This window comes from Urtica dioica, chromosome 8 (genome assembly GCF_054948205.1).
Source record: "Urtica dioica subsp. dioica isolate 48M chromosome 8, U.dioica_male_clone48M_v1_H2, whole genome shotgun sequence".
NCBI lineage: Eukaryota > Viridiplantae > Streptophyta > Magnoliopsida > Rosales > Urticaceae > Urtica > Urtica dioica.
This window is the reverse complement of record NC_142763.1, coordinates 32,432,611-32,557,406: the sequence shown is the minus strand read 5'-3', so window position 1 is coordinate 32,557,406 and position 124,796 is coordinate 32,432,611. Positions and strand designations below refer to the sequence as shown.

The 124,796-nt window shown below is 36.7% G+C and overlaps 10 protein-coding genes, 1 long non-coding RNA gene, 1 other non-coding gene and 3 pseudogenes across 16 annotated transcripts; 9 read left to right on the top strand and 6 right to left on the bottom strand.

Moving 5' to 3' along the window:
* Positions 1 to 16,960: 16,960 nt before the first annotated feature.
* On the top strand, positions 16,961 to 17,476 carry LOC149389281 (uncharacterized). The gene is made up of 2 exons (XM_089624195.1): positions 16,961 to 17,085; positions 17,159 to 17,476. Exons 1-2 carry the CDS (start codon positions 17,031 to 17,033, stop codon positions 17,338 to 17,340), a joined length of 237 nt encoding a protein of 78 aa, XP_089480321.1. The 5' UTR covers positions 16,961 to 17,030; the 3' UTR covers positions 17,341 to 17,476.
* Positions 17,413 to 18,794, top strand: LOC149389280 (uncharacterized; the record flags this gene model as incomplete). The annotated part of the gene is made up of 5 exons (XM_089622596.1): positions 17,413 to 17,619; positions 17,844 to 17,949; positions 18,038 to 18,114; positions 18,215 to 18,302; positions 18,588 to 18,794. Coding segments are annotated over 5 exons (630 nt in total), but the record flags the coding sequence as incomplete, so codon positions are not given.
* A 13,295-nt stretch (positions 18,795 to 32,089) lies between these two features.
* On the top strand, positions 32,090 to 34,355 carry LOC149389279 (pentatricopeptide repeat-containing protein At2g15690, mitochondrial pseudogene; annotated as a pseudogene).
* Positions 34,356 to 42,709: 8,354 nt separating this feature from the next.
* Positions 42,710 to 43,351, top strand: LOC149389278 (germin-like protein pseudogene; annotated as a pseudogene).
* A 4,236-nt stretch (positions 43,352 to 47,587) lies between these two features.
* Positions 47,588 to 48,235, top strand: LOC149389277 (germin-like protein pseudogene; annotated as a pseudogene).
* A 1,257-nt stretch (positions 48,236 to 49,492) lies between these two features.
* On the bottom strand, positions 49,493 to 50,434 carry CML30 (Calcium-binding EF-hand family protein). Its single transcript, XM_089624391.1, has one exon. The coding sequence runs from the start codon at positions 50,329 to 50,331 to the stop codon at positions 49,768 to 49,770; it is 564 nt and encodes a 187-aa protein (XP_089480517.1). The 5' UTR covers positions 50,332 to 50,434; the 3' UTR covers positions 49,493 to 49,767.
* Positions 50,435 to 50,742: 308 nt separating this feature from the next.
* Positions 50,743 to 52,506, bottom strand: SCO2 (protein disulfide isomerase). Its single transcript, XM_089624390.1, has 3 exons — positions 51,939 to 52,506; positions 51,378 to 51,504; positions 50,743 to 50,935 (listed from the first exon to the last, which is right to left on the bottom strand). The coding sequence occupies exons 1-3, from the start codon at positions 52,377 to 52,379 to the stop codon at positions 50,871 to 50,873; spliced, it is 633 nt and encodes a 210-aa protein (XP_089480516.1). The 5' UTR covers positions 52,380 to 52,506; the 3' UTR covers positions 50,743 to 50,870.
* Positions 52,507 to 53,223: 717 nt separating this feature from the next.
* LOC149389274 (Leucine-rich repeat (LRR) family protein) lies at positions 53,224 to 56,961 on the bottom strand. Its single transcript, XM_089622594.1, has 9 exons — positions 56,891 to 56,961; positions 56,239 to 56,796; positions 54,960 to 55,423; positions 54,322 to 54,463; positions 54,125 to 54,196; positions 53,950 to 54,018; positions 53,790 to 53,861; positions 53,610 to 53,681; positions 53,224 to 53,505 (listed from the first exon to the last, which is right to left on the bottom strand). Exons 1-9 carry the CDS (start codon positions 56,959 to 56,961, stop codon positions 53,499 to 53,501), a joined length of 1,527 nt encoding a protein of 508 aa, XP_089478720.1. The 3' UTR covers positions 53,224 to 53,498.
* A 287-nt stretch (positions 56,962 to 57,248) lies between these two features.
* Positions 57,249 to 57,321, top strand: TRNAR-CCU (transfer RNA arginine (anticodon CCU)). The gene has a single exon. It is a non-coding gene; the product is annotated as a tRNA-Arg (tRNA).
* A 4,893-nt stretch (positions 57,322 to 62,214) lies between these two features.
* Positions 62,215 to 63,803, top strand: LOC149389272 (EKC/KEOPS complex subunit tprkb-like protein). 2 transcript variants are annotated; one of them, XM_089623637.1, is made up of 6 exons: positions 62,215 to 62,310; positions 62,716 to 62,782; positions 62,867 to 62,989; positions 63,083 to 63,166; positions 63,306 to 63,374; positions 63,454 to 63,803. In XM_089623637.1, exons 1-6 carry the CDS (start codon positions 62,243 to 62,245, stop codon positions 63,538 to 63,540), a joined length of 498 nt encoding a protein of 165 aa, XP_089479763.1. In that variant the 5' UTR covers positions 62,215 to 62,242; the 3' UTR covers positions 63,541 to 63,803. The 2 variants fall into 2 exon arrangements, with proteins under 2 accessions (XP_089479763.1, XP_089479762.1); XM_089623636.1 differs by having other exon boundaries at positions 63,288 to 63,374.
* Positions 63,804 to 65,456: 1,653 nt separating this feature from the next.
* Positions 65,457 to 66,236, bottom strand: LOC149389271 (uncharacterized). Its single transcript, XM_089622593.1, has one exon. The coding sequence runs from the start codon at positions 66,234 to 66,236 to the stop codon at positions 65,457 to 65,459; it is 780 nt and encodes a 259-aa protein (XP_089478719.1).
* A 2,851-nt stretch (positions 66,237 to 69,087) lies between these two features.
* On the top strand, positions 69,088 to 71,879 carry LOC149389270 (uncharacterized). Of its 4 annotated transcripts, none has more exons than XR_016300496.1 (5): positions 69,088 to 69,766; positions 69,848 to 69,967; positions 70,485 to 70,793; positions 70,958 to 71,328; positions 71,569 to 71,879. It is a non-coding gene; the product is annotated as an uncharacterized LOC149389270 (long non-coding RNA). The 4 variants fall into 4 exon arrangements; XR_016300498.1 differs by having other exon boundaries at positions 69,103 to 69,766; positions 71,146 to 71,328; XR_016300499.1 differs by having other exon boundaries at positions 69,108 to 69,766; positions 71,229 to 71,328.
* A 10,980-nt stretch (positions 71,880 to 82,859) lies between these two features.
* Positions 82,860 to 86,686, bottom strand: LOC149389269 (uncharacterized). Its single transcript, XM_089622592.1, has 6 exons — positions 86,530 to 86,686; positions 85,977 to 86,213; positions 84,175 to 85,895; positions 83,565 to 84,072; positions 83,150 to 83,499; positions 82,860 to 83,087 (listed from the first exon to the last, which is right to left on the bottom strand). The coding sequence occupies exons 1-6, from the start codon at positions 86,684 to 86,686 to the stop codon at positions 82,860 to 82,862; spliced, it is 3,201 nt and encodes a 1,066-aa protein (XP_089478718.1).
* Positions 86,687 to 91,301: 4,615 nt separating this feature from the next.
* On the top strand, positions 91,302 to 94,397 carry LOC149389268 (Vacuolar import/degradation, Vid27-related protein). The gene is made up of 3 exons (XM_089623802.1): positions 91,302 to 92,171; positions 92,401 to 93,270; positions 93,832 to 94,397. The coding sequence occupies exons 1-3, from the start codon at positions 91,434 to 91,436 to the stop codon at positions 94,123 to 94,125; spliced, it is 1,902 nt and encodes a 633-aa protein (XP_089479928.1). The 5' UTR covers positions 91,302 to 91,433; the 3' UTR covers positions 94,126 to 94,397.
* A 14,085-nt stretch (positions 94,398 to 108,482) lies between these two features.
* LOC149389267 (ethylene-responsive transcription factor ERF109-like) lies at positions 108,483 to 109,562 on the bottom strand. The gene has a single exon (XM_089624518.1). The coding sequence runs from the start codon at positions 109,477 to 109,479 to the stop codon at positions 108,697 to 108,699; it is 783 nt and encodes a 260-aa protein (XP_089480644.1). The 5' UTR covers positions 109,480 to 109,562; the 3' UTR covers positions 108,483 to 108,696.
* Between the last annotated feature and the right edge of the window lie 15,234 nt (positions 109,563 to 124,796).

The following is a 124,796-nucleotide window of genomic DNA, read 5'->3' as shown; positions in this document are numbered from 1 at the left end:
CGCATGACATGAGCTATTATTCAATATATAAAATAAAGGCTTTATCTTTATCTGCATTTAACCTTCTGACTCTATATATATATATATATATATATATATATATATATATATATATATATCTCTCTCTCTCTCTCCTCTCTCTCTCTCTCCACCTTTCTTTTCGCATTCTTCCTCTACTGAACATATTCTGGGTATTTTTTTTAGAAAACCCTTATTCAAGCAGGTAATCGGCCAAAGTCACCGGATTCTTTACGATCTTCAACAGAAAATGGGGTTTTGGCAGTCCCCGAGAATTGCCATGGGGTTTTGTTTTCGGGAATGCTTTTTGTTTCGTTCGAATTTCCAGAAAATGTGACGATTTTTTAAGATTTTTAAAACATCACTGTAAACGAAAACGGGAGAATGTCGTTTGGCAAAACGATTTGTCGTTTCGGCGAAACTCAAGCGACTTTCAACGACGAAACGAAAAAATACGTGTTCATCGGCCATTAGATCACAGGCAGCGGCGGCGCCGGCGAAAGTCGACGAATTTCGCCGGCATTTGAAACCTTGTTCCAAATGTGAAAGGAAAGAAAGAAGGGAAAAATGATAAATTTGAACAGCGGCGGATACTTACTTCTCATATGGTATATTTTTAATTAATTTAATAAATAATCAATTATAATGGTTAAAAACTTCCTACAATAGAGGAAATATCTTAGAAATTAATTATGTAGCTGATTTAATCGTGTTAAGAGAGGCGATTTATCAAATTCATTTAAATAGACAACGTTTGGATATGAATGATATGTATGAATATTATTGTAAAATTGCGCTTGTAAATAAAATGCAGTGACTATTTACCTAAGATTTACCAAACGTTAGTTATTTAGCAATGTCAAACGTTTAAATTGACTATTTTATAGATATTTTGATTTTAGCCAACATTATGTTAATTTCATGTTAATAGCCACAACAATCTATTTACATTATGTTAAAATACTAAAATGTCATCAAATAACTCCCGTCCATTTTCACCCAAAATATTAAAAAATTTAAAAACAAATATTCGATCAATAACTACTCGCACTATTCGAGGAACATCATTAACTTCATTAATTAACACCACCGATTCACGCAAACCCAACTATTCATTCGAAGAAAATTTCGAACCCAAAAAACCCCAAAATATTTGAAACAAAAAATAAATTAAAAAAACTCGGACCCAAACTGTGGCGATCGAAGATTGTCTGGGTTTTTTCGGCGATTGAAGAGTTTCCGGAAGCTTTTAGGCGATTGAAGATCATAAACACTCAAACCCGATGCCGTAGAAAGGTAATATCCCGAGGGTTTTTTATATATTTTTTTTTCAAAAATGGTTGTTCTAAATTTTTTTTGACGGTTTTAAAATTGTATTAACAAAAAAAGTGGTTATGGAATGAGATTAAAAAATAACTGTTAATAAATTCAATTGATAGTTTTTTTGGTTGTATTTTTATGAGTGAAAATTATGTAAAATAGCCGATGGGGTTTACATCGAAACATAAATCGTCTTTTTCCTTTCTGTGATGATTTATGTTTGCATGTTAATTAATCTTAAATGATTAGTGTGTTAATTAGGGTTTGCATGTTATTTTTTGTTCCTACTTTACCGAGAAATAGTGTTTGGGTGCTAATGTTTTTTTTTTTTTTTCAAAACTGTTAATTAAGGGTTTGTAATCTGATAATGGTGTTAGTTTGAAATCAATAATATTGTTTGAACGAATGGCCAAGAGTTAAGGCCGAGAGTTAATTGATGAATGCTCTTGTGTATTTGATGTTATGATGTTTGGTACATTTGTTATGAACAGATATAATTGCAATGACGAAGAAATCTCCATCAAAGAAGAAGGTGAACACCGAGGACAGACAAGAAAAAGAGATCAAGTCGTCTCATCGGAAAATAAAAGAACCAAAGGTATGTTTTGAATGTGGTAATGTTGAATATGTTAGATGTTTTATTACTACTGGTTTAAATACTGTAAATGGAATATAATTCAATTATATGAACTGAATACAATCCAGTTTTGCATGATTTGCTGTAGTAAATAGATTTTCTGTAAATTAGTTGTAAATAAGTGGTGTGTTTTTTAGGATCTGCTGTAGGAAAGTGGTTGAATCTGCATGTGAGATAAGTATATGTAAATAGCTTGTTAATAAGTTATTATAAACAGTATGATAATTGTGTCAATAAGTCACAAATAATTTTGAGAGTGTGCTGGTAATATGCTACTATAAGTTGTTTATTCTGACAGTAACACCTTTGCTTTGTAGATTGGTGAACTGATTGTGAAACGAGAAAATTGGGATTTGAAACAACGAATAATAGTTCATTTGTCGTTCAATGTCATTAACAACCTGATGTCACTCCTCGAAACTGAACATCAAATGGAGTTATTCAATCAGGGACCATTCGCTCATCTGCAACATCTTAAGGGGGAAGTGTACCCCAAGAAGCTGGCACATTTACTTGTCCTTGGTCAAGTGGAGTCGGGGAACAAAGAAGAGCTCCATTTTAACATCGGGGGAAACATATTGTTATTCAATATCTACGACTTTGAAATTATTTCAGGTTCGTATTCAATTCACATTATAAGTTTATTTAACAAATTAAAAGTTGATATTGATATTCAGTTTATTTACATTGTAAATGTAAAATGTGTATTTACAGGGTTAAACTGCGACAGTGTACCACGCTTACAAGATCAGCTTCGTTCGAACAATCATTTGAAGGATGAATACTTCAAAGTGGCCGGAACTCAGCGAGCACCATACTTGCTCGGGATTCTGAACAATAAATTTGGTGGGAACGACGAAGAAAGAGTAGCACTCATGAACTTGGCCATTTTGGAGACCATGATTCTGCCTCGCGAGCGCCAAGAAAAAAAAATTCTTGATGACCATTTAAAAATGGCCATCGACACGGACTTGTTCAAAAGCTATCCGTGGGGGACAGTTAGCTACAAGGTCTTGTGCCGATCCTTAAAAAAAATCGAAGAAGTACGCTGCCGAACGAACGGGATTCAACATCGATGGGTTCCTACATCCATTGATTGCGTGGGCGTATGAAGTTATCCCAAAATTCGAGTATCACGGATACACATCCCGAACCACCGAGTTAAGCATACCCTAGCTACTGAAATGGAATTTCAACTTCAGCCCCGAATACGACGAACTACAACGTCATATATTCGATAATGATATGGTAAATAAGTCTCCACACTCATCAGTGTAAATATGTAAATATATTGTTGTAAATGACTTTTTTTGTTTTAGGTTCGTATTCGTCCACTGAACGCTACAGAGGAGGAAATGGCAGAAGGATACATTGAACGGGTAGACCCTGCCAGTCCAGAGCCAATCCCCGATCCGGTTGACAAGGGCAAAGGCGTTGCTAGCAGTTCAAGAGGCGCTGAAACTGAAATGCCTAGCCATTCTACCGAGTTGGATCACGCTCTCCAAACAATAGAAGTCCTCAAGCCGCGTGTGGATGAGGCCCATGAAAAGTACGACGCGTTAATGGAATTATTTCAAGCATACATCCGTAAGGATTATGATGAAGCAACACCGAGGCAACAAAGAAGAAACACGGTAAGAGTTGTTTATTGTATTAAAATTGGTTCAACATCTAACAATCAATTAACAGGAATAAGGAAGATCATCACCAACTGACAAAGGCGAAGAACCAGGACACTCACATGAAACCATTCCTGTAAGAATTAGATTTTTGTAAATACGGCTAACCATCGGTAAATTAGATTAATTTACTCATCACACATGAAATTAACAGGAGGCGACCCCTGTTCAGAAGAGAACCCCAATTCAGGAGACAACCTATGTTCAAGAGACGATCCTATCCAGGTATATCTGAATCTAGTAATTGAATTACAATGTCGTTATATCGATATCCATTTACAGGTTCAAGGGGAAAAAAAAGTAACAAGACCTCAGCCCACCCAAGTGACGTTAACAAACATGATATGATTTTATTAGAACCATATTTAGCTGATAAACCAACACTACTAATATTGTAATCTTAATTACAGATGCTTCGGAAAAGGACATTGAATGTGGAGACAACAGCCTCGGAGTCTATTTCCATGGTACGTAGTACTGTAATTATACAAACAATTGTACTAGTCGACACACTATATTAACATAACTAGATCACAGGATATTTCGCCACTGCTAGGGGAAAAGGCTGCTCTTTATAGTCCAGTAAGTAAATGTAGTTGGAAACCTAAACAGTGAAAGTGTTGTAAACTAACCGTAACTTGTCACAAGATGACATGCAAAAGCTACAAGATGACATGCAAAAGCTACAAGATGATTGAGTTTTTACCGTAAATGATGTGTTGAATAGCATACCTAACAACTATGAATTTGAACAACGTCCACAGGTTGTTCAAGAGGAGGTGGCCGAGCCTAAAGTTGTACCTGGTCACGTATACAAACGCTTGAGGAAGAACGGAAAACCAGTGCCCAGGCCAATAATGAAGACTGGACAGCCCAGCCAAACACTTCCCAGGCAGCCAACTACTGTTACAGACATTCCCCAAGCCAGTGATGTTGGCGTAGGCAACCCCCAAGTATTTATATAAACAGTTAAATGTTGATTAGTCATGATGAGATGATTTAAATGTAAATTTGTGAATTGAATGTCTATATCATTGTTAATGAACAGGACGTTGCACAGGTGGAAATTGCTCCGACACGACCAAAAAAGACATCATCAAAGGTCCCAATTCCACAACCCGTACATCTAAGACCGAAACGTACATGTAGGAAGTCCGTCTTTACAACATCTCCATACGTCATTGAAACCAAAAACAGAAGGAATGACAACGAGAATCCTCCTAAAGACAATGACGGCCACGATGCAGATAACGTCGGTGACGAACCAATAAGTCAACCATCTTTTGACTTAGGAATTTAGCTTATTTACTGTTTTAATGTCATAAACTCTAGTATTTACTGTTTTTTTGGAATATATTTTGGGCCCCTTAGTAGTTTTTGGAAGACTTGATGAAAAATGCTAAGTGGTTAATGGAAATTGACTCTGTTTTGGGTTTTTATTGTTGATGCCATGTTACTGTAGTAGTTAAGTCGATATGTATTTAAGTTTTTGAAGTTTGAGTTTCTTCTCAATACGGTAAGTATGTGTATATCTACAACTTTATGTGTGTGTCTATTTACATGCATATACATTAATTAACTACTAATTTACATCAGTATGATTGTGATTGTTGTCTATTAACGTGTAATCTGAAACTTAATATAAGCAGTAAATTGGCTGTTAATTAACAAAGTTTCCCAATCTAAAAACATTCACTATCACTGAATTGAATATGCATAGAGTTAAAATTCAACAAAAAATAAACATAATAATAAGACATGTCTTGAAAACTTAAAAACAATAGTCACATAGGAACTGAAGCCCAAAAAACAATAAAACAAAACAAAATCCAACTAAATTTGGCAACCCCTTTTGTTATGACCAATCTGACCACATTTGCCACAACGATGATTATACGGGTGAAATTTTTCATGCTTCGACCGATACCTCTTCTCTTTTGGTCGCCCAGTTTGACGTTTATGAATATGAGGCTTAATAACTTGAGCATCAACAGGGATCTCCTAATCACCTTCATGAGAAATTAGGAACACATATTTCTCGTACGTGGCTGAAAAGTATTCTTTGGTATAATAAGATGAGACAAAATCAATAGGCCGTAAATTTTTACAATATAAAGCCGCACATGCATGAGAGCATGGAAAATCTTCAAGTTGCCAATAACAGCATGTGCAAGTCCTCAGATAAACATCAACTACTCAGCGGATTGCACCATCAACAACTTCAAAGTCATTGTCATTAGTTGCGTTCACCTGCCATTGACATGTAAATTGGTAGTTAATAAACCTTTCATTCACAGAGCACATAAATATGATAGAACTAACATTCATAGATCTCGCAGCATCCCGCTATTCAAAAAGCATCTTAAAACTAGTTACAGTCAGACCTGATTGCATCTTTGTAATTAACTTCATCTTCTTGTTGATCCAATTTTGAATTAGACTTCTATAGCTCAAAACAAGACATGCTACCGGCCAACCTCTAGCTTCTCATAAAACAACATTCAAACACTCAGAAATGTTTGTGGTCATGACATGAAACCTCTTTCCAGTGAATTTACTCCGAGCTCAAGACTCTGGATTAGCTTTGAGAAGATATTTTTTTATTTTAATTTTGTTGTTGGAGAGTATATTGAGCCAATCTTCAAACTCTCTTACTGAATAAGCTTTAGCACATCTATAAAAAAGAGGTTGAATGTAGGTTTTAGCGAAATTAGCCTTCACATTACCCCAAAGATGTTGCATGTATATAGCAAAATTGGCTTCCGGGAACACTGGTTTGACCGCCTTCTGAATTGACTTGTGTCTATCCGAAACAAACACCAACTCTTTTCTAACACCATATACAACTCGAATATGATTCAAAAACCAAGACCAAGATTTGTCATTTTCATAATCCACAATACTAAAGGCTAACGGAAACAAATGATTGTCACCATCTGGAGCTGTAGCCAGTAGTAAGGTACCATGAGATTTTCCTTTCAAGAAAGTGCCATCCACGGATATTACTGGACGAAAAAATTGAAACCCATGAAGCGAAGCACCAAATGTAAGGAAGAAAGACCTAAAAGTACCATCCGGTTCAGTCTCGGTCACCGTATATGAACCTGAAATACCAAATTCAAGCAGTTTAGAAAATAAGCACTTAATTAACTGGATAACAAGAAAATCACAAATGTTACTGTGTTAATGTCATGTAGAAAAACCTGGGTTTTTCTCTCTGATCATTTCACCAACTATTGGTAAATGACTGTATGACTCTTCAAAATAACCACGAAGATCCCTCAGGGATTCTTTACGTCCATTCCATGCTCTATAATATGTTACCTCCACATTAAATCGTGTCTTCATTATTTCAGCAACACCGGATGGGGTAATTTGATTTGCCAATGAACCTCTGAAATCATCTTTGACACGTTTGCTAATAAGAACAGAAGACGCATGTTTATTCTTGTGCACAATTGATTGTCTATAGCATGTATGATCTTTAACATATGACCTTATGACCCACAATCCAGATTTCTTTCAAACCGACGCATTCATCTTCCAAGAACACTAACATTCGAACAACCAAATCAATAACGCGTTTTACTTGATCTAAACACCTTGAATTCAAAATTATTGCGAACAACAGTCATACCAATAGCCGTTTAAAGAACATCTTTGCGTCTAAATACATTATTAACATTAATTTCAAAATTCGTAGGAAAATTTATCAAATCGGGTTCATCATACAAAAAAAATTCTGGGGCCGAAACTTCTTCACTACAATTAGCCAATAATTTTGTCGTTGATTGATGGCATTGTTGCTCAAATAATTTCACTGAAATCCAGAAAAACTTAGTCAGCAAAATAAAAAGGCTGCTTGATTGAAAAAAAAAAAAAACTTACCAGACTCTATGAGCGAAAATGAAGAACCATCCTCCATGGTGTAACGTCGGGTTATGAAAAAGTGAGAAAAAAATGGACGTTCAATAATCTGTTTAATGAAACATCAAAGAATTGTAAAAATTTGAATTAGAATTGGCGGACAACTAAGATCAGAAATATCGCCAAAATGAAAACAAAATAATATCAATAAATGAAGAATATATTTGCAGATTGTATATTAATGTTTTTCTACGAAAATATAAACTGATTTTCTAAAGTCAACCGCTGAAATCTTCCAAATCCGCATGTCCAAAAATTAAAAAAACACGTTAACTACTTTCCTAATCGGTTTGATTCAAAATTAAAAAAAACTGCCTAGTTTATAAATAGCGGCCGAATTAATAAGGGCAAAGGTGTAAAAAAAAGTCAATTAATGTGCTGCCATGTAAGCATCTTGGCTATTTACAGATAATTAACGAAAGGTTGGCTAAAACACAATTGTTAGCGTTTATGTGGCTTACGTAGCCAATTTTTTGTTTTCCTAATTAATTGTAAAAAAAAAAGACAAAGTGTCGAGGAGCTTCATATTTATCTTCTTAAGTAAATAAATGGAACAGACACGAGATTGTTGGGCCATAATGTTTGGTAACTTGCTCAACATAGCACATGCATGATCACTTTGTCAATTTACGTAGCCAATTTTTTGTTTTCCTAATTAATTGTAAAAAAAAAAAGACAAAGTGTCGAGGAGCTTCATATTTATCTTCTTAAGTAAATAAATGGAACAGACACGAGATTGTTGGGCCATAATGTTTGGTAACTTGCTCAACACAGCACATGCATGATCACATTGAGCAAGTTTCCAAACATTACAATCAAATTGCTCAATATTTAGAAACAATCAAGGAAGCTATAACGTTTGAAATATCGAAAATTCGGACAATCGAAGAATGGTGGAAGATTCAACCTAAACTCTCATTAATGATGAGTGCATATTTTACGTGCGAATCCGCCCTCATTAGACTTGAATTGAGTTAGTACTTAAGTGTTTTTAATGGTTATCGCGAGTTTTTGCAACATAGTTCAGAAAAAATGGTGTTATTTGAGAGCCGAGGAGTAATTGATGACAAACGGAAGCTTTTATGACGAAAACAAGTCAAAATGAAGCAAAGAATACTTGGAAGACGAATTCTGGAGCTCCCCGCGCCGCGACCTTCTTTCGGTTTTTGGCGGAACTTCTCCAGTAGACCTCACCGTGCCGCGACCTTCATTTCTCGCACCGTGACCTCCTCCAGAAGTAGCTCTCACGGCGCGACATCCATTCAGCACGGCGCATTTGTCCTCGATTTTGACATAACTACTTTCCGTTTTTGAAGATTTTGGGCCGTATCAACTCAATCAAAAGCCCATTTGAGCTCCGAAAATCACCATGGTTCCTATATAAACCACTCATGTAACCTAGAAACATACATTTTATTTTATTTTCAATTTCCTTATTGCTTTTACGTGTTTTTGAGAGCTTTGCTAAGAGAGAGAGAGAGAGAGAGCGTTCTTCGTTGGAATCGGCAACTCCGGCGAATCACTTGAACTCACAACCATTGTTTCTCCCTCTTCCTTTACTTTTATTTTATTGTTATCTCTTAAATCTTGTTGAACATCGTTTAAATTTCAATATGAATTTCTTTTTTCTTTCTATGTTCATCTTGTTGCTTTTAATTATTTTGTTTTGCGTTTTGATTATTATGGGTTCCATTAGCGGTTAAATTCTTATGGGGTTACGATGTAGCTAAGGTTGATAATGGAAATGGGGTTTTGTTAGGTTAGATTATACTTGTTTGCTCCATCTATTAAATTGTTTGTCATGAATCATGCTTAATGCTTTCTAGTGCTTGACCACCATTAGAACTGTTGTCTAGGATTGTTTATTAGTCAAGAGAGAATCGATAATCGTGCTTTTATTCATGGTTTCATAGTTGATCCTAGGTTAGAAAATCTAGGAAATTTATGTAATCGTTTGAACTCTTGTTTTATTGCGTGTGATTGTTTTAATAGGATTAGAAGCCGAGAGAAGGATAATCTGTCAATTGCATAGGTTTGCTAGATCACTCGAGAGAGGCTAGTGAATAATTTCAATAGAGTGAGATTAGTGTTTATAGGAGTAGTTATGTTGTTCGAACCCGAAACCCTCAGACCTAGTTAGCTTCTGTGAAGTCGTGACCCCTACCTTCTCATCCTTGCATAACTCGTATTTAATTCTCTGTTTTAATTTTGTTTACTTTAGTTCTTATTACACACACCTTCTCAATATACTGGGAGTAAATTAGGATCAAGTTTTAGGAAATCGCTGTTTTTCTAGTCTCTGTGGGTACGATACTCGAATTTACATTCTATATTACTTGAGCGACACACGTACGCTTTGGTGCGCGGATTATTTTGCAACACTTAGCACTCTGAATCACTTGGCCCAATCTCTAGTCCTTAAAAAACATTGATAAATTAGAGTCATACTGTCTATTGGAAGGAATTACATCTTCCATTTCCAATAAACCTTCCAATTGTGTATTGGAAGTGACACTTCTGTTAGGTAAAATGGTGTCTTCCATTGCTTAACGAAAGTAGAATTTTCGTTAGGCTTAATGAAAATATGTATTTCCGTTAACTTTCATTAACTATTAAAAAAATAAAAAAAATCAAATTTAAATGGTAAATGAAAGGGACTAAACTGTTAAAATTTTAAAAGAAGATACTAATATGTAAACTGAATTTCATCTTTATTAATAACTTTTTTTTTTTGAAAAAAAGTAAAAACATTACAACAATATTATGAGTAAAACATTACAATAAAACTACATTTTATTAATAGTCATGTTTTGAAAGTTCATATCAAACTTATCAACAAGATCAACGTTCACAAATGTTTCTTGAGAACGTTGTTCGTGTTGACACCAATCTTTGTATATGGTGAGAGCCTCGACCATTTCGAATTTCAAACTCTGCCTTCGATCGTCAATGATGCGACCCGAACTACTAAATGCGGACTTGAACGACACCGTTGAAACCGAGATCGAATGTACGTCTCGGGCCATCTTGAACAAGATCGGAAACATAATCTCGAGTTGACACCACCATGCTAGCAGGTTGAGGTCGTCTTGGTTCATTGAGGCAAATTGTTGAGAGGTGTATAACACGATCTCGTCGTTGGAAGACGTATCTTCAGTGGGTTAGGGATGCGGTGACGATCTTGGAGATGAAGTTCCGCATCGGGCAAAACGAGCTATATCTCGGAGCATTCATTTGCTTGTCGATGAGTGTCGGGGTAGACTCAGCTCGGGACACGCTGAAGCTTGTCGTTGGTAAAACCTGAAAAAGGAGTAAAACTCTTCCACGACCCTAGCATGATCATGTGTAAAGTAATCTTGTCCAGTATGACGAGAACCTCAGTGAGATGATGACTCTCTAGATATTATAAAATTTTTATAAACTATAGTTAAAACTATAATATATATTTGTATGACTTTAGTATATAATAATTTTTTATAAACGTAACTATATAAAATTAAGTAGAATACAAACTTACGTATATAATTAAATTTTATAAATTTAACTATATTAATTTTAATTAGAATACAAACTTAATAATATATTTGTGGAGTATTTGAGAGTTTGAGAGAGATGAATGTTTGATTTGTGATTAAATGGTTAGAAATGAGATGTATTTATAGGAGAAATAAAATAGTGGATTAAAATTTAAGAAATTGTGTAAATTCAGAGGTCCATTGGTCAAATAACGGAAAAAAATTTCATCCGTCTAAATTAAAACCATTGTGAATTTGACAGCTGAGATTTAATAAAAAAAAGAAAAATTAGACGGACTAGCCAAATTCAAACGTTGAGATTGCATTTTAGCCAACATTTACATTTATTTTGAAAAATAGCCAATTTCGCTGACGTGGCGTTTAAGCCAATATTTTGCTTCCAGTTTTGCCCTTTTTAATTTTAAAAAAAATATAATTAAAGAAAATCAAAATTGATTGCTAACATATTTATGATTTGATTGCCAAGATATTCTATTTTGATTGCTCAATATTATTATTACTACAAAAAGAATAGGCAGGAGTGAGACTAGGCGCATTGGAAGCCGGAAGGGGCGCCGTAGCCGCAGTAATTGAGAAGCAGAGAGAGAGAGACGTTGAGGTTGGCTTGGACCCGACGAACCTCTCGCGGGCCTCGAGCGGCGGCGACAACCAGATCGTGAACCTCTCGCGGGCCTCGAGCGGCGGCAACAACCAGATCGCCCCGACGAACCTCTCGCGGGCCTCGAGCGGCGGCGACAATCAGATCGTGAACCTCTCGCGGGCCTCGAGCGGCGGCAACAACCAGATCGCCCCGACGAACCTCTCGCGGGCCTCGAGCGGCGGCGACAACCAGATCGTGAACCTCTCGCGGGCCTCGAGTGGCGGCGACAACTAGATCGCCCCGACGAACCTCTCGCGGGCCTCGAGCGGCGGCGACAACCAGATCGTGCTGACGGCGTATAGCCTGTTGTCGGAGATCGCAGTACGATGTGGACTTGTTCTTCCCAGCTGATTCATGTATGGAACGATTTTCAATCCTGTTAATTAACGTTAATATCTGTTAATTGCTGTTATGTAGGTTTTTGAACGATTTTCAATCCTGTTAATTAACGTTAATATCTGTTAATTGCTGTTATGTAGGTTTTTGAACGATTTCAATCCTGTTAATTAACGTTAATATCTGTTAATTGAATTTGTTTTTGAATTTTTTCCTTGTTCTTCCCAGCTGATTCATGTATGGAAGGATTTTCAATCCTGTTAATTAACGTTAATATCTGTTAATTGCTGTTATGTAGGTTTTTGAACGATTTCAATCCAGTTAATTAGTGTTAATATCTGTTAATTGCTGTTAATTGACTTTGTTTTTGAATTTTTTCTCGTGCGGTGTAGGTTTGGTTGCGTGTTTGAAAGATAAGCATTTATCACGGTGGATTTGTTAGATATGCATTTATCACGATGGATCTGTTTTAGTTGGCATTTATTCACGCGATTCCAATTTCATTTCTTTCTTTTTTGGACGCGGGAATCTTCCAAATATTTTGATGATTTGATATTATTTAAATGAAGGGCAAATTTGTATTTTTTTTTACTGTTAATGTGGTATATTGGCTACACATTAAAAATAAACCAAAAGTTGGTTATTTTGACAATTACAACGTTTGACTTTGCTATTTTGCTCCGGCTTCCAAAAAAAATTGCTGAATAACTTTTGCGCACTATTAAATTAATGTCTATTTCTTTCCTCACTGCAACCTTTTCTCCAACGGCAACAGCAGCCTGACTCCCTTCCGACAAGCCTTCTGTCGCTTCCGCTACGTGTCGAAAATAAGTCTTCCGTCTCCAAGCCATGCGGTACTCGGCTGTACCGTGAGGCACACGCACCACACGGAAGCTCTTCTTTCCGTGTGGCTTTAGACCGTTTGCGCAACAATTATTGGACCATGGTCAATTTGCTAATTGACAAAAATCAGGTACATAAATGTCATTTTGAAGCACAGCAAAAGAGAAAGAGAGACAAAATACAATTCAAATCTATTCTATTTCAAGTTTTACATTAAGTTTTAGGTTTTTAGGAAATTCCAAGAAGAGGTTTATTTATTTATGGGTTAGTTTTTTTTGTTATTTTATTTATAGTTATTTTGTGCTGAAAATGTGCAATTCGTCGATGCGTGCCCAGGTGGATCATAATCAGGTAATTTCTCCAAAAGATCATAATTTTATAATTCATGGCATATTTGGACTGGAAGGAAGCCATAATATTTCTATCTGTTGGAGCATAATATATATTTATAATCTTAGAGATCTCTTGATTATTTAGTTTTCCATTCAACAAAATTAAAACAAATAACAACGATTCAAATTCAAAGGTATTAAATTCAATTTATTTTAGTCATAGTTTTTTTTTACAAAAAAAATTCAATGAAAAGTAATGATGCGGACATGAAACGGGAATTGAAAACGTTTTAGGAACTGGAGAGTTTCAGTGTTGAAGCGAAACAGGGGCTTAAATGTCATTTTACCCTTTTAAAGTATCAACGGTCCATCAGCAAACGACAAAATCTCCCTCTCGAAAAGCCTCGAGGAAAAACACGAACCGCCGCAGTATAAATAGCCTTCATTATTAACATAGGGATATTTATCCATTTCCCAACGAGACTCTCTCATCGGTTTGTTTGTTGTTCATCTTTTTACATCCCTAGAAAATCGCGGAAGAACTTTTCTTCTTCCCAATCGGAAAATCACTGAGCTCAGACCGGCCGGGACTCTGGTGGAGCTTCAGGAATCGGTAAAACGCTCTCTTTCTCTCTACTGTATATATCCATCAATTAGCCTTATAAATCGCTTTTACTTTTATTGTTATTTTTTTCATTACTGCAATGCTTTCTTTTACTTTCCCGATCACTGGTCGAGTAGTTATAACGAGATTGGTGATACGGTTTGTGATTTTTGCTCCTTTAAAGAATAAAAAATAAACTGAGTTTTTTTTTGGGCTTGAGTTATGTGCCTTCTTAAAACACATTCTTCCCGTTGCATTCTGTAATGACTCTTAATATTAGAGAATTATCATAATGAGTAGATAAGTTAACGGATAATATAGAATACTTAAAAAGTTATATTAGCCTATAAATAAGGAGAAGTAGTAGAGAATATCATCAGGAAAATGTAGAAGATATTCTCAGCTTTGGGAGAGCCACGGGACTCTAGAATTTCCCGTGATTACTTGTATCTCGACCGTGATTTCAGAGTCTGCAATTGAAATACGAGCTTATCTCATTTCCATCGTGATATTACAAACTATACTTGGCTTTCAATTTTCTGGTTACTAACACCACTCTTGTTACAACTCTAGGATATGGCAGCTGATATACCGGGAAGTTCAAGTGGTAACATAGACCTGAAGTTCATTATCAACGAAGAAGACGGCGTAGACGAGAACAATGACGGTTCGCTGACAAATGACCAGGACAATGCCAAGTACGAAGGTGATTTTATTCTTGAGGACCTCGATGACGAGAATCCAGACTACGGCAATAAATCTTTTGGATTTTAGTTTACTAATGGCATTGCAAGATAATGAATTACCGACTTGTGATGCCAAAACTAACGCCCTTGGCTATCTTCCCAAGAGACTCTATCTCCAAGTTCCCAATTCCTGGGCTACCGAAATCTGTCCTCTCGAGAATGTGTGTGCTGACCTGAAACATTACAACCCGCCGATTCATACCCTAGCAAGTGTATACACTCTCGCAAAGAGACAGTACGTGGCCAAAAGCAAAGATAGCGCTGTCAAATGGGCGACTCTGAGGATGGAGGCTTTTAAAGTGGGGTGGTTCGATATCCAAGAGTACACCCTAAGGGTCGACGCGCCGAGAGACGCCTTAGCAGTCTTTGAGGCAGACACTGAAGTGATTGCGAAGCATATAGACCGTGCACGGAAGATTTGTTCTTTTGTTCCTTTCTTGTCGGAGTTCTGTTTCCGCACTTACGGCTCTGCCTACCTGATTAGTAACTAGGCTGAATTCGTCGCGAAATCGTCGGGGCTCGGTGAAATTCTCGATTACCTACGTCCCGATGCTCTATACGGTCAAGCTCTGCAATGAATCGAAGTCAATAGACCAATGCTGGTACTGAGGAATGAAGAGGCGGGTAAATATATCCCGTGTGTGTTTCTGGAGAGGGCTAAGTGGGGTCCGGCTGGAAAGGCTGTCGTCACGTCAGCCCATTTGATCATAAGATTGATGGCAACTGGAAATTGGTGGAGTGATATCAAGAGGATCGGAGGGTACGATGATACGGTGCTCAACGAGGTCGCAGAAGTACCATATGTTATCGGCGTTGTACGGTTTGGAAGGGCTGAGAGAAGAAGAGACAAGGCGTGTGAAAGAAGCGCAAGGTTCGGCGATCAAGTTCGCTCTGATTTTGAAGGCCTCTTTTGCGATACGATAATGAGTCAAGCTTGCTCGGAAAAAGGGATGGCGTTTAAGAAGTATGCTAAGAAGAACTTGCCCTTTTATAAACGTGGCATGAATGGGTTCAGACTCGCACTGCGATCTTCTCAGTGGATACGATACTTATTGCTCGAGTACAAGCTCTTCTGGCGAATAGATGATTCACGCTCACGGATTTATTTCCTATAGCTTTTTTTTGGGGTCGTGAATTACTTGTGATACACTCTATGTTTGCTTGGGCACATTTGTTTCGGTTCTACGTATAGGGGTATTATAGAACAAGCAATATTAAGGAGATGGCTCAGAAACAATCCCATTAGCTTTTGCTATCATGTTTTGGGTTTTGTGAATTATTTGTGATGGGCGTTTTGTTTGCTTGTTTTGATTATAGACGTTGGAATTCTATGGTTTAATTGTGTATGATTTTGTTGATGTATGGAAAGTTGTTTCCATGGGTATTTCTCAGAATGAAAATTAAAATAAAATATCTAGCCACCATCTTCAGTCAGTGTAGTGTGTATACGATACTTCTCTCTCTCTCTCTCAAATTTGCGTTTATTTTTTTAAAATAAATATCTAGCCAGATATTTCTCAGAATGAAAATTAAAATAAAATATCTAGCCACCATCTTCAGTCAGTGTAGCGTGTATACGATACTTCTCTCTCTCTCTCTCATATACTTCTCTCTCTCTCTCTCTCTCTCTCTCTCTCTCAAATTTGCGTTTATTTTTTAAAATAAGAATTCTTAAACATTACATATTAACTTAAGATTCAGATTTCAGAAACATAATTATATATTTAAAAAGTTTAATTTTTAATTGGGACGTGGTATCCGCATGGGTCTTTCCTTGTGGTGTACATCTCTAGAGCAAAAAAATGAATCCTTCCGAGAATCGTGTAATCAGAGATGAACTGACGTTGGAACCAGAACGGTCAACGTACCAGCCTTCAGAAATCAGAATTTTATTAATCTGGTTATGTATCTGCAAATGATTTGTATTTCATTGTTTATTATACAATAATTGCTTTGCTTCTTTTTTTTTTTTTTTTTTTTTTATTGATTACGGAACACTGTTTTGCTTCGGTCTAATTCCAGATGATATAAGGCATAATAAACACGTTGCATATACACTTTAAACTATAAAGAGCCAGTCTGTAATTGTCAGTGTATCTATTCATCTTGATCTTACCGCGAAAGTCAAAGACAAAGACAAAGACAAAGACAATCATGTTAACGTATATGCGTAGTTCTTAGGCATTTAATATTATTATTTAGTACAAAATAGTCAGCCGCCGTATGACTATAACAAATCACATATTTAGGAGATAATTTTTAGCAATCAGTTGTAACAAATCTTGTACGTGTAACTTTTATATCTCTTTCTAGTTTTGTAATCCTCTGCTATAAATATAAATACAGCAGATTCATACCCAAATCCTTTCCTGCGTTCTTTAAATCACAGAATCATTTTCCCAAACTATAATCATGAAGCTCACACCAGGAATGTCAGCTTTCGTCACCGGCGGTGCTTCTGGAATCGGTACGGTTCTCTCTCTCTCTCTCTCTCTCTCATCCGGATAGGATTGGTTGTGAAATTCGGTGCTTGTTTGCAGGAAAAGCTCTGTGTTTGGCTCTGGCAGGCAAAGGAATATTCGTGACGGTGGTTGATTTCGCAGAAGACAAAGGCAACGAAGTAGCGAGTCTTGCTCAGAAAGAGAATTCCAAGTTCCACTCTGGTTTGGGCTTCCCGTCCGCTTTGTTCCTCAAATGCGACGTCACAAACTCAAGCGAGTGAACATTCGTGTTATAATTATTGTTATGAAATGAAACTCTGTTTGGCAAGGCATCACGTTAACTTTCATTTTCGTTTTGTGTTTTTGTTTTGGGGGCAGAGGAATTACGTTCTGCGTTCGAGAGACACGTGGCGACATACGGCGGATTAGATATCTGTATTAACAACGCAGGAATTTATACTTATGAGCCGTTTCACGAGGATGAGAGCGATGGAAGTTCTACTTGGAGACGCACTCTTGATGTCAATGTTGTTGCACTTGTTGAATGTACTCAAATTGCGGTAATGTTTCTTTTTGAGTGTTTTTTAAGCCCAAATAAAAACTTGTTCTTTGTTACTTTTTCAAGAGAAGTATATTTTGTAGACTGATTGGAATCCCCTATTTTTTATATTTTTGCAGTATTCAAATAACATTATGAACATGGCTTCTTTTTACAAGTAGTTAAGTATTTATATATATATATATATATATATATATATATATATATATATATGTATATGAACAGATCAAAATCATGCGAGAAGCAAAGAAGCCTGGCGTGATCGTCAATATGGGATCTGCAGCGGGTCTTTATCCGACGGAGTTAGACCCAATATACCAATGCTCTAAAGGTTTGATCGTTACGCTAGTCTCATTTCAACTTTATACGATTAGTTCATGTTGCTTAGGTCAGTTCTAAATTCTATTATGGTGTTTCAGCGGGCGTTATTTTGTTTACCAGAGCACTTGCTCACCTCAAAAGTCAAGGGATTCGGATTAACGTGCTGTGCCCTGAAGTAAGTCCCTAATTTAAACGCAACTTGTGAATTATTAGAATAAATATTGTAGTTGCTCAAAGAGAATATGACTCAATGAACTATGTCGTCTTTTATGCAGTTTATTGAGACTGATTTGGGCTCAAAGGCGGATCTAAAATTCGTCGATCTAGTGGGAGGGTTTATTCCAATGAAAATCCTGATTGAAGGTCTGGTTTCCACTTTCTTTCTCTCCTTTTTTTTTTCTTGGCCACGAAACCATTAATTGCTTGCTATGAAGAACCCCACCTATAAACTTGATAATTAATTTACGTCGACTAACTTCTACCATTTTCAATATTGCAGTCAGTATATTAGTCGGATACACATTATGAATTTTAATGAGAAACTTGAGTTTCTAACCATCGTACTTATAATCAATCGCTATAACTGAAATACTTGAAAACTAACCAAAAAATTTAAACCACCTAACGAATTCTTATTATATCCTTTAGGGGCTTTTGAGTTGATCACCAATGAGGACAAAGCTGGTGCGTGCATGTGGATAACAAATCGCAGAGGAATAGAGTTTTGGCCAACTCCCAGTGAAGAAGCAAAATACTCACTTCCGTCTTTAGCCACTCTTCGTATTCAACCCAAGGAATAAATGTGTGATGAGATCACGCGCAATTACATTACTTCCAAGTATTGTTCTTTGTATTAAGATCTATATATATATATATATATATATATATATATATATATATAGTGGAAGGGAATTTCACGTCTTGTCCTGTGTACATTTTGGCTGTGGAACATCATGCATGCCACAATTTGTCAGCTTCTTTATGCATGCCAGTCTAGGAAAATTGTCATGTTATCATCACAATTTGTGGACCACTGCCACGTGTCGATCAATGCTTGACTTGTAAGGCCTCTTGCTTTTATCTTACTATTATGTCATCTTTGTACACACATACACGTTAACTATATTGTGTTCAGGCCTTTCTAAAATTATATTGATACGATAAGATAAGATAATATATATATATATATATATATATATATATATATATGTATATATATATATGCGCTTGTGTGTAAAATTTGTATAAATCAAGGATTAAAATCTCGCATCTCGCGGTCGTACCGCACTTTTTTTTTTGGGGTATCTCGTCTCGTACCGTGCTATCTCGTGGTATTTGATGAACGTTCGGGGTATCTCGTATCGTGTGGTATACCGCATTTCGCGGGATATACCGAAAAAAGGGTATTCCGCGGGGTATTTGAACAACTTTTTAATTATGATTTTGTATAAGTTTAGGATACACAATCTATATAAATTTTTAAAATAAAGTTTTCAAAATTCCAGACATGAAATTCTTTGTAGAGTACAAATCAATACACATGTAATATAGAGTTCTCAAGCAAAGTCACACTAAATAAAGAAAACAAATAATTATACACGTAATAGAGATTTCTCACACAAAAAAAGTAGAGTTCACAGTCATTGTTGCTACTCGTAGGTAGAGTGTCGGGGGCCCTGAAATGTATGAGGTTGTTGGTCTTGCATCAGGCAATACTCGTACCAAGTCATCATGTGAGCATATGTAGTCATATAAGTCTCCACGTGACGATCGTAATTATACTGATCTAATGCAACATAAATGGAGTATTTTGGGAAACCTGGTCGGTAACGAATACGAGGTTGGGGCTCATGTGGTTGGTAAAAATCCCTTAAAATGGGGGGAGAGACAGGGATGACGGGGACATGCACGGGCACGGGGACTATCATCGGATACTCAGGATAACTGTACGACCCGTCATGCGGCTCAATTGGATGCGAGGATTCTGAGTCCTCCGGTGTAATCGAGAACCCACCGAAAAACTGTGACAATTGATCAACATCTTTGCTAGTAGAAGAGAATGACATTGCATCAGACAAACCTCTGTACGTATTGCCTCCATATCCTGACTCAAAAAAGGCTGGATTCATGCGGTCGTATTCATCGTCCGTTTGTGGTACGCTATATCCACCACCGCTGCCGAATTGAGGATCGTATCCACCACCGCTGTTGTATTGCCCGCCACGTTCTTCACCACCACCACCACCACCACCACCACCTCCTATGATTATAATAAAAACGGAATTAGAAAATAAAAACTTGTTTTATTAAATTATGAGAGCAATCTTACCTGCGTTATCATCCGAGGCATGACCAGTATCATCCGAAGAACTTGAAACGTCTTGAGTCTGTCGATGGGAGGGGGGGGACGTTTTCGTTCAAAACTTGGTTGACATCAACTCCAAGATTTGCAGCCTCTTCAGCAATGTGCATATCTGGGTTCTGATTTTCGTCATCTAGGTGAACAGGATCAATCCAGTGAAGCATCTCATCATCTCCTTCATTTTGGGCTCCCGACCTTTCAAAAGCCCGTTCGATGATGTCCAAAGGATCTAAAGGCACCACTGAATTATCGAACTTGTACTTCATGTCTCTCATGTTCAGCTTCATGTTATAACTGCAAAATACAAGTTTCTCCAACCTCTTGTATGCTAGGCGGTTCCGTTGCTTTGTGTGCACTAATGCAAATGTGCTCCAATTCCTTTCGCATGCTGATGAAGACGCAGTTTGGGAAAGGATTCGCATAGCTAATTTTTGCAATGTCGGAATAGCATTTCCATAAAGCTCCCACCAATTTGCTAAAATACATACACATTATCAACCTTAAAAGTCAAACTATAAACCATCTTAAATCATTACGTGAAATTATTACCTGCTACTAGAGTACCCCTCGCTGATATCGCACTTTTTTGACAAAAGTCTCCTTTAGCGTCTCGAAATGCTAACAACTGTATATTTGAAAATATAAATCATTAGAAATTAATATCAAAGACGTGTGCATAAATACCAAGAATATAAATACCTCGTGTCCTAGCCTAGATGAATCATCGTGTGGGTGCAAAACGTCAAAGACCTTTGTCACCGATGCCATGTGTGTATTATCCATATGAACCTCTCTGTTGTACTGTAACTTTGGATTAAGGTAGTAAGCTACATTATAAAGAACAAATAATTGTTAATAACTATAACGTCTAAAATAGTTAACCTCATTAAAAATGTTAAACGTAACGGTTACTTGCTTCATGTAATGGATGACAAAGTTGGCTGGTCCACCTGTTCTCGACAATATCAACAACCCATTTTTTCCCGTGAAGTCCCTCCAATCTTTTTTTCATCTCATGGAATACGTAGTATAATAATCTCATGGTTGGATGAACTTCGGTGTCGACCAATCGTAGACAACTGTACATCGGCTCAAAGATACCACACACGTCGTCAACTCCGTGCCAAAATCGTTGGGACAAAACATTCTCCGAAACAGATCTAGCTGTCTGCGTACGAGCTAGCTTGTGATCGTCCCACCATTGACTCGTAAAAATTTGTTTCAGCGCAGCTCTTTTTTCGCGAAGACTTCTAAGAGCCAAATAGTTCGTAGCGAACCTTGTTGTCCCAGGACGCACAATTTCACCTGGGGAAATGTCTCTTAGATTGGATAATAGTTGACCATGATTGTAGATGAACTTTGATATCATTCTAGCTGCCTTAACGACGGCTTCAACGTTCCCTCTCTTCCCGATATCTTCAAACATCAAGTCCATGCAATGAGCGGCGCATGAAGTCCAATACACATTGAACCTATAAAACTTAGTACTTAATCAATATGATAAATTTGAAATTAAAATAACAAATTTCAAATACAAGTTGTACCTCTTCATCAACTTTTGCCCAGCCTTTTTGTAGTTAGATCCATTATCCGTCACGATTTGTATAACATTGTGCTTCCCAACTTCATTCATGGCATCTTTGAGGATGCCATAAATGTAGTCTCCGCTCTTGATGTTGTTGGACGCGTCAATCGACTTTAAGAACACCGTCGTTCCAGCACAATACACCATTATATTTATGATGCTTAGCCTGGTGGGGCCCGTCCAACCATCAGACAAGATCGTACATCCAAACTTCTCCCAGTTCGGCCTTTGGTCATCGACATATTTTTGCATATCAGTAACCTCGGCATCAAGATACTTGTTGTGAATATCATACGGAGACGGCAACAGAACGTTAGGACCTACAAAACAAAATACTTAATAAATAAACTAAATATGATAAATACGAAATTAAATATAACAACTTTTAATTCACTTACCAAACTCCTGAGCGGACTGGATCATGTTTCGAAAATGATGTGAGTCCGCCTTAGATGCCGGAATGTGCTCGTGAACAAAGAACTTGCAAATGTTCCGTCCGAGTTTCATCGCGTATCCTGGTATGGACATCACATCAACCCTTTGTTGCCGAGAACTGGGGGATTTGTATAAGGATGGAGCTAGAGATGATGATCGTTGCAAACGAGGTTCCGCTGAAGATCCACCGGGTCCCTCTCGTTCTGCCCTCCATTGCTCAGCTGCTTCTTGCTGTCTCACCCTCTTCATAGTTGATCGGACTAAGACCTCCTCGCCATCGTTCTCTTCATCTGACTCGTATCTATGAAGTCCTTTGGTGGTTTTAGACCGAAGATATGCTCCAAAACTACTTTTGGACTTCTTCTTATCGGATACGGCGAAAAGACACTCTCTCATCTCCTCCCTTACTTTGGAGGACACTTATCACACACCGTCGTACTTCTTCGATTATCTGTAGCGGCAAGGTGATTCTTCACCCTAGTAACACCTCCGCCTTTCATCTCATGGCCACAAAAGTTGCATACGAAACCGTTCGTCTTTCCTTAATGGGCGTACAATATTTCCGGGCCGGATCCGAACTCATTCTTCAACTATTAAATCTGAATTAACAAAATATATCAACATTAACAATAATGAACAACGTGACAATAACAACTAACTAAGAATTAGATCAAACAAGCAATAAATAATAAAAAAATTTAATTACATTTAGATCAAATTAATTATTAATTACATCTAAATTCTAAATCAACAACATAAAGATTTAAATTCGAATTAAAAAAAAAACATTTTAAAGATTGCATATTTAATGGGTTATTAATATTATTATTATTATTTGTTGAAAAGTCAATGTTATTGATTTGGTTCCGTGCATGAATCTTGCCTAATTAATGCAAGGTATGTGATAATGATATATTCAATATTAAAGACCAAAACCAAGCCCACGTTTTCTATTCCTTTCCAATTCCCAAAAATTGTTAAAAAAAGTAATTAAAAAATGATATCACTTGCTTAAAAAAAATCATTACAAAATGCAACCAAACTTGCTTTTTATGAATCGGAATAACGTTGCCATCTTCTTCCTCATTTCATTTTTTTCATTTTTTTTACAGATCTGCAAATTAAGTGCAAACTTCTTTTCTTCCCCTAAGCTACCAAAAAGAAAGTTTCCAGCTTTGATTTTTGAGCAAGTCACACACGGAAGTTCACCAGATTGCATAAAAAAAAAATTCAAAACCCAGATCTACAGTTACCATGCTTGGGCGAAGTTGGAGTTGGACAGCTACGTGAAGGAAAACGAAGGTCCGGCGCGGGAAGACGAGAGATTTCAACAGATCTCGCGATGGAAAATGAGAGATTTGCAGAGCTTTTTCTTAACGATGGTTTTGCAGATCTTGCTTTGGGTGATTTTTTTTTTCATTTTTTTAACTTCGTTTGAACGAGAAAATGAGGTAACTTCGTTTTAGCTTCGTTTTTTTCAAAACGCGAGATATATGGCGAGATATCGCGAGAAACGGACAATTTTGCGAGTTATTAACATCTCGCTCTAGCACCTAGGCGAGAAACGAGAACTCGCGCGAGATACCCCCATCTCGCGCGAGATTTCAATCCGTGGTTAGGTCGTATTCCACGAACATTGAATAATGTTTCAGGAATGCAGCCGATAGCTTATCGAAACCATCAATGGAGTTTGGTTCGAGTTTGGAGAACCATTCCAAGGCGGGTCCGAACAAGCTCTCGGCGAATAGTTGGCAGTAACCTGCCTCTAATTCTCTCTCAGAGAGCATAACTCGTCCCATTGCGACTCTGAAGGACAATATGAAAGCCTTCGGACTTGAGGTGCCGTTGTACCATGGGAGGCGAACCTTTTCGGTATCTCCCAGTTGCATTTCAGTGATGTTTCTGGCGAAAGGAGTTCGCCTCATTTCTTCTACGAGACGATCTATCTCGGGAGCGGAACTGGTCGCAGAATGAAATTCTGAACGAACAGCTCTCAGCTCGGCCGTTATAGATTCCTTGAACCTGTCTAGTTCGGTCATATCGGGTTCTCCACCACGAAAGACACGAGGTCCCGATTGCGCCGGACTGACCGCGGTTACACTGGCTGGGCCCTGACGGGTCTGATTCACCCCGCCAAAACGCTGGGAGTGAATGTTTGATAGATCGCTTGAGGGCGAGGTCCCGCATCAGTCGGGAAAGACCCGGACGGTGCTCCCCCGAGCGGAGGCGGAGGGAGTCCGGAAGGATCGATCGTGACTTCTGTCGCGACCTCGCCAGCAGTTCCCCCAAGCTGAAAGCTTGCGATGGGAGACTGGTCTGCTCCTCGGGCGACCTGTATCCCAGAGAAATCCAGACGGACTCTAGGAAGGATAGCTCGGCTTGTTTGCGCAGCCGAGGTTGCTTGGCGAGCTGACTCAGAGGCGGTCATATCTCCGGATCCCACTTGAAGATCTGGGATGTTTCGAGGAGTCGAGAGAGTATTCAACCGGTCATTAAGAGCGCGGTTGGTCTCGGCTTGCTCATCTATTTTTTTGGTCAGCATATCCAGGATTGCCCTGATCCCCGAGTGGATCTCCTCTCCGGATTCGTAATGAGTCGGAGTGGAAGACATGATAATTTTTTTTTTACGAACTGTTCATTCCGAGATTAGTCTTTCTAAAATTTTCCACAGACGGCGCCAAATTGTTGATGTCGATTTTGGGATCGATCAACAATCACAAAATAAAAGATGAAACGATTAAGGATTTTAAAAGGGGGGTTTAGAAAGACGTCGTATAAGAAACAAGTTAATAATAAAAAAACTATAGTAATATATTAATTAATTTTATTAATTTAGAGGAGGTTACAGCGGGACGAGGTGATGAACTCAACAGGTCGAGCTCAAGGCAATAAACGTAATAGTACAATATAGAATGTCGAAAACTGAGAATAAGAGCTTGTGTGCCAAAATCGTCCTCTCCTCTTCTATTTATAGGCGAGATGGAATCTTCAAGCCGAAGACACGTGTTCCTCGATCCACATTCCTCGCCGAGGTCGTAGTCGTCCGAGATCCGGTCTTCGTGGCACAGTCTACTCTGACTGATCCTTCGAGTCGTGGTCGAACTGGCGTCCTTCACTGAGCCAGGAAATGTCGCTGGACTTGGGTCGATCTGTCGAGAGCGAGCCAGGTCCATAATTGATATCGCGGGTCGTTCTTTAAATGGATCATGGGTTTCAATTGGGCCAAAGCCCATCTGAAATAATATTTGAATGTTTAAATATTTATCCCCCCACACCCTACATGGACTAGGTGTGGAATGTGGACGAGAGTCTAAGTTTGGAAGCGTGTGGTGCAGCGTATCGTGAGAAATTTGTGGTTCAATGGATAAAGGGTTGTGTCGTGATTGTCTTTGAGACTGGTATGTGACAGGTTGAGAGGCTGTGTTGCAAGGTCCAAGGGATAATGGTTGTGCACATGGCACAAGTACTTCTTCTGATGACATTGTGTTGAGAAATGGACCTGGGATCACTAAGTCAGAGATGCTATGGACAATAGGACAAAAAAGGACAACATGCGACATAGAATAGACTACATGACAGACATCGTCATTGGACTCAAGAGACTCTGGAAATAGATCAATATAAGAAAAATCAACTTCATTGAAAACAGAATTTCGTGTAATGTAAATACGACATGTAAAAGAAAGACATTTGTACCCTTTGTGGCTAAGACTCTACCCTAGAAAAAGTCATCTCTCTAACCTAAATTGTAAATTGTTTTTATCGTAAGGTCTCAAGTGTGGGAAAACTGCACAACCAAATACTTTCAAAAACAAGTTATCAAGTTTTCTTGAGAAGAGAATTTGAAAAGGACAAGACTGATGTAAAAGAGGTGTTGGTAATGAGTTTATGACAAAAGTGGCAGATGAGAATGCCTCCCACTAAAAGGATAATGGCATTTGTGTTTGAGCTAGCATAGAGATTCCTAACTATACAATTCCTATGTTTTCTCTCTGCCTTGCCGTTTTGGGCATGGATACGAGGACAAGGATGACGAGCTGTTATACCATTTTCATTTGAAAAGAATGTAAATGACCGGTACTCACCACCCATATATGATTAGAGTGTGCATATAGATATATTTAAGGATTTTTCTGTAAATTTCTTGAATGATTTAAAGACTCCTAGGGGTTCTGATTTGATTCGTAAGGATAAATCCATGTGAACCTAGAGAAGTCATCTATGAAGTGTATATAATATCTGTACTTTTGAGATGAAACTACAGGGGCGGGACCCCAAAGGTTAGTATGAACGATTTATAATGGTTTTGTGCTTTTCGTGTGAGAAAGAGTGAATGGTAAAGATCGACTTTTACCAAATTGGCACACATTGCAAAATTCATGTTCACATTTTATTGAACTAGAGAGATTACAACTTTGCAAAACATTATACACAATGTTACTTGAAGCATGACACAAACGTCTATGCCAAGTGTGCCAATCAACAGACTTACAACTAGTAAAACACATAGACATTGACTGAGTAAGAGTTTTAGGTACATACACTTGAATTGAAGATGACACGATGATTTGACTCGAGATTGTGATCCTTAGTAATACTTGACTTCTCCATCACGTAAAGTCCATTCTCATGCCGTTTTTGAAGAGGAACTTGTCATGCTCTATTGTCCTTCACAAAACATCAATTTGCATCAAATACAACAAAGACATTGTTATCACTAGTGAGCTTAGAGATACTAATGAGACTTTTCTTTATGGAAGGTAATCGAAGGATTTTATTGAGTTTGAGGCCTTTAGTGTGTGGTTTTCCTTAAATCGATTGACCAGTCTGAGTAATATTTAGGTTGATACGATTGCTAATCATCACTTTCTCCTTGCCTTTGTACTCTGAACTAACCTGAAGGTTGTCAAGCTCCGGGGTTATGTGATTGGTGGCACCTTAGTCTACGTACCACGATTAAACAACAACCGTCTCTGGACCGGCGAAGAATGCAGCTTTGTTCTAAGCTTGAGCATGATCAGAGGCTTGTTGACGAGAGCTTTGGTATGACTCGTCAAGTCTGTGCCAACATGCCATTGTCGTGTGACCCTACTTGTTGCAAATCCGGTACACCGGCTTGGAGTTGGAGCCTCGACCACCATATGAGCATCCACGACCTCCACGTCCGCGTGATCTGCCTCATCTTCCTCTGGTGTCGATGTAATTCATACTCGCTCCTTAAATCTCGACTGAAAGAGACACATTTTGTTGCTCGATGTGTGTTTTTTTAGAGAGAGACATGGCCAGAACTTCTTGAACGAAGATCTCTGACTCATTGCCTTCAGAGTTCTGTAATTTATTACTGACCATCGGGACTATGACCTCGTACTCAGTCGGTAATCCTATTAGGACCACAGTGATGAGGTCGTCCTATGAGATTTTGATTCCTAAAAGAAAGAGAGCATTTATAGTACTCTCCATCTTGGCTAAGTAATCAGCGACAGAAAGAGAACCTTTCTTCGTCGTTTGAAGCGAAAACTTGAGAGGCATTATTCGTGCCTTCGATCGAACAATGAATTGATGCTCAAGAGCTGTCTAGGTTTCGTGCAACGTCCTAATTCTTGTGACTTTTTGACGGATCTAATTGGAGAGATGAGATTAGCCAACACATAAGTAGTTGATCTTTGCGAATCCATTGATCGTAGTCTTGATTTCCAAATATGATCACCGTTCATCCAGCGCTCCTTACTTCGATGAACTCCGGTGGATATGCGTTCTTTCCGTTGATGAAACTAAGTAGGTCATGGCCTACAATCGTCGGAAGAACTTGTGAATGCCAAATCGAGTAATTGTCTATGTCGAGCTTGAAAAAAAATCGCAGTGTTGAGAGCCGCCGATAACTGAGAAAACACCATTGGTCACTAGATCACATTGATCTACGATGACGAGGAAAACGAGTCTTCATTCGTCATTTTCACCGCTTTGATACCAAGTTGAATTTATATATATATAGAGAGAGAGAGAGAGAGAGAGAGAGAGATATTGAGAGAACTTCCGAGAGTAAACCTTTACTGAGTTGGTATTTCTCATTAACGAATGATTGAATGAATCTTTACACTTTGTTATCTTAAATACACTATACACCGTAACTGTATGATCTAATGCCTAGCTGAATCAGTTACATTGACACGATGTTACGTGCTAGACACGCTTCTGATCATGACGTGGCATGATTGAGCTGGTCAAGCTTAGATGCTGACGTGGTCACACTTTTAACACATGGTATAAATCCAAACACGTTGTCCCCCACTACGGCCTTGATGTGATAATTAAAGTGGTTATGGAATTTCCTTTGTACAAAACCATGACGACCTGCCTTGTATCCCACATGATGCGTTTCTAAAAGACCATAAAATCCTCGATAACGTGTAATTGTTGGTTTTGAAAGCCTATGTGCCACGAGAGTTAGTAAGTTCAGAAATAACACCCTATAGGGTTCTTAAACTCGACCTCCCCATAGAGCCTATGACCAAATAGAATGGCTTATATCGAAGCCGTGATGCTCAAACTTTGCTTGAGCAATAATTGAATCTGATTTGTTTGAATAAATTTTGCAACATGGTCTCTTATTTCTTATCTCTTAATTACGAAGCGCGAGAGAACATCCCCCCACATTAGGCCTTAAAGGTGATTCACTCTCGTTGTCTTGCTTCCACAGTGCCACCAAATATAAGGGAACAATTTCTAGGGTAGTCTTGGGGTGCGACTACCTCAAAATCTCCCATCTCTTCTTCATCCTTATAGCTTCATTTTCCTCCATCTCTCAACTACGAAATCCATTTCCATTCGCCATTGATGCTAGTATTTTTGGGCCAAGGGGTGAACTTTGACAAGTCAAAATTTTGTTTTGGAAATTGTGTTCCGAACCCCTCTAAAGTTTTGTATGCCATGGAAAATACTTTAGGCTTTCACCTTATTCCGGTTAAACTAAGCGAGATGTCTTATACCTCCAACTTTTTTGGTGAAAAATCTCAGTTTTTTCACAAGCCATCAAAGAAGCTCGTAGCAACTCTGTTTTAGAGAAACAAGATCATTGGCACCTCACCCGCAAGCATAAAAGAATTTGATGCTCGTGTCCTCAAAGCTCTCTAGTACCCAAACACCTCATTCACTGAAAAGTCACAATGGGCTACTCTGGATCTTATGTGAGGAAAAGCCTAATTTGAAGACGCGAGCTCACTCCTTTTCGATCTTGTTGGAGAGTCAAGGATGATAAGACTACCCAGATCTTCAAGGATAAGTGACTTGGTCTAGCAAATTTCTATTGCTCGATCCACCATTCCTTCTAGCAAACTTCACAAGTTTCCAAACTTTATTAAGCCTTCCACTGTCAAAGTTGGGTGAGCCCACTAACTATTCAAAGACCTGTAGATATTGCGGAGCCAGTTAGCTCTGCACGATCGACATCTTGGTGGTAAAGGGTTGAGCTAAATAAATAACTAAGGTTCACCATGATAGATCGTCGAGAGTAGAGGTAAATTGGTATACAACATGAGCCATAAGGTATGCTTAAAAGGTACGAGGTTAGAAGGGACATATGTGTCTCAAAAGAGAAAATGAGGGACTACAAAAAAAATCAAAGAGAAGCAATAAAGATTAGTACTCTTAGAGATATGACGATTGGGCTTATTGGGTTAAGGGTCCAAATATTTTATAAAAGATCCGAGAGCATGGTGGAAGCCAGAGAAAAAATAGGGCTTTTAAATTCTAGGGAACACTCTAAGCAAAAGTCTAGAAAAATAGGTGAGGAAACGATGATAAAGAGGTGGGCCAAATTGTAAAAGTCGGTTCAGGTGAGTTTTGGATAGGGGTTGTGATATGGTATTTGATGTGGAGATTGTACAAAATTATTTACCGAAATTGGAGCTAATATGAATGAGAATTGATATTCAAAGAGTGCTAAAAGTTCGCCGTTAATTGGTGATATGTACTGGAATAGAACAGAGTGAGATATAAATGCAAAAACCCTACATAGATGGGGAAACTCACTTTGGAGTAGGGGTGTACAAAACTTGACCGAAAATTGGTTAAACCGATAACCGAATCGATCCGAAACCGAAATTCGGTGCCATGTCATCAAACTGAAAATTCGATTCGGTTAACCGAACCGGTTTATGAAACTGGATCGGTTATCGGTTTTGAATATCCAAAAATTCGATTATCGGTTATTTAACCGTTTTTTTTAAAACGGATAACCAGTTTTGAAACCGGATAACCAGTTATCATATAAACAATTTTGAAACTTATTTACTCAATTTTTATTTTTTATTTCTAAATTAGTACAAAATCGTAGGAAAACAAATTGGTTTGAACCGGATAACCGATTTTTTGGATAACCAATTTAAAAACTGGATAACCGTTTTTGAAATTCGATTTTCAAACTAGATATCGGTTTTCATAATTCGGTTAACCGAAAATTTGGATAACTGAATTTTGATTTTGGACCAATTCGGTCCGGTTATTGGTCCAAAAATTTGAAAACCGAAAATTCGGTTTCTGATTCGTAAAATGAGCTAAAACCGAACCGGAACTGAACCGGTTTCAACCATATTTTGGAGAATATCTATCATTAATTTGAATAAACTTTTACCTTTCCAAGGCCGACCTAGTTTTATAGCAGGGCTAGGATACGCACAAACTCATCTCCACTACATACGTGCGCAGTCTCTGCTATTCGGGCAGGCGGGCCATGCCAGGTTGATTGGATTGGGTTTTGGTTTTTCTACCCAATTTTTTTCCTCTATATTCCTATATGAATTTAATAAATTAGAATAAGATTATATACATTTTTTACCTTGTAAAACATTTGTACATTCAATGGACTTGTACTAATTATGGTAACTATTTAATGATTAATTGGGGAGAAAAAAGCCATCAATGTTGCAACTCAAGTTGAGTATGCGTGTACAAGTAAGCTTCTCATTCAAAGGAGATCAAAGCTTACCTTCAAAAGAAATTCTCTCATTCATTTTTCTTGTCGTCCTGCTAGATTCTCGTTGTCGTTCTAGTTCGCCAGCCAGAGATGTGTATTGTGGTGCACTGTTTGTTCATCGTTATATTTTTGGAGACGTTTGCTCTAATTTTTTTTAAGAAGATTGTCCAACATGCCTCAAATTTTTTTTTTTTCCATAGTTCTAACAAAAATTGAAACTGTGATTTAGATCCGACCAGACTGCTCCCAATTTTTTTTTTTAATTCTATGACATGTAGACCTGCTAATTTGTGTTGGACTATCTCAATTAATAAGTGTTCATGTTAATATTTAATTATCTCATATAAATCGTTATAAGGAATAAGAGTTATGAGGAGTAAGAATCTACCCTAAAATTTGCAGATTCGATAAGTGACCCTACTCAAATATATGCAACATAACAGCCAAACAATTGGTAGTAAATGCTCAACCTTTTTTTTGACATTTTAGAAACTGGAGCATACTATTTTAGATCGGTCTTATAATCGGACCAAATCTAATCGGATAAAAAACCATTCTTACGATTTTTTGAATTTTTTCATTTGTACACTTTTTTTTTTTTTTCCTCAAAATTTGTATACTTCTATAAAAAGGTATTATTACATAGTATACGTTTTTTTTAGCACTACTCTACGTTGTATATGTATACATTTTTTTTTTTTAGGAGGAATCCTAATATGTTGTACACGTGTGCATGTCCTAATTTCCATCTGATCAAAGTGTAATTTAAGAAAATACGAGGGGTGATAAATAAGATACACAGAATAGTCACTGCGCGAAGGGTTTTTCAGAGTAGCTACTCGGTTTTAGGGGTTTTAGCATTTTGAGCTCGGCTCAGCAATGGCGTCTCTGTCAATGGCGATTCGGCGGTCTCGAACCCATACCATCTCTTTATTCGTCTCCAAGGTACGGCCTTTTAGCCTTTCTCATCTCGAACCCTCCATTAACAGCCACCATCGAACCTTAGCCAAAACCCTTACAACAACGTCAGCGATTCCCAACGAGCACAATCGATCGCCCGCGACTCAATCTCCACCGTCCGATCCCAGGGCTTTCTCGGGCCACGCAGATTATCAGCCTCAGGGCTATTCCCAATCCGGGTACCCAACCCCTAATCAATGGAATTCGCAGACTCAGACTCAGAGTCCAGGTACACAGAACCAGGGCTATCCTAATCCGGGTCAGAACTTCCATGATCGAGGCTATCCTAATCCTCGACCTCCCCAGACTCAGGGTCAGAATTACCAGAGCACTCAACAAAACCCTCAGAGCCAGAGCTCTACTCAGTATCAAAACCCTAATTTTCAGCAACCCAGAAACCCTAGTAACCAGTGGGGAAATCAGAATCAGGGCTATGCTCAACCCGGTAACCCTAACGATCAGCAACCGAGAAGCCCCGGAAATCAGTGGAACAACCAGAATCAGGGATTTTCTCAACCTGGAAACTTTAGTCAAGCGATTCCTCAGAACCCGATAAACCCGGGTGCTCAGTGGAACGGCCAGAATCAGGGTTATGCTCAACCCGGAAGCCCTAACCAGTGGCACAACCCTAACCAGAGTCAGGGTTATGCTCAACCCGGATACCCGAATCAAGCGAATAATCAGTGGAACAACCAGAATGTCGATCATCGAATGCAACCACAAGCTCAAATTCCGAACCAGGTTTCGAATCTTTGGAGGCTGTGCGAGGAAGGGAAGTTGAAGGAAGCTATCGAGCTGATGGACAAGGAAGGCGTGAAAGCCGACGCGGATTGCTTCTCGGCGCTGTTCGATCTCTGCGCGAGATCGAAATCGTTGGAGAACGCGAAGAAAGTCCACGACTTCTTCTTGCAGTCCCCGGTGAGGAGCGATCTCCGCCTAATCAACAAGGTGATCGAGATGTACGGGAAATGCGGGAGCACGACCGATGCCAAGAGGGTCTTCGACCACATGTCCGAGAAGAACACCGAGTCGTGGAACCTCACTATAACGGCCTACGCGGAGAACGGGTCCGGCGACGAGGGATTACAGCTTTTCGAGCAGATGAGGGAAAAGGGCTTATCCAAACCCGACTCGAAAACGCTCCTCGCTGTCTTCTCCGCTTGCGGGAGCGCCGACGCGGTGGAAGAAGCCTTCATCCACCTCGGATCTATGGAGAACGAGTACGGAATCGCCCCGGAGACCGAGCACTACCTAGCGATCCTCGGCGTGTTCGGGTCTTGCGGTCACTTAAACGAAGCCGAGGATTACATTTCAAAGCTCCCTTTCGAGCCCACGGCCCGAGTATGGGAAACCCTAAGAGACTACGCTCGGATCCAAGGCGACATTGACCTCGAAGACCGCGCCGAGGAGCTAATGCTCTCCCTCGACCCATCGAGCCCCGTCTCGCCCAACAAAAACCCGACCCCGGCGGCGAAAAAGCTCTCTGGAATCAGCGCCTTAGAAGGGAAGAGCAGGCTCGGGGAAGTGAAAAGCCCGAGCCTTTACAAGGACGACGAGAAGCTCAAGGCTCTGTTGGCGATGAAGGACTCGGGTTACGTCCCCGACACGAGGTACGTTTTGCACGACATAGATCAGGAGGCGAAAGAGCAGGCGTTGCTGTACCACAGCGAGAGGCTGGCGATCGCGTACGGGCTGATCAGCACGCCAGCGAGGACGCCGCTGAGGATCATCAAGAATCTGAGGGTCTGCGGGGACTGCCACAACGCGATCAAGATCATGTCGAAGATCGTGGGGAGAGAGTTGATCGTCAGGGACAACAAGCGCTTCCATCATTTCAAGGACGGGAAATGCTCGTGCGGCGATTACTGGTAGAGAGTGACGGTTTTTTTTTTTTTTTCCTTATTATGTATCTTCTGTCTGTTATGTGAACTCTGTTGATCGGTTACTTATCGAGCAAGTATACCAATTCCCGCCGCATTTGTTTTGTCCTGTCACACAAGAATACAAGTTTGGACGAAATGGCGTCAGGATTTATGATATGTGTATATCTTGTTGAACTCTTCTGTTTACATGTCAGTTATGAAAGTCGTAATAGTTATATCATAGTTTGCAGTTGCAACGTTCTGCTTAGCTGAATGATAGTTTCGTGTTCGTGCTGTAATCGTGTCGTGTTAATTGTGTTTACGAAAATAATAGTTAGAACCAAATTCGACCATTTATTAATCATGTTTGACATCTAAAACCGAATCCGACCATTTATTTTTGGGCGATGCGGCTATCTTTTAAGTTTGTCTTTGTTAAAATAGTCCAACTTTTCAAAAATCGGGACAAAATAGCCCAAATTTTAAAAAACTCCAAAATATCCATTAAAGCCCGCGAGCAGGGCCGGCCCAATGTATAATGAGGCCTTAAGCGAAATTCAAAAATTAGACTTTTGAAAAAAAAAACGATGACATATTAATAATCATTTTCAAGAAAAATTAAAATATATGTTGTAATCATAAGATCAAAGACAATGTCTATATATATATATATATATATATATATATATATATATATATATATATATATATATATATATATATATATTTGATTATGAAAAATAACATATAAGAAATAGAACTTCATTAATCAAATTTTAACTCACATGTTAAGCCTCTAACTCTTTTGAACCTCTCTTAATGCATCTTGTATTTTAGGAAAATTATCAAGAGTATCCATCGTGTTTAATTGAAATGCAAGATTTATTCTTTCGATTTCTAGAAATATCAGACATATATCTTTAGTTTAATATAAATGACATATACATTCCCTTAAAAAATGTTATATTACAAATATCATCATTTTCGTTTATTTATTTTTTACAAAAAATAATTTGAACTCCCCAAAATACCCTTAATATAATAAATATTTATTTACTATTTTATTAAAAAAAATCAAAATCTCTCTTTATAAAAAAAATCCTTAACTTTTTATAAAGAAATTTTTTAATTTAATTTTTTTTGTATATAGAATAGAAAATAAAAGATTATTTCATTAAAGGTATTTTGAAGAGTTCAATTTTTTTATTTATTTTTTTTTTTGTAAAAAATAAACGAAAAAGATGATATTTGTAATATAACATATTTGTAAGGGAGATATATGTCAATTATATTAAACTGAAGGAATATATCTGATATTTTTGGAAACTGAAGTTTCGATTAAACAGATGAGCTATTGTTGATATTTTTCCTTTATTTTAAACGGCTATTATCATCTTCATGCTGGTTGGTACTTGGTACCTGAAAAGCTAGTTTTCAAAGTTTCAAAATCTGAAAAGAATCCAACAGATTTATCTCTTTTTAAGATGCAATCCCATAAAAAATTAATGAAAAGTCACTGAACAAATTTATTTAAAAATCTTTGTGGGTGGACATAATCGAAAGTGAAAGTAGACCTTATTTGATTTTAAGTTAATGATCACTTAATAATCAAATGGGCCAACAACAATATTTAGCCAGCAAAAAAAACACATACACCCATAACAACAACATTGGGCGTACTTGAGTATAAATGTCCAACAGCAAAAGCAGTCAACAGCAACAAAATTACGTGATGGAGAGTAGCAGCAATTCGAGGTCCATTTACTACTCAATAACATCAAAATTTGGGACTATTTTTTCTCACAAAATTAAGAGGCCTTAAGCGGCTGCTTAGCCCGCTTAACTATCGGGCCGGCCCTGCCTACGAGCCTCTAGATATCAATCCGGGAGTGACGGTCATAGACGCTCTGACGAGGGTTCTGAGACCCGAAGGCGATGTCGAGGCTTTCGGTCGGAGAAGCGCTCCCGAACTTGGTTTGGGCTCGAGTGACCTCTCTCTTGGACATGAAGGCAAGCGAAAGGCGAGAGAAAATTGGATGTACGCCGCGAGGCTCCACGGAGAAGGAGCGGCGATGTACCACACCGCCACCGCTCTCATCGAAGCCATGATCGAGCTCGAGATCGCCATCGACGGAGGTAAAGACAGCCTTTCCATGGCCGCCTGATCCGGCGGCGAGGTGTTAAAGCTCCCGGGAACTCTAATTCTTGAAACCCTAATTTTTTCCGAAATCGTTGTGATTGGCATGGGGCTTCGTGGTCTCTAGATCGTCGTCGTCGATCTTTGTGCTCAATATGGTCGTCGATCGCCATCACCACCACTATCACCATCACCTTCGTCGTTTTTTTTTTGTTCATCGCAGAGTTGATTAAAATTTTTGAAAGCATGATTATAATTTTTGACATCTTCTTCTGGTTTATCGAAAAGTGGATTAAATTTGTTAACATCTTCTTCTTCCTTTTGTTCTTTTTATTTATCGAAGAGTGGATTAAATTTTTTTCAAAGCATGATTAAATTTTTTGACATCTTCTTCTTCTTATTCTTCATTTGGTTTATCAAATAGTGGATTAATGCATAAAGTACAATGGGTTTAAATTTTGGAAACTTAGATTATTTTGAAAATATTTAAAGGTATATTAGTATTTTTACATTATAAGTGCATAAAATTCACTAACTTATGAAACCTTGGTTATTTTGCTAAATACTAAGTTTGAAATGGTTAGTTCATTAAAAAAATCTTTTATTTTTTATAGATCTGTATCCATTTAAATTAAACCATAAATAATTGTGTTAAATGGTTTATTTATTGTGTACTTTTAGTCGTTTTTAGACACTTCGACTCGATCAATCATATGATTGAATTTTCAAAAACCTAGCAGCCATTTCGGCTCACGTTGCAATAAATCTCCAACTCCGGTATCAAATGCTTTACACGAGCTTGAGTTGCAAATGTAGCATCAAACACTATTATGAATCACGTAAGCATTACAGAACAAAATTGAAGGAGACTAAAAAGCATTTATTGGAAATTCATGACAGAAAATTGGTACTCCATAACCTCTACAAGTTACACATGAACAATTGGATCCGAGAGAGAGAGAGAGAGCAAATCTTTATCATGTCAAACCAAAAGAGTTCAAATCCCTCGTAACAAAATACACCACATGTCAAAATAAAATGTCTCACAAAACTCGATCACTCAAATTATAAGCAAAAAAATAAATAAGGCATTACATTTTTGGCCTCCACACACTCAACTTGTCTCTTAGCTTTTTTATAACTCTGCAATTGGTCTGAGTTATATTCATTTTGATATGATATGTATTTATTGGCCGATTCCATACGAAGAGATTCACCACGAAGCCCTCAGTCTCAATCAGTCTCTCTCATGGTTTTTTTTTTTCTTATGCGTTGAATGTTTATGCAATTCCGATACGAAATGGACCAAAATTGCTTTGACTGTATTTATCGTCTCCAATTAGATAGAACCATTTTTTAAAATTTGTAAGAAGTGCTAATTTTGTGGTTTTCTTTTCCGCTATTAGCGTCTTTTGAGGAAGAGCTTTTTGAAGGAACGCATGTTTTTATCAAAGGATTCGATCATAATTTTGTGTCACTTCTGAAGATTTTGTAACCTAATGAGCATGTCCGAGAAGGTAACATCATTAGCGTATATATTATGTGAAATTTAAAAAGAAAAATAATAAAGTTGCTGTAATTTGCCATCTACATTTATTTTTCTTGACATTAGTTCATGATTTTAGGATTAAACACGTCTGTATATTTTATATGGATAAATAATCGTAAAGAAGGGAATAATATAGCGAGAATTTCAATGTTGGGCTTGTAGGGATTTCAATGTGGGACAAAATATTCTCGTGGAAATGGTAGGTTTATTTAGCACTAAAGATTGACGGAAACTTTTCATAGAGTTTCATTCTTACAAAGTGCATACTTGACTGTAAATCTAAGTACAAATTACACCGAATATTTTAAGTAATAATGATCCTAACTTGGTTTTGTGATAATTCATGAATACCTAGCTAGTTATTTGCAAATTTAAATTTTGCAAAATAATCAATATTTTGTTAATTTTGCAAAACAATCATTCACAAAAATTAACTAGGATCAAATATCCATAATATCATTCATTAAATATTTCACAATAAAAAATAAGAAATGAGTCATTATATGAGTTGACCATAGCCATATTTAATGACCATTCATTCTTAAATAATCTCTCTATATTAACGTTGATTTTGTCTCTCTAGCTACTCCGCTTTTAACTATTCATTGTTGCCCTCGAAGGCTGCGTTGTAGTCTCCCAAGCATTGTTCAGCGAGCGGTAGAGGTGGGGGAGTAGCAGAGGAGGCACCGAAGATGAGTCATTTCTCCGGCAACCATGACAGCTTCCAGAGGACGAGATTTTTCTTCGAGCTTCCCGATTGAAGAACAAACTCGGTTGAATTTGGAGCTTCGATTTGTCGATCGCTAAGGCGGAGTTTTACTAGTAAGGATAGTAGAAAGCGGCATAGACCGAGTATGACTCGGTGAGTCCGCGACGGTGGCGATTCGCACCTTGTAGATCCTCGGATCTAAGATGCCTCTCCACTGAACCGAGCCGAAGTTCCTGCTGCGAGAGGTTGTAGAAGTGGAGAGCGCGGAAGAATAGGACCCGATGGTGGAGATCTCTAACAATCGATAACATGAGCATTAAAGGTAACAAAATTGTTTATTTGATCTGATTCACCATCATCTCCAAAGTCATCATCAAATTGTTTCTTCTGCCTTTTTAGGAAATTTGGACATTCAGGCTGAATGTGTCCAAATCCTTCACACTTACGACACTGAATCCCCTTGGATCTGTTAGGATTGTAGGGATTAGATTTGTCAACATCACGTCCACGTCGTTGAAAGGATCCTTCTCTCAGACCATGTTATTGTGGTTGATTGTCTCTGACAATAGGTGAGACATTCTTTCCGGATCTCTTCTCTATTCTCCTCATGACCTTGCCAAAATTATTGGCAAGTATAAAAATAGACTCATTATCATCATCAGTTTCAGAGTATACCTGCTCCTTGTGATAAAAAAATATAGTTCTTGAACGCAACACCCTTATTCTTCTTCTCGGGTTTACCAAGACATAATTCATAAGTCACAAGGGAAAAGGGAAAAGATATCAAGATCTTTCTGACACTTCTTCACTAGCAGTAATTTTTGTCCCATCTACAGGCATTTTGGATAGGTCTACACTTCTTCACTAGCAGTAATTTTTGTCCCAAATCTCTCAGGAAAAGATATCAAGATCTTTCTGACAAGCTTCTCATAATTCATAGTGACTCTAAGAGAAAATGACTCATGAGCAACGCCTCGGATGCAAACATTGAATTAAGATACAGTTTCTTTTTCGAGCATCTTCATGGCTTCAAATTTGGTGGTCAGGAGCTGAAGTCTCTGGTTACACATTTTGGAGGTGCCTTCATGAGCAACTTCAAGAATCTTCCATGCCTCCTGAGCGCTCTTACGTACATGTGTTGACGAGTCTGAAAATATTTTTGTCAACGCCATTGCACTGGGCATTCAAAACACGTGAATTGCCCAGAGCAACCTCATCTTCTTTAACATCCCATTCTTTCTCATCGTTGAAGGAGACCACCACTCCAGCTTATCTTTATTCGTGGAAGGAGACCACCCATTGATAATGGCTTTTCAAGTTTTATTGTCAATAGACTTGAGAAAAGCACATATGCGAGCTTTCCAATAAGAATAATATTTCGTCCCATCAACCATCGGTGGACGATTGATAGATCCGTCTTCTCTGGTATTATCCATCATAAACCAAAAGGGTCAACAACACAAGGAACACACCCAAAGTTTTGAAACAAAAGTACTTTTTAATACTTAAAATATGTTAGTAAATTTATACAATTTTAATCAAAGCAACAAATATTAGAGTAAAAAACATTAATATCATCAATATAAAATTAAATTTATATGTCAAAAGTACTTTTTAAAACATAAAAAAAATATATTTGAAACAAAAATATACTATCATTTTATCTAAAAAAGGGTTGGACGTGAACCGGGCCTAATTAGAGTCTGGGTCGGGCCGAGTTTGAGGACCTATAACCCTAGGCACAACCCACACCCTTTATATAGCTCGGTTCAGCTTGACCCTTTTTTTGAAAAGGTCGGGCCGGCCCAAAACTTAAGAAAAAAAAGGATCGGGCCGGTTAGCCCACAGGTGGTCCGGTGATAGGAGCGTTTTGTATGCGTTAAATTCATATTTCTCGGCTTGAATGTCATGAGTTCTTGTGAGCAATTGATGTCTTTTAGTGTGTTTTGAGTGATTTATAGGTTTTAGAGGCCAATTGGATGTCAAGGAGGTTGGTAGCGCATCATGTGAAGTTACGAAGCCATTTTGAAGTGATTCGAAGACTTTTGGAACAAGAAACATGGAGTCTTATTCTGCATTATTTTGAGATTCTCTATAAATATTATGGACTAATTCTTTCCAACATTAGATAGATTTTTCTTTTAGTTTTCCATCGCATATTTATTTGCAAGAATCAGACACTGGAGCAAGAACTTATGGTCATTTTAATCATCATTGCGCGCGCGGATACCAGAGAAAGCAGTATGCGCATAGCGCACTCCAACTGCGCGTTTGGCGCTGATTTTGCCTTTTTTAAGCCACCAAGATGCTGTTTTCCGATTTTGACGAGTTCTTCACTTTATTTATTTATTTATTTATTTATCATTTAGTAGTTAGAAACCTAAATACATAAGTTTTAAGTTAGGTTTTATATTAGAGTTTTATTTTCTGTTAGGCTTGTTGGGAGAGAAAAGACTACCGGAGAAGAAGATCACGCGAAATTCAGCATTTTTCTTTCTTATCCCTATCCTTGGACCTCTCGTTTATATTTATTTATTTTAATTTAGTTTTCATGGTTTGTTTTATTTATTTATTATGTGTTTCTGTTACTCTAGACACCATGAACAAATCCCCGAGAGGGTGATGGTTTAACTTGCTTGATTATAGTTGTGGATTCATTATGTTTTAATTGAAGAATTTTTCTGTGTACCTTCTATGTCGCTTGAATTAATTTTGTGCTTAATGCTTATATGAGATTAGCTATTTCGTTCATGATTTTTATAGGACTGTTTAGTTGCTCGAGAAAGAATTAGATAATTGTGCATGAAGATTTATTCACCGTGATACATTCCTAAAAGTATATTAATTTATATTTCATTTTTTAACATACAGATTCTACTTTATTAATAATTATAAATATTGTTGAAAATATATTAACCAAATCCAACTTTTCATGGTTTATAAATATAAGAAATATTTACTTTTTCAGTCTTATAACTGACATGTATTCCAACTATATTATGTTATTTTAATTTTTTTATTATTTCTTTATTTAAATTTAACAGTCTCCAAATAAAATATTTGATTTTTATTGTAAGGAATTTGTTATATTAATACTTTTAAAATCACTTTTACTAAGACCATTTACCAACTATGATAAGGGAAACTAGAATTGTATATATTAAAAAAAAAAACATTTCTATTTTTATAATTGTTACTTAATTCGCAAAATAAAAAGGGTAAATCAAAGAAAATATTATAACATAAAAGATTTCTAGATTTTTGTAGTCAAATTATAAATAAGAAAAACCATATTTTATTCAGCATATTTACCTAAATTCTATATTTATATTTATAACTTAATTAATTATCCGATAACTTTATTAAGTATTAAGTTTTGATCATTCGTGCGTACTCGATAATAGTATATTAGAAGAATTCGTTGCAACTAACTAGTCAATTCCCCAATTTCATTTAAGACTGTAGCAAAAGTTTCGTTTTGATTAAGAAAATAGTCTACAGTACAATGTTAGTTAAATAAATTGTTCAATTAATTAAATTAACTGTTCAATTAATTTAATTAATTTCGACTTGGTGGATTATTTTTTTAATAAAATGAATTTTTTTTTTTTTTAAATAATGGTGATTTATAGGATTAGTGATTGACTAATGGTCCAATATATTTATATAGATGAATAATATTTATATATGAAAGTCGATCATGAATGAAAATATTCCACATATGTATTCAGGGTAGAAGATTTACGTAAGAGTATATATATATATATATATATATATATATATATATATATATATATATATATATACACACATATATATAATATATATATATATATGTATATGTGTGTGTAATATTCATATTGATTTGTTAAAAATTCTATTGAGATCACGGGAAAATTGTTGTAGATCGATCGAGAGGTTAAACCATATACGAGTAATACGACAGCTAGCATTGCACATAATTAAAACCATATAACTACTCGGATGGAGAATATATATATACACAATAAATAAAAATCTTCTTCCTAAAAAGATTATAGAAATTAATACGTTCATAGAGTATAAAGCATTAAAGTCACATGTATCTCTTACTATCCTTTCGTGTGTATATAAAGTACTAGAGCATATTTTGAAAGAACACACTAATTCATTCACCATATCTTCACACTAACAAAATAACTAAAAAGAACAATGAGTAAGATGGCACTAGTCTGTTGTCTCTTCCTCTTTTCCCTCCTAGTCTCAGTACAGTCCTTGTCCGAGACCGTACAAGACTTCTGTATCGCAGACTACACTTCCCGTGAGTCCCCATTAGGGTACGCCTGCAAAGACAAGTCAAAGGTCATAGCAAAAGACTTTGTGTTCTCCGGCCTCGGAGCTCGCTCGAACACGTCCAACGTCCTCAAAGCCGGCGGTACCTTAGCAGGCTACAACACATTCCCGGCGGTGAACGGCCTCGGAATTTCCCTTTTCAGAGGAGACCTCGAAGCCGGCGGTGTATCCCCTCTCCACTCTCACCCGAGGGGAACGGAAATCGTGTATCTCGTCGAGGGAACCCTAATCTCGGGCCTCATCACCTCTGAGCACAAAGTCTACCTCAACAACCTCAATCAAGGCGACGTAGTAGTTTTCCCTCGCGGCCTATCGCACTTCTTATACAACTCGCCGAACTCGAAGCCCGCAACGGTGTTGGTCGGGTTTAACAGCAACAACCCCGGAATGCAATCCGTGCCTTTCAATTTGTTTGCCAATGATTTCCCTACCGACTTGATGAGTGCCAACACCTTCATCGCCCCGGCGGAAATCAAGAGGCTCAAGTCTTTACTTGGCGGGAGTGGATAGAGACGTGCGTTTTCAGTTTTGATTTCTACCATCTATGTATTGAAATTGAATAATATATTAGAAAACACTATGTACTTGCTGGTCCAAAAGTAATGTCATCCGAGCTTTGAAAGAGATGGATTTTTTTACCGTACATATAAGTACGTGGATCTACTCATATTTTCAGATATTCTACATAAGATTTATTACATTAATCTGTCAATAATTAAATATATTAGATTTCATTTGATCATTAATAATTTATATGTTTATAATTATAATAAACTTGAATTTGCTTGTTAGAAATGGTCAGAGAAATTTTATGACGTAGACTTCCCAAGTTAGGAAATACGAAGAGTAGACTTTCTATTTGCAAAATATCTAAGAATGAATTTTTGATCTAAAAATAGACAAAAATACCCTCATATCATTTAAATTTTAATTATTACCTTTTTCTTCTCATTTTCACTATTTGTCAGAGTCTTTTCAATGGATAATAAAATAATCAAATCTACACAATTGGAATACTTCAAATAAAATAAACTAGAGTACGTCATGATAAGAGGAACCGGACCGGATGTGATGTTCTTCGAAAAAGGAAAAATAGCGAGTGATATCATGATTACTCAAGATGTCCTTCCTGTCATTCTATTCTTGGCGGAGAAGCAATTAAGTTTTCCTCTCATGATGACACAGAGAATAATTAAGAGATTGGATGTCCCTCCAATACGGATTATTCTCCTTCTCCATTTGGAGACTTGACTTTCAAAGATTTTGGGAAGAGACGACGCCCCGTACTGATCTTCTAACACTTCTGCTATTTGTTCTGCTTGGAACCCCTTTCCCTAGGGAACGAGTGTGAAGATCCCAATCTATTGCACCATATCCGCTATAGACGAATGAGACTCAAGAATCTCCTTAATAGCTTGAAGTTCAAGGGAGAGGGTCGGGGTCTACTGCTTCAGTAGCACTAGCTAGAGTCGGGAGCGTCGTCTTACAGGCTCTCACCGAAACCAACAATAGTAAAGAAGATGTTGAGGCTTCAATCTCCCGGTTGAGTTTCCACCATTGGATATGGAACATGACTCCAGACGACGAAAAAAACGATGGAGAAAAGTTGCATCATAGATGGGGGAAAAAAGGATCAATGTATTATTCATGCGTTGTGCGTCTGAAAAATAGCATAATAAAAGACATAATAGAAAGAGGCTGTTAAAAAGATGTTCATGGGCACCGCATGAACACCAATGTATGGTTCTCAAGCTAGAGACCATATACATATTATATATCCTTTCTTTGTTGAACCATAAGGATTCAAGATAATTAATTGCAGTACATGAGCCATGAATACCAATTAACAAGCCGACATATAACAACATATCAAATAAACCTTTAAGCCTACCGCCGGAAGAAAAACATTACGACCTAGAAGTATGAGTTGAGGCATGTCTTTCCAATGTAAGAGTCTCACTCACTTGGTATTGACGGATTCGGAAGAATTACGACAAATTCAAACGAACAACAACAATATCCCACAAACATATGTATTTTCAATGCTACCATTGAAGAAAATATTGAATTCTATTGAAATTATCGAAATTTATCAAAATTAAAGAAAAGTTAAGGAAATAGGAACTCTTTTTTGCACCAACTACAAAAAGAGATGTTGTTGCTCTTAATTCAAATTAATTAGGAATAATTACGATGACTTACCATAAATTCCGATGACTTATGAATACCTTTGAATACCATCGGAAGTATCATAACTAACCCGAATAAATCAAAATTAATATGAATTAAGAGCAACAATGATAATTTTTGTAGATGCTTTTGTAATAAAAAAAAACTAAAAAAAAAAGAGTCGCTGTTTTCTTAATTTTTCTTTCTTCTGATTAATTTTGATAAATTAATTTTTTTTTTTTTTTATGAATTCAGATAAAATTCAATATTTTCTTCAATGATTAAAAAATTTAATTTCACACATATTTGTCGGAGATCATCAGAGTTGTTCGTTGGAATTCATCAAAGTTCTTTTGAATCCATCAATACCGTATGGGTGATAGTGTATGTTTGTGTGTGTATTTGAGAGAGAGAGAGAGGAAAGTAGAAGAGAAAAAATAGTACAATAATTTAAATATAAATGGTATGAAGGCATTTTCGTTCGTTTTTTAGTCAAAAATCTATTTCTGGATAATTTGGTGATGAAGATATATTCTGATGACTTATGATGACCTTTGAATATCATCGAAAGTCATCGTTGTTGACTTGAATTAATCCAAATTAATATGAATTAAGAGCAACAACAGTACTTTTGTAAATACTTTTGTGAAAAAGAGTCATTGTTTTATTAATTTTCCTTTCTTCTGATTAATTTCGATAAATTACAATAATTTTTTATAAATTCCAATAAATTACAATAATTTTTTATAAATTCCAATAAATTTCATATTTTCTTCAATGATAAAAAAATAATTTAAAAAAAATAATAATTTTACACGTGTTTGTCGGAGATCATCGGAGTTGTTCGTTGGAATTCGTCAAAGTTTTTTCGAATCCGTCAATATCGTCTAGGAGAGAGAGAGAGAGAGAGAGAGAGAGAGAGAGAGAGAGAGAGAGAGAGTTAGAAGAAGAAAAAAAAGTTAAAATTTGAACATAAATGGTAAGAGGGCATTTGTTTTCTTTTCATAAGTTAAAAGTATATTCTTGGATATTTTGGTAATGACGATAAATTTCGATGACTTACGATGACTTTTGAATATCATCAGAACTCATTGCAACTAACCCGAATTAGTTAAAATTAATTTATATTAAGAAGCAACATCGACTCTTTTTATATTCGCTTTTGTCAAAAAGAGTCGTTGTTTTTTATTTATTTTTATTCTGATTAATTTCGGTAAATTATGATAATTTTTGGCAAAATTCAATATTTTTCAATGATAGACTTTAAAATGAAAAAAGTAATTTAAAAAATTAATTACACACGTGTTTGAAATTATTTTTTTCATATATTGAGATACTTTTTTAAATTAAAAAGAAAAAAAAACAAGTAATAATTTAAATTTAAATGGTATTAGGGCATTGTTCCTTTTTTTTAGTTAAAATTCCACTCACACATATTTATATATGAAGGTAGATTTTTTTTTTCTTAGTGAATTATTGCATACAAATATCTCAATATATTGATTTAACTTCTTTTTTTTTTATATACACTTCGATAATATAATGCTGAACCTAATAAGTTCACATCATGCATATAAAATAAAATAGAAAAGTCAACTTTCGTAATTTACATAAAAGTGAAAATTTTACCTAACGTTCCGGTCTTTTGTTGATTACTTGTCATAATATAGCATAAGGTATATGTAACGTGTCCAATATATTTATGACCTGCGCTATAGTATCCCGACATGAGTGGAGAAAGAAATACGGGATAAAAAGGTTATATGCATGGAAGAAGAATCGGTCTGTTTAGAACGCTACACACACAAATATGATAACAATTGTTTTGTAACTGATTGACAATCTCTCCTAAATTAATGCACTCAATTACTGACTCCCCATATATATATATATATATATATATATATATGGAATCAAGACATTTTATATTCCTTAATTTGGAATACAGCCAGTAAAATTGGCGTAAAGCCCGTAATTCAGACGAATAAAATGTATTAATAGAAATGAATAATATTTATATACGATAGTCGATCATGAATGAAAATATTCCACATACGCATGGGTAGTAGATACACATTAACTTCACCAATTCGACCATGTTAAAGAATGAAGAAGGAATATTATGACAAAATTCACTGCGCTCACTCACATAAATACATACGACAGCTAAAAATTCTATCGAGATCACGGGAAAATTGTTGTAGATCGACCGAGGGTAAAACATATACGACAGCATTGCACATTAAACAATATAACTACTCTGATGGAAAATATATATATATATATATATATATATATATATATATATACACACACTAAATAACTATAAAAACTTGGTATCTTGTGAGTTAAATCACCAAAAATCTTTCTTCCTAAAAATATTAAAGAAATTAATGCGTTCATAGAGCGAAAACCATTAATGTACCCGTATATATTTAGTTAAGAAAATAAATAAGAATTACACAGCTATATTTTCCTTTTCTAACATTCCTCTTCTCGTATATAAAGGACTAAAAAGCATACGAACAAAGGCACACTACTCACAAAAATAACTAATAAACTCACTTGTCTAACAAAATGACAAAGATGTCACTAGTCTCTTGTCTCTTCCTCTTTTCCCTCCTCGTCTCACAGTCCTTGTCCGAGACCGTACAAGACTTCTGTATCGCAGACTACACCTCTCCGGAGACCCCATCAGGGTTCGCATGCAAAGACAAGTCGAAGGTCATAGCGAAAGACTTTGTGTTCTCGGGCCTCGGAGCTCGCTCGAACACGTCCAACGTTCTCAAAGCCAACGGTGCGTTCGCGGTCTACAACACGTTCCCGGCGGTCAACGGCCTCGGAATCTCCCTTTTCAGGGGAGACCTCGAAGCCGGCGGTGTATTCCCTCTCCACACTCACCCGAGGGCGACGGAGATCGTGTATCTCGTCGAGGGAACACTGATCTCGGGACTAATCACCTCCGACAACAAAGTCCACATCAACACGCTCAACCAAGGCGACGTGGTAGTTTTCCCTCGCGGGCTTTCGCATTTCGTGTACAACTCGCCGACGTCGAAGCCGGCCACGGTGGTGGTCGGGTTCAACAGCGACAACCCCGGAATCCAATCCGTGCCTTTCAATTTGTTTGCCAATAATTTCCCTACCGACTTGATGAGTGCCAACACCTTCATCGCCCCGGCGGAAATCAAGAGGCTTAAGTCTTTGCTTGGCGGGAGTGGATAGACCACAAAGATTTTGCATTTCGCTTTTCAATTTCTTTATCATTTTTGTATTGAATAATAACACTATAATGTACTAGTTTGCTGGTCCAAGAGTAATATTATTCAAGCTTTGAAAGAGATGGGTTTTTTTTTATACAATATTCTAACATGTTTAAAATATTATGATGATGATGCTAATATTATAGATTAGTTAATACATACATACTTTGACAAAAATATAAGTACGTGGACTCATATGGTCTATAAAATTTATTCCTGTTTTTATGCTGTATTCAATAATTAAATATATTATATTTCAACTGATCGTTAACCATTTAAATTTTAATTATTATAATAATTTGGATTTGCTTCTTGTGTTTAGAGTTTTATTGCGGGAAAACACAAAAAAAAAAGTAACAAATGATAAAAACAAAAATTGAAATTAAGTTTGCTTTGTAATGCTAATGAGTGACAAAACTAAAGCAGGGGTGGAGAGTTTAACAAAGAAAAATTTCATTAATTGGGCTTAATAAGCCATTAAATATCAAGATTAGACCCTAATGTTTAAAAATATCTAAATATGAACTTTTGGACACATGACCAAAACACTCTTGATTCAAAAAACCCATATTTTTCTCTTATTTTCAAATAATTTGCATCACAATTCTTTTCATTTGATTTCGAATTGTTTGCGTTAGGATTAGAATTTTCGGTGGTCGATTTTTTTTTTTTATTTTAGGAATTTTTTTTATTTTCATACGATGCGATACGATGCCGTACGATGATATACAATGTGAAACCCTCAAAATCGAAACTGAACCCAAACCGAATTCCTAAAATTAAAAAAAAAATCGGGGCGTTGCCCCGAACCCCACAAGCTCAGCGGTGAGCTCAACCACCGAAAATTCTAATCCTAGCGCAACCAATTCGAAATCAAATGAAAAGAATTGTGATGCAAATTATTTGAAAATGAGAGAAAAATATGGGTTTTTTGAATCAGGGGTGTTTTGGTCCGAAATGTGTCTAAAAGTCCATATTTAGATATTTTTAAACATTAGGATCTAATCTTGATATTTAATGGCTTATTAAGCCCAATTAATGAAATTTCTCTTAACAAATTGCCTAATAGAACTGAAATGATATATTACACATAAATGTGCATTTTAAAGCATATCCAAACAGGTTTTTTGTTTGTCAATGACTAATATCAGCCTCAAATGAAACAAACCAACATTGTTTTTTTTTTTTTTTTTTTTTTAACCACTAACCGACATAGAGAAGCAGGATAAAAAGAAATTAGTTTCGACATCAAGCCTCTGCGACAGCATCAAGTTAACTTCTGTTCAAAGTTATGCAACAGAAATTCAACAGGAAATGAAATGGACAGATATATATATATATATATATATATATATATATATATATATATATATATATATATATAACAAGAGACACGCTACTGAAGAAGATACATGAACACATCATTCAAAGACTGGCAAGCCAAGGCAACCACAAAAGAAAGAAGCAAAAGTACATGCAGAGTATACAGATCATCTAAGACAGAACCATCTTCATGGAGTTGGTCATCATAGTCATGAACTCGTCGATATCAACCAACCCGTCCCTGTCGGTGTCAACACCCCTAACCATTCTCCGGCACTCGTCGAGGCTGCACCGCTCCCCAAGCCTCCTCAGAACCTCAAGAACCTCCTCGGGGCTGATCTTCCCGTCCCCGTTCAGGTCAAAAGTCTTGAAAGCGCTTTGAATGTCCATCGTCTTGATCCCGCCTCCTTTCTTGTGAGCCTCCATGAACTCCTTGAAGCTTATGAACCCGTCGCCGTCGAGATCCACCGTCTCGAAAATCTTCGAGACTTCTCCGGCGGTGGTTCCCTGGCCGAGAGCCCTCAGGACCGCCTTGTATTCCTGCTGAGATATCATCCCGTCTCCATTCGAGTCGAATTTGTTGAAGACCAGCCTCATTTCGTCGGGGTTGGGCATGAAAGTAGGCTTCAAACCCGAGCTCTGTCTGTCCCGGAAGGAGAAGAGCCGGCTCGGTTTCTTCAAGAACTTCCTTTTCGATATGTTGTATTGGAAGTCGAGGAAGCTTGTGTTAGGCATTTCTCTCGGTGTGATGGATTTTAGACTGTCGAAATAAAAACTCAAATGGGTATTCAATATCAGGAGAGTCTGAGATTTTATACACAAGCAAGTACTTATTGGCTGCACAAAAGATATTCTAAAGGTATAGTCAATGGTATAAAGGAACCAAACAATGGTTGCGTTTTTATTCCTCTCACCAAACTATAGGCAACTGAAAAGGTAACTGATTCTTGTGTGACAATCATCAAGATAAGCAAGAATCATTATATAAGATTGTAAAAGCAAAAATGTAGAAGAAAAGAATGATTCTCTGCAAAAGCTAAACTTTCTCTCTGTCTTTTAATATTTTATCCTATAATTTTTTTTTTTATCCTATTTTCCTAACTCCACCATGGAGAGGGTTGCTGACGGCTATATACACTAGCCCGATGAGTGGAAAAATAAATATTATAAGAATACTTAGAAGACGACAGTTCGTCAAAATAATTGCAGATTAATATTCAAATATAAAAAGGAAAAATAGAAATAGATTGAAATAGAACTGCTTTCGGTTTCGGTCATGATTGGTCCAAATCTTCCATGACATCTATGTCCGTGCGAGTTGTGAACTTCTGAACATATCCTGCAGAAATCAACCGGCGAGTAACTTGTGATAATGTCACCAAATGATAATTTTGCGTCGTTTTTCAAACACAACTTTCGGTACTACACTCAGAAAGCAGATTATAATGCGGGGGGGACTAGGAATCTAAACAGCCCAACTCCAAAAAGCCTCTGATTCTCTATCTTCAGCAACTCTCACCACCCCTTTTTTACATAGCAATTGTACCAGAAGCAGAACATTTCTTAAAAAGAAACAACTGATAACAAGTTGATGTAAACAAACTATCATTCAGACACAATTTACCAACCCATAACAGAGATAATTTGCTAGATTTGTACCCACGTATTCGATTCAAATAGGAACATCAGCTTATGATTGGACCTAGCAAGATTCTATGTGGGGTTGCTGTTAATTATCATGGTATGATCTAATTAGAGGTGATGAAGTTTAAGAACAATACCGATTCCTTGACAAGGAATGCATTTGCAGATAGTTTCTTTCCCTCTTTTGTTGTAGTAACTCACATTTCCCGACCCTTGGCAGCTTCGGCATTTTCCAGTCCACTCATAAACCACTGCTTTACAATCCTACAATTGAAAGAAGAAGAAGAAGAAAAAAAAAACCAATAATCAGATTCTTATTCTATCGTTTGTTCTTTCTTATGCCATTGTGCGTCAATTTATCATAGAGGCACGGCATTTTCAAAACCTTCAAAAGTTTCTCCAATTTTAGGCACAGCATTTTCATAACCTTCAAAAGTTTCTCCAATTATTTATCTTCCTCAAAAAGAGAAAAAGGCAACTGAATAAAAAAAAGCCAATTTTACTCAGCCATTCCAGTCTTAAAGAAGTGAGGAAATATCAGTGGATTGCCCAGCTCTTAAGACATTTTACATCCATTCACAACTCAACAACACTGAGAATGATTCAATTCCTGCTCCAAATCTCTAAAACTAAATGATATCAGCCCAATTCAGAGTTTCAGGCAATAAAGCAGTCGAGATTTCTGTTGGTTCGCTAACCTCCAATTGTGGATTGCATTGGAGTCGACGGTCGATCTCCGCCGGCGTGACCGGAGATGTGCCCGGATAGGTCATCGGAAGCGGGAGAGCGTCATCGTCGTCGGTCAAATAGCTCTCGCCGCTCCGAGACCACTTCTCCTTCGCGTTCGCCTTGACCCCTCCGCCGACGCTGCCGCTCCCGGCGACTCTGTCCGGGGAGTCCCCGCCGATTCGAGGTCGGAATCCGTCGGAGAGGTCAGCCACAGAAGGGTACTGGAACGGCCTCGTGAATGCGGGTCCCAGCGGAGCGTCACCGGCGGCGGCCGCGGCTGAAATCGGTCGCCATCGCCGCGCCGGAGTCGGCCGGAGGTGGCGTGAGGGCGATTGGAAGGGATTGAGCTCGGTCGTGGAAGAGGAAGAAGAGAAAAAGAAGGACAGAGAGCTAGGGTTTAAAGCGAACATTCAGAGAAGGCTTTTATTTGCAGTGCGAATTGAAAGAGATAGAGAAGTACAGAGAAGATTGAAGAGATTTACGCTCACACAAACACAGATATTATAGTTTAGCAATGTATTATGTTTATGACATGTGATGTTTGACTTCAGACTCTGAGTAGAGCTGTTTAACGAAATTTAATTGGTCAAAGTCTTCAAAAACTGAAAGATTGATAGCTTTCTTATTTTCATTATTATTATATTTCTATATACAAGTGCACATTTGTGATTAAAATATTAATATCCATGGACCATGTCCACTTCCCTATCATTAATATTATTATTATCAACGGTTCCATCTTTGTCTAAATAACTTGGGTTGTTGACGATCTCTCACTATCAGGCATGGCTATTATTGGGTGGCAAGAGAAAGTGAGGTTAGGTGTATTATTGTTGAAGAAACATCAACGGTGGGAGATTGGAAGAAACATTCGCTTCAAGTTCATTTTGGATTTCATTACTTTATGTTGTCACATGTGCAAGAACTGTTTTAGAAACGACATAGTTTAATTTTCCGTTAAGTTGATCTATACAAGTTGAATATTATGATCATCGGGCTACACTTATTTGCATATATCTATTAATCATTGTGAAAGTTTTGAAAGAGGCTTAATTATACGTGCTCCATATTTTTAATGTGTTATTTGCTCTTTCGCATGTACAAAATAAGACTTATTAGTGTTATCTGGCTTATACGTATCTATGGAATAAATAGTACACATTAAGACATTGATAATACATATACTGACTTTAAGCAACATACATAATGTTATCTTATCTGTATCACTATATTATGTATTTCTTTTCCAACGTTGTAAGCTCCTTCATTGCAAAGAGAATTATATACAAAAGCCTCGGAAAATAAGACTCCAAAATGTACCACACAATTATAAACTATGCACAAGTTTTTCAATGCATGGCCGTTTGATATCCTTCTCTGTCATCTATTCTATCGAACCCATAAAAGTGGACCAATTTAATTACAGTGTCAAGAGAGAGACTCCACATTCCGGTTTAAGCACTTTGACCATCATAATTTATAGCCCTTCTTCTCCCCCTAATATTCATCACTCCCAAACAAATATATTGTCACATCCTGAAAATAGTTGTATGAAAAAAAAATGTATAATTAGTCACGTGCTTCCGTATGTGGCCTTAAAACTGTGCCCTTATAAAATTCACAGCTAGCACTGTTCTTACTTTAAGGTAACGCCGTTTCGGTTGTGTAAAGAAGCAGGAATTCGACGGTCCAGATTGTTATGTTGAAGGAATCTGTTACGCAAATCAGACCACACAAAATAGTTAGTTTGATCATCTGGTAATATATTTTGAATTTTTTTTTTTTAAATCTAAACATGCATAAATATACAAAAGACGTACATCTCATGAAGTTTTGAAATGTAGCCTAATGAATCAGGAACTGATCCTTCCAGCTGGTTGTCCTCCAAATGCCTTGATTATTATCAGAAACAAGTAATTAATACAAAATAACTTAAATTAATTAAAAAGTAATAGAATTAAAGCTTCGATATACACATACAATGTCTGAAGCTCCTCTAGTGAACCCATTTCTGGAATGTGTCCTGTGAGTTTGTTACCTCCAAGCCAACTATAATTATATCACCACAAATTTTTAAATTACTCAACAATAATTATTTCCGGGAAAATAAAAAAATAATTAGATCTTATATATTATCATAATAATTATTGCTTACATGTGGTTGAGAGCAGTTAACTTTGCTATACTTGAATGCAAAGTCCCAGATACTCCCTTGCCTGTCAATTCCCTTAAAAATATTTTCCAATATCATAATTTAATTCCATCAGTACACAAAGTTAATTGTATGCATATTTGAAGAAACTTGTGTTCAAGAAATTAATTTTAAGACGTATGTTATTTGAATGAACTTACAAGGAAGTGACTCGAGCGAATTTGCCGCTTTTTGAGCATGTAACTCCGGTCCATGAATTGCGTTGAGGCAAGCAAGGGTCGCCGTGGGACCAATCCGGTGGCGGATTCTTGAAGCTTGCCGCCAATTCAATCAGTGCCTCCTCTATCGAATAAACAAAATTACACAATAATTTAAGACTAATTAAGGGGCTTGATATTGTTGTAACACATCTAAAATAAAAATATGAGGTAAAAACATCACTACTAAGAAGAGAAAACAAGCGTTAAATAACATAATACCACATAGCAGTAAATACGATTTTTTTTTTTTTTTTTAAGTCTAGTCTCATACATGTTATGCACATTAAAAAATTATAAAAAAAACCCAAAACTGAGGTGATTATAATATAAGAAGTAAAATGAATTACAATCAAATTAGTACTTTTAATTCTTAAAGTCTTAGAACCATTGCTCGGTTAAAATTAATTATATGATTAATTCTAGCCAAAATTTTGCCTGAAATTAACCGTACAATTAATTTTAACCGAGTAACATATCGGTTAACTTAAATTAACCGAAATTATGAATTAACTTTTTTTTCTTGGAAGAGGCAAAATATAATATGGCTATTAAAGAAAATTATGTGTTTAATAAATTACCATCTGCAGGCAGAGTCTTGCCTCCTAGAGGCAGGACTTGGAGGACCTCGGCGGCGGAGATGACGGGGCCCACGGGCATGGCAGGGGCGGGAGCGAGGACGATCTCCGTGGGGCCCACGAGAGGCCAGCGTGGGGAGTAGACGACGGCCCCGTCGGTGGAGACATTGAGGCCGGCGTAGAAGAGCTTGCCCCCGACCCACACGTCGAAGACGCGCCAGCTGTACGGGCTCGGGCTGCGATTGTCTTGAAAGTAGAGCACCACGTGGTACTCCGACGCGGGGAGCTCCTGCGGGGGCCACCACACCCGAAGGGACTTCCCGCGGCTCGTCGTGATCCCCGTCCCGAACGCCTTCCCCGGCGGAAGGTTCCAGAACCTCGCGGGGTCCACCGCCGAGTGGCTCGTCACCGCCGGGTTCTCGTCCTTGAACGGCTCCCACAAACGGTTGAACTTGTCCTCGGGATATCTGCGGACAAGATTTACAAGGTCATGAGGTCTTCACTTTTATATGATTAACGTTATTTATGTATTTGAGATGACATTTCAACCCGAAGCTCAAACCAATAATTGGTCCTAAAGAGCTCAAGAATCACGTATCTAAATTATTTAAAAAGATCTATGAAGATATATAAAATCACAAGGTCACTCGTGATGTTATAAAGATGATATTAAAGTTTGAATCTTGGATACACGCGATCATAGGTCATGTGTTAAGATGAGCCATGAGCCCAAAAAGCTAAATTAGTATGTCATGGATCTCAAAACTAAAGAAACGCTTTTGAGATTGAACCTAGTGATCTTTTAACGTGAAATAAAATCTTAAAACTCATACGAACACCTAGTATTTGTCGCGTTTACAAACAAACAGACTGGAAGCCGCGAAATCTGGATCCTCTGTCCCATTTTCGTGTCTCATTTGGTGTCTCTTAAAATAATAAGTCACGTCATCATTTTATTTAAATATTTATTTAAAAATAAATTAAAATGATTTAATTAATCTATTTTGATTAGATCGACGGACACCAAGAGAGACACCGAAAGGGAAAGATGATCCGGGCTCCCGCGACCCACATAATTATTTTTTTTTTCCCTTCACCTTATAATCTATGGAGTCATAATATATATATATATATATATATATATATATATATATATGTAACGTGATTTTCATATTCGAACACTCTATATTATATAAACATCCAATAAAAAATGTTAAATACATAAACTCAAACCCATAAAAATACATCCAATAAAATACGGAATATCATAAATGTGGCGTACCCGATATAGTCGTGGCCATGAGTACCAAAGTTAGACCTGGCGACAGTCCTGAGGGCAAACTTGTCAAAATCCGTGGCATTGTAAATGGAGTCCTCCAATGGCTCCACCTCCAAGGCGGAGATGAACGGAGACCTCTCCGGCGGCGTCCTCTGGCTCCTCGCCAAGCAGACGCTGAGCTGGCGTCCCGCGGCGGCCACGACGGCCTCGTAGTAGGACCCGAGCCCGGCCCTGTAGTCCTCGCCCGTGTCCACCTCGCCCCACGCCGTCCCCTCCACCACCTGATCGAACACCGGCGGCGAATCTCCGCCGTCGAACCCGCCGTAGAAGTACGTCGTCCTCACCAGGTACCGCCGCCCCGCCTCCGCCGGCACCGCGAAGCAGTACTTCCGCGCCGCCGCCTCCGGGAAGTACCGCAGCGTCGCTAAGACGCGGACGGCCACGGATGCGTTGTCGAGGGCCGCTTTCTTTCCGACAGAGACGAAGCCCTCGTCGGAGACGTACCGGAGGCCGTTCTCCGCCGTGTGGCCTCCGCCGCCGCAGTCGATGTGGAACTTCTTCTTGTCGTCATCATCTATTTGACGTAAAATATAAAAATATAATCTCGGTATTTTATATACATGATGATTAATTGTTACCTGTTGGTGTTGGTGTTGGTGTGGATTGAGAGTTGGAGAGGAAGAGAGGGATCCAGACGAGGCATAGGAGGAAGATGTGGAGATACATCATATGTTTTATGGGTGTTATTATTATTTTTACTCTAGTTGATTAATTGAGTAATTAATCCAGGAATTAAATGAATACTGGGAATCGGGATCATTTTGGTATTGGGGGGTTGTGCATGAACATAGTTTCGTAGACATGGAAACGAACGAGAGAAATTCCCAATCAACATGCATGCGTGGCCTTGTCTCGCTAAATATAGGATTCATTCAGTAAAATAGTTACAACAATCACAATAAAATATATTATAAGTGGTATATAAAATCATGTAACGACTGGCACGTCATGAAGCGCCTGTAGCTCAGTGGATAGAGCGTCTGTTTCCTAAGCAGAAAGTCGTAGGTTCGACCCCTACCTGGCGCGGCCATCTCATAATTGATTATTCACCTGTATTTATATTTTTTATGTTTTGGACTTCAATAGCATTTCTTGTTTGGAGACTCAACGAATACGCCAGACAAAAAATAGTTAAAAGCTTCAAATTTTAAATTGTTATTCGTGGTAGCGCATAGTTGTATACAAAAACAAATTATATATGTATTATACAACGATTTTAAATATGAGTGCCCGGTGAGATCAACTGCAATACTACTTATTTTGTTTTGCTCTTTAAATATATTTTTTAAATGCAAAAATAATATTATCTACACTACAAATATGAGTGCTCGGTTCTACTTTTTTTTTTTTTTTTTGCTCTTTAAATATTTATTTTGCTGCGGAGATAAAAAAAAAATATATTATCTGCACTGTAAATATGAGTGCTCGGTGAGATCTATTACCATACTACTTATTTTCTTTGCTTTTTAAATATTTTTTTTGGTGCAAAGATAAAATAATATTATCTACAATATAAATAAATTAGCCCTAAATGAAATTTCTTGGTTCGTCTTTTAACATATATAGAAAAATATAACAGAATTTAAATGTTAGCATAATTATTTAGCTAACGTTTCAAGTTTCAAATATATGATTTATAATTTCATTACCAAGCTTATCAAATATATATAATTTTCAATGTGCACAAGTAAATCATAATGCATCCATTGATCTTCCATTTGATTCCGCAGCTGATTCTTCACAATTGAAACTGCTCCAAAATAGCTGTAACAACGGATAAAATTAATACTAAGGTAACAAATCGAAAAACAAGAGGATACATTTTTTTTCTTGTTAAATTATTTTCACTCAAAATTCTCCAATACTTTTCATAAAATATTAATTGTTTTACATATCCATTATATAAGTTTCAAGTTAGTCATCAAGTACCATAAGCTCAATTTTTTTTAAACAACAAAAATCGATTAGTACCACTAGGAAAATAAAGGCATTTAGAAGCGAAAAATGTCGTTTTTAAAGGCCAAAAAGTCACTTCTATAAGTCATTTAGAAGCGACAAAGTCACTTCTAATACTATGTATGTTGCTTCTAAAAGTTAGAAGCGATGTGTGCCTCTAAAGTCGCTTTTACATCCTCGAAAATATCGCAAAAAAAGGCTCCCGCGAAGTGGCGGAAAATACATTAGAAGGGACTTTAGACGTCGCTCCTTCTTAGAACGACTTGAAATCATTTTCTAATATTACTCTGGACAGAATTATAAAAATTCGCTTGACTTCGTAGCTTATAATCATAATTTTTTTATATTTTAAGGATCGCGCTCGGTGACTGAACCAAGAAGTGACATGCCACTTTTAAAAGTAAATTATCGCGTCTAATTAGAAGCGACATGTCGTTTATAAAAGAGGCGTCACCTTACTTCTAAAAGCTGTTTTTGTAGTGTACCTTGCCAATTGAATCAAATATGCCCACAAATAAGAAACACATACAAGGATATGTGTGCTTACTTCATTCCTCGCATTATTTGGTTTGTATAGATAAAAACCAAGACAAAATGATGCATCTTCAGGTTTACTATATTCCAAGCAATTATGGTATTCTACAAACCAATAAACAACAAATCTTCTCTACTAAATTCCAAAATATGTTAATACAAATGGCTATTTGAATGAGGCTTATACAGTAATACAAACAAAATTGGCCTTTTTCAAATGAGGCTTATACAGATAAAGTTGGGCATATAAAATAGGTGTTAACTATAACGTGGTTTTGTCCATGTGTATATTCATATTTTATAGGTGAATTTAACAATGGCTAATATCTTTTGCATTTGACTTGTATAGCGTTGTGCTTGATGAATTGTCAGGTCAATATTTTTTTATAGAGTTCAAAAATATATGTAGATTGAGTTAATATTTTTTATCATCTCGCTACTACTATATCGAACGAGAGTTAATGCTATTGAATGTACATCATAAGTTATTTGTAGTTTTCAAGTAATTTTTATATTTAACATAAACCGATCGATCTAACCATGAATAAATTGAAGAGATAACTAACATACTCTCTAGACAGCCGATCCACGTATGTGAGAAAATATAAATATGAATTATATATGAGATGTAAAAACCAGTGAGGGCAAAAGACCATCCTAACAAAAATACTAACAACATAAAACGACACACACGTATAAAGCTCCATGTAAGAAATGGATACATCTATTTTATTTTATTGAGTGGTAGGCACTTATGCCTTATTCTATTTTTTTTTCCTTCCAAATCAATGCTTCTTTTAAGTGTTTAGAAGAAAACGTATAGAAGTCTACCATTATTAAATTAGGGGTTATTAATGTTACTTTTACTCATGAACACTAACGAATATTAAAAAAAAAGATGATTAAAATAAAAGATCAAGTTAGTCACAAAATCTACAAAAATAAATACCAACAAAATTTTGTTAAAAAATTACGAACTTTGTAAAAAAAATTAATTGCGTCCTAACAACACATAGCAAGTTTCCTTAAATAATAGAGGAGTGGTCATTGATAATAATAATAATAATAATCATAGAATGAGGTAGATATATCCGTAACTAAAATAGCCATTCAATATTGTTGTTACTCTAGTGTTGACTGTTTTTGTTATGGAAAAACTATTGTTCTCTTTGATGTTGGAAACATCCTCTAGAACATAAGTTGTTTGCTTTATACGTCAGGGTTGTGACGTTGATTTTTATTGACAGACCTTTTTGTCTAATTCGCTTCTGCGTTATTTTCGATCGTACAATGAGCGTTCTCCATGTGCATTTGAAAACCCTAGCCCCCTGTATGTGTCATATAAAAGGTTTGCTTTTTTCTTTTGAGTAGGGTTGCACATGTGGGTATCTCGTTGCAATCGCCATTGCCGATACTCTGCATCCTAGATGTGTTGTGTGTTACTATGTTTTGGTTGACAACCATTGTTAGAGCTAGTCACAGAGTTTATTGTATAGCTGATTCAAGTTATGGTAAACACGTATTGTTATACGCATTGTTGAAACACTAGGAGAGCATTAGTGGAAAGTGAAGGGAGCTCAAACACAGGGGGAGCCTGGGTTAGAAATTACTAGGGTCGTTTGAAGTTGAGGAGACCTATAAGGTGATCATTCATGAACATCCAAAATTGTACTTACTCTACCGTATAGTGAAGTTTCTCTTTTCATTGAGAGTATCATCCCCATAGAAGTAGACAAAGTTTGCCGAACTGACCCGTTATTTTACTTTCAGCTTACATACTCGAGTTATTTTTCTAAACTGATAAGTTTCTACTTAACCTGTTAAAACATCCGTATAAACATCAGGTAATGTGAGACCCGACTTTTGTACACGTTAGATTCTGTAAAAATTTCCTCTCATCAATAAATAAAGGAAATTTTATTCTCTCTCTGTGTTGAATGAATTATAAAATTCACGATCTCTCTCGTTTCAGTTTATTAGAGATGTTCTCTATATTTTCTCATTTCACATTCTAAGTGGAATATTAGAATTTCGGAAGGAATTCATAATAAATTTGGATAAATCAATAAGGAAATGATGAATTTCGATAATCCGAATATAAGGAAAAAAGGATTTTTGAAAGCACTTGAATGTTGGAATAAATTTAAGTGCTTGAGAACGAAGGAAATAATATTTAAGGGTGACGAAATTTCGGAATAAGGATATTCGAGTAAACTCGATATTGTTTCCCGAATAAAAGTTACTCGGAATGTACTCGGAGATTTAAAAATCTCGAGAGTAAAAATAAATTCTGAAATTCCTTAAATATATTCAAGATGTGAATTTGGTGTTTGATTTCGGATTTCTTTGATTTGGTGTGGTTTTGGCCGAATTGTGATAAGCTAGGGTTTGGAAGTTCAATTTTTTGGGGCTTTTCGTTTTTGTGGGTGGTTTTGTGATTCTGAGACGTGTTTGAGCGAGTTTGGTGTCCAGAATTGTTTGAGAATTATCGTTGGAATTGTGATGATTTTGTTTGGACGAATTTATTGAATTATGGTTGTTTTGGCCGTGTAAGAATGTTGGCTTGTTGTTTGGAATCAGTTGTTTTGTATTGTTAATGTTGATTCTGGATTGGTAACTGCTGGGTGATGATGTTTGAAAGCGTTTTATTTTTCCCTATTGGTTGAAAATATAATGGAATGTGAAAATGTTACGGGAAATGTCGCGATCCAAGGGCGACGAGTGTCCTGCGGGTCGTGACAGGTAAATAGTAGATTTACTTTTTCGAATATGTTTATATTGATTTTTCGTTTCGGACTGATATCTAGAGTGCACTAATATAATCTTTGAGAAATGGACACGGTTGTCCCCCTTTTTTTAAGCATAGGTACTTGTTTTCAAATGTATGGTTTTTTTGTTGTGAAATTTTATAGAATGTGTGGTATTTTTAAGAGTAAAATATGAAGGGTGATAGAAACCTACCATAAAGTCTTTAGTAGGATCATGCCATTTTCTAAAATGTTTATATATTTATTTTATTTATAGATTGTTAATCATGAGAAAAAGATATTTACCATTTTATTTTCCCTATTTTGAGATTGCTAGACTTCTATGTCACTTTCATCTTTTCCACTTAAAAATATTCAATATTTGCATTAAATTTACACTTAAAAAGAGCATTAATTTGAAAACAAAGTGGAATGAGGCATAGATGCTTATGGTTAAAAAAAAATAATAATAAAAAAAAGGAAATCCAGTCCATTTCCTCGTAATCATGCTCCGAATAAAATGATAAACCGGTTCTGCGTTTATAAGCACAGTCGTTTTTCTCCAAGGCCGTTTTGATCTGTGTCGTTTCTCTCCAGTGTTAAACTGTGTCGTTTTGATCTAGTAAGTCGACGCTAAGCCTTAGCATTGAAACCCCTAAAAGTGAGCTCATTTGACTTGCAGAGCTTAAACCTCGAAGAAGAAGAAGCAAATGAAGGTCTTCAAGGTCAACGGAGAGACTCTAGCTATTTCCCTTTTCTCCGACGTCACAAACTCCGGGTACTCTCTTACCCTCCCAAAATCCTAAAAAAGGCTTATGGTTAAGAACTAACAATTTCGAGGTCAAACTCACTCGCTTTTTTATGCTTCCATATCTTTGGGAAGTGATTCGTGAAGGGTTCAAGACTCGCATTGAAAAGATTATGTCTTTCCATTTTTTCGGGATTGTTACAGTTAGTCGCTGTTATGGTGTTTATCGCAATAGAAGAGAAATCACAATCATTTCGAATTTAAAACTGGGAAATCAAAGCCTGATTAGAATCCATTTTTATTGATGAGAAACAGAAGAACAAAAAAAAATATATATATATACTCACCTCACTTTCTGGCCCTTGCTTTTTTAGCTTTTCGCACAAGCAATCACATGCTCTTTATATTTTAATGAAAAATTGTTTTATCTTTCAGGGAACTAGTCGAGTCTATGCAATCTGGAATGTTGGACCCGGAAGTTGCGTTTCTCAACGCATCTCTGGTACTTACATTACAACCCATTTGTTCTTTTTAGTGTCACCGATTTCCGTATCCGATATTCAATACTTTCGATTGTTTGAAACAGATCCCAGATATTTTCCCTGTTCTAGCGGCGGCGCACAAAACCCTCGTGTCAAAGTCGAGGGATTCGTTGACCACACGAACTCTACACTCCGAGCTCGTTTATAACTACTCCGGCTCCAAGCATGTAAGCCCTTCCTTTTCATTATCCACAGCCGATAGATAGATATATAGATTGATACAATGTAACATTTGGGGTTTCATTTTGATTTATAAATAGATCACGGAGTCCCTGAAAAGATGCGGAATCTCCGAGAGCTCGACTTATATACTTGCCGCTCGTTTCGGTGCTTCCCCAGAGGAGGTTAGACTTTTAGACAATTGTTCTCGCTTAATGTTCATGTGTTTTTTCTGGGAGATTTTATTAATTATTCATTATATATGTTTTATTCTTACCTTATGTTTGGGAGAACTTTACTAACTAGATGAAAGCTATTGAGAAGCTAGTGAATGGGAAAGAGATTGACTTGGGTGAGCTTGGAGCTAGAGCAGACCAAGCCCATATTCAGAAGGTAAAGCGAGGCTATTAAATTTGCTGATTCTCGGCCTAAATACGACCCTATTGTGATGAATTGTTTATATTTGTTTCAGCACTACAAGATATCAGCACCGGAGTTGGGAATTTCGTCGCTCGCCGATGCCATTGTGTGCCGAATTTCTTCTCGTGATGCTTTGTGAGCGAGAGAGAGAGAGATATTGGTCGCCGGTGTGTTTACGCGTCTGAAAGTTTCAATTTATTTAGAAAGTTTTATAGTGACCAAGCCGTGTTTGACGTAGGATTTTCGATTTTTTTCCTCAGATCTGAGGGTGTAGAGTTATGTGGCCGAGTTTTGTATCATCACTGGGACAATTTGTATGAGATGAGCTGGAAATTTGGAATTGTTTTTCAACTGTTTTAAGTTAAAGCCTTTGTGACGCGATAATGATTTCGCTTAGTTTTCTTTTCGCTTAGTTTTCTTTTTTGGTTCTAGTAATTAAGCTGGTAAAATATTAAGATTTTTTTTCTAAAAAATTATCATTCTCTCTTACATACGGTCTCAATTTGAATGGCTATAATCTAAAAGGTCTTGTGTATGAAAAAAAGACTAAAAAATAGACTACTAAGCAGCCTTCTTAGGGAGTTGGAGTTTTTTTTTTTTTTTTTTCTTTTCTTTTTCACGGCTGTTACTAAACTCCTCAATGCTTTTCCTTTTGTACATAAGTAACACCGTTCTCCTACTAGAAAAGACGCAAAGCTTTTAATCGCAAACACATCCATATTTTGTTTAGAGAGCAAGGTTTGACTTACTATGCATATACCCCTTACCACCAGTGTTTACCACCGTACTGGCATTCAGATTTTATGCATAACCCTTACCACGAGTGTTTACCGTATTTTTCCAAGAAAAAAACTGGTAGATTTTCCATTATACATAAATATAAAATATGTTTTTCTAAATTTATTTATTTATGTGTATTTAGAATTGCGGTAAACCCCGATTTTTATGAAGTTTTTAACTGGGTCGTGCCGATTTTTTGCATCACGTGATTCTCTACTGATACTAGCGCGGTAAACACCTATTTGAGGGGTATTTCGGTTTTGTACGTTTCGTTACCAGATCTGATGGTAAACGGTATACCGCGCGGTATCTCACCGATTATCCCGGTGACTAAAAAATTGATAGATAGGCGGAGTTAGAAATCAAATTCAAGGGGAGCCTAATGTCAAATAAATAAATAAAAAAAGCTATTTATGAACAAACCTCTCAACTAAAATAGACTAATGTACATGCTGCGTTTTATTTTCCAGTATTAACATTTGTTACTTTAAATTATGTCATCCGATTCTTCTGAACTGCCTATTTTGTCTCAACTTCATTGCTAACAAAATTTGTAAATCGCGCGCGAAAAATAAAACATAAAAATGTAAAAAGAAAATGAAACAAATAGAGAAAGAACTTGGGACTTTTAACGAATGTTTCAATCCCATATGCAATGTTAATAAAAATTAAGATTTTTTTTTTCGAGTAAAAAAGCTCCTCAACTAGAATATATTGATAAAAAAAAAAGATTTGAATTATAAATATGCTCTAAAAATAATTCAAAACTTCTTAAAAAAAGATGAAAAACAAATTACGTAAACACTGTTACAAAAAGAAATATAGGTGTTATAATCGGAATGTTAATAATGTTGGATATGGTCCATGAATCAATACATCAAAAATAGAGAAATTGAACGAGAAAAGATAAACTTAGAGAAAAATATAAAGTCTGGAGAACTTTTCTTATTCCATTCTGGATTGCAATTACAAAGTAGAATACCTTACATATATATAGAAAATAAATTAAGTACGTTACCCACTATGTATACCTTACCACTAATCTAGGAAATAAATTAGGATCTATTAAGGACTCACTAGCACACTAACACATCCACTATTTCAGCACACAACAACAATTACGTGGCTTTAATTAACAAAACAAACATACAGAACACTCATAAACTAAAGATAAAAAAAAACGCCCTTGACCAAGTCAAGGTTATATCTAACAATCTCCCCCTTAAACTTGACTTGGTTCAAGATTCTTTGCTCCGGGTAGATTTCGCACATACCCTACAAAAGTGCCGGCTCTTCATCGGCATCACAAATGAGGTTGGCCACCTCCTCTTGATCACGGCGGGGTTTTTGGCACTCCGACGCATAGTGACTGTACACATCGCAATTAAAGCACTTAATCTTACTTTTATCACAACCTCGGTCACGGCTATCACCGCCATTTCCACCACTCCTCTTCATCCGCGACACCCACTCCGAGTGTGTGAGAAGCAAACTTCCTTCTTCCTTCTCGTTGTAGCCACGAAGCCTCTCTTCGTGAACCTTGAGACGACCTATCATCTCTTCCATGGTCATGGTCTTGAAATCGCCAAATTGCTCGATCGACGTCACGATCTGCAAAAATTTTGGAGGGACGGCCCGGAGAAGTTTCTTGACGACGTAGACCTCTTCTACTTTGTCGCACAATGCTCGGATGCCGTTGACAATCGCCGTCAATCTCATGGAAAAGTCATCCACCGACTCGCCATCTCTCATGCGAAGCACCTCGAATTCACTCTTCAAGGTTTGCACCTTCGCCTCCTTGACGCGCTCCGCGCCCATGTGCATCGTCTTGAGCATCTCCCACGCTTCCTTAGCCGAGTCCTTCTCGGCCAACGTTAGGAGCAAATCTTCCGGGACTCCTTGATAGATGGCGGCGAGAGCCAATCTATCCGTGCGGTCATCAACTTCGTCGTGCTCGATAGCCTCCCACACGCCTTGAGCCTGCAAGTTGACCCGCATCTTGATCGACCATGCGCCGTAGTTGCTATGTGTGAGCAACGGATATTGAATCGTCATGACCTTGCTCTGTTCCGCCCTTTTGCATCACTACATCCGCGATGACCCGGCTCGGCGACGGCATTTGCTTCGGCATCCCTGGCGCTCTGATACCACTTGTTGGATATGGTCCATGAATCAATACATCAAAAATAGAGAAATTGAACGAGAAAAGATAAACTTAGAGAAAAATATAAAGTCTGGAGAACTTTTCTTATTCCATTCTGGATTGCAATTACAAAGTAGAATACCTTACATATATATAGAAAATAAATTAAGTACGTTACCCACTATGTATACCTTACCACTAATCTAGGAAATAAATTAGGATCTATTAAGGACTCACTAGCACACTAACACATCCACTATTTAAGCACACAACAACAATTACGTGGCTTTAATTAACAAAACAAACATAAAGAACACTCATAAAATAAAGATAAAAAAAAAACGCCCTTGACCAAGTCAAGGTTATATCTAACAAATAACACCGAACAGAAAAATAAAATACAGATCATAGGTGTTTTATTCATGAGAAACGCAATGAAGCATAAGTTAAGCTTCAATGCCGACTAAGTCTAATAAAAGCTTCTCGGCACAATAATAGACGTCAAGATAACGCTTACTTGGCCACGTAAGCATAAAAGAAACTGCAAAATAACTGAATGGAAGTTATTTTTGCGGTTACCTGATAACTGACAGAACGTGGGTCAGATCAACCAATGAAGAAAAGATATAAAAGGCGAAAAGGAGAAGGAAGATGAGAGAACATTCTATTCACAAAAACAATATTTTATTGAAAAACTTCTTGTATTGAGATTCGTCTAATATAAGGAAAATCCAGTCTTTGTATTTAATTTGTTACAGGTTATACAATCATCGAGACAATTGTTGAATCTATTTTTAGACATCAACAGTTTGGCGCTAGAAGGAGGGAGCGGGAATTTTCGAACCAATGGCGAGTTCGTCGGTGCAACCAGGGTCAAATATGGAAGGCAATCCTCAGGGTGACGAACGAGAACAAATCGAACACCACAACAGGACGCTTCCTTTGACAACTGACGAAATGGCAGAGATGCTTCCACAATCTTCTCTTCATGAGATCTTTCGTGAGATGCAAGAGCGTCTCACTCTCCTAGAGAAGAAAAATAAGACTTTGGATGAATAACTCAAAACCAAAAGGGTCACCATTCAAAGCGAAATTGTGACCCCAGAGGACGACAGATCCCACCATAGGGCAGGGAAATAAGTCGAATATGTTGAAGAAAGGTCTAAGAAAACCAAAAAATATGCCAGAGATAGATACAAAAAGGAAAGGCGCAGTGAAAACACTGGCAGTTCCGACTTACCCGCTCGATACTTCGAAGATAGGTTCCAGCCATCTGACGAAGATCCACAGCCAAAGAAGGCTAGATCGAAAAATGCCCGGACGTCACGATTAGAATCGGACACTGAGGAATCAAAGAATACCGACCAGTCCAATTTCCAAAGGCTTGAACGCCGAATAGAGGAAGTTGCATTGGGACAAAAAAGACAATTTAAGGGTGAAGACTTCGCTTCTCCTTTCACCTCGAAGGTATTAGAACATCTCCCACATGCACCTTCGGCGTTTCTGTAGGCTTCGGGAATTCTTCTTGATGTTCGGTCAATGTGTAGACCTGATCAATTCCCATAGTCAGTGGCTGATAGCTACTATACTGACTCGCGAAAGGCTTGCTTGGGATTTGGTTTCGATTTGTCTTCGAGTGTCTGCCATCGTCCCTGCGTTTCGCGTCAATGTTTTGATCGTGCCTTTGCCGACCATCCCGCCCGAAATGATCACCTTTGTATTCATTGTTTGTGGAGCCTTTTGACTTCCCAAACGATTCCGCCGCAAACTTGGCTTCTTCGGCATTAATATATTTTTGAGCCTGTAGGAGAAATTCGTTGTAATCTTTCGGACCTGTTTTTTGCAGAAACCACCAGAACGCCGAATCAGTACGCAGTCCTTATGTAATGTTCGATAGTTTAAAATCTTCATTGAGGTCGTCCACCAAGATTGCTTGTTCGGTAATCTTTCAAAGATTCATCTGACCGCTGCCGAATATAAAATAATCGCTCTTTGGGTGTCCTTCCTGCCCAAGATCCGACGAATTGATCCATAAAGATTTCGCACATCTGTTTCCACGACCAGATTGAGTTTGGTCTTAACTTTCGATACCATTTCTTAGCGGTTCCAGAAAGTATTATTGAAAAAGCCTGGCACATTATTTGCGGACTTGCGCCTTGTAAGGCCATCCATGATTTGTATGTATCAAGGTGATCTCCTGGATTGGATCTGCCATCATAAGGTGGGATGCTCGACATTTTAAAGCCATGATGTGGGAGATGTTCTAATACCTTCGAGCTGAAAGGGGAAGCGAAGTCTTCACCCTTAAATTGTCTTTTTTGTCCCAATGCAACTTCCTCTATTCGACGTTCAAGCCTTTGAAAATTGGACTGATCGGTATTCTTTGATTCCTCAGTGTCCGATTCTAATCGTGACGTCCGGGCATTTTTCTGCAGGGAAATTTCTCAGATATATAGTTAACAAAAGGGGCATTGAAGCCAATCACTAGTAGAAAAATGACTTTTAATGGCGCCTCTTTAATGACGTTAGTGAAAAAAAACGCCATTAAAAGTAATTATTGTATTTTCGAGATTGTGTTTAAAGCAAAAGACGAATTAGAGAGCGACACGTCACTTTTGGAAGAGGTACAACAAAAAAATATTCATGGCGTTTAAATTTGAAACGCCATTAAAAAAATGTAAACCAACCATTGAATGCCATGTGGTTAAAATTATATATGATGACATTTAAAATAAAAACGCCATTAAAAATGTTAAAATTTCACTGTCACTGTAGCGTATAATCCAATCAGCTATTGACACGTGGGAATTGAATATATAATAGCGTTCCTTTTTCGAACGCCATTAAAAGATTTACTCCAAGCCACACGGCGTTTTATGGTTGGTTTAGAGTTGTAATGGCGTGCAGAATTTGAACGCAATTAAAGATGTGCCCCAAAAAAAAAAAAAAAAAAAAATTCTGTATTTAATCTCTCTGCCTCCGCGCGACCCCAAAGCTTCTAAGCCGATGGCGCTTCTCCGCAGAATCCTGAAACAAAAAAGAAAAAAAAGTTTGAAAAAAGATACGATTGCAGCAGAGGAGCATAAAAAGAGAAGACGAACGACGGAACGAGTCTCACTCCGCGCGACCCAGACGAACGCTGAACGCGCCATCTCCGCGCGACCCAAACGAAGGCTGTGTTAGAAAATTCTCCCCAAATTTTCATACAAATAATTGATTTAAGCCAAGGATTAGATTAGGCTGTGTTAATTAGCCAATATATGGATCATGAAAGAATTAGGGAAACACATACGGTGGCGACAAAGCAGCGGCGATTTGGTCTATTTCGGTCGAGCGTCGCCACCGCCTGGTTCTACAATCCATGCGTCCCGTCTCTCCAGTTTTTGACTCGACTGAGTCTTCGTCGACGACCTTAATTTGGGCTTGGCTCATCTTGTCGCCGGTCAGCTTTCTTCACCGTCTACATTTCTAGTAAGTGATACGGTTCATGAAATGAAATATGACTTTGGGTCTGTATATATAGGGTAAATAAATAAATGCAGAGAAAGAAAGAGGAGAGAGAGATTGATGAGAGAGAGGAAACGAAGGAGTGAATAAATGGCCTTCAAAATTAAAAGAAACAACTAGAGTTTTCGCAGTGAAGGTAAAACGCTTGATTTCTCTTCTTCTCCTTCAAATCCAAAGAATAAATTTTAGGGTTTCTTCTTTGAATCTTTGAATGCTTTCATTTTCTCGGTCGTGCATTCTCACTCTCGTGTCGCCCTACCATAAGCATTCATTTTTGTTCTGTTTTTATATTAAATCTCAAGTTTTGGTTGTAGTTAATTTGTCTTTTAAAATTCAAATTCCGTTTTTGGCAATGTCTAATCAAGATATACCAGGTAGAGCATTCCCTGATTTTAGGGCTTAGATGATGTTTTTTGTTCGTGTATTTGGATTTTGAGGGATTTTTTTCCTGGGTTCAGATTTTCCTTCAGAAAGTGATGGACTTTTAATGGTGTTTATCAGCAAAAATAAAACAGAGAAATGGATACCCAACCAAAGAGAATTACCTTATCACCAATTTAACTATCTCATTGGCATTTTAATTATACGTTTTCCCATTGTAAAACTGTTCTCTATTTTTTTTCATTCATCCATATTCTAATGATGTTGATCAGGGGAAAAAAATAGATAGATAAAAGAAAAAGAAAATGGAAGCGAAACCGAAGAGAAAAACCGCAGCGGAGAACGGCGACAACGCTCTGTCCTCCGAGGACTCGGTCCTCGGGACCCTAATCGGGAACGGCGAGGACATGGGCCCGCTCGTGAGGCACGCGTTCGAGACCGAAAGACCCGAATCGCTTCTCCACTAACTCAAACACGTCGTGAAGAAGAAAGAAGCCGAGATCGAGGAGCGTTCCAAGACCCACTACGAGGAGTTCATCCGCGCCGTCGACGAGCTCCTCACTTCTTTACGGCCTCATCAGGTAATTTTTGTTTTTTTGTTTGTTTTTTGAATGGTGTTGTTACTGAATTGAGGGTTCAAGTCTCAATCCTCTTTCTCAGGCAGTATTGTTGATGTTTATAATTAATTCAATATTCAAGAGGTAAAACTCTTCTGTTAATGAACTTTATACCTGTTATCTATTAGAAAATCTTTTACAAGGAATAGTTGTGGCTTGAAGCTTTTTAAGAAGAGGTGTGTGTGTGCTGGTAAAATCTTATTTTCATACCAGCTTTGACTCTTAATATGTGTGTGCTCTGTCTATCCAAGGAATTGCACAATGAAATTAGTCTATCACTTGCTCGAAAACATGAACAAAACACAATATTTTTAAGGTCTTGCGTGCATGTTGATTTCGATACAAAAGATTACGAATCTGAACATTTTATTGAAGCCCCAACTGGAACAAAAAATTAAGGCCCAAAATGAGTGAGCCAAAAGAGGAAATTCCTAGCAATCAACTTGCGAGATACACCATTTTCGGCAAGCTCCTAGCAAGAGAGCGAGAACTCCAGATGGTAATTCCTCTCTCCCGGCTCGGTAATCAGAATTTTAATAACAAGCTTATAGCTATGGGGTTATAAATGAATATACTTAGATGTTGTGATATTTTGATAATAGTTTGCTATAGAAAAGTTAGAAGTTATAAGATATGAGTGTCTTGATTTCCATCATTTTGTAATTCCTTCCTTATAAATGTTACTAAAATATCAGCTCATTACAGTATTGTGTTTTGTGTTTTTATTTTATTTTAACAGCTACCAGGAAAAGGTCTAGATCATGTTCGTGCGGATGCTGACATTGGCAGAACTTTTAATGGCGTTTAAAGAATGAAGGCCATTAAATGTCCCAGTGTTCACGTGGCTGCTGACATGGCAGAACTTTTAATGGCGTTTAAAAAATGAAGGCCATTAAATGTCCTAGTCCACGTCGTCACATTTAATGGCGTTTTTTCATTTAAGCGCCATCGTAGACTTTTAATGTCGCCTCTTTTAATGGCGTTTATAAAGTGCCATTAAATATATTTAATGGCGCATTTTGAACGCCATTAAAGGCCTTTTTTCTACTAGTGAATCCGGCCAAAATACAAGCTCTCATAGACATGAAGCCACCAAGAAACATTAAAGAAGTACAGAAGTTGACTGGATCTATCACAGCACTGGGAAGATGTATCTCTCGAGCTACAGATATAAGCATTAAATTTTTTGATCGCCTCAGAGGCTTAAAAAATTTCGAATGGACCGAAGAATGCAACGAAGACTTCAAAAAATTGAAAGAATATCTTGCATGGCCGCCTCAACTGGTGAAAATTCAACAAGGGGAACCACTCGACATTTGCCTGGCAGTGTCCGAGTATGCTGTAAGTTCGGCCCTAATAAAAAAATGAGGGAACAGTACAATTTCCGGTTACTACACAAGCCGACGCATGGAAGATGCAGAAACAAGATACCAGGAGTTGGAAAAATTAGCTTTAGCTTTAGTTACAGCATCCCGAAAACTTCGGCATTATTTCATGGCGCATCCAATAAAAGTACTTACCAATTTCCCCCTTCGCCAAGTGCTCCAAAAGCCGGATACTTCAAGTAGATTAATGAAATGGTCGATAGAACTCACTCAATACGATATCAGTTATGAACCAAGACCGGCCATCAAAGGGCAGGCAGTTGCCGACTTCTTGGCAAAATTCATATACCGACCAATAGAAACTCCCACCTGGGAATTATATGCCGACGGTGCAACAAATATCCAGGGTTCTGGCGCGAGGATTATCTTGTCAACCAAAGATGGTTTTCAAGTAAGAATTTCACTACGTTTTAAATTTAAAGCTTCAAATAACGAGGCTGAATATGAAGCTGTTATACATGGGCTAGAACTAGAAAAATTTTGCGGAATAAAAAAAATAATAGTCTACTCGGACTCTCAACTGGTAATTAACCAAATCACAAATGAATTTCAGGTAAGAGGGGCGAGCATGGTTCAGTATGCCACCAAAGCACGAGCACTGGCCGAATGTTTCGAGAAAGTGGAATTCAAACAAATTCCGAGAGAAAATAACACTGAAGCCGATGATCTAGCAAAATTGGAAGCAAGTTCAGCCAGTGATACTCTGGAACAGCGAATCATAAATATCACTCTTCCAAGCATCGACAATGCCGATGCCAACATAGTCGAAGAAAAGGAGTCTTGGATGGCGCCGATCATTCAATTTCTCAAATTTAATATTCTCCCATCAAACAAGATTGAAGCTAAACATCTGAAATACAAGTCTGCTCGATATATCTAGCAAGGAGACTCACTATACAAAAGAGGATTTTCCACTCCCCTCATGAAATGTATGTTGGAATCGATCTAGGGTTTAAGAAAATAATTAACGCTTCGGTAAGCGGCGGAATTTTAAAAATTTTCTTTTACAAGTAAAACAGTTTTTACTAACCTAGACAAGTGCAAGTACATGTAATTAAAAACCAATATGAGCTAAGAATTTACTAACCTTTCTTGAAGCTTGAACTTTGGAGAAGCTTTCGGAAAGTTTGCAACGCTCGTCTCCCCTCGCAGCACGTCTCTCTTCCTTTCCTCGGCACCTCGAGCAACCACGAAAGTTTCTATCACTAAATCACTCGAAAAGAAGGAATCAGTGAGTGGGCACTTTTAAACACTACGACTTAAGAACGAGTCTCAAAGTCGCAGAGCTAAGGACTAGGTCGAGTGAGGACCTAGGTGCCAAGACAAGAAAAATCGAAAATAGAAACTAGAAAGAGAGAGAAGAGGGGCGGCCAACAATGTCTAGAGAGAGAGTCTCTCAATCTCTAACTTATGTTGAATGAATGGAATGAAGGGAATGAGGCCTCTATTTATAGAGGAGGTTTTACCTTCAATAAGGTAGTTTCCTCTTTCATTAAATATCACATATTCATGAGCAAATATTGCTCTCCTTCCCTTAGAGTCACTCGGCCAAATAGGCTTCTAGAAGCGCTTGGATTTGTTTCCCTTTTTGTTCCATTCCTTGCTTGGTACTCTCTTGGCCGAATTCCCTCTTACCCAACATAGGAAATTCATTTCCTCTTTTTCTTTTGGCATGTATCTTGATACATTAATGCACAAAATTGGTCTCTCTTCTCTTGGGTTTGGGCGTGTAAGACTTTCTAGAAGCCTTCTAGATTTTTCTTCATTTGTTCATAACAACATAAGAAAAGCCCATTAAGAATTTTCAATAAAATTCTTATGAAATGAAATTAATTCACAAGGCCCAATGATCAAGTCATGGCCGAGTGAAACATGTCATAAAATGACCTTGTCAAAAATTTATTGACATTCATTTCATCCTTTGTCTCAAAAGACAAAAATACTCTTTTAACTATTTTCGTTCTTGTTTTGACTTAGCTTCCAGTTTAACTATTCCTATCGATGTGATTCGTGACAGTGACCTCATGGACCCAAATGAACAAAGCTTGAGCTAAACACTTGGACTCAAAAGTTCACAAACCTTTTCCAAGTTTAGCTTAATGCCAACTGACTCCACTAAAGAGCTGACACTGAAAATCTCTCGGTTCAAATGAATTTATTTTCTACTCAAGAATTCGACCTAATTATGATGAGCGGATCCACTGAATATTATCTATGTTTACCCTTCATGAATGTCATCAGCTAGTCGGGATTTACTAAATTACCATTTTACCCTTCTAGCTGTTATTTCCTCAACTCCTTTGTCGCTTGTGAATAAGTTAGAAACAATGTATTGACGAGGAGCTAACAAGTCACATTGTTTCATCCAAAAGAGTCAGGACTCAATTTGGACACTGGCCAGTTCATTTATTCACACTCCAAGGAACAAAGCATGAGGTGACATACATTGCATTTCAGCAATCTTGTACATGAATTCCATATCTATGAGAACTTCACAAAGTTACTCATGACAGACTCACAACTTAGTACTTCACCAATAGGCCTTGTTCGGAATCACATAGTGAGTCCGAACTTTGACTTTCTCAAATGAGAATACTAAGGTGTGAAATGTCATGTCTCATTTCAGGATTAAGGTAAGCATGACGCAATTCATACATAGTGACTTCGAGACATAAGAGGTTAAATGGTTTGTTCTTATCTTGTCTCTAGAAGTGCACTGGTCAATTCAGTACCTTCGGAAGATACCTAGAAGAACTATAGAGTCCCCAACTCTCAATGCCTCATAACCAGACATCATAGATTCTTCTAATAATCATACTGAGGTCAATAGTCCTTTGACCCTAAGATTGCGAATATATCGTTTTAAGCAAACTACGAAGAGTTTGTTCATGTAAATCTACATTTGTCTCTTCGTAAGTTGTTTAGTTTGTTTATGGACTAAAAGACTATGGTTTTATCATACAGCTTCAGACAAGGAAGATTGAATGAACGTTTCAACTTTATTAATGAATGAATAGGCAATTACAAGCAAGAGTCTTCATGAGACTTTATTACATCAAATGTTCAAAATAAAGATTACAACTCTTCTTGTGGGCACCATTGACAACAATGTGTCGATGGCGACGATGCCCGATATGTGATGAAAGAAGTACATGAAGGGTATGTGGAAACCATAATGGTGGTATGGCTCTAGCTCAGAAATTATTGAGACAAGGTATTTACTGGCCTACTGTAAAAGCTGATGCTAAGAAGTATGTTCGCGAATGCGATACATGTCAAAAGTTTGCTAATATACCGAGAAAGCCACCTACTAACCTCATCAACATTGTCTGCTCGGTACCATTTGCAGAGTGGGGGATCGACTTAATCGAACCAATGCCGATGGGGAAAGGGAACTATAAATACGCAGTCGTAGCCATTGACTATTTCACCAAATGGGTGGAAGCTGAACCCCTCGCATGTATCACCGAAAAGAAGGTAGAATCATTTGTATGGAAAAATATTATCACCCGATTCGGAATTCCCAAAAAATAATTTCTGATCACGAGACTAAATTTGATTGCAAGCCATTCAAATCATTCTGCGAGAAATATGGGATCAACAAAGCGCTTTCTACGCCGATCAGACCACAAGCTAATGGATTAGTAGAAGCTGTGAACAAATCCATCAAGCCCGGTTTGAAAACAAGGCTGAGAGAATTCAAAGGCGCCTGGGTTGACGAATTGCTAGGAGTTTTATGGGGATACAGAACTTCGAAACATTCTTCCACAGGAGAACACTACTACAAATACTATTTTCCGGTGCGGAAAACATTCGGGTGCGACTGTTTGCACCCAAAATTCGCACCAAATGAGTCTTTCAGGTGCGACTTGTAGCACCCAAAACTCAAACAAGTATATAAAAATTTTCGCTGATTTTTTAAACTTTGGGTGCGACTTAATCGCACCCAATGCTTCATCAAAACTATTAGGTGCGACTTAGTCGCACCTATAGTCGTAAAACATTTGAGCAGTCAACTTTCCCCTCTTTTTTGTGAAATACTATTAGGTGCGACTTTTTGCACCCAAAAGTACTATTGGGTGCGACTTTCCGCACCCAATAGTACTTTTGGGTGCGACTTGTCGCACCCAATGTCTTAAATTTTATCGCGGTCAAATTTTCCCCTCTTTTTTTGAAATACTATTAGGTGCAACTTTGTCGCACCTAAAGGTACTGACACGGATCATTGGGTGCAAAAAGTCGCACCCAAATTCTAGGTCATGATATAAAACAAATCAACCCGAGCCTCTCTATCCCTCTCCGAGTTCTCTCTTTTCCCATCTTCTTCTTCTCTTGTCCGCGCGCGAGCTGTGACCCTGAAGATGCAAGGAGGCCGCGAGTTGGAGCGTGTCACCGAGCTGAGCCCCCGCCGCCGCCCCCGGACCTCAGGTGAGTTTCCTCTTCTTCTCTATTTTTCTCTCTATCTGACTCTCTCTCTAACTTTGTCTCCCTCTATTTCTTGTTGTAGGTCTGTAGACCTGGTGCGCCTCTCGCACCCCCGTCGTCGGCTCCAATCCGATCACCGAGCACCGGCCGAGAAGAAATCGCCGACCCCTCATCCACACGTATGTATGTGTGTATCCCTAGTTTGGAAGCTGTGGAGCCGATCGCAAGAGGAGCGACGACGGAGATCCGGTCCCTCTCAAAGAGAAGCACCTAAATGTCGCCATTTTTTTTATTTTTGGTGAATTTTTAGGTGCAACTTTAGGTGCGGAAAGTCGCACCTAAATGTCGCACCAGAAAGTCAAGACTTTTGGGTGCGACTTTTCGCACCCAAGACTTTTAGGTGCGGACTTTCGGGTGCGGAAAAGTCGCACCTAATGATATCTTTGGATGCGAAAATTGACTTTTGGGTGCGAAAAAAGTCGCACCCAAAGGTCTTTTTTGTACTAGTGGAAACTCCCTTCTCGATGGCATTCGGTACTGAAGCAATGATCCCAGTAGACATCGGCATAAATACTCATGCTTGGTAAAATTATGCCGAAGAGGTAAATAACATTAACCTTAGAGCTAATCTCGATTTCTTAGAAGAAAAAATGGAAAAAGCCAAAGTACACAACTTGTCTAATCAAGCTAGGATCGCGTGCTGTTTTAACAGGTCTGTCCGATCAAGGGGATTCAAAGTAGGCAACAAAGTGCTGAAAAAGATATTTATGCACATAAAAAAACCCAACAGATGGGGTGTTCGGCCCAAACTGGGAAGGCCCATATACGGTCATCTTAACACTCGACAACGGCGCGTATAGGCTAAGTCGGGGTGGAAAAGAAGACAAGCATGCTTGAAATGCCGAACATCTCATCCGTTTCTTCCCGTAATTTATAATTATTTTTAATCAAGGTCTGTGGCCAAGTTTGTTGTAAAGACTGATCTATTTGTCCTATCAAGCCATTAGGCTAATTTGGTGTAAAGGCAATAAGCCGAGACATAATTTTTAATTCAATGAAGGCTTACAGCCATGTCATTTGAAATTGCCAAGATAGGCGAACCTCGCATGGTTATACCTATTTCAAATTATTCATTATTCTTGAAATGAATATCCCACTTAAATTGTTAGTTACAGATTGAGATATTTCTATTTAATAGTTCACCTTTTAGAATAAAAGAAGAAGAACTTTGTCGGTTTCGCTAAACAAAAAATACAATAAGAGACTGTTAAAGTCAGAGCCACGGACAATGTCTCAAAACAAAAGAAAGAAGATTACCAGATACAAGAGGCTGTTAAAGTCCGAGCCACTACATTTGTTCCAAAATAATAAAAAAAATGGAGGGAGTGGAAAGAACTTAATTGATTTTCTTAACCGGCTGCTCCTCATTTTGTTCCAAAGAAAGCACAAGTTTTTCGACTTGAAGAGGCTGTGGATCAGAATAATGTGAGTCAGCGGGTTCTTGGTTAGTTTTTTGAGACGCTTCATCATCTAAGTCGGTTAAATCCAAACTTGGATTTTTTGCCTTCAAACGTTCCACCGTCTCTACTCGACCAAGATAGTAATACTTCCCAACCTCCTCTTGATATTCTTCGGATTCTTTGAAAAGATCGACTGCCTCATCAATTTTCTTCTGCATGGCAATTTTCGCATCTTTCCATAAGCCTCTCACATCTTGGCCCTCGCATCTTCTACCAGTTTGACTCTCTCTTCAGCTGCTTTGATTTTGACCTCCGCATCTTCGGCACTTTTCTCCAAAGTTTTGACTTTGGACAAAAGATCCTCATGGCTAGCCCGAACTTTCTTCAAATCGTCGGATAACTTCTCCCGGTCTAAAAGACCATTGATAAGCTCCGATGATAAATAGGAGAAATCTGAAACAGCTTATTTTATTATTTTTATTAGTATATAAAAAAGTGTTTACCAGGGAAAGGCAGTCGGTAAGACGAGCTGCTCGAGCTACTTTACTGAGAGAATCAATATTGGCCAGGTCTTTCATGGCCGGCGCCTTCATCATGAAGTTAAACACCGAAGTCAAATGATCCGGAGCTGTAACCTCCGGCACGTCTATCTCTTTAACAGGGAATTGAACTTGAGGAGATTCAGTCGTCGGAACTTCATTATCTTTCCTCAGTTTTTTTGGCGGAGTTCGATTACTCGGTCCTGCCCTAGCGCTTCTTTTTTTCGGTCTCATGTTCGGAGGTTTGAAACCCTTTGGCAGAGCAAAGTTGGCCGGCCGTAATGTAAAAAATGATCAAGAAAAGGCCGGCAAGTCCGTGATACATTCTACTTCACCCAAATCCGACCTTGAATATAATAGGTCAAAAGTCGAATATTTGGTGGGGATAGGATATCTGGTCTATGGTAAATCGAACACTCGAACAAAAAAGAACCTCTCTTTCCATTTCTTACAACTACTCGGCAGATCTGGAATCAACTGAAACTTCCTATTTTTGGTGGTTAAATTGTACCAACCATTACAACTGGGATGCAGTTTGAGCTTATAAAAGTGTCTTATTACAGATGGTGAGGGATCCCGACCCAAATATTTCCTCCACAATATTATAACACAAATTATAATCTATATACATTCGGATTCAATTGTGTCGGAGCTAAGTTAGAACCCCACAAGAATTTTTCTATGAAAGGGTGAAGAGGAAGACCGAATATTACCTTCAAAATAGATGGATTAAAAGCTACAAGTTGTGTGGGAGGGGAATGTTGAAATTCGTTTTCTTGAGGGGCGATTAATTCTATTTTCGGGTCAATCGATACTTTCTTCCTTAAGCTGATCAAATATTTTTTAGAAGCAACCGAAGAAAGTCATTTGGATGAAAAGTCCGAAGATTTTCTTTCTAAAAATTCCTCAGCATAAGACTCAGAAGACTGTTCGTCTATTTAAGGACAGGGAACGCTTTGGGGATTAGGAATATGTAATCGGTCTACTTTATCTACGGAAGAGTCCGAAAGATCCGAAGAGCTAGATTTCAGATTAGAATCCCCACTTAAATTTTGAAATGTTTCTCAAACGTTAGATGAAACAACTTCTCCTCGGCTTAATTCACTAATTTCCAAAGCCGCAGAACCCAGAAATGAATCGGGATCAGATGACATGGTCTGTCCTACAGAATTCGAGAAGATGAGTTACCCTCTAAATTTTTATGCATTCGGACTTTTTCCCCTAAGGCGATTGACTGATAAAATGATTTAGTATACAGTCACTAACCGAGTGAAGAAAATGCCGAATGCTTCCGGAAGAATGCTGATTGTTCCTGAAAAGTAAAAATGCCGAAGATGTCTCGTGCCCCACTTTTTAGAAATTTTGAAGTATGAAAAGTAAGAAATCAAACTTACCTATATATACAATCGCTAAGGGAATTTGAATCGACAATAAATTCCAATTGACACAGAGTTCGAATCAACGAAAATAAAAACGTCTTGAAGAAGTCTAAGAATCAACGATGAAGAATTACGCTGATTTAATCAAGTAATTGATCTAACGATCAATTTCAAACCAACAAAAGAAAGTGATAAAGGCGCCAACGAGTTAAAATTTGAAATTTGAAACATAAATTTTAAGTTTCCGCGTTCATTTTTAAATCAATTACTTCCGAATAAATAAAGTTTCTCAATCATTCAAGAACGCTAAGAAACTGAGGGGCAGTGTTATAATCCGAATGTTAATAACACCGAACAGAAAAATAAAATACCGATCATAGGTGTTTTATTCATGAGAAACGCAATGAAGTATAAGTTAAGCTTCAATACCGATTAAGTCTAATAAAAGCTTCTCGGCACAATAATGATGTCAAGATAACGCTTACTTGGCCATGTAAGCACAAAAGAAACCGCAAAATAACTGAATGGAAGTTATTTTTGCGGTTACCTGATAACTGACAGAACGTGGGTCTGATCAACCTACGAAGAAAAGATATAAAAGGCGAAAAGGAGAAGGAAGAGGAGAGAACATTCTATTCACGAAAACAATACTTTATTGAAAAACTTCTTGTATTGAGATTCGTCTAGTATAAGGAAAATTCGGTCTTTGTATTTAATTTGTTACAAGTAATACAATCATCGAGACAATTGTTGAATCTATTTTAGACATCAACAATAGGTTACCAATTTCATGAAACAAGAACCACCAGTAGAATCTTCTACATTCATATGTTGAAGATCTTTTTCATTCCCAAAGGTTTTTATTCTCGAGACTATTATAACAGAAATCCACACTCGTGAAAAAGAAATCATGTCTTGATCGGAAACTCTAATCTAAATACTACAAATAAACTACACATAACAAAGATTTGGTGGTCTAAAACCATAAGTAAATATGGATTATCGAAATATTAATAAAAAAGAAAAAAAATCTCATTTATGGAACCGAAGAAAATTCACACAAAGTCAGGTTTATGGTATTTCAAACTTTAATACCTTGGAAGGGATTCGATTTATCAAATAGGTGCATATAAAATAGTATCTCCCCAAAGATATTTAAGCACATTAGATGAAAGCATAAGGGCTCCAAATACTCCTAAGAAATGCCTATTTTTCTTTTCGGCTCTAGCATTTTGTTGAAAGATATCAATACAAGACTTTTGTTGAACTATTCCTTTTCCTCTAAGAAACTGTCCTAGAACTTGATAAACTATTATCTACGACTATCACTCTTTACAATTTGAATTTTAGTATGAAATTGCGTTTCTATCATGTGATAAAAGAATCTGAAAACATGTTCAACTTATGGCTTCTCTTTCAATAAACATAGGATAAATTACACTCATGCCCCCTGAACTCGGAGGTCATTAACAACTCACCCCCTGAACTCGAAATTTCCACAAAAACTACTCTGATCTTTCAATTTTTTTGAATTGCGCCCCTTCCGTCTATTATTTGCCGTTACCATCCATGATAAACCCACGTTTTCGGCACGTGACCCATCAGCGAGGTCAAATTATGATAATACCCTTGAGTAACCCAATTATATATAGAAATCCCTAACCCTAAAATCAAAATCCCGAACTTGGTTCTGATGTGAGCTTTGCAAACTCAAATCGATGGCGTCTTCGTCGAAATGTGGAGGTATCTGCTTCGATGAAGGAGAGTCTGTCGATAAACGTCGGATTCCTCGCTGCTACTGTCGTGTATTGTGCGTCGAGCGAACGTCCTGGACGTGTGACAACCCATGGATGAGGTTTTATGGCTGTTCAAGGTTTGAGGTACGTTGTTCTTTGTTTGTATTCGCCGCTGCTATTCCTCGCTGTTTGTTTGTATAAAGAGCAAATAATGTTGGAGGTTATTTACAGAAGAACAGGGACAGGGGTTGTGGTATGTTAGAGTGGATTGATCCACAAATGTGTAAAAGGTCTTTGCAAATTATACCTGGATTATTGAAGAAAATTAACAAGCTAGAAGCACGGGAAACAGAAGATGTGTCGGAGACGAACATGAATTATGAAGTTGACATTGAGCTGAAGCAGCTGAGGGAAAAAATAGGGGATGAATCGCGCAAATTGAAGATGTATATGATGGTATTATGTATTGGTGTAGGTTTTATTTTGATGTTCAAATAAATCATGTTTGTACTTAAGATTTTGTATGCAATTTGGACGAGTTTTATGTATGTAATATGTGATCTGGACAAGTTTTTATGAGCACTGGACTTGGTTTGTTGTGGTGTTAGTTATCAGTGTTAGTTGGTTCAAATAGTATTTAAATTGGACAAAATGAATGGCATTTAAACTGACTGTAGTTGTTGGACAAAAGTAATTTAAATAGAAACATTAAAATGGACATCAAAATGAAGATCAAGAATGCAATCAAAACATTGAAATGGACAAAAGACCAACCTGGTCAGTTTTAGATTACGAAATGGACAAAATATGTTCAGTTTACAACCACAGTTTTGCTACCACATACATTTTTTCCTACCAATTACACCCAAAATAGTACCACATACATTTTTAGCTACTAATTTCATGCAAAAGAGTTCCACATATTTCACATCAACCACAGTTATACACAAACACATAAGCTAAAATAAATTTCTCGGCCGCAGTACATTCTTTCTTGTTGGAACCTTGTTGAGTCTCGGACTGCGCTGTAATTTCAAACATTACAAATGGTCAGATAAAGTAATGATGGTTGATACCGACTTAAAAAGTTAGCAACTAACCCTCAGCTATGGTTGTGGATTGACTTGGCGCGGTCCACGTTGAGACGGTCCCTGTTGAGGGGCAGGTTGTTGAGATTGACCCTGTTGAGTTGGTCCACGTTGAGCTGGACCTTGTTGAGCTGGAGGTTGTTGTGATGGACCCTGTTGAGCTGCAGGCTGTTGAGCTGGAGCACGTTGAGTTGGAGCGCCTCTAGCTGCCTGTTGTGCATCTCTAGCCGCTCGCTGTTCAGTTCTCTGCACGATAATGGATTAGATAGCAAGATATCATGACTTTAAATTTAGCACATTAAGCTTACCAATGCATCTTGTTGCCTTCTAAAACATGTTTTTAGGTTGTGTCCATGTTTTCCACATCCAGAACATCGTACTGTGACGTATTTTCGAGTCATTCTGGTTCCACCACGTGGAACTACCTCATCATGCTCCACCCTCCTCAACTTTTTAGGTCTCCCTGGCTCGGCTCTATTTGGTGGCATTCTAATCGGTTCTAGCCCTGTTTTTGGCCATTGCTCGATAGGGTTCAGCGGACTGATCATGTATTTGTATGCAGTCATGTAAGCGGCCTTCTTGTAGCAATCATCCACATACATTTCCGGTTGCTGATGTTTTTGCCAAATACATGCAATGGCATGAGCACAAGGAATCCCTGAAAAGTCATACAAAATTAGACATGCCATACTTAATTATCTGAGTAATGAGTGAATTGAGTACCTGACAAGTCCCAACGATTGCATGAACATGTTCTTCTATTTAAATCAACCGAGTACATACTCCCATACATGTTCTGGACTTGGAATAGCAATTCCCCACACCAATGAGCAATGTTCTCTCCAGACAGTTCCTTATTCTTTTCAAGGATCTTATAAATGCGCGGACCAATTTCTCCTGGCCATTTTTCTACAGCCACTCGCTGTTTGCTAAACCTCTGCAGTAGGTACATTCTAATTCTCTCTAGCATGGATAGAATTGGTCTTTGCCTCGCTAGTAACACTGACCTAGTACCATTAAAGGACTCACACAAGTTGTTCAGTAAGATGTCACACTTGACAGTTGTTCTGAAGTTGCTCCTAGCCCAGTGTACTGGATTCTTTTCGCACAACCAATTGTAAGCCTCTTCATCCTCTGCCTTGATCATATCCATTTCTTGAAGGAATTTGTGTTGAGAATACGCCTTTGCTGCTGACATTACCTTTTGTTTCAAAAATTGTCCCTTGAAAACCTGCTCAGGAGTAGTAGTGTGGAGTATTAGTTTGGTATATTAGTGTGAGAAATAAGTAACATGTTTTCATACATAGTGTGGTATATTAGTGTAAGATATTACCTTCGTGAAATTGGATTGCAAGTGCCTTGCACAATGTCGGTGTTCTGCGCCTACAGAACCGGCTTCCCACAGTCCATTCAGGGCTTCCTTTAACCCTTTCTGTTTGTCAGTGATAAATGTCCAGTGATGTCCATTGTGTATTCGCACATCGTCTTTCAAATAGTTTAAAAACCACGCCCACGAGGATTTGCATTCTGACTCCACCACCGCAAAAGCGACTGGAAACATGCTGTTATTGGCATCGATGCCAATGGCTGTCAACAGTTGACCTGTGTGATGTCCTTTGATGTGACATCCATCAAGCCCGAGCACAGGTCTACAACCCTCATTGAAGCCAGATTTAGAGCCGGAATAACAAATGTATAGCCTTTTAAATATAGGCTTACCTTGTTCGTCGGCCTCAGTCAGGAATTCGACAGTTGATCCTGGATTAGATCGCTTGATCTCTGCACCATAGTCCCACAAAGACGCATACTGTTCTTTGTACGTGCCTTCAATCACTTTGGTCGCAAAATTTTTTGCTCGATAAGCCTTCATCTTTGAACATTGTAATACAAAGTCCTTTTGTACTTTCTGCATGAAGTTGGTGGCTGACCAATTGTCATTGTCTTTGAAAGTATCCATGTACTTGTTAGACAACCATCGTGAAGTGGCGAACCTATTCTTGTTTGTTCTGGCGCAAGTGTGCTCAGGCACATAGGTCTTTATTGCAAATATGGTCGTCTTACCTAATTCTGATGCATAGCAAAGCCATTTACAATTCGCATCTTTGCAAACTGCTCGCACTCTATTCGGGTCGTTGACCTTGAAGCGAACTTCCTTCCCTGATCTGATAGAGTATTCTCGGATGGCATCTTTGAATACACTTCCACTAGGGAATACTAGGCCCAATTTGAGCTGAGGACAACCCATGTCTGTGTCTTGTCTGAACTCTTGAAACTTTGGCAGAACCTTCTTCGAAACCGAACCACCCTTGTCTTCATCTTCGCTAGACGACTCATGGTGTAAGTTGATGTTCTCTTCGTCGTTGTAGTCACTATCTGCAGCCGACACTGGTTCATCATCACTGTAAGGTTTTTTACCTTTGCCCTTTAAACAACGCTCTACAGTTGCCCCGTCCACGGCCACCTCATCTTCACTCTTCTCAAATCTACTATCTTCCTCAACAACTTCAGCGTCCTCATCATCATCTGCTTCTGTTTCACCATCTTCTTGAATTTCTGGCTGGCTGAAGGGCTGTTGACTGTCATCAACTTGGCTGAAGGGCTGTTGACTGTCATCTACTTGGCTGAATGGCTGTTGACTCTCATCCACTTGGCTGAATGGCTGTTGACTCTCATCCACCTGGCTGAATGGCTGTTGACTCTCATCCACTTGACTGAATGGCTGTTGACTCTCATCCACTTGTCTGAATGGCTGTTGACTCTCATCCACTTGACTGAATGGCTGTTGACTCTCATCCACTTGGCTTTGTGGGTCTTGACCCTCATCGTGTTGACTGACTGGCTCTTCAATATCAGCAGGATGACTTTGTGGCTGTTGACTCCCATCCACCTGGCTTTGTGATTGTTGACTCTCATCCAGGTTAAGTTCAGTCTCTTCAAATTCAGCTTGACATTCTTGAAATACAAGTTCAGGATCTTCAACTACAGTCTCACCCACTTCAACATCTGGAACGTCAACTGCTGGACTTGAGTCTTCTACTAGAAGAAGAGTATGCCCTTATTCAACCCGGTGATCACAATACAGAGGCAGTAGAAATGTCCTCTCAAGCAGCATTCCTACAACACTTAACAACGTACTATCTGAGTCAAGAAATATAAACTCAGTAGCGTCAGCAGGTACAATGTAATACAGCCCTCCAACAAAGTATCCCAAGTCTTTCTTCAAAATCGCGTCCAACTCCAGTAACGACAACCGGTCAATGTCCATGTGGTCCACATAGTCCACTTTAGAGTCCACATAAGCCAGTCGGTCATTCACCAATTCCATCCTACCCCCATGGTGAACTTCGTACGTAAATTTTCCTGACCCAGTGACTGCAGCAATACAAACAAGCAAAGACGTGCAAAAAAAAAAAACAATTACTCCACCATACAAACATTACTGGTCCCTACACTTGTATTTAAAGTCTGAAATCAAAATATCGAAACCCCCAAAACCAGACAACGACAACAAAAGTGGTCCCTTTGTCACTTTCATAAAGACTAACCCACCAACACCCGACATTTCATAAAAAACAAAGCATAACAAATACCAGCAGTGGTCCCAACATTTCACTTTCATAAATACTAACCCACCAACACCCGACATCCTGGATTTATTTATATTTAATCTTGAAATAAAGATGCTCACCGTACGGTGGTAAGCGCACCGATGCGTTACTTTGGGAATCGCATTTCTGCTTCTTCGTCGCCGGAGATTTACGAGCGGTCTTCTTCGTCGGAGACGATTTCTGCTTCTTCTTCGCCGGAGATTGATTTCGCGGGGGTTTCCAACCAGTTTTCACCATTTCGAAATAAAACCCTAATTTTCTCGAAACTCATTCAACCCGCTTCTTTTCTACCCAAAAAATTTAAATGAAATTAATCATTTAAATTATCTTTAATTAATATCATGAGAGAATACCAAATATACCCCTCGCTGATGGGTCACGTGCCGAAAACGTGGGTTTGTCATGGATGGTAACTGAAAATAATAGACGGAAGGGGCGCAATTCAAAAAAATTGAAAGATCAGAGTAGTTTTTGTGGAAATTTCGAGTTCAGGGGGTGATTTGTTAATGACCTCCGAGTTCAGGGGGCATGAGTGTAATTTATCCATAAACATACCCAATATACTTTAGTGCGATCATCAATTAGAGTTCTAAATCATCTTTTCCCATGAAATGTTGTGACCAAGGTTCGAAACGCCGTTTCGAGCTCTCTGATTCACGGAAAACCGATACGTTGACGAAAATATTATAGTAAAAGGCAACTATCGTTTTAAAATATCATTTTCGAGGGAAAACCAAACGAAAATAATATTGTAAAATATGTTAGATATATATATATATATATATATATATATATATATATATATATATATATATATAAACACATGTATCTTTCAATTATTAAAATTGTAATATATACAACATTTATAACACAATAGCAATACATTTAGTACAATGCATTATTTAATATATATTTATCCTAATTTTATTTTATTTAATACATATTCTACATATCCAGTTTATAGATATACTAAAAATAAAAATGGATCATAAATATTCAATAATAACATATCAATTTTTTTTATTATATTATTTTCTATTATAAACATCCGTTTTCATCATTTTATTTTATTTTTATTCATTTATTTTTTATACTTAGTAATATAATTAAATAAATTATTGATAATGCAATATTAATTGAAAATATATCCATTTTATAAGTAAAATTTTATTTGTTTAATTTATATATTTAAATTTTGTCTTATATATAATATTTGTCTAAAATCATTAAAAAATATATAATATATAATTAAAAGTAAAAAATACTATTACAAATTAATATATAATCATTAAAGGTCTGTGAGGATACATATGGTTGACTTGGGATCTATTCCCAATCTCCTTTAACTTTTGAAAGAAAAAAACTAGAAATTACAAACGAAAATCGACGAAAAACGAAAAAAAAAACGAAAAATGATAGAAATCAACGAAAAATGATGATAAAATGGAATATATGTTTTTTGTCGACCGTTTTTACTCTGACAGCGGTGTCGTCGCCGATTTTCAGAGAATTTCACCGGCATTTAAAACATTAGTCGTGACGCATGGGTGGATCCCACATATTAGTGCAAATACTTTAGATGATTGATACAGTTTACAAGTATAAGTGGATCTATTTTCCCCTGCCATCGTGGATGTGTTTTGATTTTAATTAAGAAATTTGTAACTAATTAGACCACTTTAAACATGTGATTTTGGGTCTAGCCTGTGTTTGATAATTTTTAAGGATATAGCCAAATGGCTTATGTAGCAATAATTAAGGTATGATTTGCTCTTATTTTTAACAAAGTCGTCACTTTCTCTCTCCTATTTTTTTTCAAATAATTTTTTTTCATCAAAACTTAAAAAATTCGTATCTTTCTCATACGATCTTGAAATTGAGTGATTTCAGATCTTACAAATTCGTGGCCTCGAGATTTCAAAAATAGATCCATTGTGTTTGATGAAAAATTATATTTATGTCGATAATTTCAAAAAATTTCAGTTATTTTAATATTTAAGGTAGTAACGTGATTTTTCTACATCTATGATGTTGAACATGTTTTTTCATCAAACACAATGAATCTATTTTTGATGATCTCAGCGTCACGAATCCGTAAAATTTAGAATCACTCAATTTCGAATTCATATGAGATAGATATGGTTTTTTGAAGTTTTTATGTAAAAAAATATAGAAAAAAAGTAGCAGAGAGAAAATGACGATTTGCTAATAAATAAGGGTAAATCAGACATTAATTATTGTCACATAAGCTTGTTGGTTATTTCCCTAAAAGTTGTGAAACGTAGGTTACAAATAAATTTTATAGTTTTATTTTGATTATTTTACTACATTGCTTTTTAATTAAGGGCCGGCTAAAGAACTAGCCAAAATGACACCCCTACTTTAAAATTATAGCCAAACTATTAACATATTTAGGAAAATAGCCAATTTATCATGACAACATTCCAATATTCCAATTATACCCTTAGGTTAATATTATTAACTATTATAGTAAATAATATTATCTATAACAAAAAAAAATTAGTAAATATAATTAATAATAACAAAAACTATATTAAATCTTATTTGTCGTAACAAGAATAATAGTAAATCTTATTTACCGTAACAAGAACAACAGTAAATATTATTTACTGTAACAAGAACAAAAGTAAATTTTATTTACCGTAACATTTTGTAGTTAATCTAACAGGAAAAGTATCAGAGATGAGGACTAGTTAATCTAACAGTAAATACGATTTACTAATTATTTCCGTGAACAATCGAGGACTAACAATCCGACAGTAAATCATATTAACCATTGAGTAAATCATTCGTTTCTATGGTAAATATGACTAGTTAATCTAACAGTAAATACGATTTACTAATTATTTATGTGAACAATCGAGGACTAAAAATCCGACAGTAAATCATATTAACCATTGAATAAATCATTCGTTTCTATGGTAAATATAACAGTAAATCCGATTTACTGTTATATCGCTCTTCTCTTTATATCGCTCATCTCTTTCATTTTCACATCAGAGATGAAGACTAGTTAATCTAGCAGTAAATACGATTAACCATAACATTTTCTAGTTAATTTAACAGGAAAAGTATCAAATATGAGGACTAGTTAATCTAACAGTAAATACGATTTACTAATTATTTCCGTGAATAATCGAAGACAGTAAATCCGACAGTAAATCATATTGACCATTGAATAAATCACTCGTTTCTATGGTAAATATAACAGTAAATCTGATTTTATTTAGAACGAAATACCTACGATATACACAACATTACAATTCTATTTTTCACAAAAATTTCTAAATATTTTCTCATATCAAAAGAAAGATCCGTACATTTAAAACAACTAAAAAATCCTCCAAAGATAGACTGACAAAAAAAAAACAAAAAAACAAAAATAAAAAAAACAAACCTGTCCGAAACCACTAAAAATAAATAAACAAAACAAATTCTGACATTTACTATGCACTCCACTTTTCCAGATCTGATATTCAAAGTCAGATCCTTTTCGAAATGATTTCGTTGGACATCTGTAAAACGTATTCTAAGGATAACTAATATAAAGAGACTCGCTCAGTTCTATCAACACTCAAATGAATTGGCAATCATCTCTACGGGTGGGTACTAATAGAGGCAATTACTCGCCATTTTCCTCACCTTCTCGTTGTACTCGAACACCGGCGATTACCCCTGGAAGCTGTCCTCGCAGTCGCCGGAGTCCGTCACCACCGCGCTGAGCATACTGTTTGCCGTCCCGTCGTCGCGCCGCGAGATCGCCTCCGATGCGTTCTAGAGATTATCGATCGCATCGCCGTAGCTATCCTTGCACCGCGCCAGCGCCGCCGCCGTCTCCTCATCCGTCGACTTCGCTGCCGCCATCCTCGAGATCTCCGTCATCGCCGCCGCGGCGTGGTGCGACGCCGCCTTGATTGCCGTCGCGAGGAGCGACGACGGATCGTTCCGGCCGGCGAGGATGAACAGCGAGAGAGACGAGAGGCACAGCACCGGGTAGTCTTCTTCGGGGAGAGGAAATCTGATGCCGATTCTTACTCGGAGTTTCTGAGGCGGAGAAAACCGTCGGAGAAGAATTGCATTTGGAGACCGTCAAGTAATCGAGATCTGTGCGTTCTTTGTCACTGTGAATTTGGGGGTAGGGATATTATGGGGAATTCAAACCAGCGTGGGCTATTCCTCTAAATAAAATAATAGTCTGGCTAGAATTTTAAACTCCCATTTATAAACCGGCTATATGCTAACAAATCTCTTTAATTAATGTGTTTTGATTATTTTTCTGATATTTGTTTTCATTTTGTTTTATCATTTAATTTATATAAAAGGTAACACGGTGATTACGAATTACGATAGTAAGATTTATAAGATAGGGTATGTATTGCGTTTGCACAAAGTTGAAATGCCAGTAATTTAGATAGTTGAATAGTGAAGGCATAAATTTATTTGTAATACTCTTTTCTAAAAACACAGCAATTTCAAAGTCGCAAAATTTCATCTTAATAGTCGACTAAAAAACCTTACAAGTAAAAATGGGATTTTCTTCGGTACGAAGCTAATCGACCTGAGCGTACGAACAACGCTTACCGGGCATAGCCGGTGACTTTTGCACAAATGTCATAAAATACGGATTTGCTCCTCACGTTTTTTTTTTTTTTTTTTTTTTTTTTTTTTTTTTTTTTTGTGTGTGCGCGCTCAGAAATGAGAAACCCATGTTTTTTTTTTTTTATTCTTGATCTAAAATATTTATCTCAAACAAAGGCTGTCGAAGATACTGGTTGTAGCCGGTGAGACACTTCTCTGTTTACTTTCCTCTCAAGATAACTGGCTCTATATAAATAAATATCGTCTTTTGATATTTGTTTTCATTTTCTGATTCTCACACTTTGAAATCAAATCAATCATTTCAATTTTCAACGCTCTCTGTCACTGAATTTCAATTCAACAGCTTTTCTTCTCCTAAAATTCCATGGGAACTGCACAGAGCCGCGAAGATTATATCACCGACTCGGACGAGTACTATGAAGAAGATGAAGAAGACCAAGAAGAAGACGTAGAACAGAAACCATCGCAATATAGCGAAGCCGCCATTGACGACGTCGACGCCAAACTCCGAGCCCTAAAGCTCAAGTACGGCTCTACGTCACCCTCATCCCCATCCTCATCCCCACACTCTCCTTCTCCTTCTGTATCAAAGATTCGCAACCCCGAGCCAGCGGAGAGGAACGCCGTGAAGCTCTACCTCCACATCGGGGGAAACACGCCCAAAGCCAAATGGATCGTCTCCGAGAAATCGACCACCTACGAATTCGTCAAAACCTCCGATTCCGACTCCGATTCCGACGAATCGGAGTCGGAGAGAAGCAGCGGTGGAACCTCGTGGTTCCTGACGGTCGGATCGAAGGTCCGGTGTAGGGTTTCGACGGATATGCAAATAAAGATGATCGCCGACCAGAGGAGGGTGGATTTCGTGTGTAGAGGCGGCGTGTGGGCGGCGAAGTTCCCCACCGACGATCGGTACAGGAGATTCATCACGGAGTTTCAGGATCGGCTTTTCGAGAACGTGTACGGACTCCCAGCGACGGAGGAGAACAAGGTAAAGGTGTACGGAAAGGAGTTCATGGGTTGGGTGAAGCCTGAGTTCGCCGACGAGACGATGTGGGAGGCCGAGTCCGATCCGGCTGATTCGGTGCAGGAAGGAGCGGAGGTACTTTTTCTTTTTAGTCCTTCTAACTTTATTTACTTACTTTTATATCCTCTGATATATGAAGTTGTTTATGTTAAATGATGTATATGAGTACTTTTTCTCAAAAAATCATTTCTAGAAGGATTTTTTTTTTCAAACACTGTTTTGCTTTTGCCCCTCGGAATTTTAAATGAGCCTTTTGGCCCCTGAAGTTCAATGTTTTAACTTTCAACTCCATCTTTGGGTGCAGGATTTGGTGTCGGAGTTCGAGGAGGCGGCGAGCAGCGGGGTCCACAGCCTCACCCTGGGGGCTCTGGACAACAGCTTCCTCGTGAGCGACACGGGGGTCGAGGTGTACCGGAACATGAGACACGGGATCCAAGGGAAAGGCGTATCGGTGAAGTTCGCTCGGACTCCCTCGGGGAGATCTCCCGGGAAGGCCTTGCTGATGCGCGCCGAGACGAGCATGATGCTGATGAGCCCCCTCAGAGAAGGGAGGCCGCACTCCGCCGGGCTCCACCAGCTCGACGTCGAGACCGGGAAGATCGTCTCCGAGTGGAGTTTCGAGAAGGACGGGACGGCCATCGCCATGAGGGACATCGCCGGAGACTCCAAGGCCTCGCAGCTCGACCCGTCCGGATCGACTTTCCTCGGCCTCGACGACAATCGACTATGCCAGTGGGACACCCGGGCCAAGGAAGGGCTCGTGGGGCCCGCGGTGCTTCACTGGTCGAAGGGGCACCAGTTCTCGAGGGGCACGAATTTCCGGTGCTTGGCCACCGCGGGGGACGGGTCGGTGGCGGTGGGCTCCGCGGACGGGAAGATCAGGCTGTACGCGAAGGACTCGGCGATGAGGCAGGCTAAGACGGCCTTCCCGGGGCTCGGATCCCCCGTGACGCACATCGACGTGACGTTCGACGGGAAATGGGTTCTGGGCACGACCGACACGTATCTGGTCTTGATTTGCACCTTGTTCACGGACAAGGACGGGAGGACCAAGACGGGCTTCGGGGCGCGCATGGGGAACAAGATTCCGGCGCCGAGGATGCTTAAGCTCACCCCGCTCGACTCCCACTTGGCCGGGGCCGACAACAAGTTCCACGGAGGCCATTTCTCATGGGTAATTAATTTCGTTACGCTTGCTTTTCATTTTAATTTGATATACATTGGTTGCTTAGGATTGATCTTTCGTGAGATTAGTGTGCCGTCGTGATTAATCCCAATTAGGGGTAAAAATGGATGGTGCAATATTATTTAGGATTGCTACATGATTAATCACAAGCGTTTCTTTGGGCTATTTCTGTAGCGAAACATCGGCCCCATTCAAAACCGTTTCGTTTGTGAAATATCTCGACTTTTGATACACCGTATGTTTGTATTCTTGGCGTCGTTCTAGAGTGGGACGGTTTTAAAGTCTTTGACATTCAACAGTCAGCATATGTGAACCAGAACTATTTCATGTAGAATTGCACAGTTCTTGTTCGTACACATTTTGCTTTGAATCCGACCCACTAGACTAGACGCTAAGTAAACCAGATGTCTTTTGATTATGTTTTTGATTTTTACCCATTAAGAAATTCTTGATACAAAGCTTGGTCAGCTTTACGCTCCTTTGATGATCTTATACAAAAGCTCTCTTTGTCTGTTGGTTTGATGGTATTTTTTTTTTATTTTTTTTCAGGTGACGGAGAACGGGAAACAAGAGCGCCACATTGTCGCGACAGTTGGGAAGTTCAGCGTGATATGGGATTTCCGACAGGTGAAGAACAGCGGTCACGGGTGTTACAGAAACCAGCAAGGCCTGAAGAGCTGTTACTGCTACAAGACAGTGTTGAAGGACGAGTCCATCGTCGAGAGCCGCTTCATGCACGACAACTTCGCCTCCACCGGAGAAGATTCGCCCGAAGCCCCTCTCGTTGTCACGACCCCCATGAAAGTCAGCTCCATCAGCCTCTCCGGAAGAAGAACACGTTGACTTTATTTTCTTCTCTGTATGTATTTCCACTGTGTGTTGTTGGTCTATTATTCAATGTCTTGCTTTGTAATTATCCTTGTTTGTATGGTTTGGTGGGTTTCTGTGTAGAGTGATGAGTTGGGTGGAGTGTGCTTGTTGTTTTGTAAACAAAAGGAGAGTTGAAAAAAAATACGTATATGCTTATACGTAGTGAATGTGTTGTTTTATTTGATTATGTTTTTTTCCCCTTTCAACGTGTGAATCATTAATAATGTAAATCCAATTTTTTTTTTTTTTTTTTTTTTTTTTTTTTCATTTCTCGTTTCTCTTGCATTTTGATCCGAAATAAGAGGAAACCCATTAACATTCTATAGAGACAGCCTGGGGTTTCTTTGATCTCAGATGAAAGTATTGTTTGAAACTGCAAAAATGAGGGACAACATTGGGCTTGAGCTTGTATATATTTTTTTTGAGAAATGGACGGACTTAGAATTTGATAACTCATTTTCAATAATCAACTAAAAAGATAATTTGGCCAATTTTAATTTTATTAGTCAAGAGTATACCGTGTTTAATGGAAATGCGAGATTTATCCTATCTATTTCTATAAATATCTGACATATCCATTTAGTTTAATATAAAGGGAAATTGCCCTAAATAGGAATAAAAAAAGGGTTTTGACTTTTTTGGACTTTTTTTCAAAAATGTCACAAATAGGACCTTAGCCATTTTTTTTATTTATGTAATTACAATTTTACCCTTACTTTTACTTTTTAATAACAGTTCCCTATGTTTTATTTCATATTTTTTTTCTTTCCTTTTATTCCTCACTTTCTCTCTCTCTCCACCATTTTTATTTCCACTGAGTTTGTTTCCACTCAAGTCTTGCAGAGCAAGTTGGAGGCAGCCTATAGAAGCGAAAGAAAACTGATGAAGTGGCACAGAATCCCTCCGGCGAGGACAAGTTAGCCGAGAAAATAAAGAAGAAGAAGCAGAGAAATAAGAACGATCAAGGCCGCGAGGGTTTTGATGGATTCGCAGAGTCGGTTTCGAAGTCGAGGAAGAAAACATAGGATGGTTTGAGTGTCTTCACGGAAGAGGAATTAGGGCTTAACAAGTCTGACGCTGGAGGAACAGCGCTTTGTCCATTTGATTGTTCGTGTTTCTTTTGATTCAGATTCTTTTTTCCTTTTACTTTTTCCTGTATTACTTCATGTTGTATGACATAATGTATATATGAATTTTTACTATAACGAGGATCAATAGTTTACTGGCATTCATCATGTTGTCAAAACATCAAATGGTAATTGAGTTAAATCCATTTCAAGTCAACATTGACCATTTTATCGTCATCACTTCTGAATCTCTGATTCAGATTCTGTGTATCACTTGCAAAGTTAAAACAAGGATTCTCAAGGGTAATAATAAAATAAAAGTCTCTGTTATGATTATGGATTTAACAAAAGTACAGTAATGAAGACTTTTGGGCGGTCTTAATACAAATCTCAGAATGTAAATGAAATGACTTCAGGTCAGTGAAATGAGACACTTGGTCAGAGTTGATATGGTTTTTGGGTCCTCATTCGACCTGTGAAAGACCACCACTTCCTTCGGCTTTTGTCCTGAAGAAAAAAGCACCGCAAATTTGGTAATCACAGTTAAGATTGACTTGGATTAAACATTAGGTGAGAAAAGAGAAGAAATAGACTTACTTGTGACAACGAAAATTCATATATACATTATGTCACAAAATTCCAATTTTTCTTGACATGGAAGTCACAAATTCCCATTTTTTCGTGACAAAGATGTCACGAATTCTCGAAATTTCGTGACAACGAAGTCACGAAGTCCGAGCCAATTACGTGAAACATGCTATCTTTCGCTCCTTTGATCTCGTTCGGTCCTCCTAAACTTGCTTCTAGACTGTTAAATGAGTTGATTTGGAGGACTAACAACGCTAATACATGAGTTAACAATAAATTCCCACATTAAGAATAAGTTAGTTGAGAAAACAGCATGACGTTAAACCTCATTAACCTATGTTCATTTGTTTAGACTACTTGACATTCCTTTCCCATTTGAAACAATGAAATTGTACAAATTAATGTATGTCAACAACACTTCACAATACAAGACACATTCTTTCCTCAAGATCTTCTAGGTAAGTAGGGCTTGACTTACCATGTATTTTTTCCAAAAAAAAATTGTTTATTTATAATAACCATTGGTCCCCTACGACGTATTTAATGAAATAAACAAGAGATTTATCATTAAATTCTATCAAAGTGTCTCATTCGTGACTGGTATATCACGAAAACGTACTGCTTCGTGACTTGAAGAGTTTTGTTTCGTGACAAGAAAGTCACAAAATCCTCATTTTTCGTGACAAATAAGTCACGAAATCCCCATTTTCCATGACAAATAAGTCACGAAATTTCAATTTTTTTGTGACATAGAAGTCACGAGTTCCCATTTTTTCGTGACAAAGATGTCACGAATTCCCGAAATTTTGTGACAAAGAAGTCACAAAGTCCGAGTCAATTACGTGAAGCATGCTCTCTTTCGCTCCTTTGATCTCGTTTGTCCTCCTAAATGTGCTTCTAGACTGTTAAATGAGTTGATTTGGATGACTAACAACGCTAATACAAGAGTTATCAATAATTTCCCACATTAAGGATAAGGTAGTTGGGAAAACGGCATGACGTTAAACCTCATTAACCTATGTTCATATGTTTAGACTACTTGACATTCTTTTCCCATTTGAAACAATGAAATTGTACAAATTAATGTATGTCAACAACACTTCACGATACAAGACACATTCTTTCCTCAAGATCTTCTAGGTAAGTAGGGCTTGACTTACCATGTATTATTTCAAATAAAAAAATTGTTTATATATAATAACCATTGGTCCCCTACGACGTATTTAATGAAATAGACAAGAGATTTGTCATTAAATTCTATCAAAGTATCTCATTTGTGACTGGTATGTCACGAAAACGTACTGTTTCGTGACTTGTAGAGTTTTGTTTCGTGACAAAAAAGTCACGAAATCCCCATTTTTCGTGACAAATAAGTCACGAAATCCCCATTTTTCGTGACAAATAAGTTCATTTACCTATGTTCATTTGTTTTAGACTACTTGACACTTTGTCCCATTAATTTGAAATGATGAAATGGGACAAATAAATGTATGTCAACGACACTTCACAATACAAGACACATTAGTTCCTCAATATCTTCTAGGTAAGTAGAGCTTGACTAACTATGTATTTTTTCAAATTTTTATTTTTATAACAAATATTGGTCACCTAAGACGTATTTAATGAAATAAAAGAGAGATTTCTCATTAAATTCCGTCAAAGTATCCCATTTCGTGACTGGTATGTCACGAAAACGTACTGTTTCGTGACTTAAAGAGCTTTGTTTCGTGACAGATAAGTCACGAAATCCTTATTTTTCGTGACAAAGAAGTTACGAAATCTCAATATTTTGTGACGTAGAAGTCACGTAATTCATGTTTTTCGTGACATAAATGTCACGAATTTCCTTTTTTCGTGACAAAGACGTCACGAAGTCCCAGTCTATTACGTGAAACATGCTCTCTTTTGCTCTTTTGATCTCGTTTGTTCCCATAAACTTGCTTCTAGACTGTTAAATGAGTTGATTTGGAGGACTAACAACGCTAATACATGTGTTATCAATAAATCCCCACATTAAGAAGAAGTCGGAGGGGAAAACGACATGCCAGACGACATGATAGTAAATCTCATTTACCTATGTTCATTTATTTTAGACTACTTGACACTTTGTCCCATTAATTTGAAATGAAGAAATGGGACAAATAAATGTATGTCAACGACACTTCACAATACAAGACACATTAGTTCCTCAATATCTTCTAGGTAAGTATAGCTTGACTAACTACGTATTTTTTCAAATTTTTTATTTTTTATATTTATAACAAATATTGGTCACCTAAGACGTATTTAATAAAATAAAAGAGAGATTTGTCATTAAATTCCATCAAAGTATCTCGTTTCGTGACTGGTATGTCACGAAAACGTACTGTTTCGTGACTTAAATAGCTTTGTTTCGTGACAGATAAGTCACGAAATCCTTATGTTTCATGACAAATAAGTCACGAAATCCCAATATTTTGTGACGTAGAAGTCACGAAATTCCTGTTTTTCGTGACATAAATGTCACGAATTTCCTTTTTTCGTGACAAAGACGTCACGAATTCCCAGTCTATTACGTGAAACATGCTCTCTTTTGCTCTTTTGATCTCGTTTGTTCCCCATAAACTTGCTTCTAGACTGTTAAATGAGTTGATTTAGAGGACTAACAACGCTAATACATGTGTTATCAATAAATCCCCACATTAAGAAGAAGTCGGAGGGGAAAACGACATGCCAGACGACATGACAGTAAATCTCATTTACCTATGTTCATTTGTTTTAGACTACTTGACACTTTGTCCCAATAATTTGAAATGAAGAAATGGGACAAATAAATGTATGTCAACGACACTTCACAATACAAGACACATTAGTTCCTCAATATCTTCTAGGTAAGTATAGCTTGACTAACTATGTATTTTTTCAAATTTTTTATTTTTATATTTATAACAAATATTGGTCACCTAAGACGTATTTAATAAAATAAAAGAGAGATTTGTCATTAAATTCCATCAAAGTATCTCGTTTCGTGACTGGTATGTCACGAAAATGTACTGTTTCGTGACTTAAAGAGCTTTGTTTCGTGACAGATAAGTCACGAAATTCTTATGTTTCGTGACAAATAAGTCACGAAATCCCAATATTTTGTGACGTAGAAGTCACGAAATTCCTATTTTTTCGTGACATAAATGTCACGAATCCATGTGTAATTACATGAAAGTCACGAAATCTTATTGTTTCGTGTTATTATTTCATATAAATAAATAAAAAAATTTGTGTAATTTATTAATCATTTATTTGTGCACTTTATTATTTTCATGAAAATTAAATCGAACTAATTTTATAAAAATAAAAAAAAATTGTCTGTTTTATTAATTATTTATTTGTGCACTTTTTTATTTTCATGGAAATTAACACAAAATTATTTTAAAAAATAAAAAATGTGTCTATTTTATTAATTAGTTATTAAAAACTAATTTTATAAAAATATAAATAAATGTATCTATTTTATTAATTATTTATGTGTGTACTTTATTATTTTTAAATTTTTATTTTTATATTTATAGTAATCATTGGTCCTCTACGCCGTATTTAATGAATAAACAAGAGTTTTATCATTAAATTCCATCAAAGTGTCACGAAATTCTAATTTTTTCGTGACATAAAGGTCACGAATTCCCATTTTTCGTGATAGATACGTCACGAATTCTCAAAATTCTCAGAATTTCGTGATAAAAAAATGTGTCTATTTTATTAATTATTTATGTGTACTTTATTATAACATATAAGGACAAATAATAGAGAGAGTGGAGGGTAGGTGAGAGTGGGGTCCATGAAACATTGACATTTACAAAAAGTAAATAAATAAGGATATAATGGTAATTACATAAATGAAAAAAGTGTCAGATGTCCTATTTGTGACCTTTTGAAAAAAAAGTCCAAAAAAGTCATTTGCCTTTTTTTTACTCCTAGTTTTGGAAAACTCCCTAATATAAATGACCTATTCCTCTCTTAAAAAAATGTTATATTACAAATATCACAATTTTCGTTTATTTTTTACAAAAAAATAATTTGAACTCCCAAAAATAACCTTAATAGAATATATATTTATTTGCTATTTTATTAAAAAAAAAAAACAAAATCTCTCTTTATAAAAAAATCCTTAACTTTTTATAAATTTAATTTAATTTTTTTGTATATAGAATAGAAAATAAAAAATTATTTCATTAAGGGTATTTTGGGGAGTTCAAATTATTTTTTTGTAAAAAATAAATGAAAAAGCTGATATTTGTAATATAACACTTTTTTGGATGATGTATATGTCATTTATATTAAACTGAAAAGATATGTCTGATATTTCTAGAAATAGAGAGCATAAATATCTCATTTCGATTAAACACGATGATACTCTTTAGATTTTCTCTTTATTTTATTTTTTTCTGTCTTTCTCTTTCCTTGCACTCTCTCTGTCCGTCTCCGTCTCCGTCTCTTTCCTAAATGTTTGCTTCCAGAGACGCATCTCAAACCCAATCTCACAATCTATTTTTCTCCTCCACCAGCTCTCTCTGAGCATCTCGTCTACTGATCCAGAGCGTCCTCGCGATGCAAAGTATCTCTCTCCGAAACCCCGAGACTGTCTATAAACCCCGAAATCGCCGACGAATCCGATCGATCTCTATCTGTATCTTTCCTCGAACAAGGCGAGTTCGCGAGGGTCTTCGAGTTCGCCGCGATCTGAGTCCCCTTCGGATGAGTGCTTCGCCCTCGAGAGCCGGCTTCGATGTCACATACTGAACTGGCCTCGAATCCATAACATCGTCTCCAGCGACGAAATTGACGCTCATGATCTCGCGGATCTCATCAGACATCGCAACGGCGAAGGAGAACAAGAAGACAGAGGTTTGGATCCGGCGAAGAAGACAGAGTCGTGTTCATTTCATTTATAACAACTTCATATTATGCATTTTATCTTTCTGTATTGATTTTGTTTTGATGTTTTTTTTTCACTTGGGAACCTGATCAGAGTTTGCGTTGATTGTGAAATTGGTAGGAGAGATGGAAAGTATTGCGGTGGTTCACGAAGAGCTCGTTCGGGTCCTTGACGGGGCTTGGTTCCTTGCCAAGGGAAATTACGCGAAAAAAATGCTTAAATTGATACTCTTTTGATATCTTTTTATGTGTGTGTGCGGAGGGAGTCGTGGGGGCAAGTCTTCGTCTTTCGGGAAGATTTCTTTGCTAATCCAAGCATGGTAGACGATGGTGATATAAAAAGGAAATAATTGATCCATTGTAATGAAAGACTTCGAATATTATATTGACCCGATTTTATGTGTGTATGTATTATTAATTGATTTATAAAAAAACTAATCAACAAGATAACGGAAAAGAATCAAGTGATGCTTGAACAATTTTTGCAAGTCCACGTGTCAATAAATCGTGTCATTTGTTGATGTGTATATCAACAAATGATGTCATTCGTTGATATCTATATCTACAAATCAACAAATTTTTCACTGTTATTATTTGTTGACATATATGTCAACAAATTTCGTCATTTATTGATATATATATATATATATATATATATATATATATCTCTCTCTCTCTCAAGAAATCGACAAATAAACTCATATTTGTTGACATATACGAGACTAAAAAAAAAATTAAAAAAAGGTAAAGAAAAAAAAGGGTAAAAATGGAGACGTCATCGCAGAGAGAGAGAGAGAGATGAGTAATTTGATTGGGAAAATCACGAGTTTTTAGCAGAGAAACTAAGAAAATATAGGTGAATGTAAGAAAACATAAAGCTAAAGGCAAAAATGTATTTTGTCCTAATTAGTGTTTTGGTTGAAAATGATAAGTTATCAAATACTAGTAGATGCGTCAATTTCTCTTTTTTTGTTTTTTTTAATTATTTTTTTTTTTGGAACAATTACCTGTTTAGTAAACTTAGTACGGATTCGAGTGTGCATTTTGAAAAAAAAAATATACCGATCTAAGATACCAAATCTAAGCACAGCTTTAGTGAATATTATACTTGGAGTAGCCTAACATATTATATATGATAATTTACAAGAATCCCCCATGAACTCTTACTCGATTAACGAAGTGCACCATCAACTCGGATTTTAAACAAAAATTACTCTGAACTCCCATTTGTGTTGATCTTTGCCTCTTCCGTCAAAATTTATCAGCTACCATCTATGTGTTTCGCACGTTTTAGGCACATGAGCTCACTATTGAGGATATAATGGTCTTTCCAGTTACCTAAATTAATTTTCTTTATTAAATATATAAAACACTATATTATTTTGTTAAAGGTCTTTCCTCTCTGACTCGTGTGGTGAGGACCTGATACATCTTGGCTCGGGGAAGCTTCTTGGTTGGTGCGACAGAGATCGACCGACGGTCACCATCCCTGATTCGCGCGAAGAGGGATTGCCTCCATTGACTCCGGCATACTTCTCCTTCCTGATGGTCCGCTCGGGGTGTCCATTCCAGATCTGCTGACGAGCTCGAGCTTTCGGAGACCACACCCCTGCATTCGGATCTGGGTGCTCCGTCGTGCCAATCTTCTGCGTAATCTCTCATGCACGAAGCTTCTTCAACGAGAAAGAATTACTCGACGGCCATTTTTTTCGAGCGAAGAACCAATCTAGTGGCGGCCATTTTTTTTTGACAACACGCGACGAACCAGTCCGGCATCGAGCGTCCTCCTCTTCGATTCGAGTTCCGAGGACCAGATCTCCTCAGACCTCGTGCCTCTTCTCTTGCACGAAGCTTCCTCGACTCGTGGTGGGGAAAGATCTGTTGCAGATCCGGCAAAGCTTCCCGGTGTCAACTTATCTTTCTCCGACGAGGTCTCTTGTTGTTATCAAGATGAGGAGGATCGGCATTCAGAAGGGGATTTGAGCTTTGGCAAAAACCTTCCGAATCAACTGCTTCCGCTTGCACACAAAGCATACCCATTTGTTGCTATTACCATTCTTCTTCCTCGGCTTCACCTGATGCCCATTTATTTATTCGAAATAATAAAAACAAAATAATACATCTTTTATATATTTAATAAATAACATTAACTTAGATAACTTAAAAGACCATTATAACCTTGATAGTGAGCTCACGTGCCTAAAACGTGCGAAACTCATGGATGGTAACTGATAAATTTTGACAGAATGGGCAAAAGTCAACACAAATGTGAGATAAGAGTAATTTTTGTTGAAAATCTGAGTTGATGGTGCACTTCGTCAATCGAGTAAGAGTTCAGGGAGTATTCTTGTAAATTATCCTATTATATATAATGTCAGATGAAAATATCTCGAAAATAATAATTTTCTGAATATTTATATTCATCATCAAACTAAACAAATTTTACCAAAATGGATTGAATTCATTTAAAAAAAAATCGGAGCGAAGTTGGATTAAAATCGTTTTAAATTGGACCAACATTATAAATAAAAAATGGGTTATATAGGTGTATAGCCATTTTTGCTATAGGGGATTTAAATTTAGCCAACCTTTTGTTAATTTTTAGTAAATAGCCACACCAACCAATTTACAAAATGTAAAAAAGACCAAACCAGCCTCAGTTTGAATCCCGCCCAAATTGAACTAGATATTAATTAATAATGACAAATATTTAGTCAATAACTGCTCCCGCTATTCGAGGTAAGAAAATTAAATCCCCTTAAATGAGGTAACATGCAACCTCTCTCTCTCTCTCTCTCTCACGAAAATGAGAATCAACACGATTCCTTGCCAAAGAGAGTTTCAATTCATAAAATCGTAACACGAATTGTTCACTCACTTGAGTTTGTAACATCGCATTTGACGAACAAAGCAGATGAGAAATCCAAACCAGAGTGAAACTTCGAATTCGCCTTCTCGACAAGACTCGCTACTTCCTCGCCTTTCTCTTCCGCGAAATCAACCACCGTCACGAATATTCCTTTGCCTGCCAGAGCCAAACACAGAGCTTTTCTTGCATGCAAGCAAGCACCGAATTTCACAATCACCAATCCTATCTGGATGAGAGAGAGAGAGAGAGAGCCGTACCGATTCCAGAAGCACCGCCGGTGACGAAAGCTGACATTCCTGGTGTGACCTTCATGATTTTCCGATTGCGAAGGAAAAATCTTCTGTGATTGTCTTTGAGTTTCGCGGTAAAACATGAAACACCTAATCTTCCTCTGTTTGTTGAAAAAAAATCAAATTGCTAATTTAGGGATAACAGATGTAATGTTCGTTGTAGAGATCTAATTGTCAGATTTATTGGTACAATTGTTTCCAAGTGTGTATTTCCATCACAAGTTATTATATTATCAGTTTGGGATCTCTTGAATTTGAGACTTTTGTTTAAGAAATTGACATTTGATCTCATTTTGGAACCGGATTCAGGAATTGGGTTCTTCTCCTTTTGTTATTTTTTTTCTTTTTGTAAATACAAATCATATTTACAGTATGTTCGTGTAAATAGAAAACATATTTATAGTATATTCATTGTAAATACAAAGCATATTTACAGTATATTCACTGTAAATACAAAGCATATTTACAGTATATTCGTGTAAATAAACTGAAAAAAAATTCTCGAAATATTTTGGGCCTTCTAAAATTATGAATATATGGAAGACAAAATAATATCAATAAATTAAGAATATATTTACAGATTTTATCCATAATGAATTGCCACGAAAATAGAAACTAATTACCTAAAGTCAACGCTGAAAACTTCCAAATACATAACAATAAATGGGCCGAGAACTTTCAAAATCTGTTGGAAAATTCAAATTTCAAATTTGAAAACTTCCCTGTTCGGTTTCAATATTTTATTCGATTTTTTTAAAAAAAAAAACTGCCTAATTAAAATAGCGGCCGAATTAAATAAGGGCAAAAGTGTAAAACTAATTTAATTAATAAGCTGTCATGTAAGCAAGATGGCTATTTACGGGAAATTAATGAAATGTTGGCTAAAACCAAATTGCTAGTGTTTAAGATGGCTACGCAGCCAATTATTTGATAAAAAAATGATCCGTTCTCCGCGTTTTCTATATGCTTCTAAGACTAATTAACCATGATGTCTGCGTGTTCAAGCGAGCAGATTGTGGAACTTAATATAGCATTCGAGACTAGCTGTGGAGCGGTCACTAGATCTGGTTTGTCCAATGCTAACCTTGATGCTTTCCTAGGAGATAAAGGTTTTCACATTTTATAGTGAGCTAATGCCGCTTGAAATTGAGATTGATTATGATTTTCTTATTTGCTTTCGCTTGAAATAAAACTTGGCCATGTTGAACAAAGGTTTTCACATTTTATAGTGAGCATAGGCTTGAATTTTGCATATTCAAAATTAGACGCGATCCGAGTTTTCTAACTTTAAAAAATAAAAATAAAAATCATAATTTTATTGAAGAACCTCATCAAACAAAATTTGGTTAGTGTTTAGCTTATATCAACCTGAACTACTTTTTAGCTGACGTGGACAGCTTTCTTCGTCTAAAAATATACCGAAATTTAAAAGAAAAAATTAAAAAATGATGCGACATATCACTTCTAAAGTTTTTCCGCACTTTTAGAAGCGACTAATTGCTTCTAAATTTCATTAAAAATTAAGCAAGTCAAATTTTCTCTCATTAATTTTGACATAGCTTTTAAAAGCGCCATGTCGCTTCTAATGTCGCTCTTAAAAATTAGGTTACGATTTAAAAGAGTTACTTCATCCTCTTATTTGTCCTATTTCTTATTCATCATCTTCTTCTTTGCCTCTCTTTTGATTTCAGAAACCTCAAAAAATAAAATTGCGATGACCTCTGATTGAATCCCGCGACTCTGACTACCGCTTCCTCCACATCTCCAACGCCCTATCTCTCTGTCTCTCTCTGCCTCTATTTTCTTTCATTCTCCACCACTTGCTCTATCACTCTATGCCGCAGCTCCTCCACCGTCCGAGTCACCCAACGGCCGTCCACCCAGTTAAGTTTTACTCTCTTTCCCTATGCACTTGATTCATTTAATTCTTAGAGCTTTCTATGATTCTGAATGTCGATATTTTAGGGTATAAGGAAAGGAAAAATAAAGAACCACAAGATACTAGAATAAGGAATGCAAGTCCAAGCAGAGGACGAAACTGCTTTCGTCGAACAGAATGGACATACGGACCATTATGGAGTTCGTACGGACGAAGCTTCTTTTTGTGAGTTTTTTTCGACGGAGAGTGGAAGCTATAATGAGTTTTTTTAAAAGTGAAATTTAATGAAGATTGCTCGTTTAGGAGGTAGTTTCTCATTTTGCAGGGTTGCAATTATCACGCGTATTTTCTTACAATGTTTTTATATATTTATGATAATATGCAAAAGGGCGGCATTAGTTAAGGGGCATTCCTGTAAAAATCGAACAATTAATAACAAGTACCGACTATTTAACCAAAATTTCTAAAATGTTGGCAAAAAAAAAGGGTCAAGCGGCTATATAGCCAAATAGAACTTAAGATTTTGCAAAATAGCCATAGTTTGTCAACTATAAGCAAATTAGCCAAAGTAAGATTAATCTAGGTTGGATTAAATTTAATCTCAACGAACTATAAAGATAGAATGTAAGGTTTATGACGGCTGGATTAAAATTAATCGAGGCAGTATTAAATTTAATGACAATCTGGAAATCGAGGATCTGAAACAGAACCGAAACATCTCCTTCTTCGGCGACGCGATTCTTGCGTCCTCGACGGTCGCGATGTTCCCGATCGCTCCGACGGCGACGGCGAAACCGGATCGCTGCGGGAGAAGACTCGACGGTCTTAGGGCGCCTTCTTCGAAGACGATTCTCCGAGCAACGTCGTCACCGGAGGCGGCGATGACGGAGACGGCGAGGGCGGCGAGATCGCGGAGAAGAGTGCTGGTACAGCCTGGGCTTCACGGAGCGGAGGTAGTTCGCCTGGTTAGGGATTCCGAGTCCTCCGCCGTAGGCCTGGTGAGACTGGAACTCGGCGAGAGTCCGCTTTCCGATGAGAGTGGTGGCGTGGGGGCTCGGGCGAGCAACGCGCGACGCGGCGTGGTCCAGAAAGATGGCTATTTGAGAGATGGCTATTTTACCAAACAAATGAAACTATGGCTATTTTGCAAAAGCAATAGTTTGGGATTGGCTAGTTCATACCATTTTTCCAAAAAAAAATTAATGTTTCAAATTGCTAACATATAAATATTAATTATATATCTAGCATTTTAACCAACATAACTCTATTTTAGATTAAATATTTTATTAATTACTATTTATGTGATGCATTATTTATTTAGGATTATATATTTTTATTTCTATTTACCTGTATAAATAAAATGCCACAGAAATTGGCGGATGATAGTATTGGCAACAATTAAATAAAATATTCCAAGTTTATATACTAAGTAAGAGATATTAGTGTTCATTGGGATGAAATCATGTGTTCGGCTCTTACTCGTTTAGGATGTATCAAACTTAGTGTAATTTGCGAGTGAACTTAAAATATATAAATAATAAACATGATTGTTGAACGTGAACCCATTTAATATAGTTGGAAAACCTGCTAAATATCCAAACAAAATATAATAATCTTCCTTAATAAAATACTGACTCTCTCTCTCTCTCTCTCTCTCTCTCTCTCGTACTATTAAAAAAGGCTTTCTAATACCAACACGTGATGAATAATCAGCACGAGGAACACATGAATTAATGTAACGTTTTATTTATATTGTTATGCTTGCTTGCTTGCTTATTGGAACAACTAAGAAAACATATTAATATTCCACTTGTCGGACACTTTTATGTGATTGTAGTGAATTCACATCGGCGGGCTAAGAGAATAGCGCCAATAAGTATTGCCAACTTAAATTTATACGCTTACACATAGCTATTCATTATGTTAAAATAACCTAATATCTAATTCGAACCCATAAGAAATAAAAATCTCTTAAAGTATTATGGAAAACTTAAGCTAATAATTAAGATTTATAAATAAACAGTTGGAAATCATAATCCATTTACTATATTGGATTTCAGAAATAGTATATTAAAGATATATGTAGAGAGAGAGAGAGACTAATTAATTACAAAATAAACATTTAATTATCAAACTAACAATATTTCAAACTTAAATTATTCATTTAAACAATAAAAAAAAAATACGATGCTTTGAATTTTAAATTGAAGGAAAAAGACAAAATATGTAACCAAAAAAAAAAAAATCCACGTGGCAACCTCGATATGATTTGCGGTAGAACAAACGATATAACATCACTATCAAATCATAGGTAGGTAATATAATATACGACACAGTCACAGAGGAGACACACACACACAAAATATATACGCGGTCCTATCTCCCAGCGGGTCCCACAGATAGTCTTTACTCGGCGACACTTAACTTAAGTCAGTGGAGTTCCCACGTGTGGGACCCAGATTCCCTTGTCTACACACCCAACACTTTCGCAGCAGCCACAAAATTCCCTTTTCTGCTCATTGCTTAAACTTCCAGAACCAACTGTCTTAACGTTTACTTATTTTTGTTCCACTCTAGAAAACATTATTTTATATGTTTCTACTAATATTTGACCCGACGACAGAGAGCAGAAATAGAAAATTCGATGATTTTCTCTCTCTCTCACAATTCGGTACTATTTCCGTTTTTGTCACACATAAACGATTGGAAATGTAACAAACAGAGACATATTTATGTTTTTTTTTTTTTGCTGCTGTTAAATAGGAGACTTCTTCTTTAAAATCTCGCAACATATATTTATATTTAAATTGACACTACACAAAGATTAAATAAACATGATTAGATAATAAAAGAATTCCCGCCAATACCCCACCCGACACAAAAATTCTTTTTTACAGCACAGATATCATTAAATTTGTATCTGAATTTGCAAATTTCCGTTTCTTAATACGACCACTGGTGGGAGTTGATCCCGCCGGAGACGCTGCCGGAATCAGAAGAATCCCCTCCTCCGGCGGGGTTGTCGCTGAAGGTCATCAACCAGCTATTGATCTCCTCGTCCCCGACCCATAACTGTTCCCCGACGAAGTCTGCCGGCTGAGCTGGCAATTCGTCCCTGCTGCTGCAGCTGGAGGGCACTTGCGTAATTTTCGGCTGAGGTGGCGGCGGCGGCGGCGGAGGGACGGTGGGCGTGGCGAGGGCGTTATCGTAATTGTGCTGGGGGAGGTGAGAGGTGTCGAGGGGGAAGGAGAAATTGAGCTTGGCGCGGGGCCCGCGGAATTCGATGGCGGCTTTATCGTAGGCACGCGCGGCTTCCTCGGCCGTGTTGAACGTCCCGAGCCAGACACGTGTCGCTCTCCGCGGGTCTCGAATCTCCGCCGCCCATTTCCCCCACGGCCTCTGCCTCACTCCCCGGAAGTTCTTCTTCGCCCTCTTCTTCACCGCGCTCGCCGCCGCGCCTTTTCTGTTCCCGATATTCCCACTCCTGACCGTTTGCTGCTGCTGAGCTGGCAGCGCCGCGAAGTAGTCGCACCCGAGGCACCCCTCGATCCCGCACAGACGACACGTGGCGGCGGCTGCGAAGTACGAGGGTGGCTGCGGCGGCGGCGGCGGAGAGACGACTTCCGTGGCGGCGGCGGAGGTGGAAGAGTCTTTGCCGGAGAGGACGTTGTGGAGGGCGTTGACCATGACGGAGAATTCTTCCTCCGGCGTGAATCGCCGTGACATCACTTTTTTTTTATATTATTTTTTTGGAGAGTTTGGGTTCAGTTAGTTCAGTTGAGAATTTAGGAGAGAGTGGATTTGAGAAGGGGGAGAGAGGGAGAGGGGTTTATATAGACGCGGTTAAGACAGGACAGATATATGACGTGGCGTAACAGGCTGTCCCGAACACAGGAACTACGCGCATGGTTGGACTCGTTGAAAGAAACACGTGCGTACGGGATGACATTTCCTTTGATATTTATGAACAAATCAATACGGGATTTTTTAAGTAAGGCCCGCGAGAGAGCTCGCGTGGCACTGCGACAGTTGTACAGTCATTTGACTTTGCTTTGGTATTTCCGACTCAAAACTATATAAATGTGGTTTCTTGCGTTAAAAAATACAGTTTATTCACTTCAAACGATATTTTTATCTCTAATTCAATACTTTATTTTTAACACAAAAAAAATAAACATATTCCATATATTTTTTTAATATTTTAATGGTTTAACTTCTTAGTTATTACACTTTAGTCCATATATATTTAACTTGTATCTTTTGCATCCAACTATATTATATAATTTTTTTTTTACATATTTTATAAATTTAAAATGATTATGTGACTCTCCAATAAATACAAAGTAATAATTTTTTTAATAAAATAAATACGCATTACATATAACATTTAAATACTTGACAAACAATTATCCAATGAAGTGCATCGTACTAAAATGCTAATTAGAACTTTACATGTATGAAAAAAACATAAACTATGAATAACAAAAATACAAAAAGATAAACGATTATTATTTACTCTTATTCATTAATATATTTTTTCTACTCATGATTTATCAATGCATGTGTACTGGACTTTGTAAAGTATTATATCTATCATATTATTTGCACTTGACTTTGTAATGTATTATGTTTGGCAATTTATTTTTTAGGATTTTAATTTGTATACGTGTCATGTAATTTAATGACTATTTTTTTTTATCGATGTTCATACCAAATTAGAATAACATAAAATGATGTCGTAATAAAATAATACATAAGAAATATTAAAATACAATAAGTTTTGGAGTTGTTTTGCAATTAGTTAAATTATTTAAATATTATTAAAAGCTCACTCCAAATTAAATGGAATGGAATGAATAGTGAAACTCCATATATGGAGTTTCCTTATTCACCCACTCCATATGAAGTGGAAAATGTAACTGGATTGAAGCATATTCAATACTATTTTATCATATCTCACTTTATTATAGAGTTGGTTGGAGATGGTCTTAGCAGATAGTGTGCTTTTAACTTTCTACTTCATTTTAGTTAATTATTTTTAACATTTAAGAACAGATAGTTTTAAGTTTCAACCTAAATACGCACTAAATCATGTGAAACGTTGAAATTACAAAATAAACAATGTTTTTAAACGTTTAACAAAATAGTTATAATTGATGATGCTGCATATTAGTTTTTTTTTTCTTCTTCTTATTTTAATCTTTATAATTATTTAATTTTTTCATTAATTCCCATTTTGTAACTAACTAGGCCATTACAAACAACACGTTTGAGATATACCCAACGTTTGCATATTTTTCAAAAACTAGCCAAACAACATAGGTGGCATAAGTGATAATTATTAATAAAAATTACTCTTATGACCTTAATTGTTTAATTTCATCATTTTCTCTCTCTCTTTTGATTTTGAATTCGTCACTTTCTCTCTTCTACTTTTTTTTCAAAATTTTTTTTTTTTTCATCAAAACTTCAAAAATCCATATCTATCTCATATGAACTCGAAATTGAGTGATTCTAAATCCTACGGATTTGTGGCGCCGAGATCTTAAAAAATAGACCCATTGTGTTGGATGAAAAATAATTTTTAATACCATAGATGTAGAAAAATCACGTTACTGGCTTAGATATGAAAATAACTAGAAATTTTCGGAAATCATATGAAAATAAATGGAAATTTATTGAATATTTCTGGAAAAGTCATTACAAACACACGTAACACATGAAGCATTAAAAATGAATTTTCATCAAACACAATGGATCTATTTTTGAAGATCTCGGCGCCACAAATCCGTAGGATTTGGAATCACTCAATTTCAAGTTCATATGAGATAGATATGGATTTTTGAAGTTTTTCTTAAGAAAAAAATGTAGGAAAGAAAATAGGAGAGAGAAAGTGGCGAATTTAAAAAGCTAATGTCATAAAAGTAATTTTATTAGCTATCAATTATGCCACTTAGGCTGTTTGGTTATTTTTCCAATCGTTTACAAACATTGGCTATTTCCAAAACATGAATATTTTTATTGGCTATTAAACAATAGTGCCTTTTTATTAAATACATATACATTCAACATTACATATATATACATTCTCAAAAGGTTTCTAAAATTTTGTAAATATTCTAGGAGGAGGTTATATCAAATGTTAGAAATTGTTTCAGTCATGTAAATACATTGAAGGTTATATAACTTCAAACTTACAAATAAGTAAATCAAATTACAAATTTATTTTTTATTATTTTATTTTACACATTCAATAACAAATCTATCACAATCTTGCCAATATAATATTGCATAAAAATATTTCACATTTTCAGATCGCTTAATGTCTACATTGAAAATTTTATTAGTTAATGTAGACCTGACATTCTTTTTTGTATTTTCAAATATTCAACCAATATATATATATATATATATATATATATATTCTATTTTATAACTTGATAAAAAAAAAAAAAAAACTAACTAACTTCATATGAATATTAGAGAGAGTTTTTTTTTTTTTTTTTATTTTATTTTTTTTTTTTATAAAGGCATGTCAAATTTTATTATTCATAACATTAATATTTACTAGATAGAAAATATTTAGTTAATTAGAGTAAATTAACTACTGGTTCTATAAATAATAATTAATTGATAATTTCGCTCATATAACTCCCGTTCATTAACTATCAATGGACATGAATTATTTGGGCAAAACTGTTAATTATTAATTGTTGTTAATAAAAACAATTAAAAATTAATTATAATTACCTAACATTTACTAGTATGCAAACTTAAAGTTTTATTTGTGAACTAGAACTCTAATTATAATCATATTAGTTCATAATAAGAGCAGCACATTTTTTTTTCCAATAAAATTTACCTAATTTATCATAACTTAGAGGGTCTTATAGCTTAATATATAACCGATCAAAATTGATAAATTCACAAAATAGGCAAGATATTCTGAATTTAACAAATTTGTTTACAAGTAACAAATCTATCCAAGTTTAAAAATTCTCAAGCTGGAGTTTTATAAAAATTTTAAGCACCGGGTATCAATACATTTCATATATAAAAAATATATAAAGGTAAAGGACACGGATATTCATTGTATTATTATCATGTTGGCCGTTCCGTCTAAATTTTCTTCAAATCGTCAGTTAAATGCTCACGTTTTTGTCACGTGACTGCAAAATATAAGACTTTTATAGAACTACCATCTTCAGCCAAATTAAACTCGTTTATTTCATATGTTTTATTATTTGTTTAGTTAGTAAAAAAAAGTATTCTTATTATTTATATCCCAAATCGAGTTTCTGTCTCGACCTAGGGTTTCAAAATCCATTTTTTCATTCGTCGTGCTTTGACGATGAAAAGAGAGAGAAGGGAGAGTTTCGCCTCGTCGAGTCGGAAGAAATTGTGCAGCAACATTTGCGGAGAAAGAACACTGAATTGGAGCGTCGACAGTCGCCGACGTGTGTTTGTGGGCTGAGCGTTGTCGAGCACACATCTTGGACCGCCATGAATCCGGGTAGAAGATATTTTGGTTGACCCTGTTATAACAAGGTTACTCCGTAGTTCGTAAGCTAAATTAAAATGGGGTTTGATGTGTTTAGTCAATAAAGCTTTATAAATTTTGAAAAATGAACTTGAATTCTATTCTTTATTATTTTAGAACACGAATGTATAAATGTGGGGCTTTTGGAATGGTTTGACCAGTCCATGCGTACGAGATTGGTGCAAATAATTTTCGGGCTGTTGAAAAAGATCAATACGATTGAAAACGATGTGCAGGAGTTGGCCAGTGAAGAAATTGAAAAAAAAAATATAATATTGAAGCAAGTGATGTGCGGGTTTCGATAGCCAGAGAATCAAGAAAGACGACTCTGTTGCTTGTACTTGTTGTAGTGATTATATGTATGATATTGTTTAAGTAATGTGGTTATAGCCTTTGTGACTTGTTAGGAATCCCACATCAAAAGTGAATGAGAACTAACAAGAGCTTATAAAGGTCATGAGTTACTCCTCTCATTACCAATTGGTTTTGAGATGGAACCCATGATACTTTCACATGACTGACTTTGTGAAACCAAAAAGTTTAATCCGTAGTTAAATAAATGATCATCAAATGGACAACAACAACTTGACAAAAAATTTTAACTCAAAACAAATTTTTTTTTTTATTACTTACCATAAACACTTTTTTTCTAACGAGATATCATTTGATGCATCAGGTGTCTTTGAAGACTCTCCCTTTTCGAGCGATTTCTTTTTCCCATGCGATTTTGACGTCAATTTATTTTTACACTTCGTGTCGATGGCGATTTCCGACTTCGCCGGAGATCTGGAGTTCGCCGGCTTACTCTTCATAGGAGATTTCCCCTTTAATGTAGCCATTGAGTTCTAGGGTTTCGGTTCCTTTTCTTTCTCTGTTTCTCTGTCGAATGTGGTTTCACAATTTAGTGTTTTCTTCTTCTTCTTCTTCTTCTTTTTGTACAAACAACGATTCAACTTCTTTATTTTCTTTTTTTATTATTTTTTTTTTGTTGTTTTCATTATTTTCCAATTAATTTTGCTCGATTATTAATGCTTTCATCATTTACCAAATAATTTTGTTCGATTATGGAGATGAAGTGACAAAATCGTGACCATTTAAGTGTTTAACGGATGGTTTGGAGACAATTTAGACGAAGGGACAACAAGTACAACAAATAGAGTTTAAATACTAATAACACGGATTTTAGAATTCAGTGACCGAACTGATACACCTCTTATAGTACATGGAGCAACGATACCATTTATTCATATAGGTATTTTATAAATCAAGTAGTTTAATATAACAAATTTGCTTAATTTTTTCAATTTTAAAAATCGTAATCGTGTTAAACTAGTAAATTATCCAAACTTTGAATGATTAAGAATGATTAAGCGAAGCACTTAAATAGACGGTAGAGTTCCAGGCTTCCAGCTCGTAGAGGATAAGCTCTCGCGTTTGTTCAAAAAAAAAAAAATATATAAAAATAAGCTCGCGCGTGTGTAGCTGCGTTGAATTTATGAACTCTTGGGAGTAGCCTTGACCTCATACCACAAACGTAATTGAAAAAAGCATTACAACGTCTTCTTCTGGCTTTTTTTTTTTTTTTTTTTTTTTTATATATACATAATGGTAAAAAAAAATTAAAAACTTATGTTAAACATTAAAAAAATATAATTATCTACACATTTAAAAATATTATCTCCGTGATAAATAATTTAGACATTTTATTTTGTGATTATTTAAAAAAAACACTCTCACATATAATTAACTATATTATTTAGGACTCTCTAGATATATAAACATATGAAAATTTATTTTTTTTATAAAATCAATTTTTGATAAATTTTAAATAAGTAGCCACGATATTTTATTAACAAAACCAAAAAGACGTTAATATTTGTAAATAAATCATCACTCTAACGGCATAAATTTTTTTTTTGAATAGTACGGATTTTCCATTAAAATTGGGTAAAAAACCCATCAATACAGGAGATTAACACCTTAGTACATGGATTACCAAGACCTAAGTCGAGGTGAATCTAACACTAACTTCCGGTAAAAGTACGATAAGTGCAAACTTCCGGCAACGGAAAAAATTACAAGCACCAATAGAGCACACAAGAGGCTCGTTAAAAAACCCAAAGAATGGTGATGGAAAAATCCAACCAAACTTGGTCCGATAACCACGAATATGGTGGCTCTTCAACCTGCATAGATAAAAACCTAACAGGAAATCTACTACGGGAGAATGAACTATGGCTAATCCGAGTCCAACACAAAACAAAGCAAAACAAGAAAATGATAGGTCCATGCCAACATCAAAAGAACAAACTAAAAAACTAAAACTGAAACAAACTAAAAAAAGGCGAACACCCGCACCCAAGATCTGCAGCGAGCACGGCCGCGTCGCGAACGTCGACGAGCCACAGCTACCACTCTTCAACCAAAACAGTGTCGACGACGCGAGGCCGGGCCACATGAGAGAAAAGTAGCACTCATCTAGTCTTTCTTTGACCTCACCGGGTAAAGATGTTAAGACCGGGATCGACGAGGGGCGTCGATCTGAAAAGGTAACACCCTGTGAGGACGGAAGCCAAGACCGAGGATGGGCTTTGACGGAGCGCTTCATCGAGGAGCGTCGGAGATTAGCAGCCACGTCGGTGAGGAGTGATAGATCGGGGATGGCCGGGTCTGAGGGAGCGCCGAGGGTCGCCTGAGGCTGGTGCGACATCGAGCTCCACCACGCCACCTGAAAAGACCAACACCAACAGCAAAAAACCGAACGTCCAAGGGAAGAGACGGCACAACTCGGCGTTTAGGTAAACCGCCGGAGAAGGACCCCGCCGGATTTGCAGACCGGGGCGTGGGGAAGGAAAGCAGAAAAACAAAAGAAAAGAGAAAATGTAGCAAATCGGCTAGAGATTAAACAAGCCTCCCCCCAAGACTTAGCCTTGCCGCCGTTAAACGAGGGCGACGGCCATTGCCTGGGGGGAGTGGGCGGCGGCTGAGAAGAGATGGGTTTCTAACACCCTAGTTTCGGAAAAGGGAGAGAGAAACTCAGTTTTGTTCTTTTCAACCACAGACACTGACTCTAATGGCATAAATGAAAATGATAAAAACGTTCAAATAATATCACATCATCATTATGATTATTTACTTAAAATTAATAAAAAAAAAATCTGGTTATTTAGAAAATCTCCAAATTTTAGTGGCTTAATTAGTTGTAAATTTGTATTATTTAACTAATTAAAAATTTGCAAGACTTTGATTTGTTTGCAATTAATATTAGTTTAAAATGGCTTGTTATTTGAAAGAATACTTGGATTTTAAAATTTCTATCTCAGGTAGATTGAAAAACATTTTTCCCAATTTCTATCCATCAAGTAGATTAAAAACATTTTTCCCATCTTATTTAAAGAATTCAGAAAAACCCACGTGGCATCACTAAATGTATGAGAAACAAAAAAAAATAATAAAAAAGGCCAGTTTGAAAATCTATAAGTAGTGATGCGACTCGGTCTTATATCTTTGTGTTCCTACGTAATCTATTATTTATTCTGGCAATTGAATGGCAAAAATGGGTCATGCATTTTATTATACGTCTCTTTAAGGAATCTTTATACATGAACTTGCTCAAACATTTCAAAATTTTATTTTATCAGTACCGCTTCTTCTTTATTAAGATATCCTATACGACCTTTTCAACTTTCTCACAGTAATAAATAAGAGTAAAAAATGGCCGCCAGGTGTTTCGCAGCTCTTTTTTTGTTCCAACGAAACGACAATATTTATTTGTCAGTTTATGTTTATATAGCAGGTGGCCAAAGAAGAGAATGCCTAAATAACAGGTGGTCCAAATTGACGTTGAATTATTTTATTTTATTTTATTTTTTTGACGGGAGGGGGTACGTAATTATATCGTCAATTTTAGCATAGAGAGAGAGAGAGAGAGAGAGAGTCAAGCGACAGAAGAAGAAGAAGTAATTGACGTTAAATTATGAAAAGGTCAAATTTTTATGACGGTCAATGTGCTGTTTGTGTGGAAGCCGCAAGCGGTACACAAAGTACCTAAAAAGGATCCAAATTAATTGGGCAGATTTGTTCTGGTATGGACGGTGGATTTTTGGTCGGAATTGAAATGTCAAATTAAAATTAAAATTAAAATTAAAATTAAAATTAAAATTAAAATTAAAATTAAAATTAAAATTAAAATTTAAAACATCTTGTTGCTGGTCAATTAGGTTCACGTCTATTTATATTTCGCATATGTGGAAGAGATTTTTCTTTTAATTGTTTACGTTCGTCTAATTCCATGGGTTTTTTTTTACGTGTAAATACAAATAGCGTATATTGGACGTTAGACATTAAACAATTTTATTATTAATACTAGGATTAATTTTATTTTTGTTCCCTGAACTCTTTGACGAACCACATACATTATTGCACTTTATTTTTTGTTACAACCGTCTATCATCACCTTATTAGTTCGAAGAAAAATTGTAAAATTGTTATTATATAGTATATAATATATATATATATATATTTAATCGTAAATATATTTAATATAATATAAAACTTGTATAATATATAATCGTAAAACCGAAGCGAAAATAAATCGAAGGCCATGGATGTCGAACATGAAAAAAGAGAAATTTGTAACTAACTAAGCCATTTTAATCTTAACGTTTGGGATTTAGTCAACATTTAGAAAGTTATGAGAAAATAACCAAATGTATGAGATGATAGTTATGATAATGGGTTAAAACTCCAAAAGTGTCCTTAAATCAATTTAGCGGTTTTCTTTTTCATAGATTCGTCACTTTCTCTCTCTTTTGGTTTTGAATTCGTCAGTTTCTCTCTCTTATTTTTTCAAACATTTTTTTTTCATCCAAACTTCAAAAATCTATATCTACCTCATATGAACTCGAAATTGAGTGATTTCAAATCCTACGGATTTGTGGCGCCGGGATCTTCAAAAATTAGATCCATTGTGTTAAATGATTTTTTTTTTTTTAATTTCATAGATGTAGAAAAATCACGTTATTGTCTTAGATATGGAAATAACTGAATTTTTTTTGGAAATCATCTGAAAATATATGGAAATTTATTGAATATTTCTGGAAAAGTCATTACAAACATACGTAAATATGAGGCATTAAACATGATTTTTCATCAAATACAATAGCCATAAAGATGTCGTGGCGTTGTTGGTTTGCCCTTTCAAATAAAAGGGTGGGGTATTTATATCAATTTACATGTGTAAATACATGATCTTGACTATTTACCTAAGATTTATGAAACGTTGACTATATAGCAATGTGAAAATGTTAATATTGATATATACTTAATGGACCATATAAAATATGTATAGATATTTCATGAAATATATAATATGAGAATTTGCTGCAACTAGCTAATCTCCTAGTTTTTTTTTAAGATTGTAGCCAAAGTTTCATTTTATTTGGAAAATAGTCCATCATGCCGAAGTAAATTAAATTAACTAAAATATTTCATTGAATTTACTTCGGTGTGGTGAATTATTTTCTTAAAAAAATGAAACTTTGGTTATTTTTTAAAAGGATGGTAGGCTAATAATCGATAAATCTTAGAGAAATGTTTATAAAATTAGAAATGGATAATTTTATCCAACCCTGATGGTCTACAACTTTACGAATTTCAAATTTGTCGTCTGTTGGAATTATTACCGTATAATGGCTCAATTTATGAAGGAAAAGTGACAAAATAATCTTAGATGAGGAAACTCGTTGTAGGATGAGTTGTTAAGGATATCTATTTAACTTAGGTGATAATTAAGTGGTAAGTTATTAAGCATAGATGATCTCACTTGCGGGCACATGAGTGCAAATCATGAATCAATTTCAGATTGATCAGTTTGTAAAGCAATGCGTGGGCCTGCGACATAGGCAATGAGAATGCCCGTAAATAATTTTTTAAATTTTTTATAAATATTTTGCTAGACCTTACCAATATTTTCATAAATTCCGATAATATTTTAAACATTTCTTTTCTTCAGATTTTGATTCTCTCAAAAGCCGGGTTCATTTGTCCATATTGTTTGAACCACCAATTAGATGGGAAAGCTTTATGAACTTTTGTAACCGACTAAGTACTGCATTTGAGAACTTGCAACTCCAAACGATTGAGCATTAACGCGAATAGCAGTCCATTAAAACGGTTTAGAGAATCCCTATAAAAGCCCAAAGGTTTTCATTATACAAATGTTCTTTCTATATTCGACTCGAACCTCTTATTTTCTTTTGTTGTAGTGATAGTTTATGACAGTGAAATTCATGTCATCGGAGTAAAAAATCATGGTATATATTCCTTTTCGTCCCGGGTATATGCTTGGAGGAAAAAAAAACAGCACACACAGAAGAGTTATATGCGCTTTAAACAAACCGTCAAACGGGTCTTGGCGTTCCCTTCATTTTTTTTGTATGTATCTGATTAAGATTTCTAGTATTTTAATTAATTTTATACTGTTTTATTTTATGTTCTATATAAATTCCGGTGCATGAATGTACATACTGCTAGCACCAACTTGTTCCCAAAATAATTTGTTAAATCTATAGTTAATTGGAAAAATTAAAGTCAAATAGCTGGGAGAGAACTAAATTCACCGACCAATGTTAATGTATTGGTATTACGTGTTCACAAAGGAAAATAAAAAAACAAAAGGAATCAGAAACATATTCCATCGACGTCATTGGTTGGTAATATCACAGTCGACCAGGCAAGTTCGTCTCCCATGCAGTAACATGTCGAATACTCCAAATTCCTGGCGCTAGCTTTTGTTATTAGCTTTGAAAAAAGATGGGGCCAAACTAACATATTTTTTGTTACTAAAGTAAAAGATGTTTATGAACTTTATACCCAATTGACGTCACTTATATGCATCAAATTCTGTAAGACTTAAAAATTCAGATCCGTTTACATTATACTTGAAAACAGCTGCTCTCTTTTTTTCCAATTATAAGGGAATATATAGGCTTAGCGTTGACATTTAATTGTAAAAGGATGTTGACGTTATGAAATAAATTGACAAAAGAACGGTGAGAAAGTGGAGCAAAGAAAAAAAAAAGATTTTTGGAAATATATAATGAATGTTAAATGTGATGTGTTCTAGAGATTCCCGGGTTGCTATTCGTGGATTTCGAGAGGCTCGTGGAAGATTGAGGTGTGAACCTGAATATCCACAAATTCTAGAACAACTCTTGAATCAAAACTGATGACGATGAATTATTCCGTTCGAAGTCAAGAAAGAGAAGGCGATTTGGGGCCGTGAACCCAAAATGTTTCTCAATCAACAATCCTACGGAAATATTTGAGATTAGCGGTGGTGACTACTCGCGTCCGCTTCTTGCCGGAAGGGGGTTCATGGCCTTCTTTTTCTAGAAAACGATAAAGTGAACTATCAGGGTGCAGATGATTTTCTCTTGGCGCGCTCTTCCACGCTCAACATTAGTTTGTGTGACAATGGGAGGTGATGGGCCTTTTGTTGGTGCTATTTTTAGTCTCACGTGTATTTGAGTGAAATAAATTAGTTGAGTAGTGAATTTGGCATAGTTTTGTGTTAGTTGAGAGAGAGTTTTTATAAGTTGGAGAGAACTTACCTCGAAGTGGTGTTTGAGATCCTATTTATAGGCATTTGATGTTTGTGCATGAGGTAAGATGGTGGACCTAGTCGGATGGAGCACTTGAGCCTTTTGGAAAGAGCTTTGGTGGAAAGCCGAGTTGATGAGAAGACGAGAAGGCGAGAATGGTCTTCTAGTCTTGGGTCTTGGCCCAGAGGCACGATGACGAGAAGATGAGAAGGATCTTGTAGTATTGGGTCATGGCCAAGAGGCGAGATGATGAGAAGATGAGAAGGATCTTCTACTCTTGGGTCTTGGCCAGGAGGAGAGATGACAAGAAGATGAGAAAGCATGAAGGTCTTCTTATCTCAGGCCTTGGTTGGAGGCAAGATGCGAGAGGACGAGGATGCAAGAAGAATGTTTGTGTCATGGGCCTTCGTTCTGATGCGAGATGGCAAGATGACGAGAACACAAGAAATGTCTTCTCATCTTGGGCTCATTGGTTCGAGGGCGAGAAGATGAAATGACGAGAAGACTAGGAGGGTCTTCTCGTCTTGGACCTTGGTCTAGAAGTGTGATGGCGAAAGGACAAGGAGGCGAGAAGAGCCTCCCTATGTTGGGCCTTCATCCTGATGGGAGATGGCGAGAAGACGACAAGGCAAGAAGGGTCTTCTCGTCTTTGGTCTTCTTTGATCGTCGTTTATTGTCGTACGTTCGACTATCTTTTTAATGGTAATGGGGTCATTTTCACCTCATGAAAATGACGGCATAACTGTGAAGATCGAAAACACATGTACCTCGAGCAAATTATGTGAGAGGAACGAAAAGACGTACAATCACCAATAATAGGTAATTTTGTCTATGACATACGTGATTGAGTCATACAAAGTTTATTCGTGCATCGTTTTCTATGATTACCAACTCTGAAAAGTGGTGGACATTAATATTCCAATAAGAGAATATATTTTGTGGACACTACCTTTTCCCTTGGCTTCACAAGGATTCTTTGCACTCAAAATCTATGTCTATTTTCGTCTTAATTGTATATTTGCTTCCTTCGCTCCGATACATAGTATCTATATTTATCACGGACATTTAAAAAAAATTAACACTGAAAATATCAAGTAAAATAATAATTACAAAATTAATTACTTATATTAATGGGCAAACTAGCAACGTAGCTTTTTTGAAACGTGATATTTAAGATCTAGCCCATGTTTGGTAAATTTTGTAATCTATCCATTTACTGAAATTTACGACTATGAAATATCGAATATACCCTTGTATGGATTAAATGAGTGAAAATAAAACAGTAGCCAACGTTTGAGTCTTACTAATAAGAAAGTCAACAACATCATCAGGCTTAGTACACTCTTGGATTCAAATTTGAATATTTAAAAGGAAAATCATTAATGAATATAATATAAGAAACAAATTAAATATTGATTAAAATAAGTAACTTGTGAATCGTCAATAAATTTTCGTTAATTTTTATTTATGCGTGTAATAAATAAACAAGAATAAACCAAAATAAATAGACGAGATATTCAGCCGACTTTTAAACAAAGGATAAACATGTAAATTGTCGAATGACTAATAAAAGTCACGTCATCAATTGTGATTATATTTGAAACTTAGCTGAAACGTTGGTTAGATTGCGATTTCCACGTTTCAAGTGGCTTAGTCCATATAATTTTTATATACTAATTAAACATCATTACGAGATAAATAATTTTCGACTGCGATAAAAATACCACTACAATATTTTCACGGCGCTTGTTAAAGCAATGTAAATCTAAACGTCTTGAAGTGTACTTTAAGAAGCTTACCTTGGCAGAGTCAAGAATCCAAGTCAGGGGAGGCAAATTTAAAAAAATAATAATTATGGAAGAAATTTAAAGTAATCATATAAATTTGGACTAAAAATATATAAAAAAATGATAACAAAAGAGTAAAATTGTAATTTTCAAAAGTTCAATGAGGAATGGTTTTCAAAATTTAGTGACAAATGGTTTAAAAACGGGTAACATGTACACATTCCATCATCAATAATAATAAAACAATATAAGAAGGAGTCGAAAACAATTTACAAAGTATAAGAAAAAACAATATTGATTTGAATGTACAAAAAACATCCTCAAATCAAATCAAATATTACCTTCATATTAGTTCTCCCATTATCTAATGATTTTATTTTACTAAAATAACAACAACTTATTTAGAGAAATTAAAATGTTATTTGAATTTATTTTACATTTTTTGCAAAATAGGTTTTTTATGAAGGTATTGTGATTATTATTTATAATAAAAATTAACTTGCAGGAATTTCAGATCTCCATTAATATATTTTTATCGAAAGCACAGAAGGAGGAGTTGTTGATCAAATGTTTTTCTATGTCGATGGTGAGTGATGAAATTCAAAAGAATTTCTTAATGTTCTTCAAAAGGTGTTAAAAATATCCTAATATATAGAAAAAATGAATTTAAATGCAATTTTTTTTTGGTAGTGATAAAGATTGTAAAATAATCTCGATAAAAGAAATTGAGAGTAAAAATAAAATTGATTTGTTTTTTAAATAACGAAGATACGAATATTTTGGTATGAAAGTTAGAAAAAAAATTTATTACCAATTTTTTAAAACGATCTAGTTAATTTAGCTTTTATTGTGTTTAATTACTTCAAATTTAATTAAAATTTAACCACTATTATCTAAGGCTGCTGCTTTAGCAAGACGGTGCCACGTGTGTCATACATAACAGTCACATGTCAGCGCGTATGTCCGTACTGCATATTTGTACAGCTATTTATTAACCTAAAAAGTAAAAAGATTGACGAAGTCATGACTCATTACCTTTTAAATATGCGACAGATATTAACATCACATAGCTGCCTTTTTGAGATCATGATGATTTGACCATAGACAGTCTGAGCTTATGTGGACCTCACGCGTTGTGAAGTTCTCTATTTTTGGCGATATATATGTCAAGTGAGTGTCTATCTGGATCAAGTCTATCAAAATCTTCGATAAGTTGATGTGGATTGATGGGTAGTTAAATTATAACAACAAAAAAAGAAGTCGATGAACTTAATTAAGTCAAGTTATTTTTGGACGAAAATTATGGTAACCCAACTAAAAATCGACAAAAATTGTTAAGAATCTCATATGAAATTATGTAAAAGAGAATTAGAATTAATAATAATTATAAAGTTTACTCAGGTAACAATAGATAATAAGAGGAGTCTTCTCTTATTATCCCTTTTTTTTTTTTTTTTTTTTTTTTTTTTTTTTAAGTTGAGAATTGTTAGCGAATGATACTTCACATATATAGAACCAAATCACAACAAATACTAACAGGCATCCAGTCTTATTTTTTTGGGATTCAGCTTAAGATGATGACTCATTATTAAAGAGCTATTATCTCGAGGGACATATTAGATATCTTACATAGAAAAGAAAAAAAGTCATGAGGTACTCTCGCCCCATGATACATCACAAAATTATATAATTTTGTTAACTTGAATGTGGCAAAGTGACATTTCCTTAACCTTTCGTCATAAAAGAACACCAAGTTAAGACTTGAATTTTGATTTGTTTTTTAGTACTTTCAAATATGATAGATATGTAAAATATATTAATACAATTCGGATAAATCTTTTGTGATTATAATATAATTTCAAAAGAGGAAAATAGCATATTCATCCCTGAATTTTAGGCAAATGTCCTACGTGTTTTCCATAATATCATATATCTCATGACTTTACTATTTATTACTTATTTATCCTTCAATTTTTTACAACAATTAATGTTATTTTTGTTTTGTTAATAAAATTTCGTGGTTATTTATTTAAAATTTACCAAAAGTTGACTATATAGCAAAACATGATTTTTTTTAATATGACTATATAGCTAGAGAGCCCATTTAAAAAA

Bases quoted from the DNA above. Each gene is read 5' to 3' on its own strand.
- LOC149389281 (XM_089624195.1), top strand. From the start codon at position 17,031: ATGAAGCTCACACCAGGAATGTCAGCTTTCGTCACCGGCGGTGCTTCT. The intron at 17,086-17,158 runs GTACGGTTCTCT...GCTTGTTTGCAG, and splicing joins CGGCGGTGCTTCTGGAATCG to GAAAAGCTCTGTGTTTGGCT.
- CML30 (XM_089624391.1), bottom strand. From the start codon at position 50,331: ATGCCTAACACAAGCTTCCTCGACTTCCAATACAACATATCGAAAAGG.
- SCO2 (XM_089624390.1), bottom strand. From the start codon at position 52,379: ATGTTCGCTTTAAACCCTAGCTCTCTGTCCTTCTTTTTCTCTTCTTCC. The intron at 51,505-51,938 runs GTTAGCGAACCA...TTTCAATTGTAG, and splicing joins AATGCAATCCACAATTGGAG to GATTGTAAAGCAGTGGTTTA. The intron at 50,936-51,377 runs GTATTGTTCTTA...TGATTTCTGCAG, and splicing joins CATTCCTTGTCAAGGAATCG to GATATGTTCAGAAGTTCACA.
- LOC149389274 (XM_089622594.1), bottom strand. From the start codon at position 56,961: ATGTATCTCCACATCTTCCTCCTATGCCTCGTCTGGATCCCTCTCTTC. The intron at 55,424-56,238 runs GTACGCCACATT...TCTTGTCCGCAG, and splicing joins CATGGCCACGACTATATCGG to ATATCCCGAGGACAAGTTCA. The intron at 54,019-54,124 runs GTAAGCAATAAT...ATATAATTATAG, and splicing joins TTAACTGCTCTCAACCACAT to TTGGCTTGGAGGTAACAAAC.
- LOC149389272 (XM_089623636.1), top strand. From the start codon at position 62,243: ATGAAGGTCTTCAAGGTCAACGGAGAGACTCTAGCTATTTCCCTTTTC. The intron at 62,990-63,082 runs GTAAGCCCTTCC...ATTTATAAATAG, and splicing joins ACTACTCCGGCTCCAAGCAT to ATCACGGAGTCCCTGAAAAG. The intron at 63,167-63,287 runs GTTAGACTTTTA...TTTACTAACTAG, and splicing joins TCGGTGCTTCCCCAGAGGAG to ATGAAAGCTATTGAGAAGCT.
- LOC149389271 (XM_089622593.1), bottom strand. From the start codon at position 66,236: ATGACGATTCAATATCCGTTGCTCACACATAGCAACTACGGCGCATGG.
- LOC149389269 (XM_089622592.1), bottom strand. From the start codon at position 86,686: ATGGTGAAAACTGGTTGGAAACCCCCGCGAAATCAATCTCCGGCGAAG. The intron at 84,073-84,174 runs GTAATATCTTAC...ACTCCTGAGCAG, and splicing joins TGCAATCCAATTTCACGAAG to GTTTTCAAGGGACAATTTTT. The intron at 83,088-83,149 runs GTAAGCTTAATG...ATTATCGTGCAG, and splicing joins GAAGGCAACAAGATGCATTG to AGAACTGAACAGCGAGCGGC.
- LOC149389268 (XM_089623802.1), top strand. From the start codon at position 91,434: ATGGGAACTGCACAGAGCCGCGAAGATTATATCACCGACTCGGACGAG. The intron at 92,172-92,400 runs GTACTTTTTCTT...CTTTGGGTGCAG, and splicing joins CGGTGCAGGAAGGAGCGGAG to GATTTGGTGTCGGAGTTCGA. The intron at 93,271-93,831 runs GTAATTAATTTC...ATTTTTTTTCAG, and splicing joins ACGGAGGCCATTTCTCATGG to GTGACGGAGAACGGGAAACA.
- LOC149389267 (XM_089624518.1), bottom strand. From the start codon at position 109,479: ATGTCACGGCGATTCACGCCGGAGGAAGAATTCTCCGTCATGGTCAAC.